The sequence below is a fragment of the Balaenoptera acutorostrata genome, chromosome 1 (assembly GCF_949987535.1).
Source record: "Balaenoptera acutorostrata chromosome 1, mBalAcu1.1, whole genome shotgun sequence".
Taxonomy (NCBI): domain Eukaryota; kingdom Metazoa; phylum Chordata; class Mammalia; order Artiodactyla; family Balaenopteridae; genus Balaenoptera; species Balaenoptera acutorostrata.
The window spans coordinates 110,223,176-110,348,231 of record NC_080064.1 but is presented as its reverse complement, the minus strand read 5'-3'; the positions used below and the strand labels follow the sequence as shown (position 1 = coordinate 110,348,231).

The 125,056-nt window shown below is 46.1% G+C and overlaps 4 protein-coding genes, 1 non-coding gene and 1 pseudogene across 18 annotated transcripts; 3 read left to right on the top strand and 3 right to left on the bottom strand.

Moving 5' to 3' along the window:
* Positions 1–20,221: 20,221 nt before the first annotated feature.
* LOC103019569 (asparagine synthetase [glutamine-hydrolyzing]-like) lies at positions 20,222–21,795 on the bottom strand (annotated as a pseudogene).
* An 18,857-nt stretch (positions 21,796–40,652) lies between these two features.
* On the bottom strand, positions 40,653–40,724 carry TRNAE-UUC (transfer RNA glutamic acid (anticodon UUC)). The gene has a single exon. It is a non-coding gene; the product is annotated as a tRNA-Glu (tRNA).
* A 3,401-nt stretch (positions 40,725–44,125) lies between these two features.
* SELENBP1 (selenium binding protein 1) lies at positions 44,126–52,155 on the top strand. Its single transcript, XM_007178050.3, has 12 exons — positions 44,126–44,252; positions 46,765–46,821; positions 46,967–47,079; positions 47,360–47,545; positions 48,213–48,333; positions 49,555–49,737; positions 50,019–50,197; positions 50,655–50,733; positions 50,829–50,950; positions 51,204–51,296; positions 51,463–51,581; positions 51,767–52,155. The coding sequence occupies exons 1-12, from the start codon at positions 44,249–44,251 to the stop codon at positions 51,927–51,929; spliced, it is 1,419 nt and encodes a 472-aa protein (XP_007178112.1). The 5' UTR covers positions 44,126–44,248; the 3' UTR covers positions 51,930–52,155.
* A 4,927-nt stretch (positions 52,156–57,082) lies between these two features.
* Positions 57,083–63,050, top strand: RFX5 (regulatory factor X5). Of its 6 annotated transcripts, none has more exons than XM_057530158.1 (11): positions 57,185–57,222; positions 57,820–57,847; positions 58,093–58,221; positions 58,470–58,503; positions 58,923–59,005; positions 59,267–59,386; positions 59,573–59,692; positions 59,834–59,915; positions 60,220–60,421; positions 60,657–60,757; positions 60,911–63,050. In XM_057530158.1, the coding sequence occupies exons 3-11, from the start codon at positions 58,106–58,108 to the stop codon at positions 61,874–61,876; spliced, it is 1,824 nt and encodes a 607-aa protein (XP_057386141.1). In that variant the 5' UTR covers positions 57,185–57,222; positions 57,820–57,847; positions 58,093–58,105; the 3' UTR covers positions 61,877–63,050. The 6 variants fall into 6 exon arrangements, with proteins under 6 accessions (XP_057386119.1, XP_057386133.1, XP_057386141.1 ...); XM_057530144.1 differs by having other exon boundaries at positions 57,205–57,282; positions 57,820–57,884; XM_057530141.1 differs by having other exon boundaries at positions 57,209–57,282; positions 57,820–57,935.
* A 7,149-nt stretch (positions 63,051–70,199) lies between these two features.
* Positions 70,200–99,777, top strand: PI4KB (phosphatidylinositol 4-kinase beta). 5 transcript variants are annotated; one of them, XM_007178046.3, is made up of 14 exons: positions 70,204–70,332; positions 70,664–71,061; positions 73,092–73,270; positions 78,517–79,453; positions 84,023–84,067; positions 86,506–86,733; positions 88,470–88,697; positions 90,365–90,474; positions 91,062–91,166; positions 91,352–91,475; positions 92,194–92,459; positions 97,319–97,451; positions 97,696–97,816; positions 98,882–99,777. In XM_007178046.3, exons 4-14 carry the CDS (start codon positions 78,545–78,547, stop codon positions 99,061–99,063), a joined length of 2,451 nt encoding a protein of 816 aa, XP_007178108.1. In that variant the 5' UTR covers positions 70,204–70,332; positions 70,664–71,061; positions 73,092–73,270; positions 78,517–78,544; the 3' UTR covers positions 99,064–99,777. The 5 variants fall into 5 exon arrangements, with proteins under 5 accessions (XP_007178109.1, XP_007178108.1, XP_028021194.1 ...); XM_028165393.2 differs by lacking the exon at positions 73,092–73,270 and having other exon boundaries at positions 70,664–71,079; XM_007178045.3 differs by lacking the exon at positions 73,092–73,270 and having other exon boundaries at positions 70,205–70,332.
* Positions 99,778–100,012: 235 nt separating this feature from the next.
* ZNF687 (zinc finger protein 687) lies at positions 100,013–109,175 on the bottom strand. Of its 5 annotated transcripts, XM_057547365.1 has the most exons (10): positions 108,838–108,911; positions 107,526–107,621; positions 103,517–105,648; positions 103,189–103,367; positions 102,591–102,767; positions 102,335–102,497; positions 101,857–102,189; positions 101,617–101,729; positions 101,281–101,422; positions 100,013–101,136 (listed from the first exon to the last, which is right to left on the bottom strand). In XM_057547365.1, exons 3-10 carry the CDS (start codon positions 105,629–105,631, stop codon positions 100,639–100,641), a joined length of 3,720 nt encoding a protein of 1,239 aa, XP_057403348.1. In that variant the 5' UTR covers positions 105,632–105,648; positions 107,526–107,621; positions 108,838–108,911; the 3' UTR covers positions 100,013–100,638. The 5 variants fall into 5 exon arrangements, with proteins under 5 accessions (XP_057403348.1, XP_007178104.1, XP_007178105.1 ...); XM_007178042.2 differs by lacking the exons at positions 107,526–107,621; positions 108,838–108,911 and adding an exon at positions 109,042–109,175; XM_007178043.2 differs by lacking the exon at positions 107,526–107,621 and having other exon boundaries at positions 108,838–108,973.
* Positions 109,176–125,056: the final 15,881 nt, after the last annotated feature.

Sequence of the window (125,056 nt, the reverse complement as noted above, 5' to 3'; positions counted from 1 at the left end):
TGGGAAGGGTCAAGATCTTGTGTTAGAGGCACCCAAATGATGCTCTTTGTATCACCTTTGGGACTTGAAAACTAGGTAGTAGATTTTTTTCTTCAAAGTAGTAGCCACCTTCTCTCAAACCTCATATTCCAGGTGACTCTTGGACGTCTCTGAGGCTTACCTGGACAAATAGCAGGTGTCTTTTGTAATGACAAAAGGCTTACTGGGATTCCTCTAAAACTGCTTGAATACTTCACTTTCATAGCTACCAGAGTCCTCTTCATATGAACTTTAAAGCAATTAGCCATCAATTAATTGGCTATATCCTTGTTTAGAAGTGGCCTGAGGTGGCTTGCTGGCTTCTGGTCTCACTCCTTTTAAGGTCCCTAGATTAAGGCTCTGGTAGGGCCAGTACCAGTCCCAGAGATCAGGCAGGTGGTTAAATTCCACAGAGTCTAAAAGAAGAAAAGTGAAAGGATCTAGAATCATTCAGCCTGAGAGTAGGATGACAGGGAAAGCAAACCACTAACATTTGATGATGCACTATTCAGAGGAAGGTGACCAGCATGTCTTTTGTGCTAAGATGAAAACAACAAGATGTAAGTTAAACTGAAACAAGGGAAACTTATAAGAAGTTTCTTCTCTTTTTAAAGCAGGTCTGGTATTATCTGGAAAGTCATTTTTAAGTTTGCCCAGTTTTCTATGGTTGGCTATTACTTCGAGTTTAATTAGTATTTAGCTCTCACCAGTGTTCGAGCTTTTAAGTCAATAATCACCAGACTGGTTTTGTAACATGTCAGGGTATCCCTGGTTATGGGGAATGTCTTGAAATTCTAAGAAAAGAATAACACTAGACTACATTGGAATTAATAATCACCATCACCACCACCTCACAAACATTTTCACTGCTCCATATTTTAGGAGAAGTGGTATTTGAAACTTCAACTCCAAAAGAGTTAAGGATCATTTCTTGACCTGCTCAGGGCCTGGCTCCAGGGGGCTGTAACAGAAAGATGAGAAAGAAAATGTGTCTAGCTTGTCCATGGCTGCACTACCCTGTGGGTATGCCCTGAGGATTTTTGTAATTTTACATCCTCTATAATTCAGTTCTGCAATACCTCTCTTGCAGCATGTGTCACACTTGTCTAAAGACTGCCTTGCTAAAGCAAAAGTTCCACAAAAGCAGAAACAGATTGTCTTTCAACAGTGTCCTTTGATGCACAGAAGATTCCGATTTTGATATGGTCCTGTTTATCTTTTTTTGTTGCCCATACTTTTGATATCATATCCATACTTTTGATGTCATATCCAAGAAATCATTACGAAATGCAATGCTAAGAAGCGTTTCCACTATGTTTTCCTCTAAGAGTTTTGTACTTTTAGTCCTTATGTTTAGATCTCTTATCCATTTTGAGTTAAATTTTGTCTGTGGTGTAAGGTAAGGGTCTAACTTCATTCTTATACATGTAGGCATCCAGTTTTCTCAACATCGTTTGTTGAAAAGACTGTCTTTTCCTCATTGAATGGTCTTGGCACCCTTGTTGAAATCATTGATCATATGTGAGGGTTTATTTCTGGGTTCTCTATTTTATTCCATTAGTCTATATGTTTGTCTTTATGACAGTACCACACTGTTTTGATTACTGTAGCTTTGTAGTAAGTTTTGAAATCAGACTGTACAAGACATTATTCTTCTTTTTCAAGATTGTTTTGGTAAAGATATCTTTAAAATTTATATTTTGTGGCATTTTTTTCCTTTTGGTATAGAATTCTAGGTTGACAGTTATTTTCTTTTGGAACTTTAAATATGTTATTTCATTTTCTTCTGGCTTCCATTGTTTTTGTTGAGAAGTCATCTGTTAGTTATACTGTTGTTTCTTTGAAGATAATGGGACTTTTTTCTTCTGACTTCTTTTAAGATACCCAACAGTGTCTCTGATGTTCAACAGTGTTACTAGGATATGCCTAGCCATGGTTTTATTTGTATCTATCCTGCTTGGGTTTGCTGAGCTTCTTGAATCTGTGGTTTGATATCTCTCATCAGTTTTGGAAATTTCTCAGCCATTATCTCTTTAAATATTGCTTTTTCCCAATATTCTCTCTTCTCTTTTTTAAGACTCCAGTTAAACATGTGCTAGATATTTGAGCATGTCTCCTATGCTTCTTACTTTCTTTTTGTTTTCCATTCTTTTTTATCTCTGTGTTTCAGTTTGGATGTTTTCTACTGACATATCTTCCAGTTCACTAATTCTGTGCCCAATCTGCTGTTAAACCCTTACATTTCAGATTTTGGCTTTTTGTTTGTTTGTTTGTTTTTCAGTTCTAGAATGTCCATTTGAGTTTTTTATAGATTCCAATTTTCTGTTTAAATTCATTTTCATTTATATGTCCATAATTTTTGCTATTTTCTTTAACATGTTAATCATTGTTATTTTTATATTCTTGTATGCTAATTCTAGTATCTGGATCATCTATGAGTCTTTTTATATTTTTTTTCTTTTCATTTTGGTCATATTTTTTTCTCTTTACAAGTTTTATGCTTTTTTATTGTTTGCCAGAAATTATGAATAACTACAGAAGGCTCCATATCATGTTCTCTTCCACCAGAGAGCATTCTCACTTTTTCCTATTAGGCAGATAGGGTGAGGGACTGATTCACCTCAATCCAGTCAAGGATTAGGCTGTCTCAGGGTTGGGTTGCTGTTTCAGTCTGGTTCATCCATATTCTTCAGGCATGTTCCTCACAATCTTTTGACTGAAAGCTGGGCAGGTATTCATCTCTTTAGCTCTGAAGTACTGAAGAGATTGAGCCAGCTCTGCAAGCTCCTGTTCCAGGGAGTCTCAAAATCTGGCAACTATCTTGAGGAGGATACCAGTTGAGTAGTTGAGGCTCTTCTCCTTTCCCTGCCTCAGCAGGTCTTCACTTCCTAATCAATAATGCCAGACTGTGGGAGATTCATTGTGCCTTTTAGAAGCTTTTAACCCAACTCTCCTGCCTCATGAACATTCCAGGAGTTCTGCAAATTTTCCATAGATAAAACTAGCCATCATTAGAGGCCCTTTAAAATTTTAACTTGTCACTCCAGCATTGCATGACCACCAAAATCTTTGGTGATTTCTTTTCCCCAGGCAGAGGCATTCTGTCTAGGTTAGGCCTTATCTTCAGCCTGTGCTCAGCTCACTTCAGAAACATTCTCCTGTCTCCGGAATTTTACTTGATCTCGTCCTCATTCCTTTGACATCCCCTTGTTGCCTTTAAAAAACATGTTTTTTGTAGTTTTTCTAGCTTCTTATTGCAGGAGGAAGACTGACCTGCCATGATCTACAGCTTACCTGTATTGGTTTATTGGTGTATTGGTGTATTGGTTTCCTGTGGATGCTATAGCAAATAACCACAATCTTAGTGGCTTAAAACAACAGAAATTGATTCTCTCACAATTCTAGAGGGCAGAATCTGAAAGCAAGGCAACATCAGGGCCACACTCCCTCTGGAGGGTCTGGAGGGGGATTCATTCCTTGTCTCTTCTAGCTTCTGGCATTATTTGGTGTTCTTTGGCGTGTGGGTACATCACTCCAATCTCTCTCCATCTTCTTCTCACCTTCTCCTCTTGGTCAAATCCCCCTCTGCTTTTCTCTTATAAGGACACTTGTGGTTACATTTAGGGCCCACCCAGGTAATCCATTATAGTCTCTTCATTTAAAGATCCTTAGTTTAGTCACATCTGGAGGAAAAAAAAAACCCTTTTTCCAAAGAAAAACCCTTTTTTCTTATTTTTCAAAAAGGTAACATTCACAGGTTCCAGGGATTAGGCTGTGGATATATCTTGAGAAGCCATTATCAGCCTACCACATCTGGAATCAAAAGTCCATGATTTGGTTTTTTTACCTTTATAACTGAAAAATAAAACACACATATAGAAAATCACACAAAACAAATACATGACTTGAATTATTTTAAGGCCAACACCCTTGAAACTACCATCTAAATCAAGAAATGGAGCTTCTCCAGCTAGCCCAGTTCCCATCACAATTGTTCCCCTCTCCTAGAAAATAGCCACTCTCCTGACTTTTATGATAATTATCCCCTTGGATTTCTTTATAGTTTCATCATCCAAGTGTGCTTCCCTGGACACTATACTTCAGATTTCCCATTTATTTGATTTTATATGTATTTTGAGTTCTTTAATCTACAGATTTCCTCCTCTAGCCCTTTCTTTTCATAACAGTGTATCTGTTAAAGACCCCAGGATGTTTGATCTGTATACCTTACTTTCTGCCCACAGTCTGGGTTTTGCTGATTGCATACTAATAGTTTAGTTCAGCATGTTCCTCAGTCCTCTGCAGTTCCTGCACATGGACAGCTCAATCCAGAGGTCTGTTCAGACTCAGGTTTGATGCCTTTGGCAAGACTGTAAGTGGTGGTGTGTTTTTTCACCAGGAGGCCCATTGTGTCTGGTTGTCTCTTTTTCTTGTGATGTTAGCAATTGCTTCTGTTCAGTTATTTCATTTGGTATTGCACAATAATGATATTCTAATTCTATAACTTAGTTTTCATTCATTAACTTGAATATTTCCATAAGGAGACAATTTTCTCATCTACTTTTTTGGTTACCCAGTGTTAAGCTTATATAAGAAAGGTCAGATAAATGCTTTATTCTTTCTCTTTAAAGACTTTTGAAATGATTTTGCCCCATCATTATCTAAGTGTGACCAGTTAGCATTTTTTGTATTTTTATGAACTCATAGATTTAAACATTCATTCTGATGCTCAAATTATTCCAGATTTGGCCAGTGAGAGCCTTTTCAAACTGGCTTCTAACAACATTGTAAATCAACTATACTCCAATAAAAATCAATTTTAAAGAAAACTGGCCTCTGGGTCCTTTTAACATGTCCCCATCATTTTTTTTTTTTTTTTTTTTTAAAGATGGAAGGCACTCAAGTTTTTTTTTTGTTTTTTTTTTGTTTTTTTTTGTTTTTTAAATTTTTATAGCTACTTTATTTATTTATTTATTTATTTTTGGCTGTGTTGGGTCTTCAGTTCTTGCGAGGGCTTTCTCTAGTTACGGCAAGCGGGGGCCACTCTTCATCGCGGTGCATGGACCGCTCTTCATCGCGGTGCGCGGGCCTCTCACTATCGCGGCCCCTCCCGTTGCGGGGCACAGGCTCCAGACGCGCAGGCTCAGTAGTTGTGGCTCACGGGCCCAGATGCTCCGTGGCATGTGGGATCTTCCCAGACCAGGGCTCGAACCCGTGTCCCCTGCATTAGCAGGCAGATTCTCAACCACTGCGCCACCAGGGAAGCCCATGTCCCCATCATTATTTGAGCACATCGTTACTTTTTGGCAAAACAGATGTTCCAGGCTCATACTTTCTCTGCACCAGCCCTGGAATCAGTCATTTCTCCAAAGGGCCTTGATTCCTTGTAGTGGAAACTGGTATTTATTCCTTTTTGATTGTTTGTTTGTTTGTTTGTTTTTGGCCGAGTAGCTTGTGGGATTTTAGTTCCCCAACCAGGAATTGAACTCGGGCCCTTGGCAGTGAGAGCACAGAGTTCTAACTGCTGGACTGCCAGGGAATTCCTGAGAGTGGTATTTAGAAACCAAGATTTAGTCCCTAGGTGAGCTCATTACTGAGATATTGCTGTCCCCAAGACTTCTCAGTGGAGAGAGCTATGCACATACATTTACATCAATATTTATTTCTATATCTATCTATCTATCTACTTATTAGTAGATAGTAGATAACTTATTAGTTATCTACTATCTATCTACTGAAAACTACAAGTTTACACCAGTATCTCCAATTTCAATCCAACACTACTGGGCATAGCGTATTCTAACTTTCTCCCTTTCCATATTTGTTATTCCCTTTTCTGAAAGTGAAAGTGAGAAACCTGGCTCCCATTATCCTCTCTATATATGTAAATCAATTCTCTCATGCATAACCAATCTCCCATCACTGCCACCAACTCCATCCCTTCGCCAATGCCCTCCTCACTCTGCTCCAGCTCCAACATCCTACTGCACCATCCCCTCATGAAGATTTTCTCTGTACCTGACTCAGGCTCCCATACCTTACTATGGACCATCTCTCCAAGTACACACCCCCTTTATCCTACTGCGGCTCCAACAACCTACATCAGGTCACTGTCACTGCCACATCCCTGCTTAGATGTCTTCCTCACATCTCATGCTGGGCCACTATGGCTGTGCACCATTTTCTGCTTCACACATTTGCCTCCCTTGCTTGGTCCCACCTAATGGCTATGGACTAAATTGTTCACAAAAGGAAGGGTTAGAGGAAAAGGAAAACATACAGATATATTTATTCTTAGTTCTACAAGTTATACATATATTTATATTTATATCTGTATCTATCTATCTATCTATATATGGCTTACCACCAGTCCATATGTTGATGTTGCTGTAATCATTTTGTCTGTAAAGCTTTTTTCTAGATCCTTCAGGGAGAGCTCATGGAATCTACATTCTCTTAGTTATTGAATACTGGTAACAGTTGTGTGTGCCCTTCAAACTTCCAAGTCAATTTTTTTTTAATTTTATTTTATTATTATTTTTTTATACAGCAGGTTCTTATTAGTTATCTATTTTATGCATATTAGTGTATACATGTCAATCCCAATCTCCCAATTCATCCCACCACCACCACCACCACCACCCCCGGCTTTACCACCTTGGTGTCCATAAGTTTCGTCTCTACCTCTATGTCTCTATTTCTGCCTTGCAAACCGGTTCATCTGTACCATTTTTCTAGATTCCACATATATGCACTAATATACGATATTTGTTTTTCTCTTTCTGACTTACTTCACTCTGTATGACAGTCTCTAGGTCCATCCATGTCTCTACAAAAGACCCAATTTCGTTCCTTTTTTGTCTGAGTAACATTCCATTGTATATATGTACCACATCTTCTTTATCCATTCTTCTGTTGATGGGCATTTAGGTTGCTTCCATGATCTGGCTATTGTAAATAGTGCTGCAATGAACATTGGGGTGCATGTGTCTTTTTGAATTATGGTTTTCTCTGGGTATATGCCCAGGAGTGGGATTGCTTGGTCATATGGTAATTCTATTTTTAGTTTTTTAAGGAACCTCCATACTGTTCTCCATAGTGGCTGTATCAATTTACATTCCCACCAACAGTGCAAGAGGATTCCCTTTTCTCCACACCCCCAAGTCAATTTTGCTGGGTATAAAACCCTTAGCCTTGGGACTTCCCTGGCGGTCCAGTGGTTAAGACTCCATGCTTCCACTGCAGGGGGCACAGGTTCAATCCATGGTCAGGAGGTCCCCCATGCCTTGTGGTGTGGCCAAAAAACAAACAAAAAAAACCCCTTAGCTTACATTTTTTTTGCCTTAAGTATATCTTAGTTATGTTACCCTAATTTCTCTGACATAAATCGTTCCTGTCAAACAGTCTAATGACAATATAATTTTCCCCCTTTTCTAGGTTACTTGCTCTTTTTGCCTACATGATGAAATAATAATTTTTTCCTTAAAGTTCAATAATTTTACTAGAACATGACTGTGTTGGTCATTCTGAGTTGATAATCTTATATATGCAGTGTGTTATTTTAATATGTAGTGGTTTAAATTTTTTTTCCTTGATTTTAGCTTTTAGTATGTATTCTCTATATCTCTTCATTTATTTTCAACTTAAAAAATTTTACCTTCTATTTCTCTTAAGGCATTATCTATTATATTTACTTAGTCTTATATTCCTTCTAATTTAGTCTTCATTTCTGAAGAGATTTTTTTCCTTTCTTAAAATTATTTATTTATTTTGGGCTGCATCGTGTCTTAGTTGCGTTGTGCAGGCTCTTCAGATGGCACACGGGCTTCTTGGGCTTCTATCTAGTTGTGGTGCGCAGGCTCAGTAGTTGCAGCGTGCAGGCTTAGTTGCTCCATGGCATGTGGGATCTTAGTTCCCCAGCCAGGGATTGAACCCGCATCCCCTGCATTGGAAGGTGGATTCTTAACTACTGGACCACCAGGGAAGTCCCAGATTTTTTCTTTTATTTCCAGTTCTTTCCCGAGTTTAGTCACCTAATAGCTGCATTTTCAAATTCTGACTTCTGTTGTCCTTTTATTTCTTACATTATTTTCACAATATCTTTCAGCTCATTTTGAAATAGTGGATTACAGTTTGTTCTGCTTGTGGAGATGACTGTCTGGCGTGCTTTCATTGTCATTAGAGATGTTATTCTGCTTCTTATTCTCTTTATTTTTGTAATAACTGTGTGGGATTTGCCCTCGATCCTTTGACCCTCTTTTCTTTTGGAAACATTTGTTTTCCTGCACTTTTAGGAGGCATGGTTCAGGATAGCTTTTCTAACTTCACAGAGCTCCCTCTGCTGTTCTTTTTGTGTAATTTTCAAAAACATGACCAGTTGCTCTCTCAAGATTTCCTAGCTTTGTTCTTCTTCTCCACTTTCATCCAGAGCTTCCTTCTCTTCGTGTGGCTCTGTTGTCCTGTTTTAATTAATTTTTATTCTACTTCCATCAGTTTCTCCTCAATGTGGAACCCTGTCCTAGCAGGAGCCTTGCTGGTCAGTTGGAGAGTTCCTGGGACTTAGACTACTCCAGCCCCTTCAGACCTTACCATGGACTCCTTGCATGTGTCAGCTATTGGACTGGGCAAAGCCCTGCTCTGTTTGAACTGCTGTTTTCAAATTACCCTGTTGTCCTTTCCTGTGAATATCTGTTGGCTTTTTTGGGGTCTGCTGTTTTCAGGTGTGTCAGAGGCCCCAGTGTTTCACTCTGCTCTCTCCCACACAAATGCTGACACCATGCCAGTCTTTTAACTGTTGGTGGTTTGTCCCCACTCACTTGTTTTTGGATTCATGGGGATACCTTGTCATGTCATTTTGTAATTGTTGGAAATGCTGTTAATGGGATTTTGGCTTTGCTGTCTAGTTGTTCTGTTTTTATGAGAGAATTGGGTGAGATTCAAAAACTATATAATCATCGTTGTTCCAGAATCCTGTGCTTTGTTTTTATGATGTACAAATACAGAAAAGTGTACAGTAGAAAACAAACTCACCCATTAGTGAATTTTAGTGTATGTAAATTATACATCAATAAAGTTGATTTTAGATGTTAAAAACAAAATTTAAGTGTTAGCTCCACTATCCAGAGATAACCATTCTTAACATATTGACATAGTTCCTTCCAAGATATCTACAATGATTGTGTATTTTACCTTACCAATACTGTTAATTTGTTTATTTTAGGGAAATATTTTTTCTTCAAAGATAAAGTAAATGTCAAACGATACAAATATGTCTTTCCAAAATTAATAATCTCCTTCTCCTCTCCAATCCCACTGGCCCCAGGTAAACAATGTTAGCAATTTGGTAGATGTATTTCCATTTTTTCTCCATGCTCATAGGAATATAGAAATCACAAACAGTGATTCGATATTTCTATACATTTCAAAATGATCACCATAAGTCTAGTTGTCATCCATCACCATACAAAGATATTATATAATCATTGACTATATTCCCCTCACTGTACATTTCATACCTGTGACTCATTTATTTTGTAACTGAAAGTTTGTACCTCTTAATCTTCCTTACCTATTTCTCTCCTTTCCTGACCCTCGTCCCCTCTGGCAACTACCTGTTTATTCTCTGTATCTGTAACTCTGTTTCTGTTTAGTTATGTCTGTTCCTTTGTTTTGTTTTTTAGTTTCCATGTATAAGTGAAATCATATAGTATTTGTCTTTCTCTGTCTGATTTATTTCACTTAGCATAATACGCTCTAGGTCCTTCCATGTTGTCACAAATGGCAAGATTTTCATTTTTTTATGGCTGAAAATATTCCATTGTATATAATATACACCACATCTTCTTTATCCATTCACGTATTGATGGACACTGAAGTTGCTTTCATATCTTGGCTAATGTGAATAATGCTGCTATGAACATGAGGGTGCATACATCTTTTTGAGTTAGTACTTTCATTTTCTTTGGATAGATACCCAGAAGTAGAATTGCTGGATCATATGGTAGTTCTATTTTTAATTTTTTGAGGAATCTCCATACTGTTTTCTACAGTGGCTGCACCAATTTACATTCACCAGCAGTGCACGAGGATTCCCTATTCTCCACATCCTCACCAACACTTGTTACTCATTGTCTTTTTGATAATAACGATTCTGACAGGTGTGAGGTGATATCTCATTATGGTTTTGATTTGCTTTTCCCTGATAATTACTGATGTTGAGCCTCCTTTTATGTACCTATTGGCCATCTGTGTATCTTCTTCAGAAAAATGTCTATTCAGGTCCTCTGCCCATTTTTTAATCAGGTTGGTTGTTTTTTTGATGTAGACTTTATGAGTTCTTTATATATTTTGGATATTAACCCTTGTCAGATATATTGTTTGCAAATATCTTCTCCCATTCAGTAGGCAGCCTTTTTGTTTTGTTGATAGTTTCCTTCACTGTGCAAAAGCTTTTAGTTTGATGTAGTCCCATTTGTTTATTTTTGCTTTTGTTTCCCTTGCCTGAGGAGACATATCCAAAAAAAATATTACTAAGACCGATGTCAAAGAGGGTACTGCCTGTGTTTTCTTCTAGAAGTTTTATGGTTTTAGGTCTTACATTTAAGTCTTTAATCCATTTTGAGTTCATTTTTGTATGTGGTGTGAGAAAGTAGTCCAATTTGATTCTTTTGCATGTAGCTGTCCAGTTTTCACATCACCATTTATTGAAGAGGCTGTCTTTTCCCCATTGTATATTCTTGATTCCTTTGTTGCAGTTTAATTGCTCACATAAATTTGGGTTGATGGGCTCTCTATTCTGTTCAATTGATCTGTTTTTGTGTCGATACCATACTGTTTTGATTACTGTAGCTTTGTAATATAGTTTGAAACCAGGGAGTGTGATACCTCTTGTTTTGTTTTCCTTGGATTGTTTTGGCTATTCGGGGACTTTTGTGTTTCCATACAAATTTTAGAATTGTTTGATCTAGTTCTGTGAAAAATGCCATTGGTATTTTGATAGGGATTACATTGAATCTGTAGATTGGCTTGAGTAGTGTGGTCATTTTAACAATATTAATTATTTCAATTCATGAGCACAGTATATCTCTCCATCTCTCTGTAACATCTTCAACTTCTTTCATCAGTACCTTTATATTTTTCCATAGTTCTAAAACTATAGTTTTATAGTTTTCTGAATACAGATCTTTTACTTCCTTAGTTAGATTTATTCCCAGGTAGTTTATTCTATTTGATGTGATTGTGAATGGGATTGTTTTCTTAATTTCTCTTTCTGATAATTCATGTTAGTGTATAGAAATGCAACAGATTTCTGTATATTAATTTTGTATCTTGTAACTACCCTTTAACATTTTTTGTAAAACTGGTTTCATGGTGCCAAACTCTTTTAGCTTTTGCTTATCTGTAAAACTTGAGCTCGCCTTCAAATCTGAATGAAAGCCTTTGGGTAGTGTATTCCTGGTTGTATGTTTTTTTCCTTTTCATCACTATAATTATATCATGCCCCTCCCTTCTGGCCTGCAGAATTTCTGCTGAAAAGTCAGCTGATAGCCTTATGGGATTTCCCTTGTATATAACTTGTTGTTTTTCCCTTGCTGTTATTTTAAAATTAATTAATTAATTATTTTTATTTTTAAAAATATATATATTTATTTATTTATGTATTTTTGGCCTGCGTTGGGTCTTCGTTGCTGTGCGCAGGCTTTCTCTAGCTGTGGCAAGCAGGGGCTACTCTTCATTGCAGTGAGCAAGCTTCTCATTGCTGTGGGTTCTCTGTTGCAGAGCATGGGCTGTAGGCACACGGGCTTCAGTAGTTGTGGCTCACAGGCTCTAGAGCACAAGCTCAGTAGTTGTGGCACACGGGCTTAGTTGCTCCATGGCATGTGGGATCTTCCCAGACCAGGGCTCGAACCCATGTCCCCTGCATTGGCAGGCGGATTCTTAACCACTGCGCCACCAGGGAAGTCCTCCCTTGCTGTTTCTAATATTCCTTCTTTATCTTTAATTTTGGCTATTTTAATTACAGTATGTCTTGGTATGGTCCTCTTTGGGTTGATCTTATTTGGGATTCTCTGTGCTTCCTGGACCTGGATGTCTGTTTCCTTTCCCAAGTTAGGGAAGTTTTCAGCTATTATGTCTTCAGATATGTTCTCAGTACGTTTCTCTCTCTCTTCTCCTTCTGGGACCTTTATAATGTGAATGTTAGTATGCTTGATGTTTTCCCAGAGGTCTCTTAAACTGTCTTCATTTTTTTAAATTCTTTTTTCTTTTTTTCTGATCAGCTTGAGTGATTTCCACTACTCTGTCTTCCAGTTTGCTGATCTGTTCCTCTGTATCATTTAATCTACCGTTGATTCCTTCTAGTGTTATTTTTTATTTCAGTTATTGTATTCTTTCAGCTCTGTTGCGTTCTTCTTTATATTTTCTAACTCTTTGTTAAAAACTTCTAACTTCTCACTCTGTTCATCCATTCTTCTCCTGAGTTCTTTGAGAATCTTTATGAGTATTGCCTTAAACTCTTTATTGGTAGATTGCTGATCTCCACTTAACTTAGTTTTTCTTCTGGCGTTTCATCTTATTCCTTCATTTGGAACATATTCCATTGTTGCCTCATTTTACCTAACTTGCTGTTTTTATTTCTATGTGTTTAGTAGGTTGTTTATGTTTCCCAATCTTGAAGAAGTGACCTTATGTAGGAAATGTCCTTTGGGGCCCAGCAGCACACTCCCCTTTGGTCACCAGAGCTATATGCTTTGGGGTTGCTCTCTATATGTGCTGCGTGGGTCCTTCTGTTGTGTCTGGCTGACTACTTTGGGTGCATTGGTAGACATGGCTGGTCCCTGGTCTGGTTGGTTGCCAGGCCCTGCCTTGTGTGGAGGCTGCCAACTGCTGGTGGTTGGGGCCGGGTCCTGGCTGCAGCTGCCTACATGGCCAGGGGAATCCCAGTCCTGGTGCCAGCCCACAGGTGGGTAGAGCCAGGTCCTGGTGTGACGGGCTACAGGGCTGGGGTTCTCAGAGCTAATGTCAGACTGCTGATGGGCAGGACTGTAGCCTGGAGGGAGGTTCAGGGACTGTTGTCGGCCTGCTGGTGGGAAGGGCCAATTCCTGACATGGCTGGCTGCAGGGTCTGGAGTGACCTGGAGCTGGTGATGGCCTGCTGGTGGGTGAGGCCAGGTCGCAGAGCTAGTGCCAGCCTTCTGGTGGGCAGGGCTGGGTCTGATGGCTAACTGCAAGGGGCCCAGGGCTAATGCTGGTACACTAGTGGGAAGGTCTGGGTCCTGGACCCCCTGGTATGTGGGGCCAGGTCCCCAGGCAGCTGGGGACTCAGGGGGTCCTAGCGCAACTAGCCTGCTGGTGAGTGGGACTGTGTCCTCATTCAGCTAACTGCTTGGCCTGGGACATCCCAGGATGGGTGCCAACTGGCTGGTGGGCAGGGCCAGGGCCGGCACTAATAAGCTGGAGGGAAGATTCCAAAATGGTCCTTACCACCACCAGTGTCCTTGTGGTGGGATGCACTCCCAAAAACAGCTGCTGCCAGCATCTATGTCCCCAGGGTGAGTTTCAGTTGCCTCCTGCCTCTCTGGGAGGCTCTCTGAGATCAGCAAGTGGGTCTGACCCTCTCAAATCACTGCTTCTGCCCTGGGTCTCGGAGTATGTGAGATTTTGTGAGTGCCCTTTAAGAGTGGAGTCTATTTCCTACATCCCTCTGGCTCTCCCAAAAGCAAGCCCTGCTGGTCTTCAAAGCCAAATGTTCTGGGGGCTTGTCTTCCTGATGCAGGATCCCCTGGCCTGGGGAGTCTGACGTGGGGCCTGGACCCCTTGCTTCTTAGGGAAAACCTCTGCAATTATAATTATCCTCCTGTTTGTGGGTTGCCCACCCAGGGGTATGGGTCTTGACTATACCCCCATCTCCACCTCTCTACCCCTCCTGTCTCATTGTGGTTCCTTCCTTATATTTTTAGCTGTAGAAGATCTTTTCCACTAGTTCTGAGGTCACTTTCATGGATAGTTGCTCTATAAATGTTGCAGTTTTGATGTGCTTGTGGGAGGAGGTGAGCTCAGGGTCTTCGTACTCTGCCATCCTGGCCACATCCCCCATTGGGGTTCTTAATGGAAAATAATCAGTTGAGAAGGATTGACATTTTTATATTAAATTTTCCCTTCTAGAAATACAGTTTACCTTTCCATAGTCATTTCTTGATCTTTAAAGTAAGATTTCATCTTTTTCCTTATATAAACCATGGACTTTAAGTTTAATACTTTTTACTAATGTTGTCAACATAATTCACTATATCAATAAAATAAGGGAGAGAACCCATAAGATTGTATCAATACATACCCCCAAAGTAGCACTGTGTGAAAATCAGCCGCCATTCCTAATAAAACTCTATGCAAAATAGGAATAGAAATAGAAATCGTAAACATAACAGTGTCTATTTGCCAAAAACCAGCAACAAACACATTAACTGCTGAAGTATTCAAATTAAGAACTAGACCAGGGGACTTCCCTGGCAGTCCAGTGGTTAAGATTCCACACTTCTACTTCAGGGGGCGCCGGTTCAATCCCTGGTCTGAGAACTAAGATCCCGAATGCTGCAGGGCGTGGCCAAAAAAAAAAAAAGAACTAGAGAGGGAAGTCTACTGTTAGCATAAATATTCAACGTTATTTTGAAGATTTTATCTGATTTATTTATTCATTCAACAAATGTTTATTGAGTGTTTGCTATGAACTGTTTTAGGCAAACAGTCTATAGAGTAGTGAATAAAATGCTTGCCTTTGTGGAGCTTATAGCTGAAGCAATGAGACAATAAAGTGGAAAGAGTGGCATAAATATTTGAAAAGAAGAGATAAAATTATTTATACTTTCAAATATGATTGTACTTCTAGAAATCCTAATCAATTAAAAACTATAAAAATTTATAAGAGAATTTAATAAAGTGACTGATAAAAAATAAAGGTACACAAGCTTTTGAGAGTAGCAATGACCAGTGAAATAGACATGATTAAAATATCCCACTTATTGAAGTATTTTTTATTCATACTCACAGATTCACTGTATTTAAGAGTCCTAAATTTAAAAGAGCAAGCAGATGTTCACAACACATGCTCTCCCCAAACAACTCTGCCTGACCCATCCCATTCAGAGCACCCCTCATGCTGTGAAAGCTCATCTCCTGGAGTGCCCAGAAGAAAAGCCAACTATTTGCACAGTCAGTTCTATTGCCTCTGCTCTTTGTGTTGGGGGGCCCATAGCTTGTGTATTAAATTAAGACTATGCAGACTATGACCTGCTGAATGAAGAGGCACAAACCACCCACATAGGTTAACAGGTAGCTCCTTCAGCATCTGTGCTCACAATTTGGGGAAGTGAAACCCTGGGGTCGTTTTGACTGAAGGCACGGTCTCAGTCCACTCACACAAAGGGAGTCGCAAGACATTACTTACAGTTCCCAGAAACAGGGGGCAACAGGGGCATGCACAGTGAACCAGGGAAAAGTCAGTTCTCTGTCCCACATCACAAACAAGCAAGACATAGAGAGCAAGGTAGCAAGCAAGGGGCAGAGGTCACCAACTTTGTGGACCTCAACTCTAAGTGGTTATTTTAAAAGATTCCTACCAACTAGAGTAATGAAAATAAAAACAAAAATAAACAAATGGGACCTAATTAAACTTAAAAGCTTTTGCACAGCAAAGGAAACCATAAACAAAACGAAAAGACAACCCACAGAATGGGAGAAAATATTTGCAAATGAAGCAACCGACAACAGATTAATCTCCAAAATATACAAACAACTCATGCAACTCAACATCAAAAAAACAAACAACCCAATCAAAAAATGGGCAGAAGATCTAAATAGACATTTCTCCAAGGAAGACACAGATGGCCAAGAGGCACATGAAAAGATGCTCAACATCACTAATTATCAGAGAAATGCAAATCAAAACTGACTGGTATCACCTCACACCAGTCAGAATGGCCATTGCCAAAAAATCTGCAAAAAAAAAAAACAATGAATGCTGGAGACTGTGTGGAGAAAAGGGAACCCTCCTACACTGTTGGTTGGAAGGTAAATTGGTACAGCCACTATGGAGAACAGTGTGGAGGTTCCTTAAAAAACTAAAAATAGAGCTATCATATGATCCGGCAATCCCACTCCTGGGCATATACCCAGAGAAAACCATAATTCGAAAAGATACATGTACCCCAATGTTCGTTGCAGCACTCTTTACAATAGCCAGGTCATGGAAGCAGCCTAAATGCCCATCGACAGAGGAATGGATAAAGAAGATGTGGTACATATATACAATGGAATATTACTCAGCCATAAAAAGGAACTAAATTGAGTCATTTGTTGAGATGTGGACGGATCTAGAGACTGTCATACAGAGTGAAGTAAGTCAGAAAGAGAAAAACAAATATCGTATATTAACGCATGTAGTTGGAACCTAGAAAAATGGTACAGATGAGCCAGTTTGCAGAGCCAGTTTGCAGGGCAGAAGTTGAGACACAGATGTGGAGAACAGACGTATGGACACCAAGGGGGGAAAACCACAGTGGGGTGGGGATGGTGGTGTGCTGAACTGGGCGATTGGGATTGACATGTATACACTAATGTGTATAAAATTGATGACTGATAAGAAAAAAAAAAAAAGAAGTCAGGCAAAATCTGAAAAATGAACCCATAAACAAACTAGTTTGATAGCCCATGACTAAGAGGGACCACAGGGGCTTATTTGTAAAAAAGAAAAAAAAAAAAGTTAAAGATGAAAATATCCTTTCTCCAAATCCCAGCCAGCCATAGCTGTAATAGCTCTTTTACATTTTTTGCCTGTCTGACAAGGTGGAGTGTGATATCTCATTGTTACTTTAAATTGCATTTCCTGGACTAATGGTGAATTTAAGCATCTTTTCATTATTTCTTGGCAGAAATTTTTCTCCTCTCTGCATTGTTTATTCATATTGTTTGTTCATTCTTATATTGAATTAATTTATAAGAGCTTTTGATATATTATGGATATTAATCCTTTGTCTGCTTGGAGTATTCTTTCTTTCTTTCTGGCCGCGCCGTGTGGCTTGCAGGATCTTAGTTCCCAACCATGGATCGAACCCGGCCCTGACAGTGAAACCGTTGAGTCCTAACCACTGGACTGCCAGGGAATTCCCTGTTTATTCTTTAGGATCATTTTATCCAATTAAAAAAAAAAACACCAGGACTTCCCTGGTGGCGCAGTGGTTAAGAATCCACCTGCCAATGCAGGGGACACAGGTTTGAGCCCTGGTCCGGGAAGATCCCACATGCTGCGGAACAGCTAAGCCCGTGTGCCACAACTACTGAAGCCCATGCGCCTAGAGCCCGTGCTCCGCAACGAGAAGCCACAGCAATGAGAAGCCTGCACACCACAAAGAAGAGTAGCCCCCGCTCGCCGCAACTAGAGAAAGCCCACGTGCAGCAATGAAGACCCAATGCAGCCAAAAATAAATAAATAAATGATTTTTTAAAAACTTAAAAAAAGCCCACCAAATCATATTGGGATTCTAATTGAATCTAATTGAAATTGAAAGTACATTAAATATATACATTAATTTGGGGAGAATTAATATTTTATGATAGTAAATAAATTCCTAAAACATGATTCAAACCGGTAAAGGAAATGATTGATAAATTTGATATCAAAATTTAAAAAAATTTTATGACCCAAGATACTATTACAAAGTAAAATATAAGTGACAGGGAAACAAATACACTATATAAAGAACTAGAATTCAGAACACTTTTACATATCAATAGGAAAAACATAACCAATCCTAAGAAAATGAGGAAATAATATAAATAACAATGTATAGGAAAGACATCCAAATGATAAATTAAAATATAAAAGATCCTCACTTAACAAAATACCAGTTAAAATATTGAGATACTATTTTTTCACCAGTAAGATTATCAGAAATGAATTATTTGGCAATATCAACTGTTGGAGAAGGTATGGGGAGAGGTACTTTTATAGACTGCTGATGGGGAGTGTACGTTGAAGCAGGCACTTTGAAAACAACTTGTTAGCATCTAATAAAATTGAAAAATATACATGCTAACTGACTGTATGACCTATAGACAATCACACATATGCACAAGGAAACAGGTTCAAGGATGTTTATTGGAGCATTATTTGTAATAGCAAAAAATTGGAAGCCATCTAAATGCCCATCAAAGGGGAAATGAATAAATTAAATACGATGTATTATTACAAATAAACACTACAAGGTGGCTAAAGAGAAAGAACCTAACATATAACACATTGTTGTGTGAAAAGGGCAAACCACAGAATGATATGAATGATGTGATACCATTTGTGTTAATTTAAACACACAAAATACACTAGGCATGTATATATAATGGGCTAATGGGCTCATGATGGCGGTTGAAAGTGACTGTTACATAATCTTATTTATAATGACGCTCCAGGGCAAAATTCAAGGAATCTCTGAAAAATGTCCAAGCAATAAAAGATTTGGAAATTCCCTGGTGGTCCAGCGATTAGGACTCCACGCTTCCACTGCAGGGGACAAGGGTTCAATCCCTGGTGGGGAATTAAGATCGCACAAGCCACGTGGCACAGTCAAAAACAAAAACAAACAAACAAAAAAGATCAAGAAAATCTGCCAATCAAAATGGAATTAAAGCAGAAAGTATGCTTTGCTGGAGTGAGGGGAATAACTTGGTCCCTGGAGAGGAAAATAGAGTTGGAAGAAGTTATAATGGGATTTTTGCTTTACTGTAATTTTTTAAAAAGAATATGTATAATTATTGCTTCTGTAATTAATTTTTAAGGTGTACATAAGACTTTTGGTTTTAAGATGGTAAAGCAAGAACGTCTTATCCTAAAAATCTTAGAATTTGGAGGCAATGACTACCTTGAAAGGCTGGGCTGAGATGGACGTGCTGAAAATTCTGACTTAAATATAAACAGGATCACCAGGGATCACTAGATATTTGAGGAAAGGCTCCAACATGAAAGAGAAAGAAATCCCCCTCCTCAATCAAACAGAAAAATATATCTCACCATTCCTATGTATATATACTCAAGAGAAATGAAAACATATGTCCAGAGGAAAACTAGTTCACAAATGTTCATAGTAACATTATTCATAGTCGCTAAAAAGTGGAAACAACCCATATGTCAATCAACTGATGAATGGATAAACAAAATGTGGTATAGCCAAACAATGGAATATTATTTGGACATGAAATATAATGAAGTACTAATGCATGCTACAACGTGGGTGGACCTTGAAATCATCATGCAAAGTGAAATAAGCCAGACACAGAAGGCCACATATTATATGGTTCCATTTATATAAAATGTCCAGAAAAAACAAATCTATAGATGAGTGGCTGCCTAGGGCTGGGGGTGGAGAATGGAAAGTGGCTGCTAATGGATATTATTTTCTTTTTGAGATTATGAAAATATTCTAAAATTAAATTGTGTTGATGATTGCATCGCCTGTGAATATACTAAAAACCACTGAACTGTACACTTTATTTATTTATTTGTTTTTTTCAGACTTAAGACTTTTACTTTTTCACACCCAAGCAAGCCTGGGCAGTTGACTCATGCTGCCCCCAAACCCCCTACCCTTCATAATGAGAAGAAATATTTACTTTCACTCCACGGCTCAGGGAGTACCTAAGCTTTGGCGGCGGCCTTGTAATGGGTCAGAGTGCGGGCGGAAGGGTCAGCGGCGCTAGTGCACCTGGGCATCCAGTAATGAGGCAGCCAGTCGGCGCAGCCTGGGTAGTGACGTTCAAAGATCTGACGGTAGGGGCTTCCCTGGTGGCGCAGTGGTTGAGAATCTGCCTGCTAATGCAGGGGACACGGGTTCGAGCCCTGGTCTGGGAAGATCCCACATGCCACGGAGCAGCTGGGCCCGTGAGCCACAATTGCTGAGCCTGCGCGTCTGGAGCCTGTGCCCCGCGACGGGAGGGGCCGCGATAGAGAAAGGCCCGCGCACCGCGATGAAGAGCGGTCCCCGCACCGCGATGAAGAGTGGCCCCCGCTTGCCGCAACTGGAGAAAGCCCTCGCACGAACCGAAGACCCAACACAGCCAAAAAAAATAAATAAATAAATAAATAAAATCAAGTAAGATGCCTGAAATGTGTTTTAAAAAAAAAAAAAAAAAAAAATCTGACGGTAGTAATAGCCTTCTTTCATTTTGGGAGTACTGACGGGAAATTTGGGGCTGCGCTTGCCATCGCTGCATCATCAACCTGATGGTCAATGTACTCCTGTAAAATCCTAAACCAGGAATTCTTAACTGAGGTTATTCCATCACTGAAGGCTTCTTTTGGTCGCCAGAGAATCTCTTTAGGTATCAGATTGGAGTCCTCACACGTCTCTCTCAGGAGATGTTTTTCTATCCCGTTCTTGGGGGTTCTCACATCTGGTGGCAGAGACAAGTAATAGGAAGAAAATCGATGATCCAGGAAGGGGACTCTCAGTTCAAGGCCATGGGCAGCAGTAGTTCGATCTGCTCAGAGAACATCAAACAAATAGAGTTCCTTCAGAAGCCGCTCACTCTCCTCCTCGGCCTTCTCAGGGGAAGGAGCCTTGTGAAAATATATGTAACCCTGTGTAAGTTCATCTGAACCTTCTCCAGAGAAGATCACCACGCTATCCGTGTTCTTCCGAATGTACTTCGAAATTAAGTACATACCTACTGAAGCACGGACTGTTGTAATATCATAATATCAAGGAAATATCAAGGAACTGTAATATTTCCTTGATGTAATATCAAGGAAAATATGACTTCATCCAGGACCTGAATGCCTTCCTCAGAGTTAAAGAGGACTTCATGGTGTTCGCTCCCAATATGCTTTGCCACCTTTCTAGCAGCTAGTAAATCGGGACTGTCTTCCATGCCAATCGCAAATGTCTGGAGAGGATACTGTACTTGGGCCTCTTTTAGCTGCTTCAACAGGATGGCAGCAACCAAACTGGAATCCAAGCCACCTGATAAAAGGCAGCCAATCCTTCTGACCATCATCAAACGTTTTTTAATGGCATTGTCAAAAAGGATTCGTAGGTTGTTCTTCACAGTTTCTATCTCAAAACCTGGGAAGTTTCTCCACGCTGTCATACAGGGCATGCAGAGGTTCATCTCTACAGTGATGATATTTAACCATTTCCACTGATGCTACTTTGCCATTTGGCTTTAAATCCAAAACTTTATAGTGTCCTGGGAGAAAAAGCTCCACTTTTAAAAAAGGAGTCATAGAGTTCTTCAAGGTAATGAGACCTTTAGCTTCTGAACACACGGCCAAAAATCCATCTTCTGTCCCGTCTTTAAACAAAGGTCGACTCCATAGGTATCTCTGCCCAAGAACACTTTCTTATTGGCAGTATCCAGTAAAATAAATGCAAATACCCCATCCAACATACAAACTGTTTGCTCAATTCCTCCTTTGTCATAAAGATGAAAGATTATCTCACCATCCACTTTGGTCTGGTATTCAAATTCAGAATGGTGTTGCAGCTTCTTGTGGTTGTAGATTTCACCGTTGTAACAGAGCCACAAGTAAGGATATTTCTTCACTCGAATTGGCTGCATTCCAAACAGCTGGTCAACCACCGGCAACCAGTGAAATCCAAAGCAGCAGTTGGTGTATCCATTGACATTCTCAAAAAGAAATGCATCTGGACCTCTGTGTGCAATCTTCATAGCACTCAGACACTGAACAGAAAGGCAGTCGTCGCTGCCAAAGAGGGCCCAAAAGCCACACATGGTGCAATGGAGCTATGGGCTCACTCCAAGTGACTTATTCAAACACAATCAAAGAAATTCTGGGCTCCAGCGGGGTGGGCAGGCAGGCGAGCGTGAGGTGAGCAGGCTGCGACTTGCGGTCTCTGTACACTTTAAATGGATTAATTTTATGGTATGTGAATTATATCTCAATAAAGCTGTTTTATAAAGTCAACTAAAAGGAAGCAAAGATTTTGGAGAGCAAAGGGGAAAACTTCAGCCCTCCTCCTTTCATGTTTGGAACAAGCCCTTCAAAAATCCTACTTCAGAGAACTTATCTCTGCAACCACATTAGTTGCTTCTGATGCCTTACTATTTTCATTCTCACTAAGATAATTTATGATCTAATTACTAGGCTTTATTTCAGTGACTGTCCTTCTCTTCTGAGTCACTCTCTTTTTTAGGGTCCCTGGCCTTGAGACAGTTCTCTCTATGAATCTTATGAAATGTTCCCTTTTCAGGCCTGCTTGGGCCCAAAATTAGTCTTAGAAAATATAAACCATATCTATTTATTGTAAAAAAGTAAAATTAAATTAAAAATACAGAAATATACAAAGTAAAGGGAATTCCCTGGCAGTCCAGTGGTTAGGATTCCGCGTTTCCACTGCAGGGCTCACAGGTTTTATCCCTGGTCGGGGAATTAGGATGACTGTAAGCCACACGGTGTGGCCAAAAAAAACCAACCAAACAAATAAACAAACATAAATATACAAAGTAAAAACTATTTGTAGTGAGGTGGATGGACCTAGAGTCTGTCATACGGAGTGAAGTAAGTCAGAAAGAGAAAAACAAATACCGTATGCTAACACATATATATGGAATCTAAAAAAAAAAAAAAAAAATGGTCATGAAGAACCTAGGGGCAAGACGAGAATAAAGACGCAGACCTACTAGAGAATGGACTTGAGGATACGGGGAGGGGGAATGGTAAGTTGGGACAAAGTGAGAGAGTTGCATGGACATATATACACTACCAAACGTAAAATAGGTAGTTAGTGGGAAGCAGCCGCATAGCACAGGGAGATCAGCTCGGTGCTTTGTGACCACCTAGAGGGGTGGGATAGGGAGGGTGGGAGGGAGGGAGACGCAAGGCGGAAGAGATATGGGGACATATGTATATGTATAACTGATTCACTTTGTTATAAAGCAGAAACGAACACACCATTGTAAAGCAATTACACTCCAATAAAGATGTTAAAAAAAAAACCAAACAACTATTCAGTTTCACTCTTCCCTAGAAGTAACCTTCACTTACATTTTGTTGTGCCTTTCTAGACTGCTTTTGTCCACATGCAAACAAAGAGTTGTTTACTAAAAAAAAAAGAAAAAGAAAAATAGAATCATATTGCACAGACAGTACGGCAGCCTGCTTTTGCACTCAAATATCTTGACTCTCCTTCCATGCCAGCATGTATGGTCTACTTTCTTTGTTGTGATTACTTCACAGTATTCCACAACACAGATATGTCATGAATTGGTTTTCTTTTTTTTTTTTTTTTTAATTTATTTATTTTATTTATTTTTATTTTTGACTGAGCTGGGTCTTGTTTTTTTTTTTTTTTTAGTCATCAATTTTATACACATCACTGTATACATGTCAATCCCAATCGCCCAATTCATCACACCCCCACTTCCACCCCCCCACCGTTTTCCCCACTTGGTGTCCATACGTTTGTTCTCTACATCTGTGTCTCAATTTCTGCCCTGAAAACCAGTTCATCTGTACCATTTTTCTAGGTTCCACATATATGTGTTAATATACAATATTTGTTTTTCTCTTTCTGACTTACTTCACTCTGTATGACAGTCTCTAGATCCATCCACGTCTCAACAAATGACCCAATTTCGTTCCTTTTTATAGCTGAGTAATATTCCATTGTATATATGTACCATATCTTCTTTATCCATTTGTCTGTCGATGGGCATTTAGGTTGCTTCCATGACCTGGCTATTGTAAATAGTGCTGCAATGAACATTCGGGTGCATGTGTCTTTTTGAATTACGGTTTTCTCTGGGTATATGCCCAGTAGTGGGATTGCTGGATCACATGGTAATTCTATTATTAGTTTTTTAAGGAACCTCCATACTGTTCTCCATAGTGGCTGTATCAATTTACATTCCCACCAACAGTGCAAGAGGGTTCCCTTTTCTCCACACCCTCTCCAGCATTTGTTGTTTGCATATTTTCTGATGATGCCCATTCTAACTGGTGTGAGGTGATACCTCATTGTAGTTTTGATTTGCATTTCTCTAATAATTAGTGATGTTGAGCAGAGTTTCATGTGCTTCTTGGCCAACTGTATGTCTTCTTTGGAGAAATGTCTATTTAGGTCTTCTGCCCATTTTTGGATTGGGGTGTTTGTTTCTTTAATATTGAGCTGCATGAGCTGTTTATATATTTTGGAGATTAATCCTTTGTCTGTTGATTCATTTGCGAATATTTTCTCCCATTCTGAGGGTTGTCTTTTCATCTTGCTTATGGTTTCCTTTGCTGTGCAAAAGCTTTGAAGTTTCATTAGGTCCCATTTGTTTATTTTTGTTTTTATTTCCATTATTCTAAGAGGTGGATCAAAAAAGATCTTGCGGTGATTTATGTCAAAGAGTGTTCTTCCTATGTTTTCCTCTAAGAGTTTTATAGTGTCTGGTCTTACATTTAGGTCTCAAATCCATTTTGAGTTTATTTTCGTGTAGGGTGTTAGGGAGCATTCTAATTTCATTCTTTTACATGTAGCTGTCCAGTTTTCCCAGCACCACTTATTGAAGAGACTGTCTTTTCTCCATTGTATATCTTTGCCTCCTTTGTCATAGATTAGTTGACCATAGGTGCGTGGGTTTATCTCTGGGCTTTCTATCTTGTTCCATTGATCTATGTTTCTGTTTTTGTGCCAGTACCATATTGTCTTGATTACTGTAGCTTTGTAGTATAGTCTGAAGTCAGGGAGTCTGATTCCTCCAGCTCCGTTTTTTTCCCTCAAGACTGCTTTGGCTATTCAGGGTCTTTTGTGTCTCCATACAAATTTTAAGATGATTTGTTCTAGTTCCGTAAAATATGCCATTGGTAATTTGATAGGGATTGCACTGAATCTGTAGATTGCTTTGGGTAGTATACTCATTTTCACAATGTTGATTCTTCCAATCCAAGAACATGGTATATCTCTCCATCTATTTGTATCATCTTTAATTTCTTTCATCAGTGTCTTATAGTTTTCTGCATACAGGTCTTTTGTCTCCCTAGGTAGGTTTATTCCTAGGTATTTTATTCTTTTTGTTGCAATGGTAAATGGGAGTGTTTCCATACTTTCTCTTTCAGATTTTTCATCATTAGTGTATAGGAATGCAAGAGATTTCTGTGCATTAATTTTGTATCCTGCAACTTTACCAAATTCATTGATTAGCTCTAGTAGTTTTCTGGTGGCATTTTTAGGATTCTCTATGTATAGTATCATGTCATCTGCAAACAGTGACAGTTTTACTTCTTCTTTTCCAATTTGTATTCCTTTTATTTCTTTTTCTTCTCTGATTGCCGTGGCTAGGACTTCCAGAACTATGTTGAATAATAGTGGTGAGAGTGGACATCCTTGTCTCGTTCCTGAACTTAGAGGAAATGCTTTCAGTTTTTCACCATTGAGAATGATGTTTGCTGTGGGTTTGTTGTATATGGCCTTTATTATGTTGAGGTAGGTTCCCTCTATGCCCACTTTCTGGAGAGTTTTTATCATAAATGGGTGTTGAATTTTGTCAAAAGCTTTTTCTGCATCTATTGAGATGATCATATGGCTTTTATTCTTCAGTTTGTTAATATGGTGTATCACATTGATTGATTTGCATATATTGAAGAATCCTTGCATCCCTGGGATAAAGCCCACTTGATCATGGTGTATGAGCTTTTTAATGTGTTATTGAATTCTCTTTGCTAGTATTTTGTTGAGGATTTTTGCATCTATATCATCAGTGATATTGGTCTGTAATTTTCTTTTTTTGTAGTATCTTTGTCTGGTTTTGGTATCAGGGTGATGGTGGCCTCATAGAATGAGTTTGGGAGTGTTCCTTCCTCTGCAATTTTTTCCTCTGAAAATTTTTGGAAGACGGATGGGTGTTAGGTCTTCTCTAAATGTTTGATAAAATTCACCTGTGAAACCATCTGGTCCTGGACTTTTGTTTTTTGGGAGATTTTTAATCACAGTTTCAATTTCATTACTTGTGATTGGTTTGTTCATATTTTCTGTTTCTTCCTGGTTCAGTCTTGGAAGGTTACAGCTTTCTAAGAATTTGTCCATTTCTTCCAGGTTGTCCATTTTATTGGCATAGAGTTGCTTGTAGTAGTCTCTTAGGATGCTTTGTATTTCTGCAGTGTCTGTTGTAACTTCTCCTTTTTCATTTCTAATTTTATTGATTTGAGTCCTCTCCCTCTTTTTCTTGATGAGTCTGGCTAATGATTTATCAATTTTGTTTATCTTCTCAAAGAACCAGCTTTTAGTTTTATTGATCTTTGCTATTGTTTTCTTTGTTTCTATTTCATTTATTTCTGCTCTGATCTTTATGATTTCTTTCCTTCTGCTAACTTTGGGTTTTGTTTGTTCTTCTTTCTCTAGTTCCTTTAGGTGGAAGGTTAGATTGTTTACCTGAGATTTTTCTTGTTTCTTGAGGTAGGCTTGTATAGCTATAAACTTCCCTCTTAGAACTGCTTTTGCTGCATCCCATAGGTTTTGGATCGTCGTGTTTTCATTGTCATTTGTCTCTAGGTATTTTTTGATTTCCTCTTTGATTTCTTCAGTGATCTCTTGGTTGTTTAGTAACGTATTGTTTAGCCTCCATGTGTTTGTGTTTTTTACATTTTTTTCCCTGTAATTCATTTCTAATCTCATAGCATTGTGGTCAGAAAAGATGCTTGATATGATTTCAATTTTCTTAAATTTACTGAGCCTTGATTTGTGACCCAAGATGTGATCTATCCTAGAGAATGTTCCGTGCGCACTTGAGAAGAAAGTGTAATCTGCTGTTTTTGGATGGAATGTCCTATAAATATCAATTAAATCTATGTGGTCTATTGTGTCATTTAAAGCTTTTGTTTCCTTATTTATTTTCATTTTGGATGATCTGTCCATTGGTGTAAGTGAGGTGTTAAAGTCCTCCACTATTATTGTGTTACTGTCAATTTCCTCTTTTATAGCTGTTAGCAATTGCCCTATGTATTAAGGTGCTCCTATGTTGGGTGCATATATATTTATAATTGTTATGTCTTCTTCTTGGATTGATCCCTTGATCATTATGTAGTGTCCTTCCTTGTCTCTTGTAACATTCTTTATTTTAAAGTCTATTTTATCTGATATGAGTATAGCTACTCCAGCTTTCTTTCGATTTCCATTTGCATGGAATATCTTTTTCCATCCCCTCACTTTCAGTCTGTATGTGTCCCTAGGTCTAAAGTGGGTCTCTTGTAGACAGCATATATATGGGTTTTGTTTATGTATCCATTCAGCAAGCCTGTGTCTTTTGGTTGGAGCATTTAATCCATTCACGTTTAAGGTAATTATCAATATGTATGTTCCTATGACCATTGTCTTAATTGTTTTGGGTTTGTTTTTGTAGGTCCTTTTCTTCTCTTGTGTTTCCCACTTAGAGAAGTTCCTTTAGCATTTGTTGTAGAGCTGGTTTGGTGGTGCTGAATTCTCTTGGCTTTTGCTTGTCTGTAAAGCTTTTGATTTCTCCATCGAATCTGAATGAGATCCTTGCCGGGTAGAGTAATCTTGGTTGTAGTTCTTCCCTTTCATCACTTGAAGTATATCATGCCACTCCCTTCTGGCTTGTAGAGTTTCTGCTGAGAAATCAGCTGTTAACCTTATGGGAGTTCCCTTGTATGTTATTTGTCATTTTTCCCTTGCTGCTTTCAATAATTTTTCTTTGTCTTTAATTTTTGTCAGTTTGATTACTATGTGTCTCAGCATGTTTCTCCTTGGGTTTATCCTGTGTGGGACTCGCTGTGCTTCCTGGACTTGGGTGGCTGTTTCCTTTCCCATGTTAGGGAAGTTTTCGACTATAATCTCTTCAAATATTTTCTCGGGTCCTTTCTCTCTCTCTTCTCCTTCTGGAACCCCTATAATGCAAATGTTGTTATGTTTAATGTTGTCCCAGAGGTCTCTTAGGCTGTCTTCATTTCTTTTCATTCTTTTTTCTTTATTCTGTTCCATAGCAGTGAATTCCACCATTCTGTCTTCCAGGTCACTTATCTGTTCTGCTGCCTCAGTTATTCTGCTATTGATTCCTTCTAGTATAGTTTTTGTTTTAGTTATTGTATTGTTCATCTCTGTTTGTTTGTTCTTTAATTCTTCTAGGTCTTTGTTAAACATTTCTTGCATCTTCTCGATCTTTGCCTCCATTCTTTTTCCGAGGTCCTGGATCATCTTCACTATCATTATTCTGAATTCTTTTTCTGGAAGGTTGCCTATCTCCACTTCATTTAGTTGTTTTTCTGGAGTTTTATCTTGTTCCTTCATCTGGTACATAACCCTCTGCCTTTTCATCTTGTCTATCTTTCTGTGAATGTGGTTTTTGTTCCACAGGCTGCAGGATTGTAGTTCTTCTTGCTTCTGCTGTCTACCCTCTGGTGGATGAGGCTATCTAAGAGGCTTCTGTAAGCTTCCTGATGGGAGGGACTGGTGGTAGGTAGAGCTGACTGTTGCTCTGGTGGGCAGAGCTCAGTACAACTTTAATCCGCTTGACTGTTGATGGGTGGGGCTGGGTTCCCTCCCTGTTGGTTGTTTTGCCTGAGGCAACCCAACACTGGAGCCTACCTGGGCTCTTTGGTGGGGCTAATGACAGACTCTGGGAGTGCTGACGCCAAGGAGTACTTCCCAGGACTTCTGCTGCCAGTGTCCTTGTCCCCACAGTGTCAGCTCTGTATTTCTTAAAAGTCTCTTCTTTGCATCCCTTAGAGCATCCTGTCACTTTCAATATCACGGTGCCACTTAACTTTCTCTGCCTTTCCGGATCTCCCAGAGAGCACCTGCCGGTCCCCAAATTGCAGCCAATAGTGTTTCGGATCCTCAGGGAATACAGCCTTTTCCTGGGGGCCGCTGAAGAGCCCCTCTGCTGAGATTACCACAGGTCTTCCTGGGACACCTCCATCCTCTCTACACAGCCATCTGTAAGCTTGGCCCAGGAGAATGTGTAGAGGACCTGCGGGTCTCAGCCAGCAGTGCAGTGCAAGTCCACATCCTCCAAACAGGCCACCTTCACCTCCCAGGTGGGGGGCGCCACGCTGCAGGCGCAGCTCAGGAGCAGGAGCTGGAGGCCGCGCGCCATCGCTGAGGGCTGCCCACCTGGGACCGTGGTGCATGCCTCCACTTGTAGCTGCACCCCACCTGTGCTTCATTGTGCTTTTGTTTGCATTTCCCTGATGATGAGTGATGCTGAGCACCTTTTCATGTGCCTGTTGGCCATCTGTATGTCTTCTTTGGAAAAGTGTCTATTCAGATTCTTTGCCCATTTATTAATCAGATTGTTTGGTTTTTTGCAGTTAAGTTGTATGAGCTTTTTATAAATTTTGGACATTAACCTCTTATCAGATAGATGATTTACAAGTATTTTCTCCCATTCCATAGGTTACCTTTTCATTCTGATGGTTTCTTTCTCTGTGCAATAGTTCATTTCTTCTTACTGCTGCAATCTACCATGGTGTGATGTACCACAGTTTATGTAATCACATACTGCTGAACATCTGGATTGTTTCTGACTAGTTTTTGGCTATTACAAATAAAACTGGTATAAACATTCCTGTACTGTTCTCATTTTTGCAACTGAGCCCGAGGCTGTCACTGGTATTTATGACTTTCCTCTGTTGCTTCTCATTCCTTTGTCTTAATAATAGCTAACATTTATAGAGTGTTTACTACATGCCAGACCCTGTTCTATGTGTTTTATAAGTATTACTCAATTCTCAAAATAACGATTTGAGATATCAACTATTATTATCCCCATTTTACAGGTGTGGAAACTAAAGTAGACACAGGTACACAGCCAGCATGTGTTAGCACTCAGATTTAAATCCAGGTAGTCTGGTACCAGAGCTCAGGCTCTAAACCACTATGTTATACAGCCAGGACTTAAGATGGTTGGGTTCTTTTCTTATGGAGTGACTTAAACCTTCACTCCTGGAGGATAACTAGCTTTTATCTTGCTTCTGCTGGTTTAGTCTTCTGTTAACTTTAACCATTGGACATGATGGTATAAGATATCCCTGGGGTGCCGCTGCATTGCACACATCCTCCTCTCTTTCCCTGCTGTGTAACAGTAACCTTATTTTCTCTAAATCATCAGGATCAATCATCCCAGCTAACATCTTATTCCCCTTCTTTGCCTGTTTACTCAATGGCTTAAAAAGCAGCCCCAAATGGCCAGGTCTCTGTCTCAGGTTCCAGTGCAATGGGCCTATTGGTGTCTCCTCTTTGTGGAAGCAAACATCCTTGGGATACCCAACCTCTAAACCAGCAGAGCCCAGAGTCATGGGGCTACACACAAAAATGTTGTGCATAGGTTATTAGGTGTAGTAGTGAGAGGCCCCGCTCCCACCTCTATCTCTCTCTTCTTGGGGCCACCATGTATCCTGGCTGAGAGAGAAATGGTGCCATAGAATGGCTGCTGGTTCAGAGCATACACTGCCCTCCGCTCTGTGGTCAGCACTCCATTCTCAGAAGGTTTTGCCATAACTCAGTCTCTACAAAGCCAACTGCTTCTGAGGGATGGAGTACATAAGATCCATGACTCCCATGGGCCTTCCAGGGTAAAGAACATGGACTCTGGAGCCAAACTGTTTAGATTCATATATTGGCCTCACCACTCACTTACCTACTGTGACTTTGAGCCATTTACAAAACTTCTCTGTAACTCAGTTTCCTTATCTGTAAAATGGAGATAATAATGGTATTTAGCTTAATATGGTTTCTGTGAAGATTAGATGAGCCAGTGAAACAGAGGAGGACCCTATGGTCCTTCCCCACCATGTCCTCCGCCTGCCTCTTGTCTGTGGAAAATCTTTAGCCAAAGAATAAGTTTAATCAGAGAAGTGAGACATGCAGAAGCAAAGAAAAGCAGTCAAACAGGACAAAATAATAATAGTTTAGTCCATAAGCAAAGTCAAGGACCTTTAGTTCCTTCTCAAAGGCTATAGATAACATTCAGAGCCACATCCTGTGAGCTGTCTTGTAGATACTGAAACCCCCACCAGGTGCAAGAAGTTAACTACATGATGACCAGACTGTAGCCATAACATAAGATGCCACAATTCCAAGAATTGGCCTCAAGGAAATGGGAACAAACCAACGCTGGAGCTGAAGATTAACTGTACTTAAGACAATCTAAGGACTTCCCTGGTGGTCCAGTGGGTAAAGACTCCACTCTCCCAATGCAGGGAGCCCGGGTTCGATCCCTGGCCTGGGAACTAGATCCCGCATGCATACTGCAACAAAGATCCCACATGCTGTAACTAAGACCAGGCGCAGCCAAAATAATAAATAAATAATAAATATATTTTAAAAAATCAAGACGACGCCGGTCAGACCACCACATGACCAATTTCAAGATGACTGTCAGAGCTGACTGTGCTGTTTCTGCATGTAGCCCCTCCCTACATCTATAAAAGCTCTTGCCCACTGATTGTCAGTGGGGGTGGGGGGGAGGGGGAGGAGAGGGGGGGAGGGGGAGGAGAGGGGGGGAGGGGGAATCCGTCCTACCTCCGGGTTGCCAGCTTCCAAAATAAAGCAAAATTTCCTTTCCACCAACTTGCCTCTTTATGGGCTTTTGATCACTGAGCAGCTGGACCCCACTTTTGGTTACACTAATACTTGCAGAGCACTTCACGTGCTAGACACTGTCAACACTCTTTCACTGTACAGTGAGATCTTGGTCAGAAGCCACACGTGTGGGGAGCCACGATAGCATATGAGGCATCTGGAATGTCCACAGATGGTGGGGGGGGGAGGGGAAGATGGATGGGAGTAGGGAAAATAAATCCACGGCTAAAAATGCGTAATTGCCTTCTAGAGAGAACAAATTTCTGCCCCTTCCTTATTGGAAGAGAGCTAACATAAGCACCCTTCATCAAGTAGGTGGGCTGAATTGGTAGCTTTTGTGGGCCAAGCTGACCTTCAGCAGTAGCCCCCACTAGGTCTGACTTGGTAAGGGGAGGTCCATCCTGTGAAGACCACATACAGCCTGTGTCCTTGCCACCACAGCTGTTTGGTTCATACAATGTCTCAGGGAGAAACAGAATGACATCCATAAGGCAGGTTCACATTACCCATCTGACCACCAGGAGCAGCCTCTAGGGAGACAGCCTTATGATGGTGAGTGGCTATACTAGACACAAATATTCTTGTGTTCTGGGGCCCTCCTAAGAGGTCCATTCACAAGACTTCTTCCCAAACCTCTTTTCCCCAACCCTCTGATTTTGTTCCATCTAAGTTTGTCCACCCAGCCAAATCACTGGCCTTGCACATGAATCAGTATAGATCCTCTGTGTCTTCTCCCAAAAGAGCCAATGATGTATTCTACTTAAAATTTTACCCATTGGAGGATTTTCTTTCTCCATTAACTTCCAGGACCATCTCTCAGAAGGCCTTTATTATTTTTTTTTAATAAAGAGGCATTTATTAATTATGTACAATTTAAGAAAAAGGCCACTGAGTCTCTAGATTTGAAAGTAAGTATCTTATAAAATTCCAGGGAATTCCTTGGCGGTCGGTGGTTAAGTCTCCGCACTTCCACTGCAGGGGGTCCGGGTCCCATCCCTAGTCGGAGAAATAAGATCCCACAAGCCACGTGGCTCAGCCAAAATAAATAAATGAATAAATAAATAAATAAAGCTCTATCAAAAAAAAATTCCATGTTAAAAACTTCTGTTTTCCTAAGGGTTAAAATATTTTTTAATTCTGGTAAAAAACCTATAACATTAAATTTACTGTCTTAACCATTTTTAAATGTACAGTTCAATAGTGTTAAGTATATTCACGTTGTTGTGCAATAGATCTCTAGAATTTTTTCTCAGAAGGGCTTTGTTACCGCAATAATAACAGGAACACTTAGTGCATGTACTATTCGAAGAGTTTTACATACATTAAGTTATTTAATGTTTAAAGCAACCTACGAGGGTAGGTATTTTTATTATTTCTCTTTTAGAGATAAGGAAACAGAGGTTCAGAGGGATTAAAACACTTGCCCAAATTCATATAGCTAGGAACTAGTGGAACCAGAATTCAAATACAGGCAGTCTGGTTCTAGAATTCTTCTATTAATCTTTTTTTTTTAACTGTGGTGGTTTTTTTTAACCATTTTTAAAAATTTAAGTATAGTTCATTTACAATGTTGTGTTAGTTTCAGGTATACGACAAAGTGATTCAGTTTTACATATACATATATATATATATTCTTTTTCAGATTCTTTTCCATTATAGGTTATTACAAGATATTGAATACAGTTCCCTGTGCTATACAGTAGTACCTTGTTTATCTATTTAGAATTCTTGCTGTTAATCTCTTAATAATAAGCCACTTCTGGCTGGTGATGGTGTATGGTGCAGAGCCAGTCTCCTGCAATCCAAGCTGGAATTTTTTTTGTAATATTTATGTATTTATTTGGCTGCGTTGGGTCATAGTTGCGGCACACGGGATCTTTGTTATGGCACGCGGGATCCTTCATTGCGGCGTGTGGGCTTCTCTCTAGTTGTGGCGCTCGGGCTCTAGAGCCACGGGCTCAGTAGTTGCAGCTCACAGGCTTAGTTGCCCCGCAGCATGTGGGATCTTAGTTCCCCGACCAGGGATTGAACCCGCGTCCCCTGCATCGGAAGGCAGATTCTTAACCACTGGACCACCAGGGAAGTCCCCTGGAATTTTTTGTGTGTGTCCAGTGTCTTCATGCCTAACTTCTCCTGAAGCCACTGGAGTGGACTGAGGGAGGAGAGGTTATTTAACAAGATATGGCAAGCTAGAAGGCACACCAGGGCATTCTGTGGCTCCTTTCTGCCTTTAGGATACTATCAGGCTCCAGCCAGCTCTATTTGAAGATGAGGAGCACCGGGGCTTGTGAGACCCTGGGCTGGCTAGGTGGATCAGATAATCCTCAGTTCATAAGGGGCTTGGCCCTATGTTTGGTTTCTACTGAGATCCAGAAACTCACAAGAAGCTATTTCTCAAGAGAAGAACTGTTACTTGCTGAAGTTGGCTGGGCCTCACCACTGCTTTGGGCCACCCTGGGGACTCTCCTTCTGGGACTTGCTTGCCACAGTCTCTAAGATCACCCCAGTATGTCAAGCACCACTGGATCCCCTGAGTCATAAGGCCCCAGTGACAGATGTGCCTGAACTGCAGCCAGGAGCAGCCGGAGAGCCTTTCCTTGTCTGAAACCCCATTCTCAGAATGCTGCTTCTGCCCCTCAAATTTCAAGTGCAGCCCTGGCACCACCACCATCATGGGACCCTGGAAGCTTCTGTAGCATGCTACCTGCCCAAACACTTGCGTGCCCCCCGCATCAACCAAAGCCCACTCCCCACTGTCCCTATTTCTCTGTGTCACGGTCCTCCTTCGGCACAGCTGGCTGTCCAAGACCGAGTCACATGCTTGCTCCCAGCTGCAAGGGGACCTGGGACAGTGAGTATCTGGTCTTTTGGTTCCGGAAGTGGTTGGTGGGTTCTGTCTCCCACCAAACTTAAAAAGAGATGTATGTGCTGGCCAGACCCAAACAATAAAACACAAAAACAACCTATCCCAAGGAGCTGTGAAGATTATATGATTTACTACATTATTATAGTGTAGGAGTCACAGGCACAGAGTCTAACGCCAACTGCCTGGGTTCACTTCCTGGGCTCTGCCGCTCACTAGCTGTATGACTTTGTCAAGTTACTTCCCTTTGGTATGTGTAACTCCCTTATCTGTCAAGTGGACATGAGAGTGCTCATTTCACAGGGTTGTTGTGGCGATTAAACACACAGAGCGTGTAAAGAGCTTAGAGAAGTACCTGGCACAGGTAAGCTTCTATATGAGGCATGTGGTTCATGTCTCTTTCTTTGTCTTTAAGTCCTTAAAACAGCACCAAGGGCTTATTAAGTGTTTAATAAGTAATGGCTGTTGTTGTTATTGTCATTATTACCTGTGTCTTGCCTACTTGTCCAGGTATGTCTCTAGACTACATCCTAAAAGTGGAATTCCTAGGTAAAATGGTACACACAGTTTAACTTTTGATAGGTAGTGACAAATTGCATTTTGTTAATAAGGCACCAACCGGTACTCTCACCAATCCTGAATGAGCATGCCCTTTTCCTCCTGTCTCACCAATGCTGGATTTTAACCTTTAAAAGTTTTGCTCTTGGGCTTCCCTGGTGGCACAGTGGTTGAGAATCTGCCTGCTAATGCAGGGGACACGGGTTCGAGCCCTGGTCTGGGAGGATCCCACATGCCGCGGAGCAACTAGGCCCGTGAGCCACAACTACTGAGCCTGCGCGTCTGGAGCCTGTGCTCCGCAACAAGAGAGGCCGCGACAGTGAGAGGCCCGCGTACCGCGACGAAGAGTGGCCCCCGCTTGCCACAACTAGAGAAAGCCCTCGTGCAGAAACGAAGACCCAACACAGCCAAAAATTAATTAATTAATTAATAAAGTTCCTCTTTAAAAAAAAAAAAAAGTTTTGCTCTTCTAATAAGAAACTGTGTTATTGTATTCTTTCATTATTTCAATTTTTAAATTACGTATGTATTTCAAGCTTACTATAAAAATTTTAAAACTCCATAACTGGGGAATTCCCTGGCAGTCCAGTGGTTAGGACTTGGCACTTTCACTGCCAAGGGTGCAGGTTCAATCCCTGGTCGGGAAACTAAGATCCCACAAGCTGTGTGATGCAGCCAAATAAAAAAATTTTTAATTAAAAAAATAAAAATAGGGACTTCCTTGGTGGCACAGTGGTTGAGAATCCGCCTGCCAATGCTGGGGACTGGAGTTCAAGCCCTGGTTCAGGAAGATCCCACATGCCGCGGAGCAACTAAGCCCGCGAGCCACAACTACTGAGCCCACGTGCCACAACTGCTGAAGCCTGCGCGCCTAGAGCCCGTGCTCCGCAACAAGAGAAGCTACCGCAATGAGAAGCCCGCGCACCACAACAAAGAGTGGCCCCTGCTTGCCGCAGCTAGAGAAAGACTGCATGCAGCAACGAAGACCCAATGCAACCAAAAATAAATAAATACATAAATTTATTTTAAAAAATTAAAAAACGTAATTGATATATAATGTGAAAAATAAAAATTGCTCCCTATAATCCAAGTCCTCAGAGGTAACCACTGTCAGTTACATTTGGTATGTTTGGTATAATAAAGGATGATTTATCTCTACAAATCCTTTTTTATGAACATATAAATATACATAGATATAATTTAAACTAGTTTAATATAAATTAAATTAATTTAAACAATTAATTAAATGGTTTAATTTTATATATAGTTTTAATTAAATGAGATTATACTATTTTTTGTTTTTTACCCCTTGAACATATTCCTTGGATATCCTTCCATATCAGTATATACAAAACTGTACATTATGACTGCCTGGTGTTCCATACTATTGATGTTAAATAACATATTTAACCATTTCCCCTACTGATTGTTTCCAACTTCTTGCTATTACAAACAATGTTGCAATGAACATTCTATTCACATATTTGTGTGCTTGTCTATATTGCATACTTGTCTTTCCACAGAGCAGATCATTAAAATGGATTTCCCTTTAAAGTGTTGCTAGGTATAGCTAAATTGCCTTCTTAAAATGTTCACCATTTTATACTCGTGCCAATAAAATACAAGCATGACCTTTTCACCACACTCCTTCCAACCCTGAATATTATCAGTCTTTTTTTTAAATTTATTTATTTATTTTTGGCTGTGTTGGGTCTTCGTTTCTGCACGAGGGCTTTCTCTAGTTGTGGCAAGCGGGGGCCACTCTTCATCGCAGTGCACAGGCCTCTCACTATCGCGGCCTCTCTTGTTGAGGAGCACAGGCTCCAGACGCGCAGGCTCAGTAGTTGTGGCTCACGGGCTTAGTTGCTCCGTGGCATGTGGGATCTTCCCAGACCAGGGCTCGAACCCCTGTCCCCCGCATTGGCAGGCGGATTCTCAACCACTGCGCCACCAGGGAAGCCCTATCAGTCTTTTTATTTTTGAAAATCATGTCATATTGGTGTTTTAACAAGCATTTCTCTGATTACTAATGAGATTGGGTAACTCTTTTTATGTTTATAAAGCCATTTATCTTTCATTTTCATATTCTTGGCACATTTTTCTGTTGCACTGTCTTTTTCTAATTGATTTGTTGGAGATTTTGGATCTTGGGAGCAATCATTGTTTTTCAGTTTAAGCCTTTTAAACTTTGGTTGACTTTTGACAAGCTGAGACAGGAACTCTCAAAGTATTCATTTCCCAAATAGCAATTATTAGTATTTCTACACATGGCTGTGACCCTGGGGAGATCCTAGTGGAAACAGCAGCTTAGATATGGTGTATGGAAGACAGAGAATCCAGGATATGCATGAAGACTTTTTCCCAGGCCTCCCTCTGATTCCAAGTAGAACTGAGGACGTCTCCCCAAACCCTGGGACTCCTGCCTTTCTGGGGCACTGGGAGAAGTATCCCCTACCTTCTTCCCAGTCAGCATCTGGGTGCCGAGGTGAGAAAGCAGAGGCCCTGGGCTCTGAAGGGAAGGAGAGGATTTGTTCCTGCTTGTCCTGAGTCTTAGTAGAGAAACTGTGACTCAGGAATATGACTCAAGGGACCAAAGGTCCTTCCAGCCTCAAATGGAAGGGCTTTTATTTTCCTTTGGATATTTTATTTACAGTATTGTAACGTGTCCAAAATGAAGACTTGATTAGGGGGGTTGATGGCTTAATTTGGGCCATTAACCAAGACTGATGCAATTCTTTCTTCCCAGGCTCTTAACTGAAAGGGTGCAAGCCAAGTGGGCCTCTGTAAAGGTGGAGATGATTGCATTAAAACCATTTTATGGCTCTTGTCTCAGCTCTTCTGGAGCCAGTCCTGGCACGGGAGGAAGGCTGTAGGGCAGGAGGGAGTGTGATGGCAAACTTTCACCTGTGTCCCTATAACCGACGTTACCTTTTCTAGACTACATAACTGATTTTCAAACCCACTTCACCTTTTCTTCTTGTAGATTAGATGTATCACAAGATACATAATATCTGTTCTAGTCAGACTCTTCATTTAAACAGAAAATCAAGTCTTCAGTAGGCAGAGGTTAAAGAGATTAGGTTATAGAGATTTAAGAGATTTATTTTTTTAAGCATTTTTAAAATTTATTTTATTTATTTATTTATTTATTTTTGGCTGCGTTGGGTCTTCATTGCTGCGTGCGGGCTTTCTCTAGTTGCGGCGAGCGGGGGCTACTCTTTGTTGTGGTGCGCAGGCTTCTCATTGAGGTGGCTTCTCTTGTTGCAGAGCACAGGCTCTAGGCTCGCAGGCTTCAGTAGTTGTGGCACGTGGGCTCAGTAGTTGTGGTGCACGGGCTTAGTTGCTCTGTGGCATGTGGGATCTTCCCGGACCAGGCTCGAACCTGTGTCCCCTGCATTGGTAGGCGGATTCTCAACCACTGCACCACCCAGGAAGCCCCTAAGAGATTTATTGAGAAAGTCAACGGACAGTTATGGACCATCTAGATCTTGATGCAAATAAACTGTAAAACGAAAACTTACGAGACAATGGGGGAAATTTGAACACTGATTTAATATTTGATAATAGTAAAGATGTATTAATTTGTTTAGCTGTGATTATGGTATTGTGGTTTTTAAAAAAGAATTCTTATCTTGAAGGGATGCATACTGAAATATTAATTTAAGAAATAATATAATGTCTAGAGTTTGCTGCAAAAAAAATCCAAGGTAGAGGGAGGCTGGGAGGTATAGTTGAAACAAGATGGATTATGAGCTGAGTTTTATTGAAGGTGGATGGTGTACCTGTGGGTTCGTTATACAATTCACTCTACTTTTGTATTTATTGAAATTTTCCAGAATGAGAGAGAGAGAGGAGATCTCTCTATGTCACTTTCTATTCTTGTCTTCTCTCTCAAGAGATAGGGGTAAAATAGTTAAGGTAACAGTTGCTTTTAAAGCACTTTCTTTCCCCTCTTTAACGTCTCCCTTGCTCTTGCCTTAGACCAGTAGCCACTCCTCAGCACTGCCCACTGGGAGGCATGCATCTGACCACACTGCTAAAATCCTAGCGGCTTAACACCCCAGGGGTAATCCCTGCTCAGAGGTGAGAAGAGGCCATCACATAACAGAAAGACATAAACTGCTGGTGGTGAAGTTTCAGGCATCAGCGGCAGGCCAGAAGGGAGGCTATTTCTGAGTGGATTAGAGGTGGGGAGGAAGCCCTCTCAAATTATGCCCTTTGTGGGAAGCCCTGGCAGAGGGCATTGTTGTTTTTTCTTTATTTCTCTTCTCTGAGCTTCCTTGTTGCTCTGAGCAGCAGGCCCTGAATTCAGCATTGTTCAGAGATGGGGAGGTGCTGTGAGATGAGCGCGAGCAACTGGATGAATTAGTAAAACTTTGTTTCCTTAAGGTGAGATGAAGAAAAAAGCTACTTGCCTCTCCAGGTGTGCTGTGGGCCGTGCCTGAGCCGTTTGCTAGAGCGCAGTGCCCAGCCTGGCACCAGTCACGCCTGGTAATGGGTTCTCAGTAAATGCTACTCTCTTCCTCTGAGGGCATGGAGTTGGTCTATTAAAACAAGGAGAGGGCTTCCCTGGTGGCGCAGTGGTTGAGAATCTGCCTGCTAATGCAGGGGACACGGCTTCGAGCCCTGGTCTGGGAAGATCCCACATGCCGTGGAGCAACTAAGCCCGTGAGCCACAACTACTGAGCCTGCGCGTCTGGAGCCTGTGCTCCGCAACAAGAGAGGCCGCGATAGTGAGAGGCCCGCGCACCGCGACGAAGAGTGGCCCCCGGTCGCCGCAACTAGAGAAAGCCCTTGCACAGAAACGAAGACCCAACACAGCCAAAATTAAAAATTAAAAAAAAAAAAAAAGTCACTCAACACATATTTAAAAAACAAAACAAAACAAAGAGAAATGAGCAGGCCAGGGCTCAGAAATCCTGAGCAGGCCAAACTTCAACCTGTCTAGCCAGTTCTGCTTCAGGCCCCCGCAGGCTGCTACCTTATGCGCTACAGGCATTTTTGTATACGTTTGTGTGTTCTTGGTTCTTAGTTTGCTTACGCTGTTCGTTTGCACACAAACCTGTACGTGTATATACCAGACAACCCTTTCGAATGTTGTACTCTCAGTCACCCTTGCATTATCTTCCTTCCTTCCTAGCAGTTATATGAAATGATCTTATTTATTTATACATTTACTTGATTATTGGCTGTCTCCCTTAGAATGTCATCTCTTTGATGGCAGAAACTTTGTCTTGTTCACCACTTTGCCTGCCAAAACAAGGCTCCAGAAATGTTTGTGGAGATTGAATGAATGAATGACCATGCACATGTGTGTCTTCAAAGGAGAGGGCAGACAGGTTGGTGGGACAGCTGCTGGGTGAAGGGCCCAGGGCCAGTCCTTCTCCCTAGCATGGGTTCCCACTGTGGCCCTGACTGCACTGCACTGATCTTCCATCCTGCTTTTCTTTTCCTCCTCTCTTCCTTCCTCCCTTCCTTCCTTCCTTTCTTTCTTTCTTTCCCTCTCTCTCTCTCTCAATATATATATGTTTTGTTTTGTTTTAATACCTTTATTTGGTGTTTGGTTACAGAAGTAATACATGCTTTTTTTTTTTTTTTTTGGCCGTGCCACACAACTTGTGGGATCTTAGTTCCCTGACCAGGGCTTGAACCCGGGCCACTGCAGTGAAAGCGCAGAGTCCTAACCACTGGACCACCAGGGAATTCCCCATGCTTTTTATCTTTTAAAATCCAGAAGTATATAAAGAAAAAGTGGAAAATCATCCCCTTCCTTCCATTGCGTCTCTCCAGAGGTAACCACGGCTGGCGCTTAGATGTACAGGCTCCCAGTCTTTCCCAGAGCACAGGGGGGTCTCCGCCACTCTCCCTACCAAGACCGCACAGCTGCAAGCTGGAGACATCTGCTTCCTCACTCCTCTCCCCCTTTCAGAGAAGAAGTCTCTCTGTTCCGAGGTTTCCAAGAAACAAAACGTCACAGCTTTCCACATTCCTTCTGGTTCTTCTCTCTCCACCCGAAACCAAACAAAGCAAAACAAAACACAAAAACGCCAAGGATGGATTAGAGAAACTGCGAGCTCCAGAGTCAGGCGCACCTGGGTGGAAATCCTGCTCTGCCATCTGTCAGAGGCCTTGGCCCTCTCTGAGCCTCAGTTTCTTCATGAGTGAAAGGAGGGTGCCTTACTTACAAGACTGGGTGGTGTCAAGGATTAATCTGGGTGCTGCAGGCAAGGGCTAGTGCACGGGAGGTGGTTTCACAAGTTAATTTTCCTTTCTCCCCATTATCACTCTGGGGCGGACTTTGACTGCTTCCCTGTCATTTTTGTTTTGCTAGAGATGAAGAACACCAAGTTTTTTGTTTTTTCTTTCTCTCTTTCTTTTTTTTTTTTTTTTTAACACATCAAGTTATTCTTAGAGACTCTGACTTCATCATCTCCTCTACTTTCCCTTAGCTGGGTTTAGTCCTTCTTCCTTCACTTCCCCATTTCCCCATCAGTGATCTCAGGGCCTGTTTAAAGAGGCTGAGGGTGGAAGAAAAGGGGGGAACCATAAGTGCCCTGCGCCCTCCCTGTGCAGCTGAGATTCCAGGACCCACCGTGGCCATGAGAACCCACTTCCTGTTTGTGGAGGCCCAGCCAAAGTTCAGGCAGCAGTTACATAATCGCCTGGCTGTCCAACTGTCAACCTGATAACCTATCGCCTCTAATACTTAACTGTGCTTCTCTAGGGCTTGAAAGGAACAGAAGGAACGTGGGCCACAACCACCCCGCCAGCCTTCCCAAGCACCTTGCTTCAGGCTGGGGGGTGCCCGGCGTCGGGGTGCCGTGCAGGGCCTCCCTGGTTAGCAGATCTGAGCTGAAGTCCAATTCACACAACTCTAGTTGGCCTCTGGCTAGGGAAGGGCAGCCCTAAAATTCCTGAGAAGCAGCATCAGGGATGCTCAGGAGACCCATGCTGATGGGGGTGCCGTTCACGGTGGAAGCCCAAGCCCTGCTCATGTCAAAAGAAGCAAGTATACCATGGGCGCTTCTCTGTTATCAGCCTGAACCCTGACCCTGGACTCCCTCCACCTGCAGCCTGGATTGGGACAGCTTTCCCCAGCACCCTGCAGGCTCTGGAGTAAGAATTCTGGAAGAAAGCCACAGCAGGAGGTTAGGGGTGCCAAAGAGGAGCTGCAGAGACCTGCCAGATCAGAGCCACAGGGCATGAAAGAACTTGCAGTCAGTGACAGAGTCTGGAACAGCTCTGAAGTAACAACTTCTTTGGACTTACGAACTTTTGATAAGAGGTTTTGGGGATAGGGTTTCTTTCTCTTTCAGATCTTGGATGTTGGGCTACCTGAAGCCAAAAAGTAGAAGAGTAGAGAGGAGGTAGGTGATGGAGACCTCAGGAGGAGGAGGGCCAGAGGGATTAGGTAGGGTGAGTGGAGACAGCCAGGAGGCAGGAAGCTGGCAAAGGCAAAGAAGCAGCCCTCAGGGGCCACCCCTGTGGGGCAGCTGCACCCACGAGGCTCACTTTGATAGCTGCCTGGCTAACAGTACAATGGCGAGGGTATAGAAGTAGGAAAGAGCCAAGAGGGGTTGCGTGACACTGGGGATGAGGGGATAAGGGAGGACCCCTGCCCTGGGCAGCCACAGGGCATCTTCCTCTGTGGGCAAATGATCCCTCATCCATGGGAACCAGGAGGACAGAAACCCATCACACTGAAGCCCAGGTTTGCTCTCCTTCCCTCCACTCTGGTTTGGAAACCTCGTGGCTCTTTTCTACTGGCATTCTCAAGCCCAAAGTTTGTTCCTTTCACTATCCAATAAAAACTTCATCCCAGAGCTTTCATCCAAGGAGATGAAAGTGGCTTCTGTGGACCAGAGACAGCAGGCTCCTAGAAGAGTGGGGCAGGGGTTACCCTGGTCAGGTGGCCAACTTTGAGGAAAGAGGGGACCCTCGGCTTCAAGATGGAGAGCAAGTTGTGTGGGTCCCCTTGTCCAGCTCCCTGGATGAGGGCAGCCCCAGAGAAAGTTAAAGGGATCAGGCCTCAACCCTGCCTCAGCTCTTCAGCAAGTAGTTGTCATTTGCCTGAGGGGCTGGGACACTATATGAGCAGGCTCAGCAGTCATGGAATTCTCCAGGTGGAGGACTCTTTCCTGGATAGATGGAGAACCTGAGTTTTATGGCTTGTCAGGGTCAGCTAGGGACAGTGGCATCAGGCTGGGCTACCCTTGGGCCCTGCTACCCTGCCCTGGGGAGCTATCGAGGCACCAGGCTGGGAGAAGAGGGGGAGGCGCTCCACTTTCACCTTCTGAGGTTTATAAGGGTAGTAGAGGGTAATAATGGCACTGCCAACTTTCCTTCCTCTTCAAAGCTCAAGAGGATGGGTCTGGAGAAAGTGGAACCTGGACACACAACCCTGCCCTGGCTCCTGTCAGGGCAGCTGTGGCAGGAAGACATGGGTGAGCAGTCCTTGGGGAACATGTTTGTCTGGAATAGGAGGGCAGTCTTAGGAGAGAGCTGACCCTGGCTGTGGATGCAGGAGCAAACGGGCCCACAGCCCTCGGTGCCCCTAAATGCCAAGAGATAGGTCCAAGTACCGAGATGAGCACTTAGAGACCAGGAACTTGGCACATACACACCCATGCAAACACACACACATACACACACACACAGGCACACACGCACATGCCCTCACAGGCATAAATATTCTGGCAGGCACACACTCAGGAACACACCGACGTGCACAGGCACACATACATACACAAGCACAGGTTTCTACACACAAGCACCCTCACACAGGCACACAGACACAGATACACACTCATGCAGGCACATGCATAAAAGTACACACACAGGAAACACCCAGGTACACAGGAACAAGCACACACAAATGCACATGCCCAGGCACCCATTCCACTAAAGAGAAACGTGCGCAGGCACAGCATATATCTGCACATGCACACGCTCCTGCGCACACACACTTGTACACACATACAAGCACACAGCCAGTAACTCAAACACAGCCGCCCAGGCCACTTGAGAGCGCCCTGCCCAGGAACTATCCATCATCCACTCCCGGCGGCGGCCGGGCCCTCCCCCTGCCCCGCCCACCCCCATTTGGTGGTATAAATTCCGTCCCTTTGCCCCTTCCCCGCACAGCCTGCCTCGGACACCAGCACAGCCCTCCGTCTCTGCCCACTCCTGGCAGACCCGTCGGGAGCAAAGCGCACCAGCAAGCAGCATGGGTAAGGAGGGGGGCGTCTGACAACCGTCCGCTGACCACCAATGGCCCACCCCGCAGGAAGTGACAGAAAACCTGGAGGGGGAGCTGGTTAGGGGAGGGAGCGCCAGGCTCCGCTCCACCGGCCCCGCCCCACCCCCACCCCTGCATTTCCCAGCTTAGCCGAAGTACTGGAGGCGTCTGGGAAGGAAGGCAGAGGGACTGCTGGGAAAGGTGACTTTGGGCTCCCCGCCGACCTCCGCTCCCCAGCTGCAGCCTGCGGCCAGGGAGCCTTTCTGCAGCTGAGAAAATAAGGGTAGGGGTACTTAGGAGGAGCTCTATGTCTCTGTCTGTTACCGTAGGAGACAGACAACCCTGATTTCAGCCCTAAGCCAACTTCTTACTGCAGGGAGTAGGGAACCCAGGCCTTTGTGGCCAGGTTGCTCTTTAGCTACCCTGCCCCACCAATCACTTTGGGAGGGAAATCAGGGAGCCCCCCTCTCTCGGGGTGGGAGAGGGGCTGTTTCAGTGCCTCCCACCCTCTCAGTCCGCCAAGTCCTCCTACCCCCCCATCCATGAACTCCTGGATGTCAGGCTGAGGAAGAGTCTGGGTCTGGCTGGGAGTATCGAGGTCCTTGCCCCCTGTGGATCTGGGTCTTTTCTGGCAGAATGCCCAACAAACCAGCCTGGCCTTGGGAAAACCCAATGAGCTTTCCCTGGGCTCATCTCAAACCCAAAGGCATTCAGAGATCTTGCTTGAGATGCTTAAGACAGGGGGAATGTTCCCCCAGAAAGAGGACTGACGCTCAGTGGGGCCTGAGTGGCACGCAGGGCCTGACCCTGACTCTCAGAAATGCTGTGCAGGATGCGGCAGTTAGGGTCTGGGATGCGGAGATGGTGCTGAGGGGCAATACCTCCTTCACACACCTCTTTCATACCTTTACTTCTCTCTCAGTCTCTGGTTTTGCAGATTTTGCATCTCTGTCTTGATGTCTCGGAGTTTTGAATCTCCTTCCCCTCCGCCTCACCTCCTGTGCCAAACCCTGACACAGCTTGGTTGTATAGCACAACAAGTCTCCTTAATTCCTTTGGACTGGACCTCACCGTGTCCCATCCCAGCCCCAGCCCTCTCTCTGGGCACCAGGCACTGCCTGGGATTTCTGGCACAGCGCTACCCGTATTTATACAACACCTCTCACTTATAAAAGAACTTCTGAATACTTTGTCTTATTTGGCCTTCATAGCCACTTAGAGAAGAAGGTAAGATATTACCCCTTTTAGGCGAACACAGGGGAGAAAATGGAGAGAGTAGATGTCACACCTGGACCTTGACACCACGCTTCTGGACTCTAAAATGCTGTTGCTGCCTCTCAGCCTCCTAAGTCACTTGGCTGCTGCAAGTAGGGGGACCTGGCTCCCTGGCTGAGGGCCTGAGCCCAGACACCAGTGGAGGTTCGATTCTGGGGCAGTAGCCAGACTGGCCATGGGACCAGGCAGGGAGGCAGTGTCAAGTCCTGTGAGCTCCACTCCAGGATTTCTTTTGGCCTACAGCTCCCTCTGTTTATTCCTCAGCCCTTCCTCCTGGTTAGGCCCCAAATCCTGATGCTTAATGCCTGGTGGCAGCCCTCCTTCTCAGCGACTGACTTTGGTTCCTGACTTTGGTCCTGTAGATCCACGTGGCTTCTCTTGCCAGACTTCAGGGGACAAGGAGGGCCACTTCCTACAGCTCTGGTGGGTGGGCCTCTGAGTTTTCCAGGGTTGGGCCAAACAACTTGCTTTACAGATAAAGGAGGTGGATGGGGCCCACCCAGGGGTAGAAACTGGTCTAAGGACATTCAGTTAGTATCAGTCCTGCAGCCTTGAACTTCAGCCTCCTATCCCTTACCAGACCCTTGGTTATATAACCCAGGCTCTGGCCAGCAGCCTGGGGTCAGGACCCAGAGGGGAGGGAAGCAGGAAGTGTTCCAGCTCCTGGTTTAGATACCTTTCAGTGAAAGGAGCTGAACAGGCACCACCGTCACTCCCTGACGGCTGTTCCTTAAGAACAGCCAGGGTTTATGGGCTCCTACCATGCAAGTACAAAGCTGCACACTTGACTGCAGCTTCTTGTTTATTTCTCATAAAAGCCCATTGTGGTATTCGTATTACCCTCTTTTTACAGAAGATGTGGAAACTGAGGCCAGGGAGGTTAGGTGATTTGCCTAAGCTCCCATGGCTAGTCAGTGACCAGCTGGCATTGGGGCCCAAGTCAATGTCATAACCACTGCACCACACCGCCTCCCCTGCACTCACCCTTCTCCTGCCTCCCCTGGGTCCTGCTCAAGGGTCTGTGCACCTTCAGGTCATAGCTCTGCAGCTCTTCCTGCCATACCCACACACTCATCAGGGTTTTGAGGGTCTGGAGGGGACCTGAGACAGTGCCTCTGCCTTGGCCAGTGGCGGGCCGGGGGTTTGGGGGGCTCGGGTTGCAGCATGTGAGGAAGGAGACTTCATCCTCCAGAGCGCGGTGCGGCCAGCATGCCCCATTGTTTCCACAGCTACGGAATGTGGGAAGTGTGGACCTGGCTACCCTTCACCTCTGGAGGCCATGAAAGGTAAGCGTGAGAAGACTGAGAGCCAGCACCCCCAGGAGTAGGCAAGCCAGTGCCTGCTACCGATTCCACTGCTGACACACACCCTGCCTTGCCCCGGCCCTTGTCCCCACCCCGCCCACCCCACCGCCTGCTTTCTACGCTCTAGGACCCAGGGAGGAGATTGTCTACCTGCCCTGTATCTACCGAAACACGAACATTGAGGCCCCGGATTATCTGGCCACTGTGGACGTTGACCCCAAGTCTCCCCAGTATTGCCAGGTGAGGTGGGGCTTGGGCACCAGAGGACCCTCAGACCCCTCCTCTAGCCCTGGCCCTGGCAGTGCCCTTTCCCTGCTCCATCCTTCTTCACCCTCCCTGGGTATGGTTGTTCAGGCTGTTCACTGCACAAGGGCACCCCCAACCCATGGGCGAGGGCAGTGCTGAAAATGAAGTCTGTGCTGTGCTGCCAAGATGAAGTGGGTCCAGAGGGCCCCTTCTCCGAAAGCGCACAGAGGCGTGGTCTGGGTGAGCACCACCCCTGCCCGCTCTCCTATCCTAGGTCATCCATCGGCTGCCCATGCCCCACCTGAAGGACGAGCTGCATCACTCAGGGTGGAACACCTGCAGCAGCTGCTTCGGGGACAGCACCAAGTCGCGCACCAAGCTGCTGCTGCCCAGTCTCATCTCCTCCCGAATTTATGTGGTGGATGTGGGCACCGAGCCCCGCGCTCCGAAGCTGCACAAGGCACGTCCTCTGCCCTAGCCAGCTCTGGGCCCCTAATGTGCCCGCCACCCAGGGCAGCCTGTGAGCAAGGAAGCCGCCCCTAAAGCAGCTCCCTCCAGCTCTTGTGCAGGGTCGGGGCTCAACAGCAGCGAGTGGGGCTAGACTTTGGAGGAGAGTTACCAGGTGTGCTGGGTCATCATCACCCAGGGGCACCACAGGGGAGGAAGGAGGCTCTCGTTTTTCACTCCGAGCTGGAGAAGGAGCCATTTCTGCCCCAGCCGGTTAGGAGCCCAGGGCCTCCCTTAGGCGGGAGCCTCTGATCCTTCCTTTCAACACTTTGTTGAGTGCCTTCTTTGTGCTAGGCACTCACTGCTGGGCGCGGGTGATACAAAGTTGACACTGGCATCCTCCCAGCCTGGGAGGAGCTTATGGTCTCAAAGGGCTGTGAGTGCCCTCAAGACAGGCAGGGTGAGAGAAGTCCATGTTTTCTGCTGGGGAGTTATCAGTCTCTGTGACGCCCCTGCTGCTCTGCAGACTCAGTCTTTGCCATATTCCTGCAGGGAAAATTGTGTCTATGTTTCAGAGGAAAAGAGGGCAGGGTCAGTAGATAGAAGTGTGGGAGGGGAGGAGTAAGGAGTGGGGACTCCTGGCCCTGTAAGATTCTGACGCCATTCCTTACCCTCTCCAGGTTGTTGAGCCTAAGGACATCCATGCCAAGTGTGATCTGGGCTACCTCCACACCACCCACTGCCTGGCCAGTGGGGAGGTGATGATCAGTTCCTTGGGAGACCCCAAGGGCAATGGCAAAGGTACCTGCCAGCATTGTAGGCACATCTGTGAGGGAAGCAGATCCCAAACTGAGGGAGAGATGGAATGGCCTTCCAGGGAGACCCAGAGGGTGGAGTCTCATCCAATATTTAAACTATAGTCAAGTAACTTCAGTTGTTTCAATTATTTTTATGAAGGTGAGCCTTGAATGATGAATTCACTTACAAGTTATAGTCAGAACTGTCTGCCGTGGGAAATGTGAGCAAATACAGACATGGCCCCAGAAAACACATGCATTTAATATCGGCCTTCGTGAATTCATGAGCAAATCTCACAGTCCTTGAGATCCTTAATTGTCACAGCTACTTTCTCATTTATGTTATGATCAGAGCTTTCACATAAAGTGTCTACTATGTGCCAGACACAACCTATGAGATAGATGCTACTGTGATCCCTGTGTTACAGATTAGGAAGCTGGGGCACAGACTGGCTAACTAACTTACCCAAAGTCAGCCAGCTGTTAAGTCACAGAGCTGGAACTCAAACCCAGCAACATGGCTCCAGAATCTATGTCCTAATCACCATGCTGTGCTGCTTCTCTCCCAGCCTTACGTATTTCACCAGAACTCCCCATCCAAGGGCTTGGAGTGAAGTATCAGTTAAGGTCATCCAGTTAAGGTTACTGCATTAGACTCTATTTAACTGCTTTTTCCAGGAGATGGGATGCATGACATTCCTAGATTTAAGAACACTTAAGAGTAGACATCTATTTACATTTGCAAAGAAGTGGCAAGGTGTCATGACATACTCAGCTAGGGAAAAACATAGTGGGCATTCATGTTGAATTACAAATAATTTTCTCTCTAAAAAAAATGGAGTGAGTGAGCAGAATGGAGTCTAGACTCTGGCAGGAACCCTACCCGGAAAGTAGGAGGCTAGGCAAAGGAAGCACAGGGTAAAGAGTCCCAGAAGATCTTGGCTCAAGGGAGGAAAAATTTACCCTGTGGTCTGGGAGAGGGATGAACTTGATGGGAGGTAGGGGCACCAGAGTAAGTCCCCACCTCTCACCCGGCCCTCTGGGTGGGACCCTTTGGACAGGTGTCCAAATTCAGCTCCTGAATTTAAGGATCTGGCAAACCCAGTGGGAGGAGGGGCACCAGGCAATGGGCTTGGAGCCTCTTGGACAGGCCTGGGGGTGAGGGCTGGGTGCGGGTCGCACTTCCACCAACTCTACCTACCACCCTACTTCCTTCCCTGCTCAGGGGGTTTTGTGCTGCTGGATGGAGAGACGTTTGAGGTGAAGGGCACGTGGGAGCGGCCTGGAGGTGCTGCGCCTATGGGCTATGACTTCTGGTACCAGCCTCGACACAATGTCATGGTCAGCACTGAATGGGCAGCTCCCAATGTCTTACAAGATGGCTTCAACCCCGCTGATGTTGAGGCGGGTGAGAATCCCCCACTACCCGCGGGCTGGCAGGAGCCTGGTCATACAAACCCCTGCTCTCTATTCCAAACCCCTACTCTCCAGCCCTCTTGCTTCCCTCTTGTGGACCCCAGACTCTTGGGGTGATGATATAGGATGTGCTGAGTGCTCTGACTTGCTCAAGTGTCCCTCTGATCCCTCCAACCCATTTTTCAACCTTCTCCCCTGTGCTGTGCCCCAGCCTTGGCCCATGCCCTCCCGCCCTGATCCTGATTCCATCTTCCGGCTGCATCCCCACCCCAGGGCTGTATGGGAACCACTTACATGTGTGGGACTGGCAGCGCCATGAGAGGGTGCAGACCCTGACTCTACAGGACGGCCTCATCCCCCTGGAGATCCGCTTCCTACACAACCCGGCCGCTGATCAGGGCTTCGTGGGCTGTGCCCTCAGCTCCAACATCCAGCGCTTCTATAAGAATGAGGTGACGTGCGCTCCGGCCCTCTCCTCCGGGCAGTCCTGTCAGCGCTCTGCCCAGCTTCCATAGCCATGACGCTCCCTTCTCCCTAGGAGTGACCCAGGCCTCCTCTGCCGGGCTCTACCAACCCAGCATTCCCAGGAATAAAAAACAAGACCACCTGCCCTGCCTGTCTCCTCTCAGCCCTAGGCTAATTTCTCCCTAAGCCCTAACTGGCTATATTGATTTATTCATTCATTCAAAAAATATTTAGTGAGTCAGGCACTGTGTTAGGTGCTGGGAATACAGTGGTGAAGCAGACATGATCCCTGCCTTAAGGGGTTTGCATGGGGGTTAGACCCTAGTGGCAAGAAGGCCCTGCATCTACTCTCCCTGTAGACAGTATGCCCTGGGGAGACCCAGATCTGACACTCATCGCCCAGCTCTGACAGGCTCACCTCTCTGCCTCTTGACCCCAATGCAGGGAGGTACTTGGTCAGTGGAGAAGGTGATCCAGGTGCCCCCCAAGAAAGTGAAGGGCTGGATGCTGCCTGAAATGCCAGGTGAGTGCTCAGGGGAGTGTGGGAATCGGAAGGTTGATTCTCAGGCTAGGGAACAAGAGTCTTAAGGTGCCTCTGAACTGCAACCCCCGACCCAGGCCTGATCACTGACATCCTGCTGTCCCTGGACGACCGCTTCCTCTACTTCAGCAACTGGCTGCATGGGGATCTGCGGCAGTATGACATCTCTGACCCACAGAGGCCCCGCCTCACGGGACAGGTGGGTCCTAGCAGGATGGAGAGGAAAGGAGGGAGGAAGTAGAAGTCTGGGCATGAGGTGGAGGGTACGAACTGGCTGGGGGATGATAAGGGAGGTGCAGGAAACGCAAAGATGGGGGCTGAGGGATGGTTCAGGCCAGGACCATGGGGAATCGTGGCTAGACGCGGGGAACGTGAGGGAGTGAGGTTCTCTTCCTGCAACGTCCTTACCTCCCGCCACTGTCCTCCTTTATGCCCTGCACCTCCCCACCCAGCTCTTCCTCGGGGGCAGCATTGTTAAGGGAGGCCCCGTGCAGGTGCTGGAGGACCAGGAGCTAAAATCCCAGCCAGAGCCCCTGGTGGTCAAGGTGAGGATCTCTCCGCCTGCTCATGGGCCCCTCAGACCCGTGCTGGAGAAGTATGGGGGAGGGGGCTGGGCAGCCGCTGAGCACGTCTTTGGGGTTTGGGTGGTGTCACTGATTCCCGCCTAGGATCTGTGTGTAACCCTGGGGTCTGACCCCTGGTTTTCCCAAGGGGAAACAAGTGGCCGGAGGCCCTCAGATGATCCAGCTTAGCCTGGATGGGAAGCGTCTCTACGTCACCACGTCGCTGTACAGTGCCTGGGACAAGCAGTTTTACCCTGATCTCATCAGGTAAGAAGTAGACAGCCTGGGCTCCCCTCCCAGAGGGGTTTGGCTTTCTGAAGACTCCTTGGCTCCACTTCCAGACTCTGCTCCCTCCTCAGGAACCCCTCTCCCTGCCCTCACACTTACCTAATTCTTGGGGGAAGGGGACAGGCCCCCTCTGACCTCTTTCTTCTCCCTCCTGTTTCTACCAGGGAAGGCTCTGTGATGCTGCAGATCGATGTAGACACAGTAAAGGGAGGGCTGAAGTTGAACCCCAACTTCCTGGTAGACTTTGGGAAGGAGCCCCTCGGCCCAGCCCTGGCCCATGAGCTCCGCTACCCTGGGGGCGACTGCAGCTCTGACATCTGGCTCTGAAGTCCACTCCTTCTAGCCCCACTCCACATCCTGCGCCCTCACTTCTGCAGGGACCTGGCTTCACTCTGCTCTCTCAGTCCCCGACCCTTGGCAGCTTGTCCTCCCAAAGCCAAACTCAGGCTGTTGAAACGAATTGAGCCGTGTCTCTATCTACCCACCACTGCTGCGAGCTGCTCACTGAGCTCTTGGAAATTATTTCACTAAGAAATAAACTGGTGAACCTTTTCCTGAGATCACCTTGTCTTTGGGGGCACCGGGCCTATGACTCCTCCTCTGCTGACCCTCTGTATCTTGCACGGGGAAGTCCTGAAGAGGTCCAGGGGGTGGGATGGTTATGATGAGTAGTTCATACCAGTGATCACAGCACGATGCTAAGGGTGCCAGAATCTCACTTTTATGGCCAGACAGAACCTGAAGATTTTGGAGGTGGTCGTCGCAAGGAGAGCTGACAGGAAGGAAGCTGTCAATCAGTGTTCCTAAACTTTTTTTTTTTTTTTTTAACTCGTGCTTTCTTTTAATGAACCTAAAATCTCACCCACCACCCCCAGGAGAATGTAATGTGCCCCCTCACACACAGGAGATACCCTAGACCCCTGACGTAGATGATGCCATCAGTTGAACACACTGTTCTGAGGAGGTTAGGTGTGTCACCTCCTACCTGGAAGACAGGAACACGACGGGGCAGGAGGGCTGGGAACATCAAGGTAACCGACCCAACACGCTAGGCCCTGGCGTTCTTGTCTCCTCACCTGGACAGTGTTTTAGAACCTTGCCCAAATCAGAGATGGCCTCCTTTCTCTGCACTAAGTCTTTAGTTGTTTATAAGAGGAATGGGATGGAAGTTTCAGGAACCTAAGAGACAGCAGCCAAGCAGTTATTCTAAGGTAATTTTTTTTTTTAATTTTATTTATTTATTTTTGGCTGCGTTGGGTCTTCGTCGCTGCGCGCGGGCTTTCTCTAGCTGCGGCGAGCAGGGGCTACTCTTCGCTGCCGTGCGCAGGCTTCTCACTGCGGTGGCTTCTCTTGTTGCGGAGCACGGGCTCTAGGCACGCGGGCTCCAGTAGTTGTGGCACACGGGCTCAGTAGTTGTGGCTCGTGGGCTTTAGAGCACAGGCTCCGTAGTTGTAGTGCACAGGCTTAGTTGCTCCATGGCATGTGGGATCTTCCCGGACCAGGGCTTGAACCCATGTCCCCTGCATTGGCAGGCAGATTCCTAAGCACTGCGCCACCAGGGAAGCCCCCAAGCAGTAATTCTATTGATTCCTTTACTCTCTACCCAAGACAGTACCAAGCAACATTCAGGTATTAATCTACATTCTTTTCAGTCTTCCGCAAAGGTGTCTTTGTTTTAAACACTGGAGCAGTCTAAGACCCCCGAGATGGCCAGGTCCCCCCAAGAATGTATTACACTTTCTTTCCCTTTGAGGTCTTTAAACATGCCCCCTGAAACATCTACCTCAACTCGAGTCCTGATTCCCTCCCGCTGCCTTACCTGCCATCTGGGCCAGGTTGCCATATCCCTGGGAAAGCCCTTCTTCCCTGACAGCTCCGGGTTAGGGGCCTCCTGCACTTTACCTCAGCATGAACATATGTCACATTATATTGAAAATCCCTGCTTCCTCCCAATACCCAGCTTGGATAGTAGCACATAGTGTGCCTTAATGAATAAGTGACTATAAAAGATGATTAAGTTACAGGGAGCCTTGGGATTTACTGGGTCTTAACAGAAGTCTATCCTAGGTTTCTACCCTGTCCTTTTCAATAACCAAACTTCTTCAGAAAGAATTTGCCTTGGGATAAGCAAATAGTTGATGAGGAAACATCCTTTACAAAATTTCAGCTAGTAGACAGGAATGCATGGTCCTGGTGAGTCACCACCCCAGCACCCCAGGTGGTTAGGCCCCCGGGGATCCGGCCCTGTGGGGAGGGGTAGCCACTAGCTCCCCCAGTGTGTGAGAGCCTGTGGGAGCTGGATTCCACGTCCTCTCATTCCCCGGGACATCAACCACTGCCCCTAAATCGATGCCCCCAACCCCAAAGCCCCCCAACCTGACGCAAACATAAAACGAAAAAAACAACCAACCAACCAAATGACAACAACAAAGAATTTCAGCTAGTAAGTTCAGAAGGAGTGACAGAATTTGGATAGTACCAATTTGTAACCTCTAATGACAATTGGATCCAGGCAATGATCATCAGTGGCTGCTAAAACCATTCAGTGAAAGACTGAAATGGGGCTTCATAATGGATAGATCAGGCGACAAAACCTGAATACACTATTCAATCTTTACGTCACGAAAAGAGTACCTCCTGTGATGCAATAGGAAGTACACAGCACCACCTATGAAGTATTCTTGCCAAAAAGCCAAAATTAATCTGATGAAGCCTGCAGAGCTCACAATCAGTTTACAGGAAATACAGGAGACAGAAGAACAAGTTTTAAAAACCTAAAAACACTATAAAGGTGAAATCATAAAAATGCAGAATGTGGGAAATTCTATAGAGCAAATGACCAGTTTCCTCAACAAATAAATAGAGAGAGAGAGAGAGAGAGAGAGAGCGTATAGATTAGAAAGGTTTAAGAAACATCAACCAAAACCCAATGCAATGCAATGTGCGGCCCTTGCTGATACTGATTTGAACATATCAACAGAAGAGTAGCCCCCACTCGCCGCAACTAGAGAAAGCCCATGCACAGCAACAAAGACCCAACGCAGTCAAAAACAAATAAAGTAAATAAATTAAAAAAATATATATTAGTAGGCAATGTATAATAGTGCTTAAGAGCAAATTCTGAATCCAGGCAGCCCAGTTCAGATCCTAACTCCATCACTTACTGTGTAAACTTGGGCAAATTATTAATCTCTCAGTCTCCTTATCTGTAAAATGGGGATAATCTATCAGATTATCCTATCTGATAGAGTTGCTACAAGATAAAAAGGTAACATATGTGAGGCCCTTAGAACAATCCTCAGCACATGTTGAGCTCTATATCAATATTTGCTGTTATGATGATGCTTATCAGACAATTTTTATTGTTACTTCTCAGGGCAAGGACCATTGTACGTTGTTCAGCTTTGTATCCCCAGCTCTTAACATAACACCTGGCATAAATGAATAGTCAGTTGCCTGTTTTTCCCATCTCTAGCCTCCCCGGCCTCCCCACTCAACCTCACCTTTCTACAGTGCTGTCAAAATAATCTCCCTTACATAGCTATGATACTTTTTCTCCCTTTGCTAAAGCTTCCACTTATTCTCTGCCAGCTGCAAATTCCTATGCCAGCATAATTTACCCCAAATTCTTTTTCCAGTTAAAGTGCTCTATATTCCCCTTCATACCAAACAGTGGTGTTTGGGGTATCTTTCCATCAGTCTATACCCATATCTGTATCTGAGCACCGGCAAATCTATGCAATCTAGGGCAGTGTTCAAGAGAATGGGCTCTGGGACTTCCCTGGTGGTACAGTAGTTAAGAATCCACCTGCCAGTGCAGGCTACATGGGTTCGAGCCCTGGTCTGGGAAGATCCCACATGCCACGGAACAACTAAGCCCGTGTGCCACAACTACTGAGCCTGCGCTCTAGAGCCCATGAGCCATAACTACTGAGCCCACGTGCTGCAACTACTGAAGCCCGTGCACCTAAAGCCCGAGCTCCGCAACAAGAGAAGCCACCCAATAAGAAGCCTTCGCACCACAACAAAGAGTAGCCCCCGCTCAACGCAACTAGAGAAAGCCCGCGCGCAGCAGCTCGCAGCAATGAAGACCCAACGCAGCCAAAAATAAATAAATTAATTAAATAAATTTATTTTAAAAAGAGAGAGAGAGAATGGGCTCCGAAGGCAGACTGTCTGACTTTGGATCCTGATTCCAGCACTAATTACAATGTAACTGTGGACAAGTCCCTTCACCTCTCCAAATCTGTTTCCTTGTCTGTAAAATGGAGGCAATAATAGTTCCTACTTCAAACCGAGGTGTTTAACATTTGGTCTGGTATCTGGCACATAGTTAACAAATAAATTTTAGCTGTTATTAGAAAACCTTCCTGCCAGTATATCCTTATTTCCCCAACTCCGTGATCCTCTGGGTTCCCCCGCTACCCACAGAAGCTGGTAGTAGGGAAATGGAAGCTGCAAAGGGCGATGGTCATGACATCAGGCAACACTGCTGTCCTCTTTACAAAAGCACGATGACGATGCGACTGGAGAACTATAATTCAGGACTATAAATATACTGATAGTTTTGGGTGTAACATATCTGCTGTGCAAAACAAAATACTGTACTCCATTCAAAGGGTGGTTACTCTTGAGTCTGTGACCTCTGAAATTAGATGCACCGCTTGGTCTGTTCCTGCATTTTTCATGGCAGAGGGTTCATTGCTTTCATCTGATTCATGACCTTAAAAAGCCCTAACTAAGAGAGTGAAGAACCCTTGACCTTTCAGTACAATGTTCTCTGAGGAGAAAAAATTCATGTGGGCGTCCAGCACCCCCTGGGGAAGTCAGTCAAAATTCCAGTGTTCACTGACTACAGAACTTTGGGGATGCAAAGGCATTAGCAACTCTTTGGAAGGAGATAAGGTACACTCGGGAAACCTAGGAACACTACGGGAACTTTAGCTTAATGTGGTACAGCTACTGAGGTTTGGCGGCCTCCATCAATGAGGAATGTGAGCCCGTGTTTGCAGGTTTCTTGTTAGTGTCTTCATGCGTGTTGGCTGGTGAGGGCTGGGGGGAATGGTTCAACTTGTTTTTCATCAAAAGGGGATAATGTGAGCTTACAGCGAACTTCCATCACTACTACCTATAATTTTCTAGTTATTTTATCATCCATTGACTCTTTTCTTCCAGTAGCTCTGACGACCGAAGGCAAAACTGAAACACGGAAGGAGAAAGCAAAAGCAAAGAAAGCTCCAAAAGGAGGCGAGCACCCGGTCTTTCGTCCTGCGGTCCCTTTAAGAGAAGAACCTCTTGGGACCGGCAGTCCTAACCGACCCCAGTTTTAACCGAAACCTAACCCGGACTTCCCCCTCTTGACTCAAATAAGACCAACTTTGGATTTTCCCTCCCCTATTGACCAATCAGATTCTGTTACCAGGCAGACTTTAGCTGCCGCCGGTGCGAGCCCGGCGCCTTCTGTCTCCGGGTGGCAGCAACAACCAATGGTAGAACAGGCCGTCCGAGTATCTAGGCAGATCGGGGCTGTTCCAGCCATTCAGAAAAAAGAAAATAAAGCAACGCACGAGCCCGCTGGGCCAGGACCGTGGGGCTGGGCTGGAGTGAAGGTGGCTGCGAGGTAGTTTCTCTTTCTCCCTTACCTTTATTGTTGCTTGTGTTGGAAGGCGACTGTTCAAAGGTAGGGAGGGCGCAATATGAGTTGGGAGGAGAGCAGAAAAAGATTTTGGCTGTATTTTCAACTGCTTCTTCACCCATGTGCACGTGCCCCGAATCTGGGACCCCATTTCCCCAACCGGGTTTCCTACGCCCAGCCCAGGAGTTCCGCTACCCTGAACCCCTCACTTTGCAGCAACGCGGGATTGAATGGAGGGGGAAGGGAGGGAGGTGGGGGCGCGCATCAGGATGGGATGTTGAGGGAGATGACGTAGGGGCCGGCGACGTGGGGAGGGGAGCTGCGGGGGAAGCCGTGGCGAGATTAAGTAATGAGAACTTGGGCCCAGTTTTTTCCAAGCCTGGAAGGGCAGAAAATGTTCGTATCCTTTCTGACCTCCCAGGCAAATTCAGTGGTGAGGAGCATATTAGAGAATTAAACAACTTTGTCTTGTGGTTGTTATTGTTGTTTTTGAGGGGAAGGAGGGCAGTATGGGGTCAGAGGCAGAAATGAAATTTTCTTTCTAACGTGGATTCCCAATCCCCCCTATCTCTTCCTTTACAGTTTTCCACATTTAGGAGACTGCAGAAAGGTGGGGCAGATAGAATGGAGATGGCAAAGATCTCTGGGTATATATGGCCCTGGAGAAGTAATGGAATAATTTCTAATTTTTGGAGAAGGCGAGTTTTAGAAAAAGACCACTGGGAAACTTGGAGGCTTTCTTTCTGTTTTTCTGTCTTTCTGGGTAGAGAGATGAGGAGTGCCCTGGGGCCTTGTGGGGGGGGGGGTGCAGGGAGGGAAGTTAAATCTTCTTGACCTGTCTTCTCCCAACTCCAGCCCTCATGCCGGGATGGCAGAAGATGAACCTGATGCTAAGAGCCCAAAAACTGGGGGAAGGGCCCCCTCAGGTAGTGCTGAGGCAGGGGAACCAACCACCCTCCTTCAGAGGCTCCGAGGTACCATTTCGTAAGTACTCATCACCACCTCTAAACCTTGTTCCGGACCTGGGGATAGATCCCTGTAGCACTTCACTTCCTCTGTAGATGATCTCCCCCTCCCAAGCAAGTGCATCTGAACAGGGGAGATTCTTAATCATGGTAGCAGTTCTTGAGCACCTGCTAGGCTTTTCAGACCTCTTCCTCTCCCTGGCAATCAGACATAGGGATGGGGAAAAATCTTGTGTATGACCTCCAGCTTTCTCCTCTTCCCCACAGCAAGGCCGTGCAGAACAAAGTAGAGGGAATCCTGGTGAGTATTTTGGGGAAGAGGGCAACAGGGAGATAGAATTGGTGGGAAATGAGGATGGTGAGGATATGGGTAAGAAAGGTTTATGCAAGTCAGTGTTGTCTACCCTGTCAGAAGATAATTGGCCTTGCAACTTGCTATCACTTTGACCTTGAGCATCTCACTTCATCTCTGTGACCTCTTGTGTAGAAGCCCAATAGAAATAAAATCAGAGGTGATCCCCTCCGCTCCCCTTCTCACCTTGGTAGCTCCTAAGGGCTCCTCAGGGCACAGTGAATGCACAGCCTCAAATCATTTCTAAGGTCCTTTGTCAACCTGCCAGTCACTAAGTCAGCTGGACTTTTTAGTAAGCATCAGTGGGTCCTACCTTGGGTCCTTCTTGGCCTTATTATTTCTCCTGCCTCTGTTCCTCCCTACCTCAGCAAGATGTACAGAAATTCTCAGACAACGACAAGCTGTATCTCTACCTTCAGCTCCCCTCAGGGCCCAGTACTGGAGACAAAAGGTAGGTTTGGTGCTAGAATTTTAGATATCAGAGGTTCTGATTCTTAAAGAAAGGCTCCCTAAAAAGGGGCAGGGTGAATAGGAATCCTCATAACAGTATCCTTAGTGGGGAAGAAAAGTCCCTGACCTGCCTTGGTTTACCAGGGAAAGGTGGATTCTGGATGAACTGATTCAGTCCAGCACTACTGAGGTGATAATCTGGATAGAACCAGGGCAACTGTTGGGATGTTAGTAATACTTGTTTCTTTTACTTCTCTTGCAGCTCAGAGCCAAGTACACTCAGCAATGAGGAGTATATGTATGCTTATAGGTGGATCCGCAACCACCTAGAAGAGCATACTGACACCTGCCTGCCAAAACAAAGTGTTTACGATGCCTATCGGTGGGTGGATGGGGGGTGGGTGGGATGGTGGGCATAGGACTACCCCCTCATCCCTGGAGAGCTCCCTGCCTTGACAGAGCCTGACTTCTTAAAGGGTTTCCCAACCTTCATCCCCAGGGACCCTCTGAACCCACTCCCAAACCTCCTTCTCTGAGTATCTTCCCACTCTGTCCCCCACGCACTCAGGAAGTACTGTGAGAGTCTCGCCTGTTGCCGCCCACTCAGCACAGCCAACTTTGGCAAAATCATCAGAGAGATCTTCCCTGACATCAAAGCCCGAAGGCTTGGTGGCCGGGGCCAGTCCAAGTATCCTTGACTGGAGAGGTTGTGCTAGAGGACCTGGGGAGGAAAACTTAGTATGTGAAGAGACAGGACTGGAAACAGCCTAACCTTCCTAAGGGGCTTGGAGACCCCCATGTGTTGGTTGCCCCTTAACTTAAACGTCAGATATTGCTACAGTGGCATACGAAGGAAGACCTTGGTATCTATGCCGCCCTTGCCCGGACTTGACCTAAAGGGCTCTGAGAGTGTAAGTAACAACCCTCCGACTGCACTCTTCTCTCCAAGGTAGAAGTCAGAGGACTTTGGGAGACGTTTTGAGGCCTGACCCAGCCTAGGTCATTCTGCACACAGTTTCTGGGTATATAGGACATGCCCTTCTGCCTACCCTACTGCTGAGGCAGAGGAGGGAGAGAATTTGTGGGTTTCTGGGATGGGTTGATAGAGGCTACTCCCATCCCTAGTCTGGTCTTACTTATGGTCAACACTGTGTCTGAGAGGGGTGGAGGGTCCTTTGTTCAGAGTGTGATTGGGCATGTCCCTCCCCCCTGCAGCCAGAAATGGGCCCAGAAGTAACCCCAGCACCTCGGGATGAACTGGTTGAAGCAGCCTGTGCCCTGACCTGTGACTGGGCAGAGCGAATCCTGAAACGGTCCTTCAGTTCCATCGTTGAGGTCGCCCGCTTCCTGCTGCAGCAGCATCTCATCTCTGCCCGATCTGCACACGCCAATGTGCTCAAGGCTATGGGGCTTGCTGGTGAGTGGACCCCCTCTTATGTTCTGAGAAACCCTCAGCCACTTTCAACCTCAAAGGCCCTCCCACATCCTAGGATAGAGACACCTTGGATTTGCCTTCTATTCCTAGAGAGCCTTCTGGGACATACCTTAGACCACCTTCTTTCCCCTGCCTCTACCAGTCAGTCAATCAGAATCGCCTCCCTCCTCCATTCTGTTTCCTCCTCACCTTGTTACCTTTTCTGGCACCTCTGCAGAAGAGGATGAACATGCCCCTCGGGAACGGTCATCTAAATCCAAGAATGGTGTAGAGAATCTGGAGGGCGGAGCCCATAAGAGACCAGAGAGACAGGCCCAGGTAAGGAAGTTGGTGCCCTTGACCTTGCTCCCCTGGGTTGGGGGTTTAGTATATCCTTCCACCAGTGGATCCAGTACTTTTTCACCTCCTGTGTCTATTTTTCCTCCACTGTCCAGTCTTCCCACTTTTTGTGTTCTTCTCTTTACTTTTTAGCCTCCTAAGGAGCTGGACCCCCGGGCTGGGGCTGGACCCCCAGCACGCGGAGAGCGAAAGAAGAGTGTAGTGGAGAGCCCAGCGCCAGCAGCCAATAACCCACAGGTTAATGCCCTAGTGGCCCGGCTGCCTCTGCTTCTCCCTCAGGCCCCTCGCTCACTTATTCCACCAATCCGAGTCTCTCCACCCGTCCTGGCCCCCAAGCTTTCTTCAAGCACTCTGAAAATGGCTACACTGCCTCTGCCCCCTAGAGCTGGGGGACCCCAAGCAGCTGTGCCCATCATTAACATGATCTTACCAACTGTTCCTGCTTTGCCTGGACCTGGACCCGGGCCTGGGCCTGGGCAGGCTCCACCTGGGGGGCTCACTCAGCCGAGGGGCACAGAGAACAGGGAAGTGGGCATAGGTGGTGACCCGGGACCCCATGACAAGGGTGTGAAGAGGACAGCTGAAGTACCTGTGAGTGAGGCCAGTGGGCAGGACCCACCAGCTAAAGCAACAAAGCAGGATATAGAGGATACAGGAAGTGATGCCAAAAGAAAACGGGGGCGCCCTCGAAAAAAATCAGGTGGAAGTAGGGAAAGGAATTCTACCCCTGACAAGTCAGCAGCTGCCGTGGACTCTGCCCAGTCCTCAAGGTTACCACTGGAGACGTGGGCCTCTGGAGGGGAAGGCAACTCAGCTGGAGGGTCGGAGAGGCCAGGGCCAATGGGAGAGGCTGAGAAGGAGATGCTTGCCCAAGGTCAGGAGGATGGTGCTGTTTCCAGAGGAGGAAGGGGCCCCAGTTCCCGGCATGCCAAAGAAGCAGAAGATAAAATTCCTCCTGTCACCCCGAAAGTGAGTGTCATCAAGGGCAGTAGAAGCCAAAAGGAGGCTCTTCATTTGGTCAAGGAAGAGGTAGACACTGCAGCACAGGGTAATAAAGACATAAAGGGGCATGTGCTTCAAAGCTCCTTACCCCATTAGTGAAAAGACCCCAAAGCAACACCCCCATGTTAGGTATGTGGGGAAGAGTGCTATGTTAACTCTACCTGTCTGCCTAGTAGAGGCCCTTCTTTGCACTTGCTTCTCACTTGGCTCTTCATTCTCTTCTGTATAGACAGCTGAGGCACCCTGTCTTGCATAGTGCCTGGTTCTTGCCTCTTACCTTTCCAGCTCAATACCCTTGGCTTTAGAGTCACTAATAAATCTGTAGTGACCATCTTACCTGGATCCCTGTGCTATCCTGTGGAAATACAGGGATGGAGTATGATGAATGTATAGGTTAGGCATCTTTCAATTTTAAATCATAGAAAACCTAACTCAAACTGGCTTAAAAATAAAAATGTATTGGCTCATGTGACTGGAAAGTCCAGAGGTAGTGCTGGCTCCAGGTAAAGCTGATCCAATGGCTCAGTATGTCTCTAAATACCTGATTGATTTTCTTCCCCTACTGTTCTACCTTCTGTAGGATCAAGCCTGGTCCACCTCATGGCTGCCAGCACTCCTAGGATTACATATTTTCCTCATTTATGTCCAGACAGAAAGAGAGGGCATCTTTGTGCCAGGAATCCTAGCAAAAGCCCTAAGATTCACTCTGGTTAGGCCAGCATGGGTCACATGCCTGCCCCTAACCAGTCACTGTAGCCAGGAGTTTGGTAAATGCTAATTTGCTTATTTATTCTACATCATGGACTGTACCTTTCGAAAAAAGGGCAGGATCAGCCTCCTTAGAATCACATAGATCTCTAAATGGAAACTGGGAGTGGGGAGTTCCTGGGGAGACAGCTGACACCTAGCCACTGCTATGAAGTACCTGTGGTTTTAGCTTGCTAGGCTGAGATCAGCTATACCTGCTTCCTCTTTTCCAAATAGTCTTGCATTTTCCTTACTGCAGCTATAATCTCTTTCCTCTTGTTCCAGTCTCAGAAGGAATGAGAGGGAAATCATTCTTCTTTAGGGACTATCTCTTTAGTCTCATTTAGATGACAATCCCCTTTCTTTACATCTCAGAGATGGATATCCTTCCTTTTCCTGTTTCCGAATTTTAGTTTCTCCTCATTCCTGCTTCCCTGTCCCCCACCCTACTGCCTCTTTCACCATGTAGAGTGAAAGATTTACTCCCTAGTCATTTTATTAAATTCATTCTGTATCCACCAGGTGTCAGTCTCTTGTCATGTATGTGTCAGGACTTAGCCAGGATTGTAGGGCTTAGGCTATGTGTATGGAAGGGGGTAGCTGCGCATATCAGGGAGCACCAGTAGGAAGGGAATCCAGGTATGTATTTGGAAAAAGCAGTAAACCAGCTGATATTACTTGAGGACCTACTGTGTCTTTTGCATAGGGTAGCTTCTGTCAGGGATTCTCAGTTTTCTTTCAGGGAGCCTTCATTCATTTGTTCATTTATTTCCACCATTGCAGATTTTTAAAAATTATAATATGTAATGTTTGATATCTATAAAGAATATATTTAAAATGGATAAATTATGAAGCATAATAATTAAATGATCCATCACCCAATTTGTACATTAAAACATTAGAAATACCACTGAATTTCTTGTGTTCTTCCCCTATCCTATCCTTCTGCCTCTCCCTAGAGGTAACCACTATCCTTAATTTCGTGTTTATTAATTACCTGCCATATATATATATATATATATATATAGCCTTTCCATATATGTATATATTCTTTAAAAATGTATTGTTCAGTTTTGCTTTTTAGCTTTACAAAATTTTATTCCCTAATACTCCCCGGTGGTTTGCTTTTTTATTTCACTTAACATTATTTCTAAGACTCATCCATGTTGTAGATAGCTATTATTCGTTCGTTTTTATCCATATAATATTTCAAGTGCATAAACCACAATTTACCCATCCACCTATCAGTGGACATTTGGGTTCCCAGTTTTTTGCTGTTACAAATAATGCTGCTACTAACATTCTTGTACAGGTTAGTGCCTTTGTTTTTATCATTTATTTACTTATTTATTTATTGGCCGTGTTGGGTCTTCATTGCTGTGCACGGGCTTCCTCTAGTTGTGGTGAGCAGGGGCTACTCTTCGTTGCAGTGCACGGGCTTCTCATTGCAGTGGCGTTGAGGAGCACGGGCTCTAGGCACGCGGGCTTCAGTAGTTGTGGCGCACGAGCTCTAGAGCACAGGCTCAGTAGTTGTGGCGCATGGGCTTAGTTGCTCCATGGCAAGTGGGATCTTCCTGGACCAGGGGTCAAACCTGTGTCCCCTGCATTGGCAGGCAGATTCTTAACCACCGTGCCACCAGTGAAGTCCCAGTGCCTTTGTTTTTAGTAAGATTTCTAAGGTTTCTAAGATGGTTCCTTTGGTCTGTACACCCTCTGAGTTGGAGACTGTTCCCTCTTGTCTCATTCTCTAAAAGGGTTTACATCAGATTGAAATGAACCGTCCCTTGAAATTTTGATAAAACTTACTTGGTAAGCCCTCTGAACCTGGCATTTCTTTGTGGGAAATATTTTAACTATTGATTTAATTTCTTTAATAATTATAGGCTATTTGGGCTTTCTATTTCTTCTTGAGTCAATTTAGGTAAAATGTTTTTCTAGAATTTTGTGCATTTTATGTCATTTTTTTTAAATGAAATTTCTTCCATGTTCCTTTTTGCCTCTGCTCCCTGGGTAGTTGTGTCCTCCTTTTCATTTCTTCTGTTTACTTGTGCCTTCTTTTTTCCCCCCTTGACCAGCTACACCAGAAATTTATTTTACTTGTCTGATTTTAGCTGCCACTTTGGGCTTTGTTGATCCTCTGCCTTATATATTTGTTTTCTACTTCATTAATTATGGATCTTATCTATAGTATTTCCTTCTGCTTTCTTTAGATTTAATTTTAGGTTCTTTTACAACATCTTAATTTTAATCTTAATTTTTATCTAATTAATTTTCAAGCTGTCTTTTTTCTATTATAAGTTTGTAAAGACCCACTTCCCTATATTCTCCAAATTTTTCTGTTTAAAGTGTTTAAATTATTACTTAGTTCTAAGAATATTTAAATTACCTTTATGACTTTTTTGATTCATGATTTAGAAAAGTTTTATAAATTTCTAAAATCTGGATATTTAAAATTTTATCTTTTTGATATTGATTTTCAGTTTAATCATTTGTGCTCAGAAAATGTGGTCTCTATGATACCAATTCTTTGAAATTTGTTGGGAGTGTTATTTTATATTCTGTAACTTATCTTGGATGTCTAAATCTGTTTTGTTGTTTTCTGCTGACTCCTGGCCATGGCAGCTTATTTCTTGTATATTTTGTATTTTTGTATTTTGAGCTCTTAATCTTAGATTAAGATTCCTTAATCTAAGGGAATCCAGTAGGCCTAAATTGGGTGTACTTTCCTCCAGAGAGGATATGCATTTGTTTCTGCCAGGAGACAAAGGGTGCTCCTTACCTGGGACTGTGTTAGGCCTTTCAAGAGTCCCTATTTGGGCTTCCCGAGCTCCGCAACAAAAGAAGCCACCGCAATAAGAAGCCTGCACACCACAATGAAGAGTAGCCCCCGCTCGCCGCAACTAGAGAAAGCCCACGCGCAGCAACGGAGACCCAACGCAGCCAAAAATGAATAAAATAAAATAAAATCTATCTTTTAAAAAAAGAAAAAGGGTCCCGATTTAATTCAGGAGTCCCAGGTTTTCTCCCCTGCTTTGGCCAGGCCCAGGGCTTAGCCTCTGTTCACAATAATGATACTGGCATTTGTCCCCAGGGCAAGCCAGCTTCTCCTACTGCACGTTAACTCATCCTTCATAAGGTTTCAGCTCAATGTTATTTTTCCTTCCTCTAGTGATCTCTTCTACTTTATGATGAGGCCAGCGATGTGCTAAACATTATGTTTGCTGTAATTTATCCAGGATCCAGTTGTATTCTAATGGGGCAGCCCTTTTTCTTCTCTGTGCTGCCAGAAGTAGGAGTCCATTACTGTGGTTTTGACATTTCCCTTCTTGTTTTTTAAGACCTAGGTATTTGTTGGAAGCTAGTTGACTTAGGCACTGTCTTCAAGTCAATAGTGATCATAGCACAGTGTGAGTTATGTTAGCAGTAAGCACAGAGAGCTATGGGAGCCCAGAGGAATAGCATATAGATCAGAAATGACTTCCTAGTAGAGGTGGGTAGGACAAGTCTAATTGATAAAGCAAGGACAGAACAACAGAAGACATATGGTAAAAAGAGCTAAATCATGATACTCATTCTGCTGCATAAGAGGTGTAAATTCAAAGAGATTGAGTAATTTGGGAAGGCTTCATGGAAAAGGTAGGCTTGAGTTAAGCCTTTAAGGTAAGTAGAGCTTAAATAGGTAAAAAAGAGGAGGGCATTCCAGGAAAAGCAGGGGTTTGGGGATAAGGGACGTGAGCAAAGACATGGCAGTACAACCCAGTAAAGAGACCTGGCAGAAGGGATGTGTGTGAACAAGAGTGAGAAACTGGAAGGAGAAACTGGAAGAAGAACACACAAACATTGAATGAATGGTTGAAAGTTATCCGTTGACTGAATGAATGAATGAATGAATGAAAGGTATGAAGTCTGCATTAGAGGATGGAGGAACTGAAGTCAAATAGAACCAGCCAGGCAGCTGTTGCCATTATCCGTGTGGGAGGAGATGAGGGACTGGACCAGGCTGCTGACATGTTAGAGATCATAGGCATATGGAAAGATAAACCACTGGTGCTAGAATAGATAGAAGCATCCAAAGAAATATTGCCCTCACCATGATTGGGTTTGGGGATGTATCCATTCACTTTGGGAGTCCAGACCACTGGATGATTTTGAGATTTACATGAATATTAAGGGGCTTTTAAGTAGCCTATTTTAAATCTTTACCCTATTTTAAAAATCTAACGTGAAACAAGTTACTCTTCTGTAGTTCAGGCAATCTTCAGTTTATTAGATGAAGGGCTAAACTAAGGTTTTGGGGACTGCCTACTGCTTCCTCTGTACCATTCCCTATTCTCTCCCCAATACCCTGTTCCCCACTCCCATTGTTGTCTTTTTTCATTTTAGCCCTATTATAAATTGTTAGAGGTAATTTATAATTTACTAAAATTTGAAATAATCTTTTGCTATTAAACCAAGTCAAACTCAATATGTTTAGTCTATGGCCTCAAATAAATGAATTTATTGTTTATTTTTGTGGGCAACAATCAATTTTCTTAATAAAATCAAAGCAAATACCACATGCTAAACAGAGAAAGTAATGTCATTATATATTTGTCTAAGTGTTTTGTCTCATGTTGTGGTTCATCAGTAGGCCTAAGTCCTTTGTCTAGGATCATCCTGCTGGCTGCATCCTATGAGGTAAAGCTAATCTTAACATATATATATATATATATATATATATATATATATATATATATATATATAAGACGCAGTATTTCTTAAGAAATGTTCATGAAGAGGCATTTGCTTACTGGAAAGAGCATGAATTCAGTTCAAATCTTAGCTTTACCAGTTTCCATATGATTTTGAACACTTAGTCCAGTTTTTTCAAACTGGAATCAAAAATAGATCGCGACTCATTAGTGGGTTGTGAGACTGATTTAGCAGGATGCAAAACAGTGTTTTTAAGAAGTGAAATAAAATAGAATAGAAAATATCAGCATGCATTGCCTATAGTAAGGGTAAGTATTGTTTCATGAAACTTTTATTTCAGTGAAGACATGTCTATGTGCTCTTCGGTGGTCCTGATTATAAAATCTATTTCTTATTGTGGGTTGAAGTAAAACAGTTTCAAAAAACAATGACTTAACCATTCTGAAGCTCAGTCTCCATAAAATAAAATCTCTTTCACAGGGTTTTAGTGAGGAATAAATGAGGTAACGTTTGTATTCATACACAGTAGGAGCCCCCAAGCAATAACTGCTAGTAGCTTCTTTTTCTTTTCTCTGAAAAAAAGCCCATAATATCTATGGTTCAGGAGAAAAATTACTCTTTATAATTTCTTTAACCATAGGGGTGTTTAAAATATAACTGGAGCTGGGTCCTCTAGTTTTACCAACTTTTGATGAAGAAGCCAACTTCTTTCCCCAGTTTGATGACATTTAAATAAATAAATGACATTCCTTGACCCTGTTGGTACTTTCCTGCCCTCACACCCCAAGGTGTCACATGCGTACATGCTTTCCCACCAAAGTAAGAGGCTTCACGTGCATACATGACAGTATGGGGTTCCTATAGGGTCACCATGTACATGGGTCATCCATGAACAACCATCTATACCTGTAGCAGCTTCCTGGGACCTAAGATAGAGGTAAGTGGTGCTTTTTTTCTATCGAAAGAGAATCTAAAAAATAGTTTGTGTGGTGAGGAATTTTAGAGAATATTATAAATGTTATGCTTTTAAATTAAATATGGGAAACAGAATAGCACTCAGTTTTATAATCTGACAATTAAGGAGACAGGAGAAAAGAAGAAAAGCAAACAGGAAGGGAGGGGAATAATTTAGTCAAAACATCTGTTTGTAAATATTCTTATTTTATTAATTCATTTAAGAAAGATAACTATTTTCCCAGAACAACTATGACAACAAACAATCAGACAATTGGCCCTGTTCTGCATTTTTGGAAATCTCTCTAATGCTTGACTGGATTCTCGTATCTGCTTCTGCATTCAACCTGTTGCTGTATCAACAAATATAAACATTTTTTCCTGTGGTAGAAACTAAGGATACAGCTAGGATACAAAGATAAATCCTTTCCTGCCTTGAGGAACTCAGACTAGAGGAGGTTGGAGACCCAGAAATAGAGGGAAACAAAGAAAATTCCAAAAGAAGGCAGAAAGACAAAGTCATAAAGAGATGCACAGAAATTTACACATAAAAGCCCTTAGAGCTATAAACACAGAAAACTTGAAACAAAATCTTCTACCTAATAATACTGTGTGTGTGTGTGTGTGTGTGTATGGGGTGGGGGTGGGTCTCAGTTAATAAAGGACTTATAACTGCTGTAGCTACAAAAAGTTCCTACTTGAAGTTTGAACAGAGATGTTACTGGAAAATAAAAAACTTCCTACTATAAAAAGTAAGGTGGTCACATCTCTTTTTACAATGTTTCAAAAAGCCGGCTTACAGCCCTTGGGATCCCTATCCCTTGAGGGGATGGATGTGTGACATTTTAAACTCTAGGGTAAAGCAGGGTCATCACCTCTCCGTACTTGCCAGACAGCTGACTGGGAGCTGGCCAAGAGCTGCTAGGCCTGACAGATGGACTGGTGATTCCCCACTCCAGATGAGCAGTGACAAATTTAAACTATCTTTGGCACTCTTGGCCTCTTTCTCTGCTCATCTTTCATTACTGTACTCCTGACTTAACCTAGCTTATCAACTTGTCCTCCCATGATATGAGCAAATTCCCTTCAGGATGCTCTCTCCTCTTTTCTTTGGCTGGATCATTTCTAGCAACTTTTCTTTGTGCTGGTTCACAGTATTTTTGAGAAACCTTTCATTCATTCATTCATTCATTCATCATATACAGAGTGGCCTTCTGTATTAATTAACAATGTGTTCCTTCAGCAATCAGGTACCCCATTTGTTCTACTTTTGTACATACTGCATGTTTTACAGAGGTATTTTCAAGCTATTAATCTTTATTCTGCCTCCCAAACACTGAAGCAGTGACCCTCTTTCCTTCCGTCATCTATCCTATATTATTGTCCCAATAATAGTAATATAGTACTATGTATAGTAGTAACCTGTACTCTCTTTTAATCCTCACGAAATCCTGTAAAGTGTCAATATTCTTGGATCCACTTTGCAGACATAGAAACGGAGGTTCACAGAGGTTAAATCAGTCTTTCCAAATCAAACAGCCTTTAAGTGGCAGGGAAGGTGGCATCCAGGATCTGGGCTCAAACAACTAGCCCCAGTGTAGAATATTAAGTAAGGCCCTATGAGGGTTGGGACAGAGGTTCTGACGTAAAGGGTTCCTAGTCAATAAGCTATCTGATAAATACACAAAACCAACACCAGAAGTCCATTTGCGGGGCATATTTTTTATTTGTTTAGTTTTATATGGTTTTGTTTTGTTTGGAAGGAGTGATTATGCCCTCCATGCTTTTGTCATTTCACTCACCTCTCCCGACCTGGCCCTGTCCAGCCCCTCCCTGGCTGGATCGAGGTCCGGAGGCTGGAGGCCAAAGGCTGCCCAGGCAGGTGGTGACCTCGGAGGCAGAACCGCCGCCTCGAGTCGCGCCGCTAACGGCGAAAGACTGACGCGGTTGGACCGCGCCATTCCCCAAGCGATAAGGGGCGTAATCTTGGCATCGTCCTTAAAGATGAGTAGGAAAAGGATAGTGAAGGTGACTATCTTCCCCGCCTGCCCTTTGTCTTTCTGCTGTCCAGCTGGATCCCCAGCGTCCATCCCCTGACCTGATTTACTAAGGAAGTCGAGTGGAATAACGGAGGGGGAAAGCCATTGATTGCAATTACGGTAACTCGGTTGCTAAGCCGAACGGGCTCATTTACATATAATTTGCATGTTCCTGTGCTTACCTAAGTACGCGATAAGTCTGCACTCCTCTAACAGGGCACCCACGCCCACCTGCCACACTGCCGCTCACTGCTCTAGGCCGGGAGCCCCTTCCCCTTATCCAGCAAATTTTACTTCCCTTTCGGCTTCCTTAGCCTCGCAAACGCTGCCTCTTAGGTCCGCCTCCCAAAGATTGGCCCCTCCTCCTACCCGTAAGCTCCTCCCTCCGTCTTCTCCTCCCTCCCCAGCTGCCAAATCTCTCTTCCCCGCCCCCTTCTCTATTTCTGAACAGGCATGTTCCAGGCAGCTCACCCGACTCCCTAGATTACTATGGGATCGGTAGGGTCCTGAGCGTCGGAGAAGCAAGAAAGCATAGCCCACGAAGAAGGGCCTGAACTCAGAAGAAGAATCGAGATCTGCTGAGGATTTTTTTTTTTTTTTTTTTGGTCTTGGTTGTGCGAGGGAGGAAGAGAAAGTTGTGAGGCCCGGTCGAAAGTGAGGCAGCGCGAAGGCCCCCTCAGGCGGCGCCGAGGGCAGCCCCGGCAGCCGGGGCCTGGTGCAGCCGCCGCGGCCGCTGTCAGGGAAGCGCAGGCGGCCAATGGAACCCGGGAGCCGCCGCTGCTGCTGAGGCGGCGGTGTCGGCAGCCCGACCCCGACCGCCCGCACCCCCTCCGCCGGGGTCCCCCGGAGGTGAGCTGCTCCTACCCCGTGAGTGCCCCCTGCTCTGTGTGTGAAGGGGCCCCTCTCCCACTCTGCCCCGCACAGCGTCCCCCGCCCCCACACCTGGGTTTGACTGCAAAACTGCCCTCCCGGTGGCAGCTGCACCCCGGGTTCCTTCTCCACCCTTTCTTCCCAAGCCTGGGGTCCTCCTCTGCTTTTTGGCTTCCTCTTCTGTTTAGCTCCGCCCTCTGCCCGGGGATTCCCCCCTCCCTCACTCTTATCCCTGTTGCCTCCGTCCCGAATTATTTTAAGTCGTCAACCCTTTCCACATCACGACGCTTTTTATAATGTCCATCCTTGTTTGTCTTTCCTCGTTGTCTGTGCTCCAGCCCCGAATCTTTCCCATGGCCTCCGCCTTTACCCCTTTTCCTATTTTGTCCCTTTCCTCCGATGTCTCTATGCCACCCCAGCACTGGGTTCCCTTTTCCCTGATCTAAAGATTGTGGCCCTCTCTTCCTCTGCTGCTTCGGATTCCGTTACCTTACTGCCAGCCACCCACCCAGCTCCTGGCTTCCAAGAATTGTCTATTCCCTTCTCCTTAAGGCATCTAGGCTCTTACCATCATTCCCAAAGTACTACTTACAGTCTCCTTTGACTTTAAGCCTTACCCTTCTTCTCTGGAGTGCTTTATGATTCCTGTAACTTTCTTTAGCTTCCCTCTACCCTTCCTCAATTCCCCCAACCTCTGGAGGTTTGTTCCTGTAGAAGAGAGATCTGACAGTGCCCCTTGCCATTCAGGATTTCCAACTTCAACACCTCCCTCGAGTTTAAAGGGTCTTGCTGATCCTTGTGACACTTGGTTCTGTTTTCATTATGGTCTTTACGTGTTCTCTGTCATACTCTTTACCTTTACATACCACTGATTTCTGGATCAGCTAAACCTTGAGCTAAGAAGAAAATGTGTTGGGAGGAGAGGGAGCCTCAGCTGTCTCAGGCTTTTCTCTGGACAGAAGGGTGTTTCTGAAGGATGGAGCAAGTTTAAAAGAAGTTCCTATCAGACTACAGTTTGTTGGAGGAACGAGCAGTCCTGCATGGAAACTGAATGAGGTTGTGAGAAATTTTGTTTTGGATTATTTAATTTTAGGCTTGTCTTAAAGGGATCACAGAATAGAGTCTCCTCCCACTCCTAAGAGGAATCAGTTTACTGTCTGTGGCTTCACTAGAATGGTTTTGGTTGATTCCTTAAGAGTTTAGGCCTGGAGTGGGGTTGGTCAGGGGGTAACTGGGAAAATGAACATGAGACAATGGAAAGAGCTTGTATATTCAGAATCAGGACTCCTGAGTTCAGCATGTGACTTCCTCACTTGACCTTTAGAGTGACTTTTTTTGGGAAAATGGTCCACTCTGTAGGCATCAGTGCAGTAATAGGCTTATAGCAGGATGTGGGTTGGGGGAAAAAATTAGACTTAATTATTTGTTTACAAAACATTCTGGGTTCCTCAGACACAAGGTATTTATGAGTAGTGATTTAGTTGTTCTGAGACTTTTCTTTCATTCTGGTCTCTCTGTTGGGCCTTTCTAGTCTTAACAACCATCGGAGTAAATCAGTTTGAAAGACAAGCTCCAGGCCAGCTTCTTTCATCTGCCTTGCTTTTTTCCCCCACAGCTGTAAGTTGCTGACCACCTTTGCTGTTTCTCTTGTACTTGAACCATAACTCCAGATTCTGTAGATGGAAAGTATGTTTGTGGGAAAGTCCTTTGAAGAAACTGGCTGGAAAAGAAAACTTGGAGTGAGTTAGGACTTAGGAAGCTAGTTGCTTCCTTGTATGCCATGTCTCTTGGCCTGCGATAGCGAAGAGGGCATGTGAAGTTCCATTCATCTTCCTACTCTAGGCCTGTTTGAAAGTAATCATGCTACCTCATCCCACTTCTCCCTTTGTCTCCCTCCTCGTTAGCCAGTGTCCAATCTCATAATTCCCCTTTTTAGGAGCAGCTTCACTCCTTGGAAGCACCCCCAAAGAGAAGTCATATTTCCCCTAGTTTCCCTGCTTCCTTCTCAGAGCTGGGTCCACACTGCATGAGAACATGTTTGTTGAATGCCATCTAAAGCAGCAAATTGAGATTCTTTGATTTGGGGAAGAAGTTTGAGAGGGACCTCTCAGTAACTGGCATGAGACAAGAGAGGGCCTAGTTCAAGTGCATTTGGAGCTTGCAGCAGGAAGGAACAATTCAGAGAGAGGTGAGTGTACAGGTTGCTTTCTTTGCCATCTGTCTGTTACAGCAGGGGCTCCCAGAGCTGGCTTGGGCTGTCTGGCTGGAATCTGCTTATACCAGCTCTATAGCCCTGAACAGAATTCTCAGCCTGATTCAATATTGACTTAACTACCCAGAGACCACTGCTCTCCCTACCCTCCTGTTGGTAGCTTGAGAATGCCCTCTCCCCTGATGCCACCCTGCCTTGGGGCCTTGGGTAAGTGTTTACCTGGTTCCTGGTAGGGCTTGAGCCTGTTTGACTGCTCGGCTCTTTGTTTCTACAAAGAGAAGTTTGTACTCAATCTCCATTTTTACCGTTAAGGTTAAGGGGGAAAGGTGAGCTCAGACCTCCTTAAAGAAAGGTTTGAGTTAAACCTTGAGACGTGAGGAGGAAATTCTCAACCACAGAACAGGCAGCTTAGGATGATTAGGAGTCTCTTTAGAAGAGCAACTTCTTTTTAAAAATTACTGCTAAAGGCATACATGCATTTGAACAAATCCAATTGTACTTAAAGAGTTTATGATGAAAATCAATACTTCCTTTCCCTTCATCCCTACTCCTAGAGTTAACGTGTTAATTATTTCAGTTATTTCAGTGTTTCTCTCTGACAGTTATTGCCATAACCTTAGATAAAATGCTTGTGCCTTTGTTTCTTGGTTTATTAATTGTTACAAAAGAAGATTGCGCTTTAGAAGATTCATACCTCTTGCTTATATATTGTCATTTTTATTTCTACTGGAAGCCTGTGTAACTTTTTTTTTTTTTTGGCTGCGTTGGGTCTTCATTGCGGTGCGCAGGCTTCTTACTGCGGTGGCTTCTCTTGTTGCGGAGCACGGGCTCTAGGCGTGCAGGCTTCAGTAGTTGTGGCACTTAGGCTCAGTAAGTAGTTGTGGTTCACGGGCTCTAGAGCACAGGCTCAGTAGTTGTGGCACACGGGCATAGTTGCTCTGCAGCATGTGGGATCTTCCCAGACCAGGGCTCGAACCCATGCCCCTGAATTGACAGGCGGATTCTTAACCACTGTACCACCAGGGAAGTCCCCTGTGTAACTTTAAATAACATATTTGAATCTTCTGTTCTTTCCATTAACTTTTAATAACCTCTCTTAACTATCTACCTTGTAGGATGAAGATACTGGCTCCACTACTCTTTTTTCCAATTCACATGATCCATCTCAAAGGGGTCTTTTTTTTTTTCAAAGTGATCTTTTAAAAGGAAGTGGAAAATTGAGCTCACCTCTCTGCTTGGAGGCAGAGCACTAAATTAGATGATCTCTTAAGGGTCATTCTATGAAAATACAGAAACGTATAAAAACGTGAGGATTGATCTGAAGCAATTGTATTTATCTAGTTCATGGAAAAAGATTTTAAGAAGGGAATGGTGATTAACTGAGTGAGGAAATTGATTTGGGGCTCTTTATATCCTGTCCTACCAGAGACCAATCCACCAAGTCCTTTAATGGAGGCCATGGAGGGTTGTTTGCCTAGAATCTTTTGAGGTGATGAGAGGCGGGAAGCCATGTTAAGTGATAGCATTCCCTCCCCCCTGCAGAGTCTTCTGCAGACATTTACTTAAATGCTCAGTCACAGAACACATGCATATGTACCCTCTCTGTCCTCTCTCACTGCTGCTGTTCTCTGCTTTGCCCTGAACAACCCTCTGATGTTCAGCTGAAGATTCCCTGCATTGCCCAGACATAACGTGTGGAGCCAGTCGGTTGTCAACATGCCCCCCACGCCCCCACACACACCCCTTTCCTAGAAGCCAGCTGCTAGTCCGGGGCGGGGTCGGCCTCTTCAGTTCCCTTCCAGTCTCCCTGGAAGGCCAGTTTAGGCTCCCAGTGTGAGATGTGGCGCCTCAGTTTTCTGAATGTCCTTGAGAGCCATAGGAGTCATTTGATACTAAAGGTTTGGATTTCCTTCTCTCGTGTTTTTCTTGTTCTCTGACTTATAAGGGGAAGGGTGGTGAATACAGAAACTGTTTCTTCCTTTTTCGCTTTCTAGTCCTTTCTCTCTCTTTAGAATAGTTACTGGGGCTTCCCTGGTGGCGCAGTGGTTGAGAATCTGCCTGCCAATGCAGGGGACACGGGTTCGAGCCCTGGTCTGGGAAGATCCCACATGCCACGGAGCAACTGGGCCCGTGAGCCACAACTACTGAGCCTGCGCGTCTGGAGCCTGTGCTCCACAACAAGAGAGGCGGCGATAGTGAGAGGCCCGCGCACCGCAATGAAGAGTGGCCCCGGCTCGCTGCAACTAGAGAAAGCCCTCGCACAGAAACGAAGACCCAACACAGCCAAAAATAAAAATAAATAAATAAAAATTTTTAAAAAAAATAGTAAATATATATTAAAAAAAAAAAAAGATGGGTACTCTGCCCGTTTTAAAAAAAAAAAAGAATAGTTACTTATCAAAGCTATATTTTCTTTGCATTTGAAAATGAATGAATTGATGTTGAGGACCATTTCTGGATTTAGGTTTGGGAGAATCCATTTTTTATTTCTTATTGCCTAAATTGCCAAAACAACCTAAATTTCCTTCAACTCCTCCTTTTCCCTATGACTTGCTTCAGATGCCGGCAGTTCCTGAGGCTCAGAAAGGCCAGGAGGGAGGCCTAGCTCCAGTTTGGTAGTTTCTAGTGGCAGAGCTGCCTATACCGGAGAGGAGTTTGGTTTTCCTCCTTCTCTTGACATTGTCTGTTCCCTGGAGAGTAGAGGCTGCCAAACTGGGGACCTGTTCTCTTCAGCGGGAAGTCCCCTGAATACTGTGATGTGGGATTTCTAACTGAGCCCTGGAATAAAAATAATGATGGTCTCCTTTCCTTCCTTCCTGGTGCCAGTAATAATCCCAATTGTGACCATTTCCAAATCTTCTGTGTTTCCTAGTGAAGTCTGAGATGCTGTTTGTGGAGAATGTCTGAACTTCATTTCCCTTGCAAGTTTTGAAAAGTGGATTTTTAGGAGCTTTTGGTGACTTGGAAGTCTCTGGAGTAGAGGCAAAAAGAAAAATGTGCCAAGCCTAGAGAGATTGAGAAAAAAGAGTTGGTTGTATAAAGTGATTGAGGTTGTTGTGTGAGTTTCTAAGCAGACCTAAAAGGTAGTGGTCCCAGTTGAATTTGAGTGACCCTCTGGTGCAGAGTGTCCTACAAAGGTGCAGCAGGGAATGACTAAAGCTTCATTCTTATTATTTCTGTGCAACCCATAGTTGCGAGTAGAGACAGATCCGCACAGGCAGCCATGCTGGTTCTGCTGCTCAGAGGGCACTGCCTAATTTGGGAGAGGGCATAGAGAAAGAGTTGCCACCTTTTTGCTGATCCCAAGCTCAAAACTGCATCAAAGAAATTAAATTTGGGGATGAACTTCTTGCTTGACAGAGTTGGGAGAAAGATAAACCAAAGTAGCCATTTTTGATGCTTTCTGAGAACTTGAGTTCCCCATCTGTCTTCCTGCAAAACTTTAGTGGTTGACTGCTGGGAGTGAGGGAGCTGTACTATATAATGTTGGGCAAATGAAGGTAACCTTGAGTCTTAACATTTCAGAGGTGCAAGAAGAGGCACTGGAAGAGTGGCAGTGGAAACCGTGGCTTTGCAGAGTGACTAGAGAATCTGTATGTTGAGCCTCCTTCCACTTACCCAAAGTATATGCACCCAGGTTGACTAGTGTCAAAGCTGATGTCACTATCAGTTGGAAATTACCTGCATTCCAGCTCCACAGCTGCTTCTGCCTTCCTCTTGCTCATGCTCTTGAGTGTGTCTTAGATTCACTCTATTTGTATTTTTGTGAAGAGGCCTCTGAGTCCATTGCTGACTGCAGCCAGACTCCGGAGCTGGGTTGATCTGACATTAACAGTGTGCCTCTCCCAGTCCTTGCTTTGAAATTTCCTCCTGTTCTGCACTGATTCTCCTGATTTGGATTTGGTGAGGCTCTGAAGAATCATTCTAGAAAAGCAATGGCTTTTATCAACAGTGTTCTCTCACTGACTTTCCTTCTGAGAGTCCCTCCAGAGAGAGATTCTTGGTTATGTGCTTCCTGCCCCTCCCTGTTCTTTGGACATTCTAGACACATGAGTTCCAACCTGATATCTTTTTGCCTTCTCACAGCCCCTCCAGTTCTTGGGAGTGTGTGTATGAGAATGGGGAAAGTAGTGTTGGGATAATTGTTTTGGAAGAGTCTCAAGTAACGAGTATTAACTGCAATTCACTTCCCTTATAAACAACATGTGTGTGTGCACACGCATTGTTTACTAACCTTTTAGGTGATTAGGATTCAACTAGCATTTGTTAAGTACTACTGTGTGCCAGGGACTGTGTTAGATCCTTTTACACACATAAAGTTATTTATTCTACACAGCAATAATAAGAAGTAGATATGTTTTTCCCATTTTGCAGTTGAGGAAACTGAAACTCAGAAGATATGTGGTTTGTATAAGTTTACACATCTCATAATGGCAGAGCCAGGATTTTGAACCTCAGCCTATTTGACTCCAAGTTCAGGAGTTTTTCCACTATCCTCCAGCTGCCACAGCACTTGAGAAAGGGAGAATGATGTCATAAAGTCAGACGAACAGAGAAATGGCTCACTTCAGCAGGGATGATTGTTGTTTTAGAGCTTTATCTTCTCAGTGAAGCCTGGTGTGGTATTTGCTGGACCTTATTTCTTGGGAACTTTGAGTCTAAAAGGGAAGGTAAGAAAGTATCTGTAACTAGAAAAATACATCCAGATTTTAAGACTAAATAAAGGTGAGATGTTCAGGACCAGTGTATGGAGTGTTATATGAGTAAGAAAATACAGTTCAAAGAGGAAAAGGAAAAGGTTATTGGCAGGCATTTAAAGGGAGATATGGAGATAGAAAAGCATTTGAAGAGTTGGGGACAAGGGAATTAAAACCAGAATTGCTTCCCAGTCTACCTGAAGAATTTGTAAACCTATATGAACGAAACACATATAAAGCAGCATTCTGCAAATACAAGTTAAGAATAGAGGCTAAGCTGAGTAACTAAGTGCAGAAGGAATGAAGAGTAACGTAGCAGTCAGAAGTGGAGGGAGGTAGTCAGGGAAAGCTTCCTGGGAGGAGAGGACTTTTCATCTGATTTTGAATGAGTCCAGGAAGGCGTAGAGAGAGGAGGTGCCAGGGAAGACTTCATGGTGAAGGGAAGACCTGAGGATGGCACCACTAACCAGTGTGTGTACGTGTCTCCCTTTCTGTTCCTTTCTCCCTCCCTCCTTCCTTCCGTAGCCTGGAAGCTCGAAGTCTGGCTGTGGCCATGGGAGACACGGTAGTGGAGCCTGCCCCGCTGAAGCCAACTTCTGAGCCCACTCCTGGCCCATCAGGGAACAATGGGGGCTCCTTGCTAAGTGTCATCACGGAGGGGGTTGGGGAACTATCAGTGATTGACCCTGAGGTGGCCCAGAAGGCCTGCCAGGAGGTGCTGGAGAAAGTCAAGCTTTTGCATGGAGGCGTGGCCATCTCTAGCAGAGGCACTCCACTGGAGTTGGTCAATGGGGATGGTGTGGACAGTGAGATCCGTTGCCTGGACGACCCACCCTCCCAGATAAGGGAGGAGGAAGATGAGATGGGGGCCACGGTGGCCTCGGGCACAGCCAAGGGAGCAAGAAGGCGGCGGCAGAACAACTCAGCCAAACAGTCTTGGCTGCTGAGGCTGTTTGAGTCGAAACTATTTGACATCTCCATGGCCATTTCATACCTGTATAACTCCAAGGAGCCTGGGGTGCAAGCGTACATCGGCAACCGGCTCTTCTGCTTTCGTAATGAGGACGTGGACTTCTATCTGCCCCAGTTGCTTAACATGTACATTCACATGGATGAGGACGTGGGTGATGCCATCAAGCCCTACATCGTCCACCGTTGCCGCCAGAGCATTAACTTTTCTCTCCAGTGTGCCCTGTTGCTGGGGGCCTACTCTTCAGACATGCACATTTCCACTCAACGACACTCCCGCGGGACCAAGCTACGGAAGCTGATCCTCTCAGATGAGCTGAAGCCAGCTCACCGAAAGAGGGAGCTGCCCTCCTTGAGCCCAGCCCTTGACACAGGGCTGTCTCCCTCTAAAAGGACTCACCAGCGCTCTAAGTCAGATGCCACCGCCAGCATAAGTCTCAGCAGCAACCTGAAACGAACAGCCAGCAATCCTAAAGTGGAGAATGAGGATGAGGTAAAATTCCCGGGAGGGACAGGGGTAAGCAAGGCGGCATGGAGACAGGATGTCTGACATAGGGTTATTCTGTCCTTTTCTCTCCGTCCCTCTGTTTCATTTCACCGATAAAAGCATGGAATGTTAGAATGGAAAAAGACCTTAGAATTCATGTATTCCAGCTGCCTCATTTTACAAAGGAAGAACTCGGAGACCCAGAGAGAGAAAGTGACTTTCCTCAGGTCATATAGCTAACAGCAAGGCTGATACTCCTGACTCTGTCCAATGTGATTTTACTAAACTGCACTGCCATTCTCTTACTGAGAACTGTGGCAGAGACCCTCCCCAGCCTGACTTGAAACCTGGGATATCTACCAGGACCTCTCAGAGCAGCAACCATGGGGGAGGAGAAGGGATCCTGTGTGTGAATTTTGTGTGTGCTGGGGGAGGGGAGATGTTAAGTAGAACCTCAGCTTCGTTCTCCTAGCCACTCCTCCTCATAATCCCTCTCCCCCACTCCCTGAAGATCCTGCTGTTTGTTGACATAAGGGTAAGGTTCATTCCCTATCATTGAGGCATCTGCAGAATGCCCTCCCACCTGCCTTTCCTTGGGGGAAAGGATGTCTTGCTTGTCTTTTTCCCATATCATTTGGGAGAAGCACAAAAGGAAGAGGGAAGCAGTCCTGGTAATAGAGTAAATCTTGGGCATACCCAGTGTCTAGTCAAGGACCTGAAACCTAAAGAAGAGAAAGCAGCAGTCAGGGTATCCCATTTAGAATATAGAGCAGGGATGAGATAAGCACATCAGTAGGTTATACCCACCTTTCATTCCATATCTGGACAGATAGCAGGGGAAGTTGCCCGGTGGACAACCAGTAGTATCAGTGACCTGATGTCCCAGCCAGACAATGGTGCCCCAGTCCCCTCCCCACCCCCGACTCACCACCAGCCATGCTCCCATCCTGGCTGCCAGCCTAGCCTAGGAAAGAAGGGAGAAAAGAACGAGGAATTTGCATTGTTGGAAAATGCATATAGTTGTGCTGGCATCTGCCTCTGGGGGGGGCACATAACCCACCCACGTTTTTGATACAGTGGGACTTCTTTCAACTAGAGAGAGGTCAGAGTGACTAGGGAAGGGAAAAGGCAAGAGCAGGGGAGACTACAGAGCCTGGTCTCTCTGGAAATTCGGTATTTTATTATGAGAATAATAGTGAAGCTAAAGGTACTAACATTTATTGAGCACTTACTACGTGCCAAGCATCATGTCAAATACTTTACATTTAATTCTCACAACACCCCTAAGAGACAGGTATTATTTTACCATTGAGGAAACAGCTTAGAGCGGTTAGATGATTTGCCCCAGGTCTCTCAACCAGTGCATATCAGACCAGGCCTCAGCTGTCAGAGTCCATATGGGGAAGAACAGCCTAGGCCTTAGCCATGAAGGTTTCCACATCCATGCACAGGCAGAGCCCAAGTGTTCTCAGAACCAGAATAGACCATTTTCATTTCTGGTTGAGCTTGGCAGGGCAGCCCAGGGTCATGAAGGGAGGCTGTTGCACAGCAAGAAGAATCATCCAGAGCCGGTGGGACTAAGGTCGGGAAGTGTTCGGGAGCTCCTCCTCTTGGGGTATCAGAGGGAGCCTGTATCAGTATGAGTGGGAGCAGCTGCAGGTGAATCCCTTGGTGCCTCTTGGCTTTTCTCTGCAGGCATTTTGTAGTTCTCATCTTAGGACCAGAAAAACTGAGGCCTCTGGCTTTTCTTACTCTGTGTTGGTCCTCAGTCCCTCTTCCTTGAATCTAACTCCTGCCTAGGGTGGGATTTGGGGTGATGCTGAGACACAGTTATTCTGTGAGTGCTTAAATCCTCTAGGTTGGCTTCTCCAGCTGCCATTCTTCCCAACCTGGCTCCTTTATCTTGGGTCAGTAGATCCAGGAAAGGAAGGAGATACCACGTCCCCAGGCACTCCCATGTTATCTGATGCTGGCAGAAAGAGACACCTGAATCCACGGTGGCTCCTCAGGAAATGTGAGCGTGAGAGTCACCAGGAGTCTAAGCGTTGGAGTCTTCAGCACAGAGGTCTCTCCAAACCCCTTTGGCATTTTGAGGATACATCTTTCAAGGCCTTTGTCTCCCAAATACCAAGGGAATTGTTTTTCTTTCTTTCTAATACTCCTTCTCCCTGTCATGCAACATTTATTCACTCGACATATAGCTCCTGAGCTTGTATACTGTGTGGAGCCCTGCACTAGAGGCAGTGGAGGATGTAGGATAAAATGCTGTCCTTCACTCCAGGAACTTACAAGGTAGTATGGAGATTGCATTAACTAGGAAATTGTTTACTTTGTGACTCTTGATTTTGTATCCTGAAACTTTACTGAATTTATTAGTTCTAACAGTTTCTTGGTGGAGCTTGTGACTCTCTTGAAATGTTGATTCCTGCATGTGAGGAGGAAGTATACAGCTTCCTAAAACAAAACATAATTGTCTCAGGTCTGAGCAGAGACTCCAGAAGGAGAGACACACCGCTCCCCATCTCTCGCTTTCCTGTGGGTTCGGAGTTTAATCCTACCCTCCTGCCACCAGTAGGGAAGCTCTGGAGGGTGAAGAGAGGCCTCAGAGAAAAGGCCCAGGTGCTCATACAAGTCTCTTCCTGCCTGGGGTATCCCTACAGAGTTCTTCTCTGCCCAGATCTCACAGAAGGTTGTTTTCTTTTAATGAGGAATCCTTTACACTCTCCCCTACATTCAGAGGGCTCTAGCACTGATTCCTTCCATCTCCCACCATTCCCCACCCCTCCAAGCCCACTCCTTCAAAGTAGTTTCTCTCAGCCTAGTCAGGAACTCTGTTCAGGCAGTTTTGCAGTTGTAACCAAATGGTAAATATTCTGGCGTAGGGTTGGGGGTGCAGGGGGCAGTAATTTAGCTGCTAGCCCCACACCCCACATAATGATACTTGTAGATCAGCTTTGTCTTCTCAGGGCTATAACCTTTGTACAGAGAAATATGCTGCATATCACACTGTAAGCCCCAGCAGGCCTTTCAGCCTAATGGAGTGTGATGTCAGCTTCTTGGCCTCAAGCTTTTCTCCTTGGAGCTGACTCAGTTTGAGTGACTCAAGCCTACAGAGTAGGAGAGAGGAGCAGGTCATGATATACCTCCCTTCCCCCAAGGCTGTTAATGAGTCAGGACCGTCCTGTCTGTAGGAGAGTCAGCTGGAGCGTGGCTCATGGAACCAATATCCTGCCTGCTGTTCCTTCCCCACCCAGCTCATGAGTAAAAATTGAACCAGTAAGTCACCATAGCCTCTAGCATCCTCACTGCCTCAATTCTCCCTCCCACCCCTGCCCAAAGCAGTTGTTGCCTTGGGAGAGTGTTCGGCTTGGCTTCTCCCTCAAAGTGCCCCTCTCCCTAGGTTCTTCAAACAAAGACCTGACTAGAGGACCTCCAGCTAGAATAGAACTTAAACCGTGGAATTAAGTAGATGCTTGAAATGCGGATTGCAGAGTAGCTCAGTGACCACTGCCCTCCTGCCCTGGGAGTTCCCGGGACTTTGTCTCTCAAGTCCAGGCACCTCCCTTGCTGCACATTTGTGCACACATACTGCCCCTTCTTCCTGCTCTGGGAGACCTTGGTGGACAGAACCCAGGATGGGCCTGTGCACGAGCTGCAGCAGAGCCGCTGAATGAGCTTCAGGACCAGCCCTTTCCCCTGTTTTGCTTACAGACACCAGTAAGACATAGGAATGGGGTGAGGTTTAGCTAAATCCCCTGGGCTGGGACTAGGACAGCTGCTGCTGGTCAGCTACTCAGCTTTCTCAGATGGATTCAGCTGGTACCTGGCTCCCCAACTTATGTCAAAAAAATTGTAATTTATTGAGTATCATGTGAAATACCCTGATAGGAAGCCTACAGAAGTTTGGTAGGTAAGAAAGTTATTCATCCTTAACTCCCAGCAGCATCTAGCCCAGAAGTTTCATGCTCATGGGTCCATGGTATCCCTTGTCACATGATTGAAGGTTGGGATTAGGTTTCCCAGGGTGATAATGAGGCTGATGAGAGAGATGTACCTGGCACGGAAAGTTTAGCTCTTCTGCTTCCTCCTTGACGTTTCCAAGAAGCTGGAGGAACATGGGATTTCCAGCGTGGGGGCCATGAAGCTTGTTAAAGTCAGTCGCTCGATGGTGGTCTCCATGGAGAAGGGGTTGGTTGAGAGCATGTGAGTGGATGAAGAGAAAGCAGGGAAGCTTGGCAGCGTGGTTACCTCCCTGAGGGATCCAGCTTTAGGATTTGTCCCAGAAGGAAGACTTGTGCAGGCAAGAATAGAAGGGAAGAAAGTGAAAAGCAGAGGACAGTGTCTCTTCAACCCTTCTGACCTCAGGGTTTGCACTAGCCTTCCAGCATCTTCCACAAGTGTCAAGATTCTGGACAAGTGGCATTTGTGGGTTGACTTTCTTTCATTAAAGCAGAAAGGTAGAGCTACACAAGAGAAGCAGTTATGATCCAAGTTGGAGCTAAATTCTTTGCCTTTGTCTCTCTCCCTTCCCTCCCCGCCCCCTCCTTCTCCCCTTGCCCTCCGGCCCTTTCCCAGGAGCTCTCCTCCAGCACCGAGAGTATTGATATTTCATTCAGTTCCGTAAGTGGGGCCAGGCTGGGACTGGGTGGCAGGCCCCCCCCATGGCCGCATTTCCTCTCCGTCCCCAGGTCTTCTGAGTCCCCAGGCCAAGGCTGGAGTTAAAAGGTGCCTTTTCTTCCTGGGACATCAGCTCCTCCCTCCCAGGCCTCCCAGACCTGGAGGAGCCCCTGCTGTTTATTGCCAGTGCTCTGAGCCCAGGCTGAGTGGGGCTCAGCTGACCCTTCTCCCAGAGACAGCCGGGATGCAGTGCAACTCAGCCCCCAGCTCCTGGGTCTCTAGAGCAAACAGCTGGGAGGGAGGTAGAATTTATCCCTGGATTGGAGCCAAAAACTGCTTGGCAGGAAACCCTGAGGATCCTGTTTCTCCCACCCAGAACCCTTTCCCCATGGCTTCTGCCATCAGACCATCAAATACTTATTCAGTGTCTTCCAAATGCTAGGCCCTGTGCTGGGTGAGCTGACTCGAAAAGCAAACAGGATTTGGCCTGAAGGAAAGTTTTGCCTCCCCACAGCCAGTTTTCTTTTTAACTTCAACCACATTTCTTCCAGGTCTGAGTTCTTCCCTTTCCCAGCTCACTGCCCACGATGTTCCTTAATCCTCATTCTCCTTTCTTGTTCCCTCTGAACTAACCCCTGACCCTCTGGTCCCACAGGGTCTCGGACCTTGTTGCTGGGCAGAGACGTGAGAGGAAATGCTGGACCCTCTGGGAGTTTGGATGATTTTTTTACACTTTATTTTTGATTTGTCTACCCAATCAGTTTGTTCTGTGCTGATCCCCTTTCAGTCATGATTCCTATCTCCTCCCATGTGGCAGTGCCTCTCTCTCGAGGCCTGGGGTCATATTTCCAACATGCTGACGTAACTTAGGGGCCCCCGACCCAAATGCTGAATTGAGGATGGGAAGGAATTCTTTTGTTTCTAATCTGAGATAACTATGAATTGTTTGGGGTGGAGGGTCCTTGGGACCGTGACCATTTGCCACCTGAGTGGATGGATTAGGAGATAAGGATGAACGAAGGAGTGAGTCTCCAAATTTCCTTTTCCTTTCTTTCTCTTTCTCTATTAAGCCCCTGGGATATTTCCAGGGACCACAGAGGTCTAGTTCTGTTGTCTTCCTGTCTTTATCTCTGTTCAACCCTGCCTCCCAAAGCATTCCTGACTGATTCAGACACCCTGTTTTTCATTATTGTATGGGGACCTGAGCCAGCCCGCTGTGGGGTAGAGGCTGAGAGATGAGCCGCTCCTTTGAACCCTGGCTCTGTGCACACGCAGAGGTGGGCATGGTACTGCCCAGCTCTCAAAAGAAGTTCTTTTTTGCAGTGTGAGGGAGTGAGGGTAGAAATTCTCACTCAGGAAACTAAGCAAGACACAGAGAGGGAGAGAAGCCTGGTGAGTGAAATACTACTGTTTCTATAAGAGGAAGAGATACTGTTCTTATCTAGGTGAGGAGAGATGGAACGGGGTGGCTATCCTGATAAAATGCCCCTTACGGTAGAAGGACTTAGGCTGGGAAAAGAGCACTTCTTCCTGTCTAGCTGAGTCCATCTTTTTCCCCACCCCAGCCTTACTCCCTAGACTGTCTTTGCCCTTTCTGAGAATGAAGTGCCCAACGTGAGCAGCCAGGCTCACAGGAGGGAGCTAATATGGGGAGCCTAGTCCCTGAGAGGTAGGGGAAGAGGATCTGAGGAGGATTCACTGAAAAAGACAGGTCTTGAGGGCCCTCATCAGGGGCTGAAAGGAGCTGTTGTTTTCTCCACCCACCTGCCCACCCCTACCTCCCTCCATCTGCTTTTTCTTTCCCCACTGACTGTTCCCTCATTAGGGCAAAGTCAGCTCATCCTTCCCTCATCCCCTGCATGTGCATTGACCCACTGTGAGAGATTGTGGGGTGGACGGGGATGCCGTGGAAAGCAACAAAAGTCACTTATGGATTGAGTCCTCCTTTGAAAGGGGAGATCCTGACTCGCCGTTCCCCTCCTTAGCCTTGTGGGCCCTGGCGGAGACCCAGCCCAAGCATCCAGGTGGGGAGAGGGACAGCCTCATTCTTGAGATGGGTGAAGCACTTCAGGTGTAAGCAGCATTTCTCTCTGCGTCCCTGGCTGACCTCTCTGGATGTCATCCCCCCACCCATCTTGAAGCCTTGGGACAGTTCCTCAGAAACTCAAGTCCAAGAGAAGAGGGGTGCACCTGGTGACCTGGATTCACACATCCCCCCTTTACCCTTAAGAAGTAGCCTGTGGAGGACTGTGCTGGCTTTTCCACCTGTTCCCAATTCAAGTTGACAGGGGTGGGTGGGATCTCCTACGAGGGCCTAAAGGTAGCTCCTTCCCTGGCGTTCTAGAGACACTGAGACTCCTGCCCTGCATGGCCAGGAGTGACTGGGCCACTTTTTTCTATGGTTTCTTCACTATCTTTTACTTCACCCCAACCCCCTGTAGCCCGTCAGACTGGCTCCCGAGCGAGAATTCATCAAGTCCCTGATGGCGATTGGCAAGCGGCTGGCCACGCTCCCCACCAAGGAACAGAAAACACAGCGGCTGATCTCAGAGCTCTCCCTGCTCAACCATAAGCTCCCTGCCCGAGTCTGGCTGCCCACTGCTGGCTTTGACCACCACGTGGTCCGCGTGCCCCACACCCAGGCTGTTGTCCTCAACTCTAAGGACAAGGTAGGTGGGCTCTGGCCCAAACCATTCCCCTCATCTGACTCTACTCCTGTCGTTGTCCGGGGTGTGTGTATGTGCCCAGGGGTGCCCCACCAGCATCCTAGACTCCCTCCATAGCTCACGTGCACGTGTCAGCCTTGACTTCACCTGAGTACTGTTGTGATTCCCAGGGCCCTCCTGTTCCCCTTCTTGGGCTTTGTTTTTCTGGATCAAAGAGGCCTGATCTTTTCAGCTTGCCTCTTGCCATGTCTCAGGAGAGAGCCGCTCTCCTCCCCTCCTTACAGTCCTTTTGGTAGCTCTTCTCCAGCCCTTCTATAACTCTTAGGCTTTCCAGGTACAGCAACAATGAGAGTAGAGAAATCTTTGTTTCTAAGACCTTTTCTGATCACAGTGGGCAGGGAGAAGGAGAGAATTAGCTAAATTAGTCTGCTGGTTGAAATGAGCACTAATGGTTCAGATTTTTTTCCCAGAAGACGTATTGAAGATTAGAATCCTGCTTGGAACGGTGCCCAACTTTTTCCCAGTCTTTTTGTCTGTTTTTAGGACAAGCCCACAGAGGCATTCAGGCCTCTCTGAATGGGTGGTAATTGATGGTTTGGAATGGTTTTGCCCCGGTGCATCATCTATACATTTTGAAGCTCAGCTGAAACATTTTAAAGACCTGCGTACTCTCTCAGCCAAATTCTTTTTTTTTTTTTTTAAGACAGTGATGTAACAGTTTTATTTTTAAAATATCAATATTTACATGACACCAGAAAGTATATACTTTGGCAAGTAACTTCTCATGAAAAATTTTAGCTGTCAACTTAAAACTGAGGGGATACATGATTTTTCAGAATACTTTTAGGAAGTACATAAGCAGAATAGTGTGTGGACCACTGCTTTACAAGACTGTGTCCTGTTCAGTTTGGGGGACACCTCTTGTAGTAGAACCACCTGGGGAAGGTGGACACCTTTTTAAAAATGCAGATTCCTGGGCTCCAGCCCCAGGCTGAGTTACTAGATTTGGGTTGGGCCCCAAGTAAGTCAGTTTTCAACATGCACCCCAGGTGGTTCTCATGCAAACCAACATTTAAAGATTTTTTTTTTTTTTTTTTTAGCATATAGTTGAGTTTTTTCCTTTTTTTTTTTTTTTTTTTTATTTTTTTTTTATTTTTGGCTGTGTTGGGTCTTCGTTTCTGTGCGAGGGCTTTCTCTAGTCGTGGCAAGCGGGGGCCACTCTTCATCGCGGTGCGCGGGCCTCTCACTGTCGTGGCCTCTCCCGTTGCGGAGCACAGGCTCCAGACGCGCAGGCTCAGTAGTTGTGGCTCACGGGCCTAGTTGCTCCGTGGCATGTGGGATCTTCCCAGACCAGGGCTCGAACCCGTGTCCCCTGCATTGGCAGGCAGATTCTCAACCACTGCGCCACCAGGGAAGCCCCAAACCAACATTTAAGAAGCACTATTTCCGGGGAAAAAACTAGTATTTTACAGTATTTCAGCCATGGCTGAAGAGGGTAACACCTCAGGTATGTTTTTGATTAAGGAGACAACTGAAAGACGCTAAGAATTGGAGCTCACAAAGTAGCAGCACCCATAGGATAAGTTCCTGCCCTAAATATGGCATTCCTGGTGCCAGGGGACTGATGGATTCAGGTTGGAGCAGGAGTGGGCAGCAGGAAGAACCGTGTTAGCAGAGTTGAGGTTTGGGGGGAACAGTGGTGGAGGTAAGTTGCAAATACTGTTCTCACTTACCCCCAGGCTCCCTACCTGATCTATGTGGAAGTCCTCGAATGTGAAAACTTCGACACCACCAACGTCCCTGCCCGGATCCCGGAGAACCGAATTCGTAGCACCCGGTCTGTAGAGAACCTGCCCGAATGCGGCATCAGCCACGAGCAGCGGGCAGGCAGCTTCAGCACTGTGCCCAACTATGACAACGATGATGAGGCCTGGTCGGTGGATGACATAGGCGAGCTGCAGGTGGAGGTGAGGGAGCTCCAAGGGCACAGCACCTATTCTGGAACTTTCAATGTATTTGAGACAACACAGCACACCCTGAGACAGGCTGAAGCAAGTACCCAAATGAGTGCCGTAGGTAGTGACAGGTGTGAGAGGGGACAGCTCTGAACAGCTCTAGTCTGGAACAGATTCAGGTGGAGCTCGTTTTCCTGCAAGAAGAATTTAGGCCTACTGTAAGAAGGAACTTCTAAGCCCAGGGGAGTGTGAAAAATTTAATCAAAATATATATTGAACACCTGCGATATAAAGTTGTCTTAGGAACGCAGAGAAGAATCAGTCATACATTCATTCATTCAAGGAATGTTTATGGAGGGCCTTCTTGTGCCAGCCCTGAGTGCTGTGTGCTAGTAAACAAGGCTTGGCCCCTGCCTGCAAGGGGCTTATGAGCTAATAGGAGAGAGAACGAGGCCAGTCAGCAGGTAGATGTAGTGTGGTGTGATCCAGGTTGTGCTGGAGAGGATGGGGTGTCATGGGAGCACCTGAGGGTGGAGGTAGCACTTATTCCAGACTTGGGGTTGGACATGCCCCAAAAGATTTCCTGGAGGAAATAATATCTCAGCTGAGGCCTGAAGGTAGGTAGGAATTAGCTGTACAGAGTATTCCAGGCAGAGGAAACAGCAAGTGTAAAGACTGGAAGACATGAGAGAGCTTGGCCCCTTTTAAGAATAGAAAGAAATTTTGTGTGGCTGTGATGTGTGGTCGTGAGATGACGAGGTGGTGAAGAATGAGGCTGGAGAGGCCGTCATGGGCCAGATTGTAAGAAGGATCCTGTAAACTGTGGAAAGAAACCTGGATTTTGTTCTGGGGTTGTAGGGATCCAGAGCAGGATTTTATTAGAGCTGTAGCACAACCAGATTTCACTTTGTGAAAAGGCAGACTCTCTGTACTTGAGCTTACAGTCCAAATGGGGAGACTGGATGCAGACATTTAAGAAAAAAATCTATGTATAAGATACACAACAAGGCAATGTGCAGTAAGTGATCAATGGGGTTAAGGAGAAATGCACTTGTACAAAGGAAAGAGTAAAGAAGGGACTTGATATGGACCTTGGGGTCTGGTAGAGTATTTTATAGTTAGAGAGAGATGGGGAGATAAGACTGAATGACTTAGGTTGAAGAAATGCTCAGAGGAACCTAGCCTGGAGAGGTTCTGTTCTGGACCCTAAGGGAGAATGCATCCCTGGCCTTGGGGAGCTCTCAATATAAGGCTGAAAATTCAGCTTTCTGTGATGGTCATGGCAGTGGTTTGCAAACTTGAGTGCATTAGAAGTCTTCTGGAGAACTTGTTAGAAATTCAGACTTCCAGATCCCATTCCCAGTAATTCTAATTCAGATTGATGGTGGGGTTTGGGATCTGTGTTTTAGCAGCATTCCAGGTAATTCTGATGCAGGTAGTTGACACATTGAAAAACACTGCTAGAGGATCTGTGTGCGGGGTAGGGGGGGTGCCTAGGCAGTTTGGGGTCCAAGTGGTCAGGATGGTGCGTAACCAGGGGAGGCTTTTTGGAGCAGGGTTTGGAAGGGAGGACTGATCGTGTCGTGGAGATGGCAGCACACAGGGTGATCTGAGGAGGAGGTGAAAGAGGCAACCCCTGTGCTCAGCGCTTCTGACCTGCAGTCCCCTGCTCTCCCCAGCTCCCTGAAGTGCACACCAACAGCTGTGACAACATCTCCCAGTTCTCCGTGGACAGCATCACCAGCCAAGAGAGCAAGGAGCCTGTGTTCATTGCAGCAGGCGACATCCGGTATGGCCAGACCATGTTGCCCGTCATTTTTCACCCCTCTCTTAGGCACTGCCTATCTCTTTGTCCCCTTCCTGTCTGTCAGCCTGTATCTTTCTCCCTTCTCTCTCCTTACTCTGTCCTTGTCCTGAGGCCACCAAACTTGAGGCGTTGAAGGTGTGGGTTGAGAAATTACTGGGCTACTACAGAAAGAAGTTAAATTTTAAAAGGACTCCAAAGGAATGAAAGCACCAGAGGAAGGAATTACAACAGTGTTTCCCAGAGTGGGTCTGAGGACACACGTGTCAGAATCCAGGGCGAGGGAGGAGATCTTGTTGGAAATGCAGATGCGGAGCCACACCTGTTCTGAATGCAGAATCTTGGTAGGAGAATGGGCAGGGCCTGGTAATCTGCATTGAACATGATTACAAACCACCAGGTTAGCAAAAAGATATCAGTGGTGTGTTTCCTTCCATGAGTCTCTCTCAGCCCAGGTTTCTATCTCTGTGTGCCCAGAATCAAGAAGACAGTGCAGGAAATGCTGGCATAGACAGGGACATGAGGATCTGGGGTAACTCCTCCAAGCAAATGATATAGTTTCTTCCTGCTAGACGGCGCCTTTCGGAGCAGCTGGCTCACACCCCCACAGCCTTCAAACGAGACCCAGAAGACCCTTCTGCAGTTGCTCTCAAAGAGCCCTGGCAGGAGAAAGTGCGGTGAGTTGGGTGGGGTCCACCATCCATATTGTCTCTCAGCCCACCACCCACCGCAAAATCCATCAGGCCCCCAGGCGGTCTGAGTCCTTACCTTGTGAGGAGTTTGATTTGGATTTTTGATAGAAGCCGTGTCTCTGTCCTCAACCTGGCATCACCCTTTGACATCTTTTTGCTTCTCTTCACAGGCGCATTAGAGAGGGCTCCCCCTATGGCCATCTCCCCAACTGGCGGCTCCTGTCAGTCATTGTCAAGTGTGGGGATGACCTTCGGCAGGAGCTGCTGGCCTTCCAGGTGTTGAAGCAACTGCAGGTAAGAGAAGGGAGGGAGAAAGAAGGGAAACTCAGCCCATCTGCAGGCCACCTGAGGTGATCACTCAGGTCCTTCTGCAGGGAGCTCTGCTGGGGACCATCTTCCTGCCCAGTAGTCTAAGTTGGATTTACGTTAAACTAAGCTGGTGCTCCTACCAGGAAGTACAGCCCCGGGGGCAGCTCCACAGCGACCTCTTGTGGCCCTTTTGTGACTGGCACCTGTTCTGATCACTGATCGGAACTCCCAACTGATTTGCAGCAAGTGGGTTGCAGTGGGCTGAGATGTCAATCCCTGACCCCCAGGTTAGTTGCCTACAAGCAACTTCACCTGTTTAGTCAGTTCTTTATATAAATATTTTCATTTTCTGGAGAAACTTTCTCTGACCCTAAATCCTTTTTGGTCTTTTTCCCTGTTCTTTCAACTTGGGTTAATAGCTCCCACTCACCCAGCTTGGGAGGTGACAGCGAGGTTTCCTCTTCTCCCTCCCGTTTTTGGACATCTCTATGAGATACCTTTTCCCACATGCCACCTATGTCTTGTCAGACCCTGGACTCCGTTCAGAACTTCCTGGTTCTCAGTGGGATCGGGGGTTTTACTCACTTGGTGGCCTAGAATTCAAAGCCACTAAAGATGGGAACTGTCCAAGGTTGGGGACAGAGGGGAATTTAGCCTCCTCCCCCCATTTAGAGAGTCACAATGCCTCTGTGTTTCCTCACAGTCCATTTGGGAACAGGAGCGAGTACCCCTGTGGATCAAGCCATACAAGATTCTTGTGATTTCGGCCGACAGTGGCATGATTGAACCAGTGGTCAATGCTGTGTCTATCCACCAGGTGAAGAAACAGTCACAGCTCTCCTTGCTCGATTACTTCCTGCAGGAGCATGGCAGTTACACTACTGAGGCATTCCTCAGTGCCCAGCGCAATTTTGTGCAGAGTTGTGCTGGCTACTGCTTGGTCTGCTACCTGCTGCAAGTCAAGGACAGGTAGGTGAATTCCTGTCCCTCGTCCTAACCTTTTCTTTAGGGTTCCCTCTGTCCCTTCATTTTTTCATCACGACCTTCCATTGCCAAAATGTAAAGATGAAACAAACAACATATTTTAAGCAGAGACAGACACATTCATGTGCCATTAAGGCTAGGAGGCAGACTGACAAGTACCAGGGGAAGGGCCAAAGAAATGAAGGGTTTATGTGAGGAGCAAGGGTCTGAGCAAGCAGGGTCTTGACAGACGAATGGGAATGAGGACAGAGAAAGCTGTGGGGGAAGGATGTCCCAGGCAGAGGAAACCGCTCGAGGTGATCAAAGCTTGGGCCACACTGCATGGCACAGTAGTAGCAGTGACGTCAGGTAAGTTGAGGCCAGATCAGTGGGGCCCTCTTATGAGGCTGAGGAGTTTTATTCTGCAGGCAGAGGGAATGCCATGATCCAGTCTGTGGTGAGTGAATGTGCCCTTTGGCACTGTGGGTGAGGTTGGATGTAAGTGGGCCTTTGCAGTGAAGCTAGAGGTAATGAGGCCTGGCCTGAGGGCAGTGGTGGTGACTGATGGCAGAAAGGAGCAGATGGATGTGAGAGACGTGGTGGACACAGAGTTGAGACCCCCAGCCCTAAACGCTCCTCCTTGTTCCAACATATGATTTCCAAACTCTTAAGTATCTGTTGTTTTGCCCAGAGCTGTCATTTCTCTCGATATCATGTGACCTTTATGAAGCTCAACTTCGCATATAGATGAACAACATACTGTACAAAGATAATTACACCCTTGAGGCTCTGCTTTTTAAGACTGACTCCAGACAGTGACTCAGGGTCAATACCTAGAATGCTCCTGTGAGTTGTGCCTCTCCGAGGGCATAGGGCAGCTGTCCTGGGAAGGCACTAATTCAGTGGCCTGTGCTTCCAGTGATATGGCAGCACATTAAGATCAGCTAAACAGAGCCGCTTATCAGAAATCTAGCATCTATTAAGTGCCTATGATGGCCTAACATTCTTTTTTTTTTTTTTTAATTGAAGTATAGTTGATTTGCAATATTGTGTTAGTTTCAGGTGTATAGCAAAGTGATTCAGGTATACACACACACACACACACACACACACATACACATATATTCTTTTTCAGATTCTTTTCCATTATAGGTTTATACAAGATATTGACTACACTTCCCAGTGCTATACAGTAAATCCTTGCTGTTTATTATTTTTTTTTAATTTATGTATTAATTTTATTATTTGGCTGCACTGGGTCCTCACTGCTGCACGCGGGCTTTCTTTTAGTTGCAGCGAGCAGGGGCTACTCTTCACTGCGGTGTGTGGGCTTCTCATTGCGGTGGTTTCTCTTGTTGCGGAGCACAGGCTCTAGGTGCGTGGGCTTCAGTAGTTGTGGCACGCAGGCTCTAGAGTGCAGGCTCAGTAGTTGGGGCAAACAGGCTTAGTTGCTTCCACGGCATGTGGGATCTTCCCGGACCAGGGCTCGAACATGTATCCCCTGCATTGGCAGGCGGATTCTTAACCACTGCACCACCAGGGAAGCCCCTGTTTATTTTATGTATGGTAGTGTGTATCTGTTAACCCCATACTCCTAATTTATCACCCCCTTCCCCTTTGGTAATCATAAGTTTGTTTTCTGTGTCTGTGAGTCTGTTTCTGTTTTCTGATAAGTTCATTTGTATTAGTTTTTTAGATTCCACATAGAAGTGATACCACATAATATTTGTCTTTCTGTCTGACTTACTTCATTTAGTATGATGATCTCTAGGTCCATCCCTGTTGCTGCAAATGGCATTATTTCATTATTTTTTTGTGGCTGAGTAATATTCCATTGTGTGTGTGTGTGTGTGTGTGTACATACACACATACACACATACACACCACATTTTATTTATCCATTGATCTGTTGATGGACATTTAGGTTGCTTCCTTGCCTTGGCTATTGTAAATAATGCTGCAGTGAACATTGAGGTGCATGTATCTTTTTTTTTTTTCCTTTTAATTTATTTATTTATTTATTTTCGGCTGCATTGGGCCTTCGTTGCTGAGCGTGGGCTTTCTCTAGTTGCTGCGAGCGGGGGCTACTCTTCGTTGCGGTGTGTGGGCTTCTCATTGCAGTGGCTTCTCTTATTGTGGAGCACAGCGTCTAGGCATGCGAGCTTCAGTAGTTGTGGCTCACCAGCTCTAGAGCTCAGGCTCAGTAGTTGTGGCGCATGGGCTTAGTTGCTCTGCGGCATGTGGGATCTTCCCGGACCAGGGCTTGAACCCATGTCCCCTGCATTGGCAGGCAGATTCTTAACCACTGCACCACCAGGGAAGTCCAGTGCATGTATCTTTTCTTTTTTTTTTTTTATAATTTTTATTTTTATTTTTATTTTTATTTATTTATGGCTGTGTTGGGTCTTCGTTTCGGTGCGAGGGCGTTCTCTAGTTGTGGCAAGCGGGGGCCACTCTTCATCGCGGTGCGCAGGCCTCTCACTATCGCGGCCTCTCTTGTTGCGGAGCACAGGCTCCAGATGCGCAGGCTCAGTAATTGCGGCTCACGGGCCCAGTTGCTCCGCGGCATGTGGGATCTTCCCAGACCAGGGCACGAACCCGTGTCCCCTGCATTGGCAGGCAGAATTAGAGTTTCTGTCTTTTCCGGATACAGCCCAGGAGGGGGATTGCTGGATCATATGATAACTCTAATTTTAGGGGGTTTTTTTTATAGTTTTATTTTATTTTATTTTATTTTTTATTTACTTATTTTTGGCTGTGTTTGGTCTTTGCTGCACACGGGCTTTCTCTAGTTGTGGTGAGCGGGGGCTACTCTTCGCTGCAGTGCACGTGCTTCTCATTGTGGTGGCTTCTCTTTGATGTGGAACACGGGCTCTAGGGTGTGCGGACTTCAGTAATTGTGGCACACAGGCTCAGTAGTTGTGGCATGCAGGGTCAGTAGTTGTGGCGCACGGGCTTAGTTGCTCCAGGGCATGTGGGATCTTCCTGGACCAGGGATCGAACCCGTGTCCCCTGCTTTGGCAGGCGGATTCTTAACCACTGTGCCACCAGGGAAGTCCTAATTTTAGTTTTTTAAGGAACCTCCATACTGTTTTCCATAGTGGCTCCACCAATTTACATTCCCTTTTCTCCACACCCTCTCCAGCATTTATTATTTGTAAACTTTTTGATGGTGGCCATTCTGACTGGTATGAGGTGTTACCTTATTTTGGTTTTGATTTGCATTTCTCTAATAATTAGCAATGTTGAGCATCTTTTCACGGGCCTGTTTGGCCTGACATTCTTATACTGAAACCAGATGAAAATGCTGTCAGACAGGTGTTTCCTCAGGAGGGAAATAAGTAAGGGTCAGGGAACTTTCAGAACCTGTGCTCCTTCCACCCTGCCAGCCTTACAGATAAAGCCAGCAGAGGCTTTGCACTTGAGGACTGAGGGAAATGTCATTATTTATAAGGAATCTGGTTGCAAGCTTTAGACTGTCCCTAAAGAGTCAGCATTTGGAACCCAGGGCTCAGAGTCTGGAGCCTGAACCCCTGGGTTGAGTAAGTGGAGGCAGGGAAGCAGGTGCTAGTCAGGCCTCTGGGCTTTTCCTTAGGAGACTAATATATTTGGAAGATGGGAGTCCATCCTTTAAAAGGGGGAGAGGGGGACAGGAAGCTGGTAAACCTTTCACAACTCAAAAAAGAGTAGATGTAGTCGAGTCATGAATGGACTCATCCACTGGAGAGAAGTGGCAGCAGTGAAGGGGGCCCCAAGCTGGAAGCAGTTGAAGGTCTCCTTAACTGCTTCAGAATGAGTCCCCCGTAGCTTTGCGGCTGGAGCTAACTCCAGCACTTAAGGAGAGAGAGAAACTGCCTCTCACTGGCCTGGGACCTTGGCCAAGTAAGTCAGTTTTCCTCTCAGGGCCTCTGTTTCCTCACCTCTCACCTGTAAAATGAGAGGCTGGACTAGGACATCTAGAACTTTCTGGCTTTCAAGATTGTGTGTGTTGCTAAATTTGTCATGCTTTCCCAGAGGGGGAGGACTCGGGTGGGACTGGGTTCTCCCTCTGTCCCCTGTCTTTTGGCCAGTCAGACCAACCCCAGAGAAGGTGGCCTCAGACGTGAGCTCTTAGCCTAACAAAGCCTCTGTTGACACTGAGGAGGTCTGTTATGGGCCAGGCCTCACATGCTTTGCATGTTAATTGTTCCTCTTTCGACTGGCCATTCATGTGGGAATCACAGAGACCTAGGATTTATCTCCCTTTAACTGTTCTTCCAGCAGCTAGCCTGTAGGAATTGCCTCCTGAGAATTTTTTTACATAAGTGGTTTTACCAGATAGTTAAAACTGACTCCTCGAAGCCCCACACTATTTCACATTTAAACTCCACTCAGCCTGGGATCTCTGCTCCCTTCCGGTGGGGTGGGGCTTCTGATATGCAATGGGCCGATAGGAATTACAAACAGAACACAGGTAATTAAGTTGTGACTGGAGGCCTCCCCCTAAGCCAAGTGCTTGGCCTCTGTAACAGCTGGTTGGAGCGCAGAGGCCTTCTTTCCTAGCTTCCCAGTTCTCTGCTAGATTGGGATTGGCTTGGGTGCTTAGAATCACAATTACTGGGAAATTTGGATAATCTTAACCTATTTTATTAAGCTGTTAATGATAGCAAATGAGACCCCACAGGCTTTGTTAGCAGTTTACTTTTCTGATTTCCTTTCTTCTCATTGCTAGCTTTGGGTTCTAGGAGGTTGGACCCAGAGTTATAGGCAGCAGGAAATGTGGCAGGGCCCTTGCCTGGTGTCATGTGGCCAGTGTGTTGCAGCTTGAAGCTCCCACCTCAGTGGGACTTACTACTGCCTCCTCCTCTCCTCTGCCCCCTCCTCAGACACAATGGGAATATCCTGTTGGACGCAGAAGGCCACATCATCCACATCGACTTTGGCTTCATCCTGTCCAGCTCACCCCGAAACCTGGGCTTTGAGACATCAGCCTTTAAGCTGACCACAGAGTTTGTAGACGTGAGTCAGGAAGGAGAGTTGCCTCACTGTGTTCTTTCTGTCGTGGGATGGGGAGCTGATGGGCTCCCCCCAAATGGGGACAAACAGAACAGATATGGCAATAAGTCAGGGTGAGGTTGGATGTCCTGGGAGGCTTCCTGCCTGATAAGAGTTGGGGAAGTAAAGGAGTTTGGCACGTTTGCCCAAGGGAGGAAGTTCTGACACTGAGCCCCTTTGCGCACACAGCTCTCTCCTCTCCTCCCAGGTGATGGGCGGCCTGGATGGCGACATGTTCAACTACTACAAGATGCTGATGCTGCAGGGGCTGATTGCTGCTCGGAAACACATGGATAAGGTGGTGCAGATCGTGGAGATCATGCAGCAAGGTGGGGCTGGGGAGAAGCCAGGCGTTCGGATAGGGCGGTACCCATAGTGCCCCGGAATTCCCACTTACATTGGGGCCCTGGGGCATGGAACCTCCAGAAAGTTGATTACACCTCAAGACTGGGGGTGGGGCCTCGCAGAGGGTTTCCAGCTCTGATCTGGTGCCCTGTTTTCTCCTTTGGCACATTTCTCCTGATTCCTGACAGAGCTAGTCCTGGGGGTGGGAGGGCGAGGCAGCAGAAACTACGTCCTAGGCGCACTCAGGGGAAGAACAGTCCCAGCTCCAGCCTCCTGGTCCCTTCTCATCTCCCCGCCCCTTGTTCAACTTCCATCGCTCAGCTCTTCACCAGCTCAGGTGTTTTCAGTCATTGGCCTTTGACCTCTGATTGCCCTCTCCTCAGACCCCTTCCCTGTCCCGATACTCACCCCTTCTGCTCTGAGCCGACATGGGTTCCTCTCTCATCTTTATCTACTTTCACTGCTGTTTCCTCACGGCCTTGCCATCTACAGTCTTTTGTCCAGGATCCCTGGGCCCTCGTCCCCATTTCCTCAAGGCTGTGGTGTCCACCTGGTCTGAGCTGCCAGCCTCCTCCTCCCCATCCCTGCCCCCACCCCACAGGTTGTCGCTGTTGCTCAGGAGCATCCCCGTCTGGCCCCGTGATGACGGTGGCCCAGGTCATCTGTGAGTGTCAGACGTAGCGTAGGCAGAGGCCTGCAACCAGATAAGTGCCCAGTTCAGGGCCCATTCCCTAGACTTCCCAGCCTTCCCTCTGGGTCCTAAGGCTGCTCCTTCCGCCCTTACTGGGGGAGATGTGTTGGCCCTCTGCCCTCGTGCCCTCACCTAGAGGGGCTTAGGATCGTGGGATAAAGAAGGGCTCAAGAAGGGCCTCCTGCCAATTCTCCCTTCTCTGCCCAAGCAGAACCGCATCCACACTGTCAGGGATCTCTCTGAGGTGGGAGGGAAGGGGCACCTTAGATACCCCGGCTCTGCACTGGCTACGGCGGCTGTTACCACTGCCGCTCCCTTCTTTCCATCCGTGACCCTGTTCCCTTGCTGCTGCCCCCAGGTTCTCAGCTTCCTTGCTTCCATGGCTCCAGTACCATCCGCAACCTCAAGGAGAGGTTCCACATGAGCATGACTGAGGAGCAGCTCCAGCTGCTGGTGGAGCAGATGGTGGACGGCAGCATGCGGTCTATCACCACCAAACTCTACGATGGCTTCCAGTACCTCACCAACGGCATCATGTGACATCCTCCTTCTCAGGCCCCGGAGCAGTGGGGGATTCAGGGGACCCTCCCTGGGAAGGCCCTTGTCAGAGAAACCCTAAACCAGGAAGCCCTACCCACCCAGCCATCCACCAAGGGAAATGGAAGGCAAGAAATACAGAGGATCATGTGGTAACTGTAGAGCTTGCCAGGGGGGTTGGGAGAACCAGCCGTGGGGTCCAGACTTGCTGGGGCTTCCCTGCTGCCCCCCCGCCAGCTGTGTCAGTATTACCACCTAACAGACTCCAGGGCTCACTGCCCTCCAGAGAACAGAAGTGATAAACGTGAGGGACACTGGGGCCTTTCTTCTCCTCACTAGGGTTTGAGAGGTTTTTTCCGCAGGCCATCCTCTTAATGTGTCCGGGGTCCCAGGAAGGAGAAAAGAGTAGGTTCTTGGTACTAAGGACTTGATCCTGTGGTTGGCCTTCGGCCATGCTGCTGCCCAACTCTGTCACCTCCCAGGGACTGACCCCTAGCCCGAGTTCCCCTTGGTAGGTGGGCTTTGGCATAGGGTCCTGCACTTGCTGAGGTTCCCCATCCCAGGAGTGAGGAAGGGAATGATCACAGCCCCTCCAGTCTGAGGGTATTGGCCTAGCCATGGGGAATTCCTTGCCCTTATCCCTTCCCCACACCCAGGGAAATAGCTCTGTTTTTTATTTTTAATTTTTGTTTGAAATAAAGTCCTTAGTTAGCCATCTGTGTCATTTCTGAGTTGTATTTTTTTTCAGGGGTAGGGAGTGAACAGATGCCTCAGTGTCCAGGATACAAACGGCACCACACAGAACGAGGTGGAGGAAGATAGATTGCTTTTTCCCTGCCTGTCTCGGTCAATACCACCTCTTCCCTGAAGAAGGGCCTTCCCAGCTTTGTCACTCACCCCCTCCCAGACACATCCACATTGTCTAAAAGTCACATAAAAAGAGGAGCTTGAATGGGGATTAAACCACGAGCAGTTTTAATGGTCTGGTTTTCTCCTTCCCATTTCCCCCAGTTTGTTAGTATTATTATTACTACAAGAATAAAGGATTCCTGAGAGCCTGTCCCCTCCTCTCCCTGGGACCCCCTTGACAGGACTCATCTCCACCAACCCCCCTCCCCCCGCCCCGATTTCTGGGGGAAAAAAAAAAAGATAAGTGAAAGGCACTGCAGGGGTGGAGGGCTTGAGTGCCAGGGAGTCTGAGGGGGGGCACTAGGGCAAGGCCAGGGCTGCCATCTGTGCCCACAGGGGTTGAGGAGAGTGCCCCTGACCACCCCAGCATTGGGCCTTCCCGTCCTCCCACACCCCCCGTCCCACATGGGGGGCTGCAGCAAGAAAATAATTAGTGTTGGGCTCAGAAAAAAGGAATGGAGGACCCACTCTACTAGGACCCAAGGGCCAAACCCAAGGCAGGAACCTCAAATAACTACCATTCTCAAAAGCTTGTCCTTGGGGGTTAGCGGGAGAGGAGTTGAACAAAACATGAATTCTAATGGAACTCCCCAGCCCAGGGACCAGGCAGCAGCAGTGACCCAGGCTCCCAAGGAAGAGGGAAGGGGCTAGTGAGTCCAGGCCTGGGCCCTAGTTGTCCCCACTGCCCCCTTGCCGAGCCCTGATGAATGCCATGCCGTGTGTGCGGAAATGGGTCTTGAGGTTGAGAGGGCTGTCGCAGCTCTTGCCACAGACCTTACATGTCAGTGGGCCTCCAGAAGCTGGCAAGGGTGAATCTCCCCCCTCTGGGTCAGACCTGGAAGGAGGGGGCGCTTCTTCCTCCCCATCCCCCAGGCCCAGGGCACTGGCGCTCCCCGCACCCCGTTTCTTCTTGTGGCTGATGAAACGGTGCCGGCTCAGGGAGCCAGGGGAGGCGAAGCACAAGCCGCAGTCGAGGCACTGCTGGGCGCCGCCATCCACCCTCAACCCCACCATGAGGCTCTGCTCCGCTGAGCTGCTGCTCCGGTAGCGCAGGGGGCCGTGGCCTCCCGCCGCGGGGCCGCCCCTGGGGGACTTGGCTGGAGGTGTCGTGCTGTCAGGCTCCTCACTGCAAGAGTCAGAGGACTGGCGGCGTTTCCGTCCCGGCCCCTGGAGAAGAGAGTGAAGAAACTGGGCCTCCCCGTCAGCCCCCACCGTCCCTGGCACCCCTGCCCAGCTTCCTGAGGCCTCGGCTATAACCGCGCAGGCTCCCGCTCCCACAGCCCTCACGCAGCAGCGTGGGCCTCCGCCTACCTGGGCTCTGGCACCAGGGCCCCGAGCCAGGGCGCTCCCCCGGCCAGGGGACTGGGCCCCGAGCGGCAAGCCGTGCCGGACCTGGACGTGTTTCTCCAGGATCAGGCGGCTGCTGAAGGTGCGTTTTCCCTCTGTGCAATACCTAAAGGGGAGAGCGGGCGGGGTGGGCTCCAGCGGCACAGCCCAAAGACCAAGGCTCGTGGCTTGAGCAGAGGGAGGCCTCAACCGTCAGTCCACTCAGACCTAAGAGGCAGGTGGGAAGGTATTTTGGGGAACCAGGGTTGGGGGCACCCTGCCGGACAGAAAAGAGAAAGGGGGTGAGGGGGTAAGGGTTACCTGCATGGGTAAACTCGCTTGATACCCTCGTGATTGACCCTGACGTGGCGCCTCAGGCTGGGGGCAGAGCAGAAGGAGCGCTCACACAGGCGACAGGGAAACTTTTTCACTGACTAGGAGAGCAGGGGTTGGGGGGTCTCAGAGCCAGGCTCCACGCAGGACCCCATCCCCACTGCCACACAGGTCAATCCCAATGCTGCCCCTCCAGCCCACCCTGCTCCCCGGGGGCACCCCACTCACCTTGCCATGCTCCTTCTTCATGTGGCCCACATACTCGTCACGCTCAGGGAACCAGGAGTGACAAAGGCCACAGGTCCAGCCTCCAGGGCCCCCACCCCCGCCCTTGACGCCTTTGCTCCCCAGTTCTCGCCGGGGCCGTTTGGTTGGGCGAGGGGGCTCAGGGGAGCTGGGCAGTTCTTCCTCTTCTGAGGATGAAGAAGATTCCTCAGTAGGGGCAGCTGCTCCTCCCCGAGACACAGCCAGCTCCTCAGGCTCAGTCTTGGGGGTCAGAAGGGCACCCCCGGCCCCTTTCCCAGGAGTCTCCTCCCCCGAGCGCCCAGACTGATGGGTGTTCTGTGAGAGGGAGACAAGGGGGGATGGCTGGTGTGGGGGAGGGCCTGGCTTTGCCAGAGTCCCGGCTTCTCCCCTGCTCCCACTTCCGGAGGGGTCCCCGGTCAACACAGCTGAGCACCCTGCCTCCGTCCCTCGACTCCTGTACCTTGAGATGTTCCAGCATGGTCCTTTTTTGGGCAAAAAGCAGAGGACAAGATGGGCACTTAAAGACGCTGACACGCTGGGGCAGCAAGTGCTGGTCGAAGTGCGAGGAGAGGAGGGGCTTGTGAGTGAAGACTGTGTCACACATGGCACACTTGTAGATCATCCTGGGCGGGTGGAGAAGACAGTGCAGACATCCTGCCCCATTGAGGCCCAGCCCCCCCACCCGCCCCTCCTCACGCTCCCTCCCCAGGTCTCACTTGGCCTGCTGCGTGTGGAAGCTGGGATGCTGGGTGTAGAGGTGGGCGTGGGCGCTGGGTGCAGACTTGAAGGCCATGGGGCAGATGGGGCACTTGTGGAAAACCTCGCAGTGTGACGTCTGGATGTGGGACTTGATGGAGTTCACACCCCCAAACACCACTGCACAGCTGGGGCACCTTGGGGAGTAAGCAGGAGGCGCCGTGGTGAGCTGGGGGCACCTCCACGGCCACCTCCAGCCCCACACTCCTTCTCGGGGACTGGGTGGACCCTAAGAAGCTCATCAGCGGTGGAACACGAGCCAGTGGAGGAAGGAGGGAGCTGCAGTACCCAGTTCCCCAAGGGAGGCCTGCGGAGGCAGGGAGGCAGAGCTGATGCTCCGGAGGGGGCCCCGCCTGCTCCCTCTGCGTGGGGAACGAAGGGAAGGCAGAGAGCGCTCTGGCTGCATTTGCTAACACACCGGGGCTGAGTGATTCAACAGGAGAGACGGGGCTCACCACCGTGAGAGGCCATCTGAAAGGCTGGTGCCAGGAGCCACGAGACCACCAAGTACAGGAGGACAAGTGTTGAGAGACTATGGGGAGGAGAGGTGGGAGGCACCTGTATCCTACGCGGCGAGAGAAATGCAGACAGGCCTCCCGGAGGTGGGTCTGAAAATTGGCTTGCAGAAAGTTGCCCCCACACTCCGGGCAGACGTGGGGAGGCCGGTTCTTATGCATGCGCTGGTGGGCGCTGAAGCTGCAGCGATTGGGGAGCATCATGGGGCAGGTTGGGCACACCTGTCGAGGGGGTTGAAACCAGGTGAGTCTGTGAGGATTGGCCTGTCCCCCACTCGTTCTCCTAACCAAGTCCCCACACCTTCCTAGATCCTGTCCCCGTGGCATCTGGCTGTCCCCGTCCCAGGGAGGGGCTGGGAAAGGTAACTCACATTGCTGGTGGCGCCAGGGGCGGGGGGCCCGAGCTGCTGGAAGTGGGTAGCCATGCCGGCCTTGTCCCGGCACTGCTCCTTGCACTCCAGGCAGCGGAAGCAGGTGTAAGCAGAGGTGGCCGGGGCGGCAGGCGGCTCAGCTGAGAGTGGCAGCACAGGGGCCTCAGCGGCAACTGCAGTAACAGCGGAGGAGGTGACAGCCCCGTCACCCTTGCCCAAGGCAGGCAAGGCTGGAGGTCCGAGGGCAGGTGGGACAGCCAGCAGGGGCGTGATGTCCGGCTGCCCCACCATCTGGTCCAGGGCCACCGGCCTCATGACCAGGTGCGAGCACTGCATGACGAGCCCCTTGTCCTTGTGCTCGCGGGCGTGCAGCAGCAGGCTGCACTTGTTGAAGAAGACTAGGCGGCGGGCGCAGTGGTTGCAGGTGACCTCAATGCGCATGCTCCGGCGGTCATAGTGTCGCGCCAGGCTCTTCTCCAACGAGAAGGCGTCCCCACACTCAAGGCAGCGGTAGCCCGTGGGCGGCAGGGCCAGCCCGGCCTCAGCCGGTGGACTCAGGTTTGGCCGGTAGGCAGGCAGCAGGTTCTTGCTGTTGAGGATCTTGTTGAAGGCCTCCACCAGGCTGGACTGGGTCCGTGAGATCACAGTGCCACCCCCTGCCCCCGGCCCAGTGGCCGGCTTAGAGGGCTGCACCATCACCACCGAGGCACCGTTCACCTTCTGCCCCCCGGCCCCCAGCCCTGCCCTCCCCTCAGCCTTGGGCAGCGCTTGGGGCACTAGACCCAGCACATTCTTAGCCATCGTCTTAGGGCTGGGGGCAGTGCCTCCAGGCAGAACCACGGCTTTGCGGGCCACACTGGCTGCCATCAGCATGGCAGTGCTTGCGTTCTGGATGGTGGCCACGGGCAGCACGGTGCCCTTTAGCCTCGTGCCATCACCCAGCTGGACACTCACCACCTTTGGACCCTCAGGGGTCGGGGTTGCGGGGGACAGCTTCAGGAGGCTAGCCTCTGCCAGGAAGCCCCCTTCAGGCAAGGGGGCAGGGGGATCAGGGTCTGAGGGGACCCGGGTTACAGTCCTTGTGATATTCCCGCAGGATGTTTTAATGGTCTTAATCCGTACCTTGAGGGGCCTAGAGGAGCTGGAGGAGGCAGGGGAGTCATTGCTGTCCTCATCTGCAGCCTCGGCTCCACTAGAGGGACTCTGGGGACTTCCTGGGGGAGACTTGTCCACTGGTCCCTCATCCTCTTCTTCCTTTAGGGGCTGACAGCTGGGCATTTTAGGGGAGGCAAGAGGGCTCTGGTGCCCTGGAGACTTCTTGAAGAAGGACACCCCTGCAACCCGGGAAGGGGAGACACTGGCAGGGACGCCCGTGGCCTCAGGGCTAGAGCCTGAGCCTGAGCCTGAGCCTGGTAGGCTCTGGGGATGAAGAGGGCTGCAGCTTTCCTGCTTCAAGGCCCCCAGCAGTGGGGGAGAACCAGGGGGCAGCAGGGCTGGGCCATTCTCCCGGGCCAGCTCAAAGGGAGAGGAGAAAGGAGGTGGGGTCATGGCCCCTTCCCGAGGTGGGGAGGGCGCAGAGGGAGGAAGGGGATCGGGGTGCTCCCCTGGCTCAGGCCCAAAATGAGCAAAGAGGTCCAGGGGAGCTTTGCCTTCCATGGATTTTTCTTTCCAGTTACCCCCACTGGGAGGAGCTGGAGAGTGCGGGGTTCCTGGAAGGGATGGCTCAGGGCCCCCAAAACCATTTTGCATTAGACGAGGTCCCATAGACCCTTCCTTAGTCACTCCCCCAGCCCGGGCCCCTTCCCCTCCTGAACTCTCAGCCAGGGACTCCGACTGCTCAGGACACACAGTGTTCTTGACAATGACGCTGACTGCCGAGACGTCTGGCGGTGGCAGGCCATGGTCAGAGGCCTGGGCGGGCAACCCAGGGCCATCCCCGGCAGCCACTGCTGTTGCTTCTCCAGATTCACCTCCTACACTGGGTTCTGGCTTTCCTGAGCCTCCTGGCCCCTCATTTTCTTCTGGCCCAGAGTGGATGGCTTCATTTGCATCAATGTCGGGGATGTCAAAGGCAGCAAGCAGGTCATCAAAATCAGGGGTCTTCATGTCCCCCATGGCAACAGGTCCCAGACCTAAGGAAAACAGGAAAAAGAGGGAGAAACTGAGACCTCTGGAAGCAGGAACACTGGACCTCCTCCCTCAAGATCTCCAAATTCATCTGCTCTCAGAACCCACGCACACTCTGACTTGGGTACACCTCCACCATAGGGCAAATCCTAGAGAGCTGGTGGAGGCACCTGTTTTGCCAAACCCTAAAATTGAAAGGAATGTAGTATGCACATTCCAGGGAGGACACCAAGATCCAGAGAAAGCAAAGGAAAAGAGACTTCTCAGAAATACAGATAAAAGAGACTTCCCTGGTGGTCCAGTGGTAAAGAATCCACCTTCCAACGCAGGGGACGCGGGTTTGATCCCTGGTCAGGGAACTAAGATCCCACATGCCCTGGGGGCAACTAAGCCCGCGCGCCACAAATACTGAGCTTGTACGCCTCAACTAGAGATCCTGCAGGCCGCAAACTGCAGAGCCCACGTTTTCTGGAACCCGCGCACCACAACTACTGAGCCCACGCGCCCTGGAGCCTGCGTGCCACAACTAGAGAGCAGCCCACGCACCGCAACGAAAGATACATGCCTCAACGAAGATCCCGCATGCTGCGACTAAGACCTGACGCAGCCAAAAATAAATAAAATAAAATAAAATAAATACAGATAAGAAATAAGGGAGTAGAGACGGAGGGAGTTCAGTGAGCATCTTAGTTGAAACCACTTCAACCCCTCCTGTGCCCAGCACAGAATCAATTCATCAATACTACTATTAAGGAGAAGGATGTACATGATGCTCTAGGTTTAAGGGCTCATTCATGGCAGCATGGGATCCATTCATATTCTTCATGGATCTTCTGGGGGTCCACAGAGATCTGAAAGGCCATGTGTACAAAGGGGCATGTGACTTAAGACAAGATGTAAGAATTGATTCTAGTTCCAGCCTTATCAATGGCCTGCTGTATAAGCAAGTTACTCCACCGCCTTACTTTTGCTGTCTGAAAGAGGGGACAAGTAATCTATATATCATAGGGTTGTTCTGAGCATGATATGAATCATAAATGTGAGAGCCAGAACCCAGAGTATGATTTATTATTACAGCTAGGACAACAAGGATATGCCAGGCCGAAAAGGAGCTGGGAGGGAATAAGCACTGGAAATCTAGGGCTGGGGTCAGAGACAAGAGTCAGGGGTCATGTAAGCTCAAGTTTGGGCCACTTGGGGTCATTACTGGCACCTGGAGATCTAGCTTGGTTAACAGGGAGAAGTGGGCTCAGGGAAGTTACCCAAGAGACCAAGATGGAAAGAATAAGACACAGGAACAGAAAGAGATGAAAAGAAGAAACGGGAAAACCATAACAGCAGTCTGGTCACAAGGGCCCCAGCCTAGGCCTCTCCTGTCACAAACACCTGCTGCTCGCTCACCTACCTTCCCAAGAGTGCCTGGCCCTCCCCTAGCCAACCCCTCCTCCTTCCCTCCCTCCCTCCTTCCCCATCTTGCTCTCTCAGGGCTAAAACTCCAGGGTATGAGCTTATCCAGCACAGCTGCCACAACAGGGAAAAGCCAGGCCCCTCACCCCTGTCATTTCTGCTCTGAGCTCCTCACCCCAGTTTATCCCCAACTCACACTCCTCATCCTTTTCATTTTCCCTTGGCAACAGTGGCCCAGGAAGTCTCACCCAACCCCCATCTGTCCCAGTACAAAAAAAAAAAAAAAGTCCCACAAGACTTATGTGGCACTAAACCAACAAGAAGGCCAGCCTAGAGCTTGTGGGGAACCCAGGTGTGTTCCCTACCCATTTCTTCCAAGTGTTTCTATACCTAGGAAGAAGCAACTGAAAAAGTCTCTTTCCCTCCACATTCCCTGCCCACAAGGCAAGCCATTTCCCAGGGCCAATTCTCTCACCTCTTTCCAGCCTTTAGACTGTAACTGGAGATAGTCCCAGCAGGTGGCAGCTGGCATTGCTGGGACCAAGATGGGGGTGGAGGGAGAGGGTACCAACTACAGGAAGAACGAAAGGGGAGTGCTCCTCTCATCCCCCTCTACTTAATTTACAGGATCTGGGTTTAAACAAAGCCCTCCGCCCCTTGCCTCTGCCCAGCTGGATCGCTAGGGCCCTCCCCTGGCCGGCTCCCTCCCGACCCCGAGAGACCAAAGCTACCTTCCGCTCAGGCCCTCAGAAAAGTGGGCTGGTGGAGCACAGATCAGTGGGGACTATGAGCAAACATCTGCAAACTTGCCTCCCCCAAGCAACTCCCCCTTTGGCGTCCAAGTGACTTAGAGGTCATCGGAGAGCCAGGAGCAGACAGTAGATCAAGCAGCGGAGCTCAAGGCCGAAGAGGCTTCCCCGCCCCACGGCTCAGGCCTTTCCGCGGCTGCTGCGCCCTGTCTCTTGGGCTCCAGCCCCCCTCCTTCCCTCTGTTCTTCCCCAAAAGCCAAAGGAAGGGGCTGAACAGGAAGAGGGTGAACTGGCCTGGGTCGGATGGGGGCTCCGCGTCCCTTTCCCTGGCCCGGGGCCTGCTGCGCAGAGGAGGGCGAGGGGCCGGCGGCCGGGGGCGATTAGGCTGCCGCCAAGCTGGGCAGCGGCCGGAATTAAGTCCCTGCCATCTGCCGAGGACCGGCGCGGGGAGCATGTCCAGGGTTGCGGAAAGGGGGCGGGGTGTACACGGGAGAAGCCAGAGGGGAAACTGAGGCGCGCCGCGCTTTTCTAGCTCTCACCAGCGTGCTAAGGGAAGAACGGGCCTTGGCCAGGCCAGGCCCTCGGGGAGCTGCCGCGCAGCACCTCCCGGCCCAAAACTACACCGGAGCAGGGGAGGCGTGGAAAGAGAGAAGTGGGGAGGGGACAGTTTTTGCCAGACTCGCAGCTCTCCAGCCGGGGTCCGTCCCAACTCCGACCTCCTCCCCTCCCTCCCTGCGCAGCGCAGCCTCCTCCCCTCGAGGGCTCCCGAGGCTCTCTCGAGACTGGGGAGGAATCGGAAGGCACGCCGCGGCCTGGGGCACGAGCCTGGGTCCCGTCCGGGCCCGGACGCTGACCCGTGCCCAGTCGGGGTGCAGGCTCCGCTCCGGCCTGGCCCAGTTCCCCCGCCCCCACCCCCGGACACGGACACCATTTTAGGTCGCGACATCCCGCAGCTTCCAGTTCCCGGGCCGCGCTTCGGACGCCTCTCGGGCTGGGGGCGCCAGGAGTTGGGGACCCCGACTCCCCCTCCACGTTTACCCTGCTAGGGGCTGTGCTTTCAACAGGCTAGGAGTTTCGCCCACGGGCCCCAAGGATGGAGGCGACGTCGGGGCCCCGGTAGAAGCCATCCCGGGGGGCGGCGCGGCGAGGGGGTAGTTGACCAAGTGGGGGAGGGGCGGGGGTATTTACCCGCCCCCCCAGGGGGCGGGGCCAAAGGCGGGTATTTACCCCAGGCACGCTTACTTGTTCCGCTCCCCGTGCGGGCCGAGACCCGGCGGCCTCTTCCCTGCTCCGGTCGCTGCCGCCGCCGCCACCGCCGCCGCCGCCGCCGCCCTCCCCACGACCGCCGCTACTTCCTGCTTCTCTCCCGTTCAGCCTCCCCCTCCCTCAGCTCCCTTCGCGTTCCAGGTCTGGGCTGCCCGCTTTCGCACTCGCCATTGGTCAATACCCCCATCGTTCAGTACTGCGCCCCGCCCAGCTCCATACTGGGTTGGTCTTAAGTACTGCCGCTCGGAAACAGCTCCGCACAGGCTTCCCAGCCTCATTGGGCAAGAAGCCTAGTCCTTCTGGAGCTGCTTCTTCCCATTGGTTGCACCGGAGCCCACTGCCCCATCTGTGCATCTCAAAAATGATTGGCCTCCGACACTGTCGTTTAAAAAGAAGCCAGTCTGATTCCCTGCTTTCCTACCGGAGGCGGTGACTATCCCAGGTGCGTCTCCGCCCCCTCACTCCCTATTGGCCGCGATCCCTGAAGCCTGCAGTTCACTTATGCAAATTTAGAGAACTCTCTGCTATTTGTTGGGCAGGTTGAGGAGAACCGCGTTAGCCCCGAGTGGAGCCCGGATGTGTTGATCCATTTGCGGTGTTTTCTCAAGCTAAACCCCAATGTCAGTCATGCCGTGCAGAAGTCACAGAATGGGACGTCACCGAAAGCATCACGTCATCTGGTTGACCATTTCCTCGCGGTTTTCCCACTGCCTAAATCGTCATATAATCTGAATGGATGGGGTCCTCGCACGGGCTAGCTCCTGGGCGATGGCGTCACCCACTGCTCCTCCCTCTGCAGGAGGGCTTGTAGCGGGGGCGGGATTTGGAGTGTGGAAGGCACCGGCACCTGAAGCCTGGGACGGGCTTGCAGACCGGAAGTAGGGGAGAGGTGACGTTAGTGTGCTGGCGTGGCCTGGGCCATTTCCAAAGGGATCTTAAAGCGGCATTGTGGAACGCTTCCTAAGCACGGAGATGGGGGAGGGGGAAACCCGCCCCCTGTCCATTACCCATTTAAGAGTTCTCCTTTCCCCGCCCCCAGCACGGGGTAGGGGGTGGAGTCGAGGCCGGTTTTCCCGCGCTTTGTTGCCCCGCCCCCTGGAGGCGGGGGAAGGGGAGGGGATGCTAGGAAATTGAGTTACCTTGATACTCTCTAATCCGCAAGCGCTTGCAGAATTCGTCTGCAAGTCCAGCGTGTCAGCTTTCGCACACCCTAGCCGGCCGGCGAGCCTGCACATCCTGCCTTGCACACAGCCGCTGACAACCTGGATGTTGTTATTAAGGTGGTTCTGTTACCCTGTCCAGGACCCCTGGACCCCGGACACTCTGGCGCGCCCTGAGAGTTTTCGTGGGTAATAGCGACTGTATTGAGGTGTGAATCAGAACCTCTGGATGGGAATATTGGGGCCACCACTTATCACATGGTTCCATCGGGCAAGTCGTTCAACCTCCCCGAACCAGTTTTCTCATGGATAAAATTGGGATCATAATGCCCACCAGACATGATTGTGAGGATTTCAAGCGTTTAGAATGTAAAAGTGCTTTGTAAAGCGTTGGGGAAATGGGATTAGTGCTCCCCTTTCCGGGGCCGTCTTTCTCAAGGTTGCCTGCAATTGCTCCAGCGCACGGCGCCTCGTCCACCTCTGAACAACTAACTAGAATCGCATACTGGATGTAGCCAACCGGCATTCCATTCTCATCTCCTTCTCTGAGTCTTCCTGTATGGAGCCATAATTACTACTCATATACACGTACTATGTGTGGGACCTATTATGAGAATTTATGTATAGTAACTCATTTAATCGCTACCAAAACCCTGTGAGGGAAGTGCTATTATTAGCTCCATTTTACTGAGCAGGAAACTGGCACAGACAGGTTCGGTTAGGTCACTTGCCCAAGATCGAAGGCAGTGGAGTTGAAATTCTTAGAGTGCAGACAGCTAAACACTTTTTCACATATTCCCTTGCCAGGAGGGTTCTGGATAGGTTTGTTCTTCAATTAGATACACTAATTGTATTCAAGAAATATTTTAGTTCAACTAATACTTTTTGAGCACAGTCTGTAAGACACTGTTGTGGGCACTGGGGATACAGCAGTGAACAGAACAGACAAGAATCCCTGTCCCTGTGACACATACATTCCTGTGGACAAGACAATAAATATGGTAAGTGAAAAATATACAGAACCATGTAAGAAATTGCCGAGGAGAAAAATAAAGCAGGGCTATCAAGCCATGAAAAGACATGGAAGAACTTTAAATGCACATTGCTAAGTGAAAGAAGCTAATCTGAAAGGGCTATATACTGTATGATTCCAACTAAGTGACATTCTGGAAAAGGCAAAACTATGGAAACAATAAAAAGATCAGTATTTGCTAAGGTTTTGGATGGAGGGAGGGATGAACGGGTGGAGTATAGGGGATTTTTAGTGTAGTAAAACTATTCTTGGGACTTCCCTGGTGGCGCAGTGGTTAAGAATCCACCTGCCAATGCAGGGTACACGGGTTCCATCCCTGGTCCAGGAAGATCCCACATGCCAGGGAGCAACTAAGCCCATGTGCCACAACTACTGGGCCCTCGCACCTAGAGCCCGTGGTCCGCAACAAGAGAAACCACTGCAATGAGAAGCCCGCACACCGCAATGAAGAGTAACCCCCGTTCATAACGAGAAAACGCACGCAGCAGCAAAAATCCAAGGCAGCCAAAAATAAATTATTAATTTTAAAAAAAAACTCTTCTTTATGACACTGTAATAGTTGTTACATGACATTATACATTTGTCAAAAGCCCTAGCGTAAGAAATGGACTTTAGTTAATAATGTACCAATATTGATTCATTAATTGTAACAAATGTACCACTAATACAAGATGTTAATAACAGGAGAAACTAAGGGAAAGGAAGCATATGGAAACTCTCTGTAATTTCTGCTCAACTTTTCTATAACCTAAAACTGCTCTTAGAAATAAAGTCTATTAATTTTTTTTAAATGTGAAAAAGCAAAGCAGGGAAGGAGGACAAGACGTGTGAGGAGGGGTGCAATTTTAGACAGGGTAGACAGTGAAGGCCTTTCTGAGAAGGTGGCATTTAAGTAAAGACTGAAAAGTTGTGAATGAGCCATGCAGGTATCTGGGACAAGAACATACCAGGAAGAGGGAACAACTACAAGGTTTTGAGGTGGGAGCATTTTCCAGAGAGGTAAGGGGGTGGGAGGAGTGGATCAGATCATGGGATGCTTAGGGGGTTAATGGAGGGACTTTGGCTTTCTCTCAAAGTACGATGGGAAGGTGACAAATGACATGGTGGCCTGACTTACCTTTTTTTCAAAATAAATAAATAAATTTATTTATTTATTTATTTATTTTTGGCTGTGTTGGGTCTTCGTTGCTTTGCACGGGCTCTCTCTAGTTGTGGCGAACGGAGGCTACTCTTCATTGTGGTGCGGTGCGTGGGCTTCTCATTGCAGTGGCCTCTCCTGTTGCGGAGCATGGGCTCTAGGCATGTGGGCTCAGTAGTAGTGGCACGCAGGCTCAGTAGTTGTGGCTCACAGGCTCCAGAGTGCAGGCTCAGTAGTTGTGTTGCACGGGCTTAGTTGCTCCGTGGCATGTGGGATCTTCCTGGACCAGGGATGGAACCCGTGTCCCCTGCATTGGCAGGCGGATTCTTAACCACTGCACCACCAGGGAAGTCTCCTCACTTACCTTTTAAAAGGGTAGGATGTGGGGTACAAGAAAAAGAAACTCAAAACTTTGGGGCCTGAGGAAGTAGAAGAATGATGTTACCATTTCCTCAGCTGGGAAGACTGCAGGAGAAGCAGGTTCTGGGGTAAGTTCAGCAGCTCAACATACATATATATATATATATATATATATATATACTTGAGAGATATAAATTTGAGTGTCATCAGCTTTTAGAAAGTATTTAAAATCTGGGTCTTTACACGAACAATGAAATATCAGAAAGAGAAAGTAAAAAAAAAATCCCTTTTAAAGTCACATCAAAAAAATAAAAATAAAATACTTAAGAATAAATGTGACCAAGGAGGTGAAAGACTTATATGCTGAAAACCATAAAACAATAAAGGAAACTGAAGATGATTCAAAGAAATGGAAAGATATCCCATACTCTTGATTGGAATAATTAATATTGTTAAAATGGCCATACTACCCAAAGCAATCTACAGATTTAATGCAATCCCTATCAAATTAAGCATGACATTTTTCACAGAACTAGAACAAACAATCCTAAAATGTATATGGAACCATAAAAGATCCAGAATTGCCAAAGCAATCCTGAGGAAAAAGAAAAGAGCTGGAGGCATAACCCTCCCAGATTTCAGTCAATACTACAAAGTTACAGTAATCAAAACAGCATGGTATTGGCACAAAAACAGACATATATATCAATGGAACAGAATAGAGAGCCCAGCAATAAACCCACATACCTACGGTCAATTAATCTTCCACAAAGGAGGCAAGAGTATACAATATGCAACACCATCTTCTCTTCAGTAAGTGGTGTTGGGAAAGCTGGACAGCTGCATGTAAATCAATGAAGTTAGAACACACCCTCACACCATACACAAAAATAAACTCAAAATGGCTTAAAGACTTAAATATAAGACATGACACCATAAAAATCCTAGAAGAGAACAGAGGCAATACATTCTCTGTCATAAATCTTACCAATGTTTTCTTAGGTCAGTCTCCTAAGGCAGTAGAAATAAAAGCAAAAATAAACAAATGGGACCTAATCAAACTGATGAGCTTTTGCACAGCAAAGGAAACCATAAACAAAATGAAAAGACAACCTACAGACTGGGAGAAAATATTTGCAAATGATGCAACTGACAAGGGTTTAATTTCCAAAATATACAAATAGCTCATACAACTCAATAACAAAAAAACAAACAACCCAATCCAAAAAATGGACGGAAGACCTAAATAGACATTTCTCGAAAGAAAACATACAGACGGCCAACAGGCACTTGAAAAGATGCTCAACATTGCTAATTACAGAAATGCAAATCAAAGCTATAATGAGGTACCACCTCACACTGGTCAGAATAGCTGTCATTAAAAAGTCTACAGGGACTTCCCTGGTGGCACAGTGGATAAGATTCCATGCTCCCAATGCAGGGGGCCCAGGTTCGATCCCTGGTCAGGGAACTAGATCCCACATGCATGTCACAACTAAGAATTCGCATGCCACAACTAAGGAGCCCGCATGCCACAACTAAGGAGCCTGCCTGCCACAATGAAGGAGCCCATGTGCTGCAACTAAGGAGCCGGCAATTCATGACTAAGACCTGGTGCAACCAAAATAAATAAATAAATAAATTTTTAAAAAATGTTTACAAATAACCGATGGAGAGGGTGCAAAAAAAAGGGAACCCTCCTACACTGTTGGTCAGAATGTAAATTGGTGCAGCCACTATGGAAAACAGTATGGAGGTTCCTCAAAAATCTAAAAATAGAGTTGCCATATGATCCAGCAATCTCACTTCCAGACATATATCCAGACAAAACTATAATTTGAAAAGATACATGCACTCCAGTGTTCATAGCAGCACAATTTAAAATAGCCAAGACATGGAAGCAACCTAAATGTCCATCGACAGATAAATGGATAAAGAAGATGTGATATTAAAAAAAAGATGTGGTGTATATATGTATATATATAAAAAATGAAATAATGCCATTTGCAGCAACACGGATGGACCTAGAGATTATCATACTAAGTGAAGTGCCAAAAAGAGAAAGACAAACACCACATGATATCACTTATATGTGGAATCTAAAATATGACACAAATGAACTTATTTACAAAACAGAAACAGACTCACAGACATGGAAAACAAAGTTATGGTTACCAAAGGGGAAAGGGAGTGGAGGAGGGATAAATCTGGAGTTTGGGATTAGCAGATACAAGCTATTATATACAAAGTAGATAAACAACAAGAATTTACTGTATAGCACAGGGAACCATATTCAGTATCCTGTAGTAAACCATAATGGAAAAGAATATGAAAAAGAATATATATATAATATAAATACTATATATGTATATAACTGAAGCACTTTGCTGTACACCAGAAACTAACACAACATTGTAAATCAACCATACTTTAATTAAAAAATAAAATAAAATCTGGGTCAGAGTGGATGAGATTACCAAGGGAATGTAGAGAAAAAGTCCAAGGACTGAGCCATGGGGAACTCTAAAGTTTAAAGGTCAGGGAGGTGAACAGAATCAGTAAAGGAGACTGAGAAAGATCAAAGAGGAAGGAAGGAACCAGGAGAGGGTTGTGTCCTTGAAGTCAAATAAAGAATGTTTCAAGGAGGAGGAAAGAATAATGACCTGTCAGATGCCACTAGAAGATCAAATAAGATGAAGCCTGAGAACTGACCAATGAATTAAGCCAAATGGAGGTCATGGGTGATCATGATAAGAACAGATTAGGTGGATTGAGGGCAACAAAAACTTGCCTGTAGTGGGTTCAAAAGAATGGAGTAGGGGTTGCAAAAAAATTTTTTTAAAAAAGGAGACAGTGACTATAGACAATTTTTTCAAAGGAGGGAAGGTGAGAAATGGGGTGGTAACTGGAGGAAAAAGACAGGAAAGGACTATTTCAAGATGAAGAAATCGCAGTATGTTAGTACACTGGTAGAAAAGGTCCTGTAGAGAGGAAAAACTGACATTGCAGTAAAGAGACAGAGAAAATTTCCTGGAGCCAAGTGCTTAAAAAGGTGAAGGGTGGGGTCTAGTTCACAAATAGAGGAACATGGATAGTTCACCCATAATAAAGGACAGAAGGCAGAGTAAGTGGACATGGTGAGGAAGCTGTGGAAGGTCTCTCAGTATTGTCACAGTTGGTATTGTCACAGCTAAAGAAACAAGATCATCCCCTAAGAGCTCATGAGGATGATGAAGGAACTAGAGATCTGAGGAGAGAGAAGGTAGGAAATAGGCATTCAGGAGAGAGGAATGAACTGGGAGACAGCGCAGCCAGGGGGTTAGAAGGCTCATTTACAAGGATATTGAAATCAAGAATTATAACAGGAGTTGTGTAGGAGAGAGTGACAGAGTGGGGTGAGGGCAGTAGATGGCTGCAACAAGGAGTGGCGGTGGGTGGTATAATCATGTGTGCGCGCGCATTCCTGGCTCCCCAAAGCTTCCCGCTTAGCTTTTCCCACACAATAGTTACTACTATTCTGCTTCTACCACCATTGACTTGTTTTGCCTGTTCTTGAACTTCTTATAAAAGAAATTGTAATGTATAATTTTTGTGTATCTAGCTTCTTTCAACATTTTGTTTGTGAGATCTAATCATGTTATAGTATTAGTTTTTTTCTCTTTTTATTGGTACGTATTATTTCATTTTATGAATAAACCACAATTTATCCATTCTACTGTTGATTATATCCAGTTTTTGGCTATAAAACTACTATGGGGACTTCCCCGGCGGTCCAGTGCTTAAGGCTCTGTGCTTCCACTGCAGGGGGTGCGGGTTCGATCCCTGGTCGGGGAAATAAGATCCCACAAGCCACGTGGCACAGTCAAAAACAACAACAAAAAAAGTAAAAACTACTATGAACATTTTTGTATCTCTATTTTGATGGACAGGTGCACTAATTTTTCCTGAGTATATACTCAAGTATAGTGGGTCTAGATATGTATGTCTCCTTTGACTAAGTAGTACCAGCTTTCCTAAGTATTCCAGTTTATACTCCCACCAGCAATTTATGAGTGTTCCAGTTGTCCTACAGTATCTTCACCAACACTTGGCATTGTCAATCCTTTTAGCTTTAGGTATTTTGGTGAGTATGTTGTGGTATTTCATTGTGGTTTTCATTTATATTACCCTGATGAAAAATGATGTTAAGCAACTTTTCATAACTCTTATTGGCCATTTGTATCATCTCTTTTATAAAGTGCTTTGTCCAGGATATTTTTTGTTGTTTTGTTGTTGTTTTGTTGTTGTTGTTTGGCCTCACCTTGCAGGCATGCGAGATCTTAGTTCCCCAACCAGGGATTGACCCTGCACCCCCCTGCAGTGGAAGCTCAGAGTCTTAACCACTTCCCTGGACAAAGCCAGGGAAGTCCATTTTGTTTGTTTGTTTTTGTTTTATCTTGTTTTGCTTATTGAGTTGTAGTTTTTTATATATTCTTGACATAAGTCCTTTGTTAAGAATGTTAATTCCAGGTATTTTCTTCCAGTCTGTGGCTTGCCTTTCTGCTTTCTTAGTGGTGTTTTTTGGTGAACATAAATTCTTAATTTTTTTGGTGTGGTGAAATTCACATAATATAAAATTAACATTTTAAAGTGAACGACTGAGTAACATTTAGCATATTCATATTGTTGTGTAACCACCACATCTATCTAGTTCCAAAACATTTTCATCACCCCAGAAGGACACGCCATACCCTTTAAGCAGTTGTTCCCATTCCCCAGCCTCCCAGCCCTTGGCAACCACCAACCTCTGTTCTGTTTCTATAGATTTAACTATCTAGATATTTCATACAAATGGAATCTTACAATATATGACCTTTTAAGTCTGGCTTCTTTCACTTAGCAGAATGTTTTCCAAGTTCATCCAAGAAGTTCTCAATTTTGTTCTTGTTATTGTTGTCATTTTGGGCCATGCCTGGCAGGCATGGGAGATCTTAGCTTCCCAACCAGGGATTGACCCCGCGTCCCCTGCAGTGAAAGCGCAGAGTCCTAACCGCTGCCAGGGAATTCCCAGAAGTTTTTAATTTTAATAAAGCTCAATTTATCAACCTTTCTCTTAAGGTTAGTGTTTTTCATGTCCTGGTTAAGGTCAAGAAACTTTTTTTTCCCCAGAAGCCTTATTTGTTTTACTTTATATATATATATATATATATATATATATATATATATATATATATATATATATTGTTGTTGTTGTTGTTGGCTGTGTTGGGTCTTCGTTTCTGTGCGAGGGCTTTCTCTAGTTGCGGCAAGTGGGGGCCACTCTTCATTGCGGTGCGCGGGTCTCTCACTATTGCGGCCTCTCTTGTTGCGGAGCACAGGCTCCAGACACGCAGGCTCAGTAATTGTGGCTCATGGGCCTAGTTGCTCCGTGGCATGTGGGATCTTCCCAAACCAGGGCTTGAACCCGTGTCCCCTGCACTGGCAGGCAGATTCTCAACCACTGCGCCACCAGGGAAGCCCTGTTTTACTTTTCACGTTTAGGTTTATGACCTATTGCTTTTTTGGTTTTTTGGTTTTTATTTTTTGTTTTCACATTTTTGGTTTTTATTGGAGTATAATTGCTTTGCAATGTTGTATTAGTTTCTGGTGTACAACAAAGTGAATCAGCTATATGTATACATATATCCCCATATCCCCTCCCTCTTGAACCTCCCTCCTACCCTCCCTATCCCACCCCTCTAGGTCGTCACAAAGCATTGAGTTGATATCCCTGTGTGACGTCTTGTGAATTAATGTTTGAATACTGTGTGAGGTTAAGGATCAAAGTTCATTTTTCCCCCAAGTGCATATTCACCACTTATTGAAAAGACCAACCTCTCCCCCACTGAATTGCAGTGGAGCAGTATTGTGTTCTTTTTCTTTTTAAATAAATGGTGTTTTGGGGGGTGGTTTGCGGGGCCATGCTGTGCAGCTTGCGGGATCTTAGTTCCCCAACCAGGGATTGAACCCGTGCCCCCTGCAGTGGAAGTGCAAAGTTCTAACCACTGGACCACCAAGGAACTCCCAGTATTGTGTTCTTGAACTGGATAGTTCCAGTAACCTCCTGATAGCCTCCCAGCTTTCTGATTGTGGCAAAGATCAGCCTACCAGACAGACTGGTTCTGCCATGTTCTGAGAATTATTCATGGAAGTCCAGAGTAGAGCCCCTCTCGTACAGCCCTTCTAACAACTTTGTAAACATCTAATTCAATAAATCCCTTTCTCCTTAAAATATCTAGACTGGATGTTGTTTATGGTACTGAACCCTGACCAATCAAGCCCTCACAATTGTTTGTCCTCAGTGCTGTTGGTGGCATATATTATTGCCTGGAGCTTAAATTTATCTTATTCATTTCCCCAGCAGCTGCCTTGTTAAAGGTAGATGGGACTGTGGCAACAAAGAAGGGAAAAGCTTTCCTGTGGTTTATTTTATTTATTTATTTTTGGCTGCGTTGGGTCTTCGTTGCTGCATGTGGGCTTTCTCTAGTTGCGGCGAGCAGGGGCTACTCTTCGTTGCGGTGCGCGGGCTTCTCATTGCAGTGGCTTCTCTTGTTGCAGAGCACAGGCTCTAGGTGCACAGGCTTCAGTAGTTGTGGCACGTGGGCTCGAGAGCGCAGGCTCAGTAGTTGTGGCGCACGGGCTTAGTTGCTCTGCAGCATGTGGGATCTTTCCAGACCAGGGATCAAACCCATGTCCCCTGCATTGGCAGGTGGATTCTTAACCACTGTGCCACCAGGGAAGCTCCTGTGGTTTATTTTAAATTGTTGCTACCTAAGGGAAAACCGAGGCACTGAAACTACCATATGTGCGTGTACAGAGTCCAACAAAAGTCCCTTCAGCCCACTAGACAACACTCTCATTCAGGTAGGCTTACTCTTCAGAAACTAGAAGTCCTTACACCCCCAACTCTAACACTCCCTCTCCAGTCCACACCCTCTCCCTATGTGACCTCAGACACAAACATTTATCACCTTGGCCTAACAACTCTGCATCGCTCACTTAGATCTTCCACCTGAGTTCCAGAGCGCCACTGGAAATACCACAGACACTTCCAAGGCCCCACAATGAGAACCAAATTCACTGCTTTATACCAAACATTCTCTTGTTCCTGGACTTGCATCTCAGGGAAACTTAGCACCACTAACCCGCACACAGAAACCTGAGAGCTGTCTTTTACTCATCCCTCTTCCTTATCCCCTGTGATGACCAAGGCTTGTCCATTCCACCTCCTTAATATCTCTCAAATCCACCCCTCAAGCCCACGACCACAACCTTATTCCAGCCGCCATCATATCTAGCCTGGTGGTTTGCAACAGTTTCCTCATTCTTGCCCCATCCCAAATGAAATTTTTTTCTATCAAACAAAGCTAATCATATTCAAATGCTTAAAACGCTTCACTCTCTCCAGTTGCCTGCATGATAAAGTTCAAACTCCTTGGCATGTATGAGGGTGAAATATAGACATTTTACATCAACAAAAACAGAGAGTTTACTACCAACATATCTTCACAATAAGAAATGTACAGGATTTTCTTCCGAAAGAATAAAAATTATCCCAGAAAGAAGATCTGTGAAGTAAGCACTTGTGAGAAAAAAAAATTAGTAAACTCATGAGTAAAGCTAAATCAACACTGCTTATATATGACAATAGTGATAATATCTGATTTACGTGGTTTAAAAACAAGACAGATTTTGGGGGTATAGAGGGTACATTGTATACACTTATTTATTTTTGTTCCTTTCTGAAATCTACTGAAATGACGATAAAGAGATTTTTTAAAAGACATAAGCTCTCAAAGACAAAGAGAATGGAAAAGACAACAGCAGTGTAATATCAGATGCTAAAAAAGCAGTTGAATGTGTGTGACTGACTAGAGAGATCAAAGAGAACTGAATTCTAAGTCTAAGTCAGTGGGCAAAGCTGAAAAACAAGCTGATTACACTGAAGATACAGAACCCCCATGATTATCAAGAATCAGCAACGCCAGATACCTCTGAAGGGGATGGTAAATGTGGGATGAAAAACAGGAGAATTATTTGAAAATCTGTTTAAGGAAGGGTGTATCCCTGGTCCACACAGCAATTTGACAGCTCCTTCTCCACCATAGCAGAAACCTGGAAGTTTATGCTCCAGAGAGGGCAGGAATATTATTCTAAAAACAGGAGGACTGAAAGAACATTTACATCCTATATTCTGAGAACCCCAGCCCTTTCCCCCAGCTCAGTACCCAGAACACTAGCAATCAGAACTATAGTCTCCAAGTAGGAGACTGGAATAGGTTTGCTTTGGAGAATCTGATCTAAGGATACTTACACTGGGGGTTCCCCCAGGAAAAGACCTGGCCAGATCATCCTACAGAGAACCTTACAGCTAACAGCTCCCCAAAAAGGCTCAAAAATATTGTCTCCCACACACCCTGAGAAAGTAAAATGTACCCGTGACTGAGACAGTGCAATTCTGGCCTGCCATTCATCAAGCTGGGATAATAGACACAGAAAGCCAGTAAAGTTAACAAGAAACACTATTTTCCCCAAGCTATGCAGCAGTAAAATTCATAACGACCCCTTTCTGTGACTACTGCTCCCTTACTCACTGAAAAACTTTGTTCTCTAAAATCATAAACTATAAAAAAAATTGCTCTTTGAAAGCATATCAGTAAGAATGAATCATTCTTCTTTTGCCTGAAGGAACCAAGTCACATTGAAACAGAGAAGCAGGCTTGATTTACAGCCCAGGTGCAGAGCTTTAGACAAGGGATTTCTGGACACAGTATTCTACAACAGTGTTTACTTCATAGTCCAGACCTGATATTAACCTCTTTACACAGATCCCTATTTACTTTGAACCTCTAAGAACACTGCTTCATTTAAATTTCACCTAAGCTTCACCCTTGCCCCCAATCCTGCAGCACACATATCTTTTCCACTGTTTTGTGAGAGCCTCACATTTCGCCTGGTCTGTGATCTCCCTCACTGCCACAGGCCAATAAGCCCATCCTGATCGTTGTCTGGTTGGGCTAGAACAACTCTCTCAAAGAAAACTGGAGGCTTTGGTCCACCAAAGCAAGAGTAAACCAAGAAGGAAGTCCAGTGGAATATGGGAAATAGGATGCAACACAGAGAAGAAGCCAGGAGAATCCCCAGGATGAGAGTGAAGGGGGATCACAGGAGAAAGTAAGATTGACTGATGCTTTCAGAGGAGATCCAGGCAGTTGGAGAAGAGTTTGGGGTCAATTAGTAATAGCTAGAGAACGAAAAGCATTTCAAGGAAGAGAAGGTATCATATTGACTCATCTATGAATATCATTTGCATAGTCAAAATGATGTAAATTCTGAATAGTCCTTTAACCAAAATTGTTACATAATTATGTAACAATTATGGGAAAACAATTATGGGAAAATGGGGGAGGGAGGAGGAGGATTGAAACAGCTGAGTCCTTATCTTCCATTTTAGAAATCAGTGCATAATACTATTAAGTAAAAAATCAAGTAGTCACTATATGTTATATAGAGACATGAAAAGAGATAATTAATAAAATACCAGGTACAAGATTTGAAGGTGGTTGCTTCTAGGTAGGAGGAAATGGGGATTGTGGGCCAGGAGGTGTTGTTTACAAGTATTATAACTGTTTAACTCCAAATTATGTGCATATATAACTAAAAACAAAAACAAAACTAAAATAGGAAAACATAGAACTAAAATCTTGAGCATAACTGCATATTGGTTGGAAGGGACTGATTAAAGTTATTCTAATGTTTTTGTTTTGATATATTAATTGATTTTTTTTTTTTTCCCCACACAGTGCTGCATGCGGGATCTTAGTTCACCGACCAGGGATTGAACCTGTGCACCCTGCAGTGGAAGCGCGGAATCCTAACCACTGGACAGCCAAGGAATTCCCTTAATTAATTTTGATTGTTAAATGTTCATGTTAAAATTTTTAATTTAAATATTAATGGAACCAGAGTGTGTAATTTCCAAACATGTAAGAAGAAAAAAAAGAATAAGGTGTGAAAAACCTCAAATAGTCCAAAAGAAGACAAGAAAGGGGAAAAATAAGAGAAAAATCTGGACAGATTAAAAGCACCAAATTTTTTTTGTAGAAATGAATCCAGTGATAACATAATCACAACCAATATAAATGGAGTAAATTCTCCAGTCAAAATACAGAGTTTGTTAGACTAAATAAAAATTAATATCCAGCTATATGTCGGTTACAAGAGATATAACTAAAACATGAGAAAAAAGGTTAAAAGTAAAAGAACAGAAAACATATATGTGCCAGGCAAATACTAAACAACAAAAAAAAAAACCTTGTGTAGATATATTAATATTAGATAAAATAAAATTTATGACTAGAAGTATGAACTAGAGATAAAAAGACCTGCCACATTGATATGTTTTAATTCACCACGAAGACATAATTATAAACCTATATTTCTTTTTTTTTTTAAATATTTATTTATTTATTTGGTTGTGCCGGGTCTTAGTCACAGCACGTGGGCTCCTTAGTTGCGAACTCTTTATTTATTTATTTATTTATTTTTGGCTGTGTTGGGTCTTCGTTTCTGTGCGAGGGCTTTCTCTAGTTGCGGCGAGCGGGGGCCACTCTTCATCACAGTGCACGGGCCTCTCACTGTCGCGGCCTCTCTTGTTGCGGAGCACAAGCTCCAGACGCACAGGCTCAGTAGTTGTGGCTCACGGGCCTAGTTGCTCCGTGGCATGTGGGATCTTCCCAGACCAGGGCTCGAACCCGTGTCTCCTGCGTTAGCAGGCAGATTCTCAACCACTGTGCCACCAGGGAAGCCCAAAACCTGTATTTCTTAATGATACAGCTTCAAATTTATAAAGAAAAACTGTCAGAACTCCCAGGAGAAATTGACAAATCCACTACAATTGTGGGAAATTTTAACATGTTTCCCTCAGTTAATTGATGGATCAAGAAAAAAAAGTGTTTTTCAGTAAGGTTATAGGAGATTTGAACAACACAGGTAAAGGTTTGGCATATTGAACTTATCTAAAGCCCTGCAGCCAATAATTGGGAGCACATATTCTTTTCTTGTACACATACAACATTTTTAACAGATTTATTGAGGTACAACTGACATACAATATGCTGCACGTATTTAAAATGCACAATATGATAAGTTTTGATACATCCATGAAACCATCACCACCATCAAGATAATGAACATACTCATCAACCCCAAAAGTTTACTCAGGCCCCTGTTATCTCGGGTGGCAGCATAACCCGCTTAAATATTACATATACCACCTCTTGCAGCTAATTGTGACCATGTGACTACATTCTAACTATGTATGTAAACATAAAAAAGATGTGAGTAGCGTTTGCTGGATGGATCTTTCAGAAAACTCCTTGAAGGAAGGTCAGACATCTGGCATATACTCTCTTTAATTCTTTAGTCCTTTTTTCCCATCTCCCCTCTTTCTGTTTCCTGTCTAGAGCGATGATCGAAGGATCTTGTGATTTGGAGGCACACTGAGGATGGAAGCCACAGGCTAAGGACTGTAGAGAGACAGTTACAGGGAGTCTGAGAACCTGATGAATCCCTGGGGACACTACGTCAGCCCTGAGCTGTCTACACCCAGACTTTATCACCTGTCAGGAAAAACTAACTTCCATCTAGTTTAAGTCTCTGCTATTTGCAGTCTCTGTAACAGACATAAATGCAATCCAAGTTGATACACAGTTGGTACTAGAAGTGGGGTAGTGCCTTAACAGTATCTAGAATGTGGCATTAGCTTAGGGGAAGTTTGTTGGGCAAGTGTGCAGGGAGGATCCACTCCTTTGCAGCCTGGAAAGCTGGCAACCCTCAGTATTTGCAAACCACTTGGTCAAATGGTTGTTCATTGTATCTTAGAAAGCCATTAAGAAGGGCTTCCCTGGTGGCACAGTGGTTAAGAATCCGCCTGCCATTGCAGGGGACACAGGTTCAAATGGAAGCAGTTCAGAATGGTAGCTGCTAAATAGTCACCCCGCCAGGATCTAACACTGTGGACCCAACCCTTTCTCAAGCACCTTCTGTTAAGAGGTCTGTGCCTACCCAGTGCAAGACTCCCAGCAAAGACCAGATTAACAATGTTATCTTCCCCTTCAAACCCTGGGGAGTAGTTAGGGAAGATGGTCAGAGCACAGAAACCAACATGCAGAATATGAGTTTTCAGGGCTAATATGATGTGTAAGATCTTTGGCCATAGTAACTCATGCTTAAGAATTGACTGGAAGCTTACTAATTATTTTAGGAAGCTATGTTAACAAA

Bases quoted from the DNA above. Each gene is read 5' to 3' on its own strand.
- RFX5 (XM_057530136.1), top strand. From the start codon at position 57,089: ATGGTAGAACAGGCCGTCCGAGTATCTAGGCAGATCGGGGCTGTTCCA. The intron at 57,223-58,092 runs GTAGTTTCTCTT...TCCCAACTCCAG, and splicing joins GGAGTGAAGGTGGCTGCGAG to CCCTCATGCCGGGATGGCAG. The intron at 59,916-60,219 runs GTAAGTAACAAC...TCCCCCCTGCAG, and splicing joins ACCTAAAGGGCTCTGAGAGT to CCAGAAATGGGCCCAGAAGT.
- PI4KB (XM_007178046.3), top strand. From the start codon at position 78,545: ATGGGAGACACGGTAGTGGAGCCTGCCCCGCTGAAGCCAACTTCTGAG. The intron at 79,454-84,022 runs GTAAAATTCCCG...GCCCTTTCCCAG, and splicing joins AAGTGGAGAATGAGGATGAG to GAGCTCTCCTCCAGCACCGA. The intron at 91,167-91,351 runs GTGAGTTGGGTG...TTCTCTTCACAG, and splicing joins CCCTGGCAGGAGAAAGTGCG to GCGCATTAGAGAGGGCTCCC.
- ZNF687 (XM_007178042.2), bottom strand. From the start codon at position 105,631: ATGGGGGACATGAAGACCCCTGATTTTGATGACCTGCTTGCTGCCTTT. The intron at 101,730-101,856 runs GTGAGTGGGGTG...CTGCTCTCCTAG, and splicing joins TGAAGAAGGAGCATGGCAAG to TCAGTGAAAAAGTTTCCCTG. The intron at 101,423-101,616 runs GTAACCCTTACC...TCTCCCCTTTAG, and splicing joins AAGCGAGTTTACCCATGCAG to GTATTGCACAGAGGGAAAAC.
- SELENBP1 (XM_007178050.3), top strand. The intron at 48,334-49,554 runs GTACCTGCCAGC...TTCCCTGCTCAG, and splicing joins CCCCAAGGGCAATGGCAAAG to GGGGTTTTGTGCTGCTGGAT. The intron at 50,198-50,654 runs GTGACGTGCGCT...ACCCCAATGCAG, and splicing joins AGCGCTTCTATAAGAATGAG to GGAGGTACTTGGTCAGTGGA.